The 142,609-nt window shown below is 46.7% G+C and overlaps 2 protein-coding genes across 6 annotated transcripts; both read left to right on the forward strand.

Annotated features, from left to right (window-relative positions):
• Positions 1-9,262: 9,262 nt before the first annotated feature.
• On the forward strand, positions 9,263-69,817 carry CEP170B (centrosomal protein 170B). 5 transcript variants are annotated; one of them, XM_075104076.1, is made up of 21 exons: positions 9,263-9,343; positions 10,868-11,003; positions 23,278-23,367; positions 26,436-26,522; positions 29,493-29,543; positions 30,836-30,974; positions 38,971-39,072; positions 40,211-40,687; positions 42,918-42,980; positions 43,811-44,574; positions 46,656-46,844; positions 47,039-47,147; positions 49,451-51,223; positions 54,297-54,546; positions 56,756-56,915; positions 60,677-60,715; positions 61,272-61,415; positions 62,963-63,051; positions 63,615-63,708; positions 64,872-64,923; positions 65,637-69,817. In XM_075104076.1, exons 2-21 carry the CDS (start codon positions 10,899-10,901, stop codon positions 65,870-65,872), a joined length of 5,013 nt encoding a protein of 1,670 aa, XP_074960177.1. In that variant the 5' UTR covers positions 9,263-9,343; positions 10,868-10,898; the 3' UTR covers positions 65,873-69,817. The 5 variants fall into 5 exon arrangements, with proteins under 5 accessions (XP_074960177.1, XP_074960180.1, XP_074960178.1 ...); XM_075104079.1 differs by having other exon boundaries at positions 54,402-54,546; XM_075104077.1 differs by lacking the exon at positions 60,677-60,715.
• A 4,808-nt stretch (positions 69,818-74,625) lies between these two features.
• Positions 74,626-88,852, forward strand: PLD4 (phospholipase D family member 4). The gene is given in 13 exon segments (XM_075103080.1): positions 74,626-74,716; positions 77,678-77,767; positions 79,405-79,610; positions 80,289-80,472; positions 81,870-81,990; positions 82,378-82,452; positions 82,455-82,504; positions 82,666-82,866; positions 83,261-83,400; positions 85,930-86,095; positions 87,130-87,226; positions 88,541-88,734; positions 88,736-88,852. Coding segments are annotated over 13 exon segments (1,551 nt in total). The 5' UTR covers positions 74,626-74,713; the 3' UTR covers positions 88,760-88,852.
• The last annotated feature ends 53,757 nt before the right edge of the window (positions 88,853-142,609 follow it).

The following is a 142,609-nucleotide window of genomic DNA, read 5'->3' on the forward strand; positions in this document are numbered from 1 at the left end:
ATTTTGTTAAAGCTAAAAATGGCTGCAATTCAAGTTTTAAATTAGCCTGAAAGGCAGCACAGTACTTTTCTTAAGCCAATGACATTCTTAAATTTACTTTACAACACTGGGCATCTTTAATACTATGATTTTAAAAGCTGTTTTCTAGGCACCGTCCACTCCAAGTGCTTCTAGTGTAAAAAATTAACCAGTTGTATTGCAGAGACGGAAGAAAATGCCTTAACTCTGATAGCACAGCACAGAAACGGCACAGAGCTGCAAAAGTGCACTGTGAGGAAGTGCCCAATGGCCAGTGACATCATCGCTGCTGCTGTTAACGTCTACAGTCGATGACCTGATGTTGTGACCAGGGCTCTGAAGGTACCGACATCCCTTCATGGGGGTTATGTTATATCAGGTAGATTTCTCTCTTCCTGGACTCTCAGGCTCAAGCTTCGTGCTGCTGTGAGCAGGCAGTGGGAGGGGGCTGTGTTCCTGCGCTCAGAGGGCTCCTGCGGTGGGAGCACCCCGGCCCCACCAGTGCAGTGCCTCTCCTGCTCACTGTGCGTGGGGCTCTGTGGCACACTAGGAATGATACAGTCACTCTTGCCCTTCAACTCCATCCCCCTTTTCTTTAAGGGAAAACAAAAAGCATATTTTAAAATATAGCTATTTTGGTTGTGGGATTTTTTGCTTTAAGGCAGGAAATGTCATCTGTTTGAAAGCTATTGTGCCCATTTCTGTTCACAAAGGCTGATCTGTAGGGGCGAGGAAGCCTAAGCCATGTTTCTGCATGACTTCTTATCCTGCAGGGTAGGACAAAGAAACCTGGCAAATAATTGGCCAAGACAGTAGTCAGAGTTCAAAATGCTTTCAGGTGTTAGCTGGACATTTCAAAAGTCCTTTTGTGCCACCAGGACAGTATTGTATTGCTTTTTTTCCTCCCTTCAAGTACTTGCAAAAGACATTTGCATAAAGTTTGCTGAATTCACTGTGAAAGGGCATAGCGAGCTCTCTGCAGAGCGTGGTTAACCTCAGCTCCTCTCCTTGCCCAGACGTGTCCAAGCAATCAGCTTACATCTGAAAAACAGATCATAGGACCAGTCAAACTACACATTGGAGGATTTCCTATTCATCTTCTCCTTCTGTTAATAAGATGACTTGTTATAAATGTGATCATTTTAGTAAAAGACGTTGCTCAGTTTCTTTTTTTCTGCTCAGCTATTACCAGTCCATCAAAGACAGAAATTATAGACCATGTCATCAACTTTAACTATGCCATCCTCTCTCTCCCCTCCTCACTTTATTGTCTGTGTAATTAAATTCTAATAAGACGTTATCTCCAGTTTACCTGGAGTCTCAAAGGGATCTGATTTTCAACGTTGCCAGGTATACATTAGCTTCTGTTGAATGATTATTTATATTACAGGAGTGCTGAGAGGCTCAATGTGTAGTACAAACCAAGTATTAAGGACAGTGCCTGATTCAAAATGCTTGCAGTCTACTTGGGTACCAAAGACAACAGGAGGGAAAATAGCTGCAAAGTGTCATGTCCCACCCGCTCTCAGCCTTGTACAACACCTAGGAGTACGGTCCTTAGCCTTTTTCTTGCTCTCCTTGCATTTTCTTTTACACTTGTTTTTTCCTGACCATCCAGTCTCAGCCACACCACTTGGAGAACCCCTTCATGGCATCACTTTGCTGTGTTGGCTCTTCTGTTCTGCACTATGTGTTCAAGCTGGTGCATATGCAGGCCCAGGTAGCTAGAAATGTCTAGAGTGGGGAATATAGCCCTTGAGAATGAATGAGAAATTAAGATAGAATACAGTGCTAATGAACATGTCTGTATTTAAATTCAACTCACAGTGAGTGGGTGGAAAGCTCCAGGATGTTTCTTCAAGATCCCAAGAGAATAAATTTGACCTGTAGCAGCTACTGGCAAAGGCAAAATTAAGCTAGACATGACTGAGATGGTGGCATGCCACAGTGAAGGCTCTGCCCTGTGGTGTGATGCAGAAGCTATTTTGCATGTCCCAGTGCAAAAAAGGATGGCTAAAGTCCCTTAGTGAGATTTAGAAATGTAATCCATTCTCATCCCTAGGTACTCAGCTGTTGGGCAGGTGTGACCAGCAGTGACTGGTGTTACAGTCACTGTTTCTTCCTAGAGGCACTGCTTGCTGGTGCTATCTGCCTCCTTTTCTCTCAGGAACTGGTGCCATGGACATAAGTCACTGAAAAAGAGGAATCCTGCACAAGTCTGCTCTGCCCTAGGGAAAGGAGAGGCACCAGCCAAAGCTGATGGCTGAATCCTCCTCTGAGAACTCCTACACACTCTGATATTAGATCTGGCCAGTGAGCTACAACATGGTCCTTCTACCTGCAGTGGCCAGGTGCGATCAGTTCAGAGTTGTTTCTGCTAAAGCTTTTTCTGCAGAAAATACAATTCACCTCCAAAAACTGAAGCTGATATTAACAATGGCAGTCGGATGGTGTTGTTACCTCCCAGCAGGCATCCATCCTACAGGGTATAGGTATTGAAATGGCCCAGAACTTTATTAATCTCAAAAAATACTGCAAGATAGTGAACTCAGTGGAGGTGAGAGGTATTCTGAGTCACTTCTGGATAATTTAAACAAAGCAGGTGTGTGTGTAGGAAGTACGCACTTGCTTCATGCTCAGAAGAAAACCAACACTGTGGTACCTCTGGTTCTTCTTCAGAAGTCACTTTACCTTCCTCAATCATCTCACCTACCCACATCTCATTTTCGGGAGTTAATTTCACCAGCATGGAAATACCCAGGAGCTTGAGACTTGCGAGGAGTGTTGAAATGACACAATGATCTGTGCCCAGCTAACCTGAGAGCTTGTGTTAGTTGGGATTGCTCTGTTTACCTGAAACGGGTGGGGCTTCTACTTATAAAATCTGTGGGGAGGACAGCAGCAGGCATGTATGTGCAGTTAGCTAGCATGCATATTTTGCAGGGTTTTAAGATGATTTAATGAAAGTGGAACACATGGGAGTTCATGCACCTGCTGACTAAAGAAGATTAACCCAAAGTATCCTGAAGCTTTTAAGAATTAGCATATAATGAATCCACTACTACTACACCTTGAAAATACTGCTCTGCTGGTCTCTTTCTAGTGGCTTTTATTCTCCTACAGTGCTGCTAATCCAACTGTGCCCCCACATATAAATGAATACTGCTCTGATGAGTTCTTTTATAATGCTTGGCAAGCATATAAATCTCCCACTGATGGTTTGTATGCTATAAATTACTAAAGCTGCCCCTACAGTTGACCCCATCAAAGCAGGCTGGCTCGTTCTGACACTGACCTTTTCATCCATATTCATAACGTTCTTCACCATTCTCAAGTGAAGGAAGAGCATCGGTGAAGATCAACACAGTGGAATAAGGTTTTAGCTTTGCAGGACAGAAAATGGGTGAATCTCCAATTGATTTAGTAAATTATTTCCTGCAGGCCAGCAAATTATGAACTTTCTCTTTCTGAAAGGCCTTCGTCTCTACATTGGATGTTACTGTAAAAGGGAAATATGATTTTTTTAAAAAAATATATATCTGTTAAATATTTCATCAAAGCTTTTCATCTTGCAGTAAAAATTGTAATGCAATAAAATGCAAGAAACCAAGAAGGTAGTTTCAAGCAGAACTGTCATTTTTATTAAACCTGAATGGCATGATCTAGTGTTGGTCAGCAGAGGAAACACTTGGCTACAGAGACAATAGTAATGATTCCTCATTCATCTGTTGCTCATTCATCTCTTAATAAGTCTCAGGCAAGGAGAACTTTGTGCTGTTCATCAATCAGTGAGCTCCTGTTGAATAACAATTTCAGTTTTCTTTAGTGTCAAATGGTGTTTAAATTCGAACCAGGAGTTTCATCCTTTTCATGAATATCAATCAAATGGCCTCAGTGAACTAAATATCAAGAGGATTTTCCTAGAAAGGCCTGAAATTGATCCAATGGGAGAAGTTCCATAAAGCACCTTCTGGGCAAGCAAACCCTTGGGACATCAGCTGCAGCGAATGTGCTCCCAAAGCAAACCTTGGGCTGGGTCTGAAAACGCACAAGCGCACAAGTGGAATACTAGGACAAAAAGAAGGAAAACAAAAACATAGATGGCTACTGGAGCAAAACTGCTTAAGGAAATCTTGTATCTCTGGTATTCAACCAAATATTCTTGCCTTACTGTTATAATTACAACCACAAAGGAATGGGATAAGGAATTTGCTCACTGTTTGGAGGGCAAAGTACAGCCCTCTGGCCATGCCTGTTGCATTAGATTCTCCAGGCCATGTGAATTCACGTTTTCTGTCTAAGGAGGCTTGCAATGTTTCTCATAAGAAATGCTCACAGACATGAAAATTAATTGAACAAATAAGAGGGAAAAAACTGAAATAGAGATGATGTCAAGCTGCCCGTTGTTCCCATTCTCCCACACAGGAGTCCTCAAAACCCTGCTGCTTCTCTTATGAAACCAATCAACTTCCCCATAGAAGCTATTTCTTTAAAAGTGATATTGAAATAGCTCCGACTTGCCATAAGGTGATTCCTATTTAAGATGCCACAACATACAACCATGTATCATCTGACCTAATCTCATCAGACAGCACAACATCATCATTGCTGAGCTTTCACTAATTAAAAATGCCAAATATGAAATCAGTTAAGCGTATGTTTTTAATTCTTTCAGCAAAGTTTTATACCACACAAGTCCTAGATGAGACATTCTGACAATGTTCACACTACACCAGCTCCATTCTTTTATTGCGTTGATATTTCTTCCTGCCCCCCCTTGAGTTATGAGGGACATAAATTAAAAATAGCTCTTCAATTTAGGCTACATAATAAAAAGAAAATAATTTCTGTGGCATAGCAGGGGAATAAAAAAGGATGACTGGAGAAAGCCATGCTGCACATTCTGAGAAGAAGTGTTAACACGTATAGGGTTTTGTTTTAGTAAATTCCATAGTAGCAAAATTAAATATCATGTTGGTACACAGGAATCTGTTGTGGGTAAAAAAATACAAGGAAAAACTCTGCAGCTGGTAGAAAACAAGGACAACAAACGGAAGCCATTTTGCATAATGCTGCTACACTCCAGCTAAGAATGTGTCTCTATAGCTGGTCAAAAATGGGTTAAAAATACTAGTCTTGTAAAAATCCATCTTGTAGAACCATCCAAATGACAGAGGCCTGTCCCACTCTGCGTGTATCTCTGCAAACATTTATGCAAGTGAATAACCATGCACATGAATGGTCTTATTGTTTTCCAGTTGACTAGGCAGGATCGGAGCCTGCTCCCGGCTGTACGGGAGACGGGAATGTTGGCAACCAGCACAACTGAGACATTGGGCAGAGCAAAAGATAGATGCTTAGACAGAGAGGAGGGGGAGATTGCTTTTGCTCATCCAAACTCAGTTCAGCAATACTGTTACACCTGTCTAACTAAAATTAAGATAAACATCCATACTCTTGACAAATACCTAGTCATTTTAAAATCAATCAATCAACAAGAAACAAACAAACAAAAAAATTAAGGTAAAGATTTTCAAAATGGCACTTAAAAAGAGCATACTTAGAAGGGAGATTGTTTGCTTTCTATAATGATCCAGCTCATGCTGATACCCAGAACCAGTGATGAAAATCTTTGGTCTCAGGCTCTACAGGAAAGGGCTCCAGCCCACACTTCCTGTCGGCAGGCAGTAGCACCGCCAGCTGTATAAAGGACACAGGTTCAGACCTGCAGTGCCCTCTTGCAAAAGTCCACAGATCTTTCCTGCTCGCATTAAAAATCAACAGAGAAATCCTGATCTGAAGTGAGAACGCTGGAGGCATATACCAGGAGCGTACACAGCTCCCTGCAGTGGGGCCCGAAGAACTGGCCTGGCTGCAATTTTGGCTTTCTGGGAAAGAAAGTCATCACCGGGGAGCAGAATTCATCCAAGTGCAGAAGGGGGTAACAAGCCCTGCGTGACCTATTTGTGAACCTCTCCTGATGCATCTCAAAGTAAGTTAGCAAAGAGCAAGGGAAATAATCTTGGGGAATTGTGCCTGATGACTACTGCAGTCCCTTTGATGCAAAGCAGTCAGGAATTCACGAGCTGCACACGTGCCTATGAATATATGTGCAAGCAGCTGTGCACACTGGATTTCAGCCAGCCTGTGAAAGGTTAATCAGGCAGAGTTCACCTGGCAGTCCTGCACATCTTTACTTATAAACTACTCATCATGTGAACATCCAAGCAGTAACCCAAATTATTTCTTTCCCCTAGCTCATGCACAGGGAAAACCGCCCTTCAGGGTGAAGCCCCATGGGATATCTCGATCAGGCTATGACCCATCTGGAACAGAAGCCTCTCCTCTGCAGCAAGATGCAGCACAACGGTTCATGTTTGGGACGTCTGTCAAAAATGTCCCTTACATCAGACCCTGGCAGAAAGAGCTTGATTTAGTTCAGCTCCCGTGGGGGTGGTGGGATCTTTATTTTGAAGCAGGGATCTAAAGTGGTTCTGCTCCAAGCAGTGATAGCAGTGGGTTCAGGGTGTCAGAGAAAAGGTATTTCAGTAAAATAGATGATTTGATTCAACAGCTCTGGAAACAGAAGTCTGGCTTTCCTATAGCCCTGTGACCTGCTGTTATTCCTCTGCCTGGACATTTTTCTCACCTTCAGACTTGCTTACTGGGAATATGAGTGCTTTGGGATGAGTCTGGTCCCTGCTCTGCGTTTGCACAATGTACGGTAAAATGAACCTCCTGCCACTGGGGTCGCGCAGGTTAATGCAGCCGTGAGCATGTCCCCTGTAGTTGAAGGTGACAGTGCTGTAGATGAACAAAGACAGATTTGCATGATAAGCACCTTCTGTTGCAAACTTAATGTGAGCTGCATTGTGCTGCAGCTGCACCCAACTTCTTGAGGTCTTTCCCAGGTCCTCCCTCCTCCCTGCGGGAAGAGGTGGTTCTAAGACACATCTATGGTATCATATTTTCAAAGGCAGTTGTGTGTTTGGTCAGCCTGCAGTGTAAACTAGAGCAGCCTATGGGTTGCAGTGGCTGCCAACGGGGCTTGTTCCAATAGGAAAAAAAAAAAACCTAAAAATGAAAGGACAGCATTGCAACAGCTTCTCTTTCCCACAGAGGCACTCTCTGCCTGGGATTTAGAGACGACAGCACAGCACAGGCTATTCTGCAGTCCCCAGTGATCACACACTGCTTTGGGAGGGGCGAAGAGAAAGAAGGACGGGCTCCACTTAGCAGCTTTTTTAGTCCTTTTAGATCACTGGAATAAAATAAAGAGGCTGTAATGCAGCATTCAGCCAGGCCCCATGTATTGGCCTGAACTGCATCTTCAATCAGGTCAGAAGACATGTGGTGGGAACAGGAACTATTTTTCTTCTCTATAAATAGTGAAGTACTGACTGCTCAGATAAATACACATGTATAAATGAACAGTAAAACTGGGCTTAAAGACAGATTAAAGCAAACACTAACCTTTTTATAGTAACTTAAAACAAAGATTTGCCTAGATGGCAGGCTTGTATAAAGAAGAGAATTATCTGACTTCCTCAGCAGTGTAGAGAGGCTCTACAGATCAGCTCACAGAACAGCCTCTCCGGTACATAGATGTGGTTCAGAAAGAGTGAATAATATTTATAACAACTTAAGCTATAGGTCAGTTAAATCAATAACAAGACATCACTCAATGGCAGGAGAAACTGGTGAAATGGTGAAAGTCCTTTTTTATTTAAAAAGGATTTCTATTACTTTACTGCAGCACTCAATGAAAAAGCCTTTAAAAGGCCCCGGAAGTTGTGGCTGCTCATCCTGCCCTCCCGCCTGGTGTCCGAGGGGCACGGCGTGCTGCAAGGGCGTGGTGCTCAGCTCCGAGCAGAGAGCAGGAGCACTCCAATAAAACACAGATGCTGCAGCCTCAGCCAGCTTTGAAGCCTTTGAAGATAATCACACCTTGAAAACATCCTGGGGCATGATCTATTTGCCAGGGAAGAAGTCAAATGTTGATTAAAGAAGGCATAAATTAAATAATTACAAAGTCCTACTGCTCTTCAGAAAGAGGAAGAAAAAGAAGAAATGCTCTTTTCCTTCATCCTCCCTGGCTCTCCAGCCTTGCAGTGGATGATGCTCCCCACCACTGTTCCTGGGGGGTGGGTCCCGCTGCTCTCTGGCCTGTGGTGGCATTAGCCTGACTGGAAGCTGTAATCCAGAGTGATGCTGCTGTAGGACTGCCCCCTGCGAGTGGGCCTATGGTTTCCATGCCATCAGACGTTATTAAGGCTATGTTCTGAGCCTAAGTTCTAGAAGACAGCACTGAAGACACCTAGAGAAGCTCCTGCAGGTGACTGAGCAGCAATACTCAAAGCCAAATGTACAGCATATAAATGCAAAGACATCTCTTCTGGCTGGAATAGCAGCCTGGGGAAACATCACTATGAACTTGCCATCTTGTAGTCTTTACTAGGCAGCCCGTGCCAGCTGGAGCCAAGGAGCCAGTGCGTAGCCACTGCTATTTGCAGCTCCGCTGACTTCTGCAAGAGCTGAGGGCTCTTCTGAAAAAGCTTTTGCATTGGCAAATAGTTGGATCCATTATCACAATACTCGGTCTTCCTCTCAATGGGGAAAAAAAATGGTTATTGCCCTCCGCAGTTGCTGGTCTTCAGGAATTTTCTAGTTACCTAAAAGAGATGGCATAAAATTGCATGTCCTTTCACAGCACCCATTTTGGGGGCTTATTCCATGCCTGCATCCTTGAGGTTAATTCCGTCCTGTCAATAGTCCTTAGGTAGTGCCCTGCAAGGGGACCTGAGGGGTTCGTGTGGAGATGGATGCCAACCTGCTCCCCGAAGCCCGGCGGAAGGTGAGGAAGAGGAGGCTGGGGCTGGAGCTGGGGCTGGGTGGAAGAGGAGGCTGATGCTGGGGCTGGCTCCGCTGGCTGGCGGAGGCAGCATCTCCCATCCCACAACCTCGGGTTTGCCTGCTGGGCCTCCCAAGGTCGGGGACAGCCGCAGCCGCATCGGAGAGGTGTCGCTGGGCTCCGCTCCCGTCTGGGCCCCCCGGAGAGCCCGCAGCGAGAGGCGCTGGGCCAGGGCACGGGTGGTACCGCACCGAGGAGCCACGACCGGGAGTCCCGTCAGCCTCTGCCGCTCCCGCCGCGGCCCGAGGCCGGGGGTCGGTGCCGGGGGCCCGGGCGGGGGCCGGCGGCTGGAGCCGCCTCCTGACGTCGGGAACCTGCCTCGCACGGGGCGGGGCGGGAGCGGCCGGCGGGGCGGGCGGAGCCGGCTGGCGGGGCGCGGCGCCCGGCCTGCCACCGCGACGAGGGGCGCAGCAGGTAGGGCGGCGGGGGCTCCTGCCGCACCGGCCGGCCGGGGGAACGGGGTGGGGGGGGAGCCGGGCCCCGGCGCACAAAGGGCCGGGCCCGCCCCGCGGCGGCGGAGCCCCACGCCGTACCTGGCCCGCCGCGGCTGCCCGCCCTCCCCTCAGCGGCCAGCGCGGCCCGGCCGGGGCCCTGAGGTAGGCGGCCGGCCCCGGCAGCCCGGCTCAGGGCGGTGCGGGGCGGCCGCGGGGCTCGGCCGGCGGCTCCCGGCTCCCCTCCCCGGGCGCTTTGTCGGCGTTTCCCCGCAGGGCCGGGCGCGGCGCGGCGGGGCCGCCCGCATGTCGTGACACGGGCGCGGAAGCCCGTACCGCCGGCTGCCAGAGAGGTTTTGCGTGGCCGCAGCCGCAGCGGGGGCGGCGGGGCGTGCGGCCCCGTACGCCGCCCAGGCCTGCGCCTTGCCGGGGGGGTCCCCCATCCTCCCGCGGGTGTCACCTGCGCTTCCCCGGGGCCGCCGGGGCGGGGGAGGCCGGCGAGCGCAGCCCGGCCCGGATAAAATCGAGATCTTCTACCCTCGGTGCATTTAGGAATGCGGCTTCGATCTCGGGAGGTGGGTGAGGGGAAGGCGAGCGCCTGCTCTGTGCCACCTTATTTTCCTTCGACCAGGGAGAGGAAAATAGGATATTGCGGGAGAGGGAGGAGGAGAGGCCGCAGGAGCAGGCTGCCTGCAGCCGGGCTGTAGCAGCGACAACAAGCAGGTGTGGCCGGGAGAGCTCCGATAGGTGCTGCACGCCGCTGCTGCCCTGGCAGGTTACAGCTGCCTGCTCTTCTGCCTGTTGCGGGGGAAAGCGGGGCGGTGTACACCAGCCCCCCCGGTGGGAATGGCAGCCTGTGCCTCCTGTCCTGGGGCGGCAGCGTGGTTCAGTTTTTGGACCAGCTCACGCAGTGACGGAGGGAGGAAGGGAGGATTAGTTGTGGGCTTCCAACTTACATCAGTGTGGAAGTGGGATGAGCAATAGGGAGGCTGTTCTCCTCCCAGCACCGGTGTAACTGCTCCTGGGAGTGTACCGTGAAAGGCTGCGGGAGCCAGGTTATGTCACCTTACTGTTGTGCTGGTCCAGATCTTTGATCATGGGGGAAGCTCGAGCTGTGATTCGTGCACAGATGAGGAAATGTTCTGGAAAAGATGTCTTCCCTGCCAGCCCTCCCCCCCCCCCCCCCCCCCCGTTTAATAATTTCATTGATTGGATTCAGCTGCATGCTTCATTTTTTAAACAATCCTCTCTTCAGACCCTTAGTCTTACTTTGCTGTAGGAATACTTCCAGGGCTGCAGATCTCCTACACATGGCAAATGGGCAGCAGATCCTGGCACACAGTTTGCAACTGCTTGTTGCCACGAGACGTTTAAGACATGAACACCAAGTGCAAGAGGCAGCGCAGGGTCCCATGTTACAGGGAAATTTGGGAACTGCAGCTATGTGCTGGTGTACTTCCACACTTCATTAATTGCTCACTATGTATTGTGTTTTTTTGGTGTTTAGGATGTATAAAGATTAAGTGCCAAGTGCCAAAATGAGCGTGACTTCGTGGTTCTTGGTGAGCAGCACTGGCATTCGCCATCGACTCCCTCGGGAGATGATATTTGTTGGCAGAGATGACTGTGAACTGATGCTCCAGGTAACATGGCTTGCCCTTTTTTTGTTATTTCTTCTGAAGATGCAGTAAATGGGAATGTAACGCTGCGGATATGTAGGGATGTTGTGTGGATGTTGTGTGCTTTCTTCAAATGACATCTTTGAAAAGGAACTTCCTTTTTTATGTTGAGTCTGCGGTTCCCATGAAGACTTTGTATGTTTGTTAAAGTGCAAGTGAGGTTTCTTTCAAATTGCCATGTCATGGATAGGAGCTGTAGTGGTGGGAGATTAATCAAGTAGATTAACCATCTCAGTGCTACTAGAAGTAGTAAGCGAAGACTTACCATTCTGTCTTGATCTGTGATTATGTGGCTGTTTCTTGTAGCTTTTAATACATTCACTGTTTGCTAGTATGTGTGGCTTAAATGGGGGCAGGGTGGGTTGTTTGCCTATTTTTCCCTTTGATTAAATTGTCAGTGTTTGTATGTCTCAGGTTTTTTTTTTGTCATGGTAGGAAATACTGATGTTTAGTGGAGAAACTCCAGCTGTTTGGTGGAGCGAGTAAGGTGGTGACCTCGTCCCAAAGTAATTGTGTTCCTTGGGCAAACTTGCAGCTTCTATTAGTGTTTCCTATACCAGTGTGTCTCTCTGCTGGACCTAATCCAACGTGTCTGAAGAGTTGACTGTGGTCTGATGTTTGACAGCATAATGTAATGGACGTCACTCCAAACAAATGGAGCTGGAATCTTGCAAAGAGCTTCTGACAGGAGCAGTTTAGCTCAGGAATTTGTAGAAGCTCAGAATTAGTGTTTCTGCTAGACCCATGCCATGAGTACTTAAATGCAAAAAAATGTTTGATTGCACCTGCCCATCCTCCTTTTGCCCGTTTACAAAGGTGGCAAATGTGCCTGCTGGTGGCAAAATTAGGAAGGTGCACAACAAGGACTCCCTCCCCTGTAGTTATGTCCTAAATGCTTTGCTGATGTTCTACCAGGCAAGCTGTGTTTGTAGTTACTGCAGGGATTTTGTACTCTGTGTTAGTGGGAGGTCTGTTTAGGGGGGGTAGACGTTCTTGTACGAGGTGTACTTGGAAGGCAAGGTGGTGTCTAGCTGTAATAAAATGTTAGTGTGCACAAAAGGAGGGCTTGCAGTGTTTCTACTGCTCTGCTAGCTGGCAGTGAATGCCATGCCTGTGCTGCAGTGGTGGAGTCTGAAGCATACTCCTGTTCGACTGCCGATCGTCTGTTTGGGTTTTCCTATGAATCACCTGTGAACTTCCTATGAATTATTTCATGTTTATACCTGTCTCACTGGTGAGGCATATAGAGGTGAGACATTAAAAATGTGCTCTCTCGTGACTTGAAGAGTGAAAACGTACACAGTGGCCTTGGTTTCTTAAAGCAGCCTGAGTTTTAGGGTGTCCATCTTAATACCTTTTGAAGGTACTCAGGTTTTTTTTTTCATTGTCAGGGCTCAGCACGCTGAGAATCATGTCTCAGGTTGTGCAGCCTAAAATAAAAGTACCCAAATATCAGTCATGCTTAAAATACATTGCTTGTTTCTCTGGTTATTTATGGGGTTAACTGGACAATCTGGATTGTGAGCTGCTCTGTACCACATGGAGTATTTCATGCTTCTTTGCAACTCTAAGCTGGTTTGTCAGTGGTGCGTGTGGACTAGCAATCTTGTGACACTCTACATTTGCCATGCTCTTTTCTACAAGGTAAATGAATTGGGATCACCGGAGGAGCCAGCAGTTTCTGTGAGAACAAAGTGGTCGTATGTGGGGGCTCAGAGGTAGTGGCAGCGGTATTAAAGGAGGTTTTTGTTATTTCTCCAGAATGAAGGCTCTGGATTGTTTGTAAAAGCCAGCTGCTTATATTGATGGGCTGAGTTACGTGGGACCCTTTCTAAACACATTAGTTTACTATCTCCAGTAATGAAGCTTTTTCTAGGATCACCTGTAAGGTCTTATTTTGAAAAGAACAGCATGTTATTTTGCTAGCTATTTGCTTATGAAGGTGCTTTCCAGAGCTATCCTGGGCTCCAGATGAGATGATTGTAGTAAGACTCAATGTGGAAGAGAGACTGTGAACAGAGACTTGATATTCAAGCAAAGTTGTGTGTGAGCAGGTGGAGGATGAGATCTAAAAATAGACTTTTTTCCTACAGTGACTGTCCATGTCACAAAATTGTTGTGCAGACTGGCACAATGATTTGTCTTGGGGAAAGCTTAAGAAGCAGGGCAGTTACCAGAGCAGATGGATAGAGCTGTTGTGACAGTGCTCACACCTGTAGTACTTCTGCGGTACTGACCCCAAAACAGCATATTCACTGCACAGTTGTTTTGCTTATCTATTTCAAGATATTGGCTTTTAATCTCTTAAAGTGCACAACTGTGAGCAGGCTGGCAGTGTCTGGGGAATGAACTGGATGACCTGGTTGGTGTTTTTTCGTCTCTAAGACTGTTACTGCTTGGTGGTTTCATCGTGATACAGATTGTGGTTCCCTGTTGAGACCTGATTAGACAGTGTGCAAACACAGGACACAGAGATGACCCTGGTCCTGGAGACCCTGCAATCTTGCCTTTCTCATTCTGCTGTTTAAGGAGTGTCTTGTCTTTTAATGCTTTCTTGGAACATGTTGTCTCAAGGTATCAGGTGCCTAAACAGCAAAAAATTATGGTTGTCATCAAACAATCAAGCTTTAGTTTCACCTGATTTACTTTTTCATACAGGTACTAGATTTGCTTTCTGGTTAACAAAGAGGCGAAGAAAGCCAGCGTCTTTAAGCTTAAAATTAAGTAGGTTTGATAGTGGGGAATAACATAATCTGTCTTGAAATCTTCTATACTTACTAAGAGGATTAGAAATATTTTAAATGTTTTTGCAGCACTGTAAAGCTTCTAGTACAAGTAAATGTGAGATTTACATTGGGTTTGAATGTTAATGCATGGGCAAAAATGCCATGTAGCTGTAGCTTGCCATGCACAGGGTTGTTACGCAGAGTCAAAGGCTCAGTTCTACCCTTTTTCTGAAGAACAGTGCTTGATTTCTTCAACACTCTCACTGCCTCCCTTCAGGTAACAGTCAAGAAACAGCAGGAATGTGAAAATCTAGACCTTGACTAACTTCCACTAGCATGGTTTTTCCTGTGAAGCTTGGTGGTAGAAGTAATTCTCGGAGAAGGTTTACTTTTGTTAAAAAAAACAAAACAAAACAAACAAACAAAAAAAATCCCAAAAACACAAAACAAGCAACCAACCCAAAAATAAGAGGGGTTTTGGACCATCTTGAACAAATTATTCCCCCCCCCCCTCAAGTATAGTTGCCATTTTTATCAGCTTAGATCATTTGCTTAGTGTGATTGGCATTTACTCAGGGGGCAAACATTTTGCAAACTCAAAATTTCAAAATTTTCACATAACCATTAAAAACCTTCCCCTCTGCCCCTAAACAAAGCCTCTTTTGCATTTTTGCTAAATGTAAATATTTAACAGTAGGGAAAGCAGGGTCATGATTTCCCTGTTTTTGTTTGAGGGAGATGTTTATTAGAAAATTTGGGAAAGCAAAATGTTTAACCAGTGTTCCCTTCAGTATTTCCCTCTCTCTACAGCAGTGGTTTGGGCATGCTATTGTCCTACACCAGGTGAGGTTGTACATCTGAGTGTGAGTTATGGCAGAAGTAGGTGCAGATAGCATGACGCTTTCTGCTTTTTGCCTTTGTCCTGTGTGCCTTTTAAGACAGCTTGACGCTTCCTATCAGGAGACACTGTTTTCCATTGCTTATAACTTTGCTAAACTTCGTAACTGTTTGGGATGAGAGTTTATTTTCCAGGCATCTGGTTTAGGCAGTGTGTTCTGGACGCAGTCAGCTCACTTCTTCCGTCTTCGTTGTGAGCAACTCAGAAAAATGCCATTTTCTTCATGTAAACTATTTCAAAGTATGTTTAACCTGTTCTTTGAAGTCCTGGCGTAGAGCTGGGGGTGATGCTTATCAAAGCAGGGATTTGCTTGATACTATTGCCTTAAATCGTGTTTCATCTGGGAGTGAGGTTGGTGGGGGGAAGATTGGAGAACAGAACTGCCCCAGGTTGGGCAAAGGGGAACTAAGTGCAGGGATACATCTAAACCCCAGTCTTGTGTAAGAGCAACTGCGCTAGATTAGATCAAGGTGCATCTAGCCTGGTATCCTGACTCAGACAGTGGTCAAAGCAGTTGTCGAGGAAAGTGTGCGGACAAGCCAAGAGTATAATGATACTTCCAGAGTACTTGCTCCACCTCTTGACCTGCGTTTCAGAAAGCCAGGGGCTAGACCTGGGCATTTAGTCATTGGTTTTCTACTCTATAAAGCCTCACCAGGATATTAAGATTTGTCTGAACAGGGAGGCACAACAAAGAGTCTGTCATGTGTGCAGAGTTAGAGGAGGAGCAGCCGGACTTGGAAAAGTGGAGGGTGGTGCACATAGAGCAGAAGCTGTTCAGTGTGGAGAAAGTGGGCATTACAAGATGTGACTGCTGAGCAGCATCTCCCTTAGGCCTGAGGTGGGCTCAGGGCTTGCTTTTATTCTGATGTCAGCAGATAGCTGTGAAAGCTACTAGCCAAGCACCTGTCACTGGCCCATATGGGACATCACATGCTGCTTATGGTATCAATTAGTCAGTTCAAGTGTTAGGGGCTTGTGAGCTGAACGTACAAGTTAATTCTGCTGGTGAATTGGATAAATGGTTACTTGGTACAGTTTGAATAGGCATTTCTCTCTTTTTAGCTTGCTTTGGTAAAAAGGTAGGGAATTACAAGTGTTATAGGTGCTGAAGGAACATTCTTATGGCCGCTAAGTCGAGTGTTTGTAACTGCAGAGCAATGACAACATACGAGTGTGAAGATTGCCTGTGTAATCCTCCTTCTGCCCCTGTGTACATAGGCATGAAGATACAATCTGTTATTGTGTCATTACTGGATATTTTTTCCCCGCAGGATCTGTTCCCTGTTCGGTATGCAGGGTGCACAGCACATGCCACAAATAATACAGTGCGATGGTGAACTCTGTGTGTATGTGACATCTGGTCAAATTAGGGTTTTGTTGACCTGACATATCCTACCTTCCCCAGGCCGTACTTGATAATACGATGTCTCTCCTATGTAGTTTAGTAAGTGTATACATAAACAAGTGCGTATAGGCGTGGTGTAGTTTGTCTACAGCATTATGCTGTGAGGAAGCAGATGGTGTGAACTTGGTAGATTATCTTTTTCCTGGTACTTCTAGGTGAATTTGCTGCGGTGCGGAAGTCATATCCCTCCTTCACTCAGGTTATATTGGGAGCTCCCAGTAGAAGCCATGGAGAATCTCTGCTGCCTTTTGTATCCACATCTCCTTCTCCATGGAAGCGTGGGGCTGGAGTGGGAAGCTGTAGTCAGGACAAGGTAGTGCCCTGCTTGTGCTGTTTTGCTGCAGTTATCCACAGGGTGTAAACTAGCACCTAAGTTAGTCCCTGGGCGTTGGTAATTGCAGTGATCCCGAGACAGTCATTCATTAGGTGTCACAAGGGAAGTAGGTGTCTTACAGGCAGAAGGGAAAGGATCTAGCCTTGGGAAGGCTCTGTTTTTTGACAGGTAGTGTTTCCGGGTGCCCGGGCAGCAGCTGTGGGAGGAGGGATGCACATCCCGTATTTACAGGCCTAGAGTTGTTTTTTTGGCTCTTACCTCTCCCATTGTTTTCTGTTAATGTGCAGTTGATGGGAGGATTAAGATGTCTTATGAAATGTGGGTTGAGGAGGATGGAGGCACGGCAGCAGTGGCAAACCTGGGAGCAAGGAAGCTGGGGGCAGGGTAGGGAGAGAGGTGGTGGTGGTGGCACTGCAGGCAGGTGGTTATTAGGGGTGAGAGGGCTGCATGCACCTGGCAAGGTGCTGGAAGCCTTGCCTGTGGAGGGAGGGTTTATCCCTCTCTGGAATGGGCAAGGAAAAAGGGGGACCCGTTCCATGTCTGAGATCCTTATCCAGGCACTAGCAGACAGCTCAGCTGCGCTATAGAAATTCAGGCTTCTGCCCCACCTAAGACGATGATTTTCCACGCCTCCTAGGTGGCCATATAGAGCGAAGGGAAAGCCAGTGCAGTGGGCAGCCTGTTCCCTGCCTGCAGTCAGGATCTGACCCTGGGTCACTTGAACCAGATCTCCACTTTGGGAAAGGGGAACCAGCAAGCAAACATCCATTCTACCCCAAAATAACGGGTTAAGTAGTGGGAACTATGCCAGCCTCCAAATCCCTCTGCCAAGCTGTGGGGATTACAGTTTCATTTTCCTGGGGGATTTCTCTCCTTTGTTCAGTGCCTTATTTTTTGCATGAATAGTCAGACCCTGGTCCTGCCACAGATCCACTAGAAAACCCATGGTCTTGAATGCAGCAAAGCTCAGGGCAGGAGTCTCTGCAGCTTGGGAGCTGTAATGTGAGTCTAGCTTCAAGATGAGGTGGCTACACCTGCTGAAGAGACACTTGTCTGCTTAGGCAGAGTCATTTAGAAACTGGCAGCACATGCCCCTGGGAGCGATCAGGCTGCCTCTGTGGGGGTGGCTCACTTGCAGCCCGCCTGGGGCAGATGGAGCAGTCACTAATATTCTGGAACAGTACTGAAGTGGCCGATATACATAACACTGTGAAATTCATCGTGGTTAGAGAGGGAGACTCCGTGTTCATACCTTTCATTAAATGTAATCTGGCGTTTTACTTTTGAGGAGCAAAACCATAGTTCAGGCCAGGATGCAAGGGATTTTTTTTTTGTTGTGTTGGTTGTTTTGTTTGGGTTTTTTTTTTTAGGTTGACTTTGCCTGTCTCACTTCTAAAGTGGGACACTAGAAGAGGTTTGTATTTCCTTACAGGGACACTTGTGCAGAGCACAGTACTACAGTACTGGCAGAAATGTAACCTGTTCACTATGGAAAGTATTTGAGTAAATGTTTATTGTGTGCTGCCACCAGAATGCTGCGGTTATCTTGTGCCAGACGTGCACAACAGACTGCAGCGAGGAATAGGGAAACTGTTCTCGTTTGTTTATTTTATCTCCAATACCACGGTGCCTCACAGCACTGGCAGGGCTGAGGTCCAAAACTCAGCCCCAAGCAGTAGGTTTTTGCCCATGGTAATTCTCCTGAGGAAAAAGCAGCATCTGTATCTGCGTAGACAGCTGAGCTGCGTCTGCTCCCTGGCCCTGTGGGGAAAGGCAGGCTGTCTGGCTGTATTTCTCCACCTGCCTTCCCAAGCAGGCCTTGTTTCCTTGTGGGTTTTGCTTGGTGTCTCTGCAGCTTGTGGTTTTATCCTGAGTGCCCTGTTCTACGTATCAGACCCTTCACCGAACACAAAGCTGAAGGGTGTCTGCAGCACACGTAGCCAGCGTGAAGTGGGCCTCTGTGGAGACTCCTGTGTGCTTCTGAAGCTGCAATTTGCTGCTCTCATGCTAAGCAGGGGCTTTTGCTGATTTGATGCGTGCAGTTTTGAGAATTGCAAATGAGCTGCCTGGTTGCATGTTTGATTGGAGACTGATGATCCAAGGCGTTGGTACTGGTATGGGACTGGCAGACTCAGAGGTGCCACTCCTAACTGTGATTTGGACTATCTGTTTAATATGATCTTGGCAGAAAGAAAAGCTATAAAATACCTCTGAAGACAGAGGTATGCCACATGTACATTTTGTCTGCTAGGTATTTAAAACATGATGCATTGTAGATAGTACAATGGAGAAGAAGGACAGCCTTATATTAGGAAGTGATTTGAATGTCTGGAAATGCAAGCCCTGGATGAATGGCATGTAGTAACAAATCAGTGTCCGTGTTTTCCCTTCAGAGAAGTGTAAGTGGTGTTAATCAGAAAAGCACACATTGTGTTTCCCTGAGAGTTGTTTTCATTTGATAACAGGTCCAGTGTTGGGACATGGTGAGAACTTTGTGTTCTTCACTCATTCCCAGCTTCTCAGAGTGTAGCCTTGTTTCTTGCCTCCAGATCACTAGTGCTTAGGAGGACAGCTCCCTTCCCTACCTTCTTTTCCCCTTCCCTACCTTCTTTTCCCCTTCCCTACCTTCTTTTCCCCTTCCCTACCTTCTTTTCCCCTTCCCTACCTTCTTTTCCCCTTCCCTACCTTCTTTTCCCCTTCCCTACCTTCTTTTCCCCTTCCCTACCTTCTTTTCCCCTTCCCTACCTTCTTTTCCCCTTCCCTACCTTCTTTTCCCCTTCCCTACCTTCTTTTCCCCTTCCCTACCTTCTTTTCCCCTTCCCTACCTTCTTTTCCCCTTCCCTACCTCATCTGAGGTGTTCCAGCTCTGGTTTTGTTCGGATCCAAGCAGAATCTCAGTGATCCTTACTATAGCTCAGAGTGCTGCAAGTGGTTTTCTGGTGAAACAGATTAACTGCTACGGTGCAGTGGTTATTTTCTGCTTTTGACACCTGGATATTTGCACTCCACGTTTTTTTAACACTATTAGAAATTCTTTGTATTTTTTTCCTGCTTGGACCCCTGTGTCCATCTGTGTGTGTCTGTGTGTGTCTGTGTGTGTGTGTGTGTGTGTGTCTGTGTGTGTGTGTGTGTGTGTGTCTGTGTGTGTGTGTGTGTGTGTCTGTGTGTGTGTGTGTGTCTGTGTGTGTCCCCGACAGATGGATGAGTCTTGCCTTTTGTTGTGGAGGTTCTGACCGATAATAAGCAAGGCTCAGTATTTGGTGCAAGTGTACGTTTAGGCTAGGGCGTTCTCTTATATTTGTAATTCTGTCAACTTGCAGCTTTTCAATTTATAGATGCCTAAAATCTTTCCTTTGGAGTTGCAGACCATTAGCTCTGCACCCATGGGCTGCTCTGTAACATGTTGACTCAGGCTCCTTAAATCACTTTCTGTGATTCAGTGGGTCATGCATTAGAAAGCACTGGCCTGCTGGGCTGAAGTGACTTCTACAGGACTGTTCTCAGCCTCTTGGCTGTTACCGGTCTGGAAACCGGTTAATCTTTTCTTTGGAAGCAGGATTGAGGCAGTGTGCTCTGCTCTGAGAACAAAAGCACCGTCAGCCGCTGGGTTGATGCTGTCACTGTGCAGAAGAGCAGTTTATATTAAATGTGACTGATGTTGAAATAAACCACACCTCGGCTCTCAAGTAAGAGCGACCTTCGGCAAGTCTGCATCAAAATAAATAAGGTGTGAATTTTAGTTATTTTAAGTTGAGTTTCCTTGGAGACAGGCCCTTAGGAACTCCTGCTGCCAGTTCCTTTGAGGTTTGCAGGTTTAACATAAGCAAAACTAAGAAAATTCCTCTCTTCTCCTCAAAAGCATGAAATTTCACAGGAGTGTGATCTGTGTAACAGTTTGCTGTATTCCTGGTGTGCTCTTTAATGAGATGCTGAGAGGTCGTACCAAGACTGTGGGTCAGAGTTTGCATCTCCTTTTGCAAAGGGCTGTCTTGAACACAGCTGAAACTTCTTTGGAAGATGGGAATCTGTTTCTTTGGTGGCCTCTTCCTTCTTTTATGTAGGGGAGTATTGTGCTGCTGGGAACAAGTCTCTGCTCCCTTATGATGACCTGGTGGTCTGGTTTGGGACCCCTGAGTGGCTGTAGTCAGCTGTTGTGAAATACAGCAGCCCAAAGGCTGTGCTGACTTGCATCAGGGTCATATCCAGGGCAAACTGAATTTTTGGGAGACAGCTGGTTCCCAGAAATAAACCTTTTTTTAAATGACCTGTGACTTGGTCCAGATAAAATCTACCCTATTTTTTTTTTGTCTGGATTAGTTTTTTGGGATGGAAGCCTTTCTGCTCTTGGAAGGGGGCTAGAGGTATTGTTCTGCCTTTAAATTCTGTTAATCTTTAAATGAGTGTCTGTGACATGCTGTAAAAAGCTAAAGCAAACACTGCTGCACCAGTTAATCAATGTTCCCTCACATCCCGTTGGGAATAGTGACGTCGACAATTTTGGGTAGCAGAGGGGCTGGGGAAGACCTTGCATCTGTGTTGTGCAGGCAGGACCCCTGTGCGCTGTTGTCTTTGAGTCCAGCAGGATGAAACGTAGTTACATAAATGCCCACAGATGGGGAAAGGGGATTCCTACCCATGCTGTGAGTGGGGACAGTTTTCCCCCTCTGCTTTGTGGGTAAGGTGCGGTGAGCCCTTTGGAAGCCCCAGCCCAGGCACAGTGCCCACACAGCCTGATTGTTGTGGGGATGGACCCTGGGCAGGCAGGGCAGCGGAAGAAGACCCTCTTGCATCCTCCCAAAGGGTGTGAGGGACTGTGTGTCAGGTTAAGTATGACCCCAGCTTGTGTAGCATCAGCTCCTGCGGTACGCGAGGCTGTTGCTGCAGACGTTCCCGTCCTCAGGCCCACATGCTGAGGTGCAGATCCTGGGCAGCATCCCTCAACCATCCTTACCTGGACCATCCTTACCTTACACTGCACATATCTGCCATAGCCGCTTAGGTGATTGCAAGTTGGACTGAGGGGAATCTAATGTGAAGAGTAACAGAGACAAGCAGCAGCTTTCGTACTGCAAATGCTTAAGATCTGCCCTACCTTGAGGTTGGGGTCAGACAGCAAGTGTGCAGGTTGCATGGGGGCGAGAGGTTTGCATGTGCCCCTCCTGGGAGCGTGTTGCTGTGCGTAGCTTCCCGCATTTGGGGCTTGGTGTAGCGGGAGATACGAGTGGGGTGTCCCTGACCATGTTGTCTCTGCGAGTCCCACTAGTTGTTTTATCTTTGGGGAGAAATTGCTCTCTGAGCGGCACCAGTTGGGCAGCAAAGCATCAAGTGCAGTGCTGCCTTGTTTTTCAGCAGGGGCTCATGTGAGCTGACACCTTGAGTCGAATTCAGTACTGTGTGGATAACTGTATTAGTGAGACTGGGGGAGTCTTGGAGTCATATCCCCCTCCCCCCACTGCCTCTGCTTGCGGTGGCATGTTGTGAATGATGTGAGGGAAGGACATTGCAAGGTGGAGCGCAGTCTTCTGGCCAAGTATGTGCTTGCTTCGTATTGGTACGTCAGGGTTATTCTGGAGGACAGGTCTCCTGGGCTGTGACTTATGCTGTGCAGGGGGAGGTGCCATTTATCAGCTGTTTGGGATGTTACCAATGTGCTTGACATTGGCAGGGGCAGAAGAAATTCCTGCAAAAGTTTGTACAGAAACAGTCTCTGTGTTTTCACCAAGGAATTCTCCTGAAACAGTCGTTGCCTCTGCATACTTGCAAGGAAGAGATAATGGCTTGCTGAGAGCAGTGCTGTGGAAACGAGAGTGTTTATACCTGGGAAAAGGGAAGGACTTTTTCACCAAGAACTTTTTGGTCGATGCCCAGGAAGAGGAGGATTAGCTGACTTAGAGCCTGGCTCATTTCCCTGTTCTGGTCATACCGCCTCCCCTCCCCTGGCCTGAGATACCTGGGAGGTCTCAGTGTCGCGTGTGCATGCTGATGGAGTGACTGGTTCCAGTGACCAGTTGAGGTCAACTGCAGCAAGAATTCAAGTTACGAGAGGCAGCAGGTCTAAATAAAGACAGTGTGGTGTCTTTATAGCTGTAACGTACTGTATTTGAAAATTATTCAGAGATTTTGTTATAATACTTCTTCCTCAGAAGTCTGATGCTGTTCCTGCTGAAGTGTCATGCTGTTTTGAAGATAAGGTGCTTCTGCTTTGTGGTAAAGCCAGCGGCACCAAATCACTGGCTGGTTCAGTGTTCTCAAACCTAGCTTTAAATTTGTATTTTCCTAGAGTTGCTTTCTTTCTCATCCCAAGTTCACTAACCTTCCTCCAACTTGGAAAATATCCTAGAATTTAAATCAACTCCAGGACATAATCCTGGGAACAGTATACATTATTGTGAAAAAGTTTAGTTTGTAACTTAAGAAAATTATTTTTTTCTCTTTGAAAAATAGGAAGAAATCACCCCAAATAGGAGTGTCCCTAGTGATGAGGTCACTGGCTTCAGCTGGTGAAAAATAGAGCTCTTCCAGCTTATACTGGATGAGATCCTGCCCCCAGGCTTTCAGTTTGACTGGTTTTGTTTTCAGTGTGTATTGATATAATTTATTGAAATTATGGCATAGTCTTGACAACCTTCGGTGATTTCCATTCCCATCCCCCTTGTGCAAATAGTGTATTGTCTTCAGTGAACTATTTAAACAAAGATGTAAGCATTTACTGTTGATCCTTTGGTTATTTATATTAGTAAATAGCATTTAATCCTTCCTGCTTTTCTCCTCTCTCTCCCTTCCCCATATCAAGTTAATGTCTCAATGTTGCTTTGATTAACAGTGTTTCTTATGCCTGACCGGTCTCACATTCATTGTCCTTTCATTACCAGTCCCGCAGTGTCGATAAGCAGCATGCTGTAATCAACTATGACAAGGAGAAAGATGAGCACTGGGTGAAGGATCTTGGGAGCTTAAATGGCGTAAGTAGCAAACCTCCTGGCTGATGGAGGCAAATATGTGGTGTGCTGAGTCTGCAAGCGCTTGTGTGCTTACTTAATTCTACTGTTAGACCCTTTTGGGTCACTGCAACTGTTGGCATGAGTTAAGCTAAACATATGTAATTATTTGTAAGGCCTGAGATGGAGGTCATGTAGCATCTCATCTTAGAAGAGGAAAGCTTTGGTGAATATTGTATTTCTTTTTCCCTTTCTTCCTGTGTCCTTGTGGAATGTTTCAGGGCTCACAAAATCATAGAGCCTCTTGCAAAAGAGGAGGAGATAAATTCAGCCTTATTTTGGGGATGTTAACACTAAACTGGTGAAGATTCTGGAGCAACTGTTCAGCATGAGCAGGGTGACCTTCTGGCAATTCAGTTGTCAGTGTAAGGAGTGATTTATGGGATGATGAGACATTTAATTTCTTTGGGGAGAAAATATTTAAAACCACCTCTTTTTTTCTTACATAACAAAAATTGCTCTTTTGCCTGCCTTGAACCTGGTTTGTTTGAAGACCAAGGGATAATACAAGCCTGGAACAGGGAGCTGAGCCTGCCTGAATCTTAACCCTTGCTCTGGTCCTGATTCATGCTGCGGTGCTAGGCAGCTCAGTGAGAGCTTTGTCTGCCAACCTAAATTCTGTGATTTTTAAATATGCCATCGTACTTTAAGCTGTCGTAATGTCATGACATGCCTCTTTTTTGGCTGTTTGTTCATACCAGTGGAGCTATTCCTCTGCTGGAGCAGGTCTAAGCTAGATTCACATAATTGTCTTCCCAGTAGGGGTTTTACTGCAGTCATTGTTTTGGGCTTAGAAACAGAAGCCCTCCACCAGCACAGCCACAAAACCACAAGACAAACTCAGAAACTTGTAAAAACACAGTGGCTAAAGCAGACCTTAAGTGTTCTGCCTCTTCAGGCATCTGAAAACAGCAAGAACCGAGAGTTAATCCTTCTCAGCCTGATAGCTGAAGGCACAGAGCCCTGCTGGAATGGGAATATTTTCAGTAACTGGTCTGGGCTCCCTTTTGAATGAGCTGGATCCCTCGTTCGAAACCTGTGGTATTTAACTCATGGTGGCAAAATAGCAGCTGAAGATTCTGCTTGCAAGAGAAGGAAGGCTTGTACTGCTAATTCTCTAATATCTTTACATGCTAAAGCATATGAATTTACATTTTAATAATAGACTTGTGCTGACAGGGGCAGTGGAGTAAAAGGAGTTACACTAGTGCCTGTCTTCTGCAGCTGGTCAAACATGCTACTGTTGAAGACTGTTGTGGCTAAACTGAATTTATTTTGTGTGAAAGAAACATAGGTCCTTACTTGAAAACTTTCATGAAAACTTGTTTTCCCCCCTGAAACTAAAGAACTAACTTTGGAGGACCTTGATTTTAATTCCATTTTCAGAATTTGCTTTTATTTTGTATTTACTTGATGGCTTGTCAACAATGCATTATATGGCTTTGCTGGATAATCTGGTTCATATTAATTGTCAAAATGTTTTGTATTGTTTTTATTATAATGTTCAGCTAATTCTGCAGTCTCTATTAAGGCTCTCTTGGTTTTGAAGGTAGCATTTCTAGCTGTAATAAGCAGTTTCCTTAGATTATTTTATTTGAAGTAACCATGGACTAATAGGTAACAAAATCAAAATGTGTTTTCTTGTTTTGCAGAAAATTCAGCAAATAATTATTCCTATTCCAGATCTGACTGTTGTGGGATTTTTAAATATTTAAAAATTTCATGCAAATAGGAATTCTGTGCCTTTTAAATAGCTTCACTGCTTTTATTTGGAAATTACCGGCCTGTTCCCAAGCTCTTCTGTAAATTGCCAGGAAGCTGGGGGCTGTTGTCTGCTGAGCTTCTAGTTTCCTACTCTAGCATTTATTTTTCCCCTGTGGTTAATCCTTGGTCTTATCATGCATGTTTGGTTTGGCTGAGGTGAGAAGGCAGAAGACTGTGCCTCGGTGGTGAAGGCGTGTGAATTCATTTTCCAACTTAATTTTGAGTCATCAGAGCATAGGTGCATTTGAATATTGAGGCTACAAAGCCCCAGCAGCAGGTTCCTGGTCCACGAGGATGGGTGAATCCCACCTTGGTGTCTGTGACTGACCCAGCTGCAGCTGAGTACTTAATCCCCGTCAGCACGCTGGTGATTCTACAACTGAGTCCCTGATTTATTTTTATTTGGCCCGGGTTATTACAAAAGTACACAGGTTTATTTGTGAAAGATGTCCATGAGTGCTTGATTTGTTCCTCTGTTGTTCTGTGAGAATTGTTCCTTCAGGGGTCCCCTTGGAAAGCAGGTATCTGAGACATCCAAGGCATTTGTTCACAGCTATGAAGTGCATATCCTGCACCTTTATAAGGATGACTTAGTTTCTTTGGGCCTCAATTAACTGCCGGGAGCATAGGAAAACCAAATATGCAAGTCTTTTGTGTGAGAGGCCTGTTGTACTGATATATGGTGTCTTGGACCATGTGGCCTCAGACATCATGGTGGTGCCACTGCAAATGCTTGTTTTCCTGTGCATTTTCATTTTCCCCTTCCTCTGTGATAGGCTTTGCTTGTTAAATTACCAGGCCTTGGGGCTGACACCAGTCTTGTTTGACATCCGGCGGAAAGCTGATTCCCAGCTCAATAATTAGAGTATGAGTTGCACCGTTTGCTGCTCTTGCTGGTTGTGAAGGGCGGAGGAGAACCAAGAGCATCTAAAGTTTCTAACTTCAGGCACCTCATTTATGTGTACAAGTTGGGGACTAAAATTTCATATGCAGTTGATGGAAAGGTAAATCTCCCTAGAGGTTCCTTCAGAGCACCTTGCTTTGAAGCATAATTGGGGTGCTCTAACTTGCCCATGGGAGTTACTTGCTGGTGTTGATTTTTCTAGGGAACTTAGCTCCTCGCCTGGCTGACTTCGTGCTAGTGCACCCTGAGTGTGTGCAGGGCCGTTGGCAGATGGGCATGGGTGCCCTCCAGGAGCCCTGGCCATCTGAGATGCACCACCTTGATACACTCAGTCAAAAACCATTCCTGTGCTGCTTTCTTGCAGACATTCGTCAATGACGTGAGGATTCCTGACCAGAAGTACATCACCCTAAAACTGAATGATGTCATTCGCTTTGGCTATGATATCCTTCTTGTCTGAAGAGGGAGGGGGACGCGGTCTTTGATTGGGTTTTGTGCTCTGCTGCATGGAGAGTTAACAGTGCTAATTGTGACTAATGAGTAAGGCTGTTTGTTTTGCCTCCTGGAGCCTTTGGATGGCTCATAACCTTTTGTTTCTCTACCATGGACCTTATTCAGAGCATATTAATCATGATGCCTGCTACCTTCATGACTTTCAATCAGGCCCTGCACTGGCAGTAGTGACTGCGGAGGTGATGACTGTGCACAGGCCTCTTCAGTCTCTTTCAAAGCAAGGGTTGCATTTTTCCTTTTTATTGGATGGCAACTGTAGCTGGTACCAGCTGGGGAGCTAATGTATTTCATATGCTTTTGTATGAACTAAAATCTTCCTTCTTTTTTTTTTTTCCCATTTAACTTGTGTGTTTTTGTTAATCATTTCACCCAAACTTTTGCTTTCAGACAATTTGCAGGTCTTCAGCCTTAAACATTTAGCCTTGGGGCTTGCGGTCAGACCCTTGACTCTGTGTGGATTGAAGTTTCTCCGTGCAAATTGCCTCTGCCACAAAATGAAAGAGTAAATCTCTCATCAGCAATAGCAAATTTCACCTCTATTGAGGGAGGCTGGATGCAGTTACTGCTTTGTTTACAGAGTCACAAATCCTGCTAAAACACCTTTGCCTTTGTTCCTTTCCTTTTTATCCTGATGTGACTGTATGACTGGTTATAAGCATAAATGTTGAAATGCCTTTGTAAGCCCGCAGAGCAAGTGGTAAGTAGAGGCTCCTATTGCTGCCTTTTCATGTAGTCTAATCCTTTTTTTCATGTTTTTTCAGTTGCTTCTATCTGCCAAACTTTACCCACTTAGGTTGAATTTAGAAGTAGTAAGTGTCTTCTCCAGGTTTCTTTTAATTTGTGGGGAAATTTCAGTTAAAACAGTCCAGACGTTTCTGAGAACAGAGGCAGAGACTAAGTTTTACCATTGGTGGGGGGGGAGGAAGCATTTGGCTGGAAAACTCTTGTGCATCCTTGACCCCAAGGCCACATTCTTGTGCCTTTTGTTGCCCCTGAGATAATCAGTTTGTGCTTGGCTGTGCTGTAGCCCTTGAAATACTCCAAACCTTGCCAGAGCCCAGAGAGCTGAAGCAGCAAAGAGAAGTTGAGCCTCCCTGGTCTTCCAGGGATCTGGGTACCTCAGCTCTAAGCAGTGACTGTGCCAGGAGCACTCACTGTTGCAACAGGAATGCTTAAACTGATGTGGGTTAAGTCCTGGATCTGCTGGAAGTGAGGGTTTTCTAGGCCTTGTGTAGGATCATATTTTTTGTCTTGGTCTTGCTCTGTCTTTTGCCATTTCAGAAAAAACAAATCCTTGCTCCACAGTGGTTTTTGTGTTTTGTTGTTGTTTTGTTTGGGTTTTTTGTTTGTTTGTTTTTTTTTGAGAGGTAGTTGCTGAATCTTTTTTTAATAATAAAAAAAGGAGACAGATTATTTGCCTTCAGATCGGTATTTGAACAGGGTGCAGTTGATGAGGGTTCAAGCATACATGGGGGGAAAAAATAATGAGTAGCCCCTTACTGAGTGCTGCCCAGTGAAAGAGCACTGTCATCTGGGACCATGTCATTATTTGTGGCGTCTCAGTGCACATGTGATGAAGCCTGTTACAGTCCTACAGGCAACCTCAGTTCTAGCTTTTCTTGACTTTGCAAATTTGCAAATGTGTTTTTGATGTAGCTGGTCATGGGTCTTCTGGTCTCTAGATGTGTGGGGAAACTTGTAGAAGAATTGCTGTGAACTCCAGTCTAGCAAAGGCATACGCCAGTGCCTAGAGCGTGGGTAGATTTAATGGCTGCAATACAGGTTTAAACTTTTTATAGAAAGCAGTTTTGAGCACTAAGCAGAAGTGTTTAGTCCTGCAGCTCTTACATGGATATTAATGTGAAATGAATGATTGCATTTATGAATTATAGAATTTATTACTTGCAACAGGAAGACTTTAAAGAATGAAGGTTTTAGAGTCATCTTTTTACTTCAGCGTAGTTGCTATGGCAGTTACAATCTCCTCTCCTTTGCTGCTTCAGTGCCACTCTATAGCAGTGCTTTCTGTGCATACCGCGTTCAGTTCTGTGTGGATGGCAGCATCTCCTGAGGTCTCCAAGTCAGCTGTGCACTGTTGCATAAGAGCATTTGTCTCTTTTCCATTTACAGTTTCACTTACAGACTGTGTGGAGTTTCCCTGCTATGCCAGTATCACTTGGTTTATTTTTAGTCTAACATTTTCCATCTTTCCTTTTTCCTCCCCTCTGCTCTGTGCTGTGCTGATCGGGTTGTTCATGACGGTATTGCCAGATACTGCTTCCCCCCCCCCCCCCCCCCCCCCCCTTCAGTGTTGCTGGGGATTATTGCCTGGGCTCAACCATGTTGAACGACTCCCTTCCTAAGAGGTCATAGCAGCTCATGATCTGATTTACTTTTCATCTAGGAAACTGCAGTGGCTGAAAGGCCTTGTCAGAGCAGGAGAGCATCATAGCCCCAGGCATTCCTGCAGGGGGTTGAACTCCACTGTTCCCTTGTCCAGAGCAGGCAAGATTGCCCCATTTTGGCCAGCATACCATGGGGAGAGAGTGGTCTGCCTGGAGCTGCCAGCAGGGTGGAGGGGAGCAGGGTATGAGTTGAGTCAGGGCTTGGTTTGTTCCCCTGGGTCCTGCACAGAGCTGCTAGTGCTCCCCCAAGCTTCTCCTGCCATGCTCCCCTTGTCTCTGCCTTGTCTGGCATGGGTCTGGCAAGTGGACGTGATTGTGTGCTCTCTTACAAAGCATACACAACAAAGACTGTGGTGGGATGCAGCACAGGCAACATTTAGTTCCCTGCATATTTTAAGTTTCTCTGGTTTTATGATCTTCTTTTCTTTCTGTGACTAAATGCTAAATTTCTCTGTCCATCCAATTCCTTTGCCATTTCCTTAACAAATTCTGCACATTCGAACATGTATGTCCTGGAGCAGATTCAACACAAAGTCCCAGAAGAAGCATTAAAGGTAAGTGTGTCTGGGTGTAGGTGCATTTTTAAAACTTTTAAGTGTTTTAGTAATGGTCAAGCAGACTGAAATATTAAAATGCTCCTGATGGCAGTGAAATGTTCCACAATGTGAGGCTCTCCTTGGATTGGGACTTAATAAAACCTTCCTTTGAGGAGAGATCCATTTCCCAGTTATCTCAGCTCTGATCTCTCTTATCCCTATGCTAACATGAAGTTATTTATGATTTCATGACTGCCAACAAAAAAAGGCTACTAAATCAGTAATGTATTAAAGAACAGTCAGCACATTAGTTTGTGGATGAAGCTTGTTCCCTCCCAGAAGTGGAGTGCAGATGCCTTTTCTGAGCATGGTGACTTAGGCCAGCTCCATCACACTTCCTACAGCAGGCTGAAGTTTGCTTAATTTATTCCTGTGTATCATCTTATTTTTGCCTTCAAGCTCCCAATTTTTACTTACTGAGCAGTACGCTTACCAGTGAGGTGTTTTGAAAACAAAGACTTTGGTAATAAGTATGAAATGTTCAAGTATCCTCTTATATAAGGCAGAAAAGCAACCCCCTCTAGGCAAGAAAGGTGTCATGTTCAGCTGAGGGACTGGTCTATCAGTGCCAAGCGTCACCTCTTGGCCAGCAGATACTGTCTTCTTAGCCCTGGTTCCATGTTTGGGACTTGGAGAGGGTCAGAAATGTAACAGCTAGAATTGGGCAAATGATTTATTCAGTTTACTCAGGGGTAATCTGGATGGGTGCACCCTTTTATTAATTTACTTGTAATAAACCCACTTTTAAATAGCTCATTTACTATGTTAATGTGGAGCCTGTTTTAAGGCAGAATCACTTTCCTAGCTGGAGAGAGGGTTTGGAGAGAAATAATTAAAATATTTTAATTGCCTTTGCTGAAAAACTGAGATAATGTAGATGAGTGCCCTGAAAGAATTTATAATGTTGCTTTAAGAACAAGGGGGATTTCAGGATTTGAATCCTGAATGGAAAATGGCCTAAGTTCTCATTCTTCTCAGTTTGTTCTTTAAAGGGTTTCCTAATTATCTGTTTTGCAGAGCTAAGTCACAGTGACCTTCTCATGGACTAGAATTGTCACTTAATGTCTTCCAAATGGGGTATTGGAAAGCGTCTCAGCTGGCATTTCTGCTGTTCTGTAGTCTCTACTCAGGAGTGCTTTCTTTCTGTTGCAGAACATAGCTGCGGTCTGTGGGGAGGGTGGTTTATCTCGTCCATGGGCTAGCACACAGATTGCACGGGCACCCTGAAACTGTTGCTTGTGTCTCTGCAGCATGAGAAGTACACCAGCCAACTTCAGATGAATTACAAAGGCACGGCAATGAAGAGGGCGGAGCAGCCCATGGAGCACGGTGTCTACCCTGAGTCTCCGCAAGCAAAGCTGGAGAAAGGAGAGAAGAAAGCAATTACAGGTACTTGCTCGGGAACCAGTTAATCAAGATTCGGAAGAAAGCTCAGCTTGAGCCCTGCACTGGGTCATGATTCTGACAGTACAGTGTTGTGGGTTGAGCCTAGGAACAGTTCCAGAAGGGTCATCTTTCTAAACCTCTGAGTATTTCAGACTCTCCATTTTTGGAGATGCAGCCTCCAAAAAAAAGTCAGCTGGCATGATGGTTCACGCATGCCTTGTTGCTGCGTGTGTGCTGGAGAACCTGTGGGCCGAGCAGGTTTGGTAAGTTCTTTGGCACCTGTCTGGTCTATTTTTAATTTTCTAATCGTGAGCTGGTATTTGAACAGAGGCGGTGACTCAGAGTAGAAAATGTATGGCTGCTGTGGCGTGGTGCTGGCAGGCAGGCAAAGAAGCAATAAGCCATTTCTTTTTAAAAGCCCTGTATGGTCTTAAATGGTTGTATTTCCTGATGTGCCAGTATGTGGGATTGAAACTGACTGCCAAACTGGGAGGCGTTTTCTTCAGGTTCACTGTTCCTCAGCTGCAAACCTTTTCCATTTGAAAAATTCCTTCTGTTTGCCATTTCTTTACTCACTGTTGCCTTCCTTTAAAGACCCTTTGTCAGACTGGCTTCCTCCCTCTTCCCTGTCATGGTGGGCCAAGACCTCCCCAGCAATCTTGTCTCACCCCACTTCCTACCTCCTGTATGTACTACCCTGGCAGGTCTCTCCCCAGTTCAGCTCAGCTGTCAGTCGGTGGCCTTCTAAAGCTTGATGATGCATGGGAGGAACAAATATGGTTTTAAAGTATCCCAGTGACGCATGACTGCCAGCGGTGGTCTTGTGGCACCAGGATGGCAGAGCAATTGGAAAGCTTTAGGGTTAGCAGAGAGGCTGTCCACTGGGTCTGTTGGAGGACAGACCAGAGAGGTGTTTGGAGGGAACAGGATGGGCAAGTGAAAGAGTGAGACAGCACCTTGGGCGAGGTGACCTAGAGATAGATACAGCACCTTTCTAGAAATGCGTACAACTTTGGGTAAATCCATTAAGGTTTCCTGATAACTAACTGGAGTGGGTTGGCTGACCTTAATCTCCTATGTGTTGTCTTTATGAAAATCCCTCTAAGCTGACAGAATGCACTAAACCAGCGTCGCCTTTTTGCCTGGTCTTGTTGTTACCTCCTGCTGTGTATGGAAGCACATGCACACACACCCGTGTGCGTGACTCCTATTTTCTGCACTGCAAAGCTTTCTCTGTGTTCCTTTAGCTGTGTCTGTGTGTTGCCCTTCACCATGGATGTGGCGTTTGTGACTTTGCCTCGCAAAGGGATGAAGTTGGTGATGATTAACCATGACACTGCAGAGGGTGAGAGGAGGTGAACCTCACTGCGGGGAGAGCTCCCCGGCTGCCTTTCAAGGTGCATCAGGTTCTTGAAAAGCATTGCCAGTCACTGGAACCAGTTTGAGTTTGCTGCTGCCTGGTTGCATGAGCATTCTCATTTTTATTCTTGCCGCCTTCCAAAATACACACAGGTTGGTTTTAACCTACATAGTGTAAGGGGTTGATATTTGGAACATCTTCAAAGTCAGGACGCTGAGTGACTCTTCAGCAAGGTGACCCATTTCTTCAGTGTGTGGTTTGCAGACCTGCATTACGTTTCTGTCATTGTTAGTGGGCACAGACCATAGGTCTAAGGCAAAAAGGGCTGTGAGAATTTATTAGGGGGCCAGTGCTGAAGTATGTCATGTGCAGTGGGACTGATGGACAGATATAAAACCAAAAAAATCTGTGAAGTGGAGGAATTCAGGGCTTTTTGTTGGAAGTATTTTGCTGAATTGGACTGAAGCCTGTGGAAGCAAGAGAGGGAGCCTGAGCATTAAATCGGTGCCTTACTCTCCAAAAAGCATCTCTGTCACATGAGCAGAATGATCAGTTGGTCCCTGTTTCATCTGCGATGTGACTAATTCACCTTGTCTTCAGCTGCACACATGCACAGTTTCTCCTTGGTTGCTTGGAGTAGTGGCAGCAATTTAAAATGATTAGTGGAAAGAAGAATGTAGTACTCTTAGGGGGAGCGGGCTTGCTTAGTGGCAGCAGAAAGAGACTTTGGGAAAGAGCTGTTTTGCTAAGCCTGTAGGTATTTAGAAATTTGCATTGACTAATTAAAGCAAGGTCTGGGGTGACAAAAGCCTTTAGAAGGATCGCTTCCCAGGGCCTGGGTGGAAAGGAGGCAGAGGGAATGCAAGCTTTCAGGGAAAATGTTTAACAAAACAATGTGAACAATTAGAGCTGCTTAGAAATGGGAGGAGGCGAGGGGCTGAGGATAAAGAGATCTGGGGGAGTGAATGGGGAACAGCTCAGCCATTTAGTCTGTATGCTGTTGAACTTGCAGCTTTTGGGTGTATGTTGCCTGTAATCAGAAAATCATCAGTCTCTTTGAAATGTTTGAGGCAAGGAGCTTGGCAAGCTCTGTGGGTTGGATATGGATATGAATAAGAAGAGTGCCCACAGTTCAGCTTAGTTAATGCTAAAAATAGCTATCAGCTCCTGTGTTTAAAGCCTTAAGTGATCAGGAGGCCAGGTACAGCCTTGAACTGAGCAGATTTTAAGACTGTCACAATCCCCATCTGTTGCTACCTGAGCTGAGGTACTGGATAAGATAAGCTACTTTGTGGTCTTCTGTTCTCAACACATAGTTAATCCTCAGGCTGATCTTAATTTTTTCTTTTTTTTTTTTTTTTTAAAGCCCTCACAGGCTGATGGCACCAGATAATGCCGAGTCTGATGACTGACCTCTGAGAAACTGCTGCAGGTGTGAGTTTCCAGGGGTGGAGGCTGCCTGCAGTGTCCATCTGAAATGGGAATTACCGACTGCAGGAGCAGGACTTGAGCTTCTCCCAGGATCTGTGAAATAGGCTTGCTGGCTGGGTTAGCGTCAGTGTCATTAGGGAGTCCTCTCAACAGAGTGGCTGACTTGAAAGTCTTGTTGGTGTCCGGGGCTGAGGTCAGCAGGCAGTGTGGACAGAGGCAATGGGAGTTGTGCCCAGTTGTGAAGTGGTTTCCATGGTCTTCGGCTGCTTTCCCCATGAGATCATGGTAATAATTATTTAGACGCGCAGCTCTACCCTAGCCTTTAATTTAGGGGAGTGGTGGTGGTGTATCTGCTTTTAGTCTGAGCTAGGGTGGTGGTACCTGCAGCACGTTGAAGGTTTGGCCATGTAATTGATACAAATAAATTTGTGATTATCAGCCTGATTTGAAAGCCTCTGGGATCTGTGTAAGATCACAGCAGGTACAGAAGACCAGGGCTTAGGTTTGCCACACACACGTGAAATAAATACTGCAGCAAAGAGTCAGAGAATTGCTTTATGGTTATTCCTACTAGGTCTGAATTTTCTATTTTGCAGAGGAGTTAAAAAGCAGAGATGTAAAGAATTAATTTTAAAATGTTATAGCTAGATCATCTCCCCCCCCCCCCCAGGCCTCTGCCATAAGAAGCCTACTCTGCATCTTCTGAAGATGGACATTATTGTTATTAATAATGAATCAAAAACAGTTTGACTTAAAGCAAACTGGATTTCTCATGCTTTTGTTATGACTTACTGTAGACAGCTTCAAAGCTGCATGTGCTTCTGTCAGCAAAGAAATCTGCTGTTGCTGTTTCTCGTGACGGTTTGAAGCTTTGTGAGGACCTGGGCAAAGCGCAGCCCTCAGTTCTGTCCTGACCACAGGACCCCTTCAAGGGAAATCAGACCCCTCTGCGGTGGGAGCTGCGTGCTCGTGCTGAAAGCTCTTCTGCCCACACACTGATAGAAAGCAGCACTAATGCAGGCTTTCTACTTTCCCTTTTATCAGCTGGACTGTATTTTTGGTCCTGCCCTTTTTTTGTTCTATGTGATTCATTTCTCCATAAATACATCCTTTGTATTGACATGTCTCATTTTCTGAAGTTGTGGTGCCTGTCCTTCAGGTGATCAATAGTTCTGTATTAATTTAACAGGCCATGTTCTTGTCAGACTTGTTAAACAAATGGACACCTCTTGTTCTGTGCTAAAACAGCCTTCATTTTTTCTTTTGAGTGACTGCCCCAAAGAGTGAAACCTGGCAGCAGAACATGTGTATATCAGTGGTCTTCTCTGTATTACACTGTCACCGGTAGCTCAGTATTTGCCTGGCTGAATAGCTGTGCTGACCTCAATTCAGTTATCTAAAAGGATGGTTTTCGGGCTGTCTGCCTGAATTGATGAGCCAAGAAATATGTCTAAATGAATTGGCACCATCTGGGCAGCCTGGCACGGAGTGGAGAGAGGTGGTAACGAGCTGCCATCAATTGGAGGAAGCCTCATGTCATTAAAATGACTGAACAGTTACTTTTCAGTGGTGTTTCTCACTTCACCACTGACTTGGGCAGGCCCTGAGTCTCCTCTTGCAAGAGTTCCCATCTTACACTAAAATAGAACAGACAGGTGGTGGCTTCAGGGTAGTTGGTATGGCTGTCGTGGGACACAGGCAGATATGCTGCTCTGGATGCTGCACATCCAGGTTGAGGTTGCTACCCAAAATGCATCCCAGCTGGTGAAGAGCAAAGCACCTTGGCACAACTGTATGTGTAGCTGCTCCCTGGCCTGTTTCTGTCACAGCCATCTGGTTTAGCTGCCTCCTGATCATGCTTCCTGTGCCGCCCCCCCCCCAGTATTGTGTTAGAGCTGGAGCAGGGAGAGGTGTCAGGTTGGTTATACTGGCAAATTAGAAGGGACAGAAGCTTCTGACATGAGCAAGGCAGCAAATTCATGTCGTTCTTCTGAAGGCATGGAAACTTTACTCTGGTTCAGGATCTGGCCACTTTCAGCAGTAGCCAAGAATGAGTGTGTCTGTGCCACTTGATAATGTTATTCAGAATGCAAATTAATATGAAGGCTCAGTGGAAACATTAATTGCTCTTAAAATATTGAAACTGTCCCCAGATAGCAAGATACTGACTCCTCAGCTTCCCATTTGTGCTTTTTGCAGTCTTTAGAATGAGGTTCCAGTTTATTGTGGAGGCTGGGAGAGGGAAGGAATGAAAAAAACCCCACAGATACGAGCAGATGTCTTACCCACGCTGTGACAGGGTGTTGCGGGGGGGGCCATGAGCTCTGCGTCGTGCCCCAGCGGGGCAGGAGAGACCTGCTGCTGCCATGCAGTGAGCGCGACGGCAGAGTGGCTCCCAGCCTGGCAGCCCCTGGTTGGGGCACTCTGCCCAACCTGATGCGCTCTCTGTAGGTGCTTCTTGATGTGCCCTGGGGTTTTGGCTTTGTGCTAGCTTTTGTCAGAGTGGGAATTTGGGGAATTTCCAAGCATCTCTTAGGGATCTTTAGGGTAGAGGGGGAAATTTGAGAGGGCAGAGGAGCTGGCTCATTATTCTTTATAATTCCTTTTTTTTTTTTTTTTTTCCCTTCAGCTTTCTTCTAAACCCAAAGTTCCCCATCAACAGAAAAGTCTGACTGATGTTGACTTGCTCTCCTAGCTGCCTTTTCTCTGTAGCAGAAAAGCTCCTGGGGGATGAAGGCAGTAGCTACTGTGTCCATTACAGAAGTGGGACACAGATCTTGGGTCTGGAGCAGCTTCTGCGAAGAAGTCTGTCCTGCAGGATGGATGTGAGGTCTCTTAGCTCACTTCTGCCCCTTTGGAAACAAAATTTTCGTGGAACAGATAACTAGAATCTACTAGATAAGGGGGCCTTTGGGATCCTCTGAGGGGCTTGGATGTGCTGGAGAGATGAGCTGTAATGAGGCAACTCCTTGCAAGGTGTGAGCAATAACAGCACCGATGCTTGGGAATGATGCTGCTCGTGTAAGAGTCGAGGGCAAGATGGTCTTTGCATTTCATCTGTAGGGTAGTATGCTCAGGATTTGTTCCACCATCAACTTAAATTAAACCACTAATGAGCTTTCAGAATTTATTTTATTAATCTGAGATGAGTATCCAAAATCTCACATGTTCAGGGCTGAGCCCTTCACTGTGCCTTGTTGAATTTTAGGCATGAGTTACCCCAGACACAGCTGGCTGTTATCAATGAGTGGATTTGCCTATCACCCAAAGCGGTGTTCTCCTCCTCCTGGCCCTGACTGCCTTGTGGCCATCAACCCTAAGATCAGTACTGCATTTCAGAGAGTGTATGACCAAAAGAAGTGCCTGACATTGGTGGAGAAGATCCTTTGTAGTTGGTGTGGGGGTCTAGTGGGCAAGTCATGGCATGAAGAGAGGGTGGTGGGTTTCTGCTAGGCTGTGGTGACAGAAGGTATCAGCCTAGCAGAGGCCAAACCCTACATTTCGGTGCTTCTGTTCATTGACAAGCTTGTGAATAGTTTTTTCTTCCCCCCCCCTTCTCTTTCCCCTGAGTGCTTTACCCATCCTCAGTTATGAAATGTATTGCTTGGCAATTCCAATTTATTCGTGGTGAGAAATGCTTCCTTCTTTGAACTTTCAAAGGCTGCCTACATAATGGGAATACAGTTTGTCTTCCACGCACTCTAGGCAGAAGGGAGAGCAATACTTTCAGCCTCTTTTGATCCTCAGTGTGAAGGGAGGCAGCATGGTTTGAAACATTAAGAAGATCTCTTGAAAAGGGCCTGTGGGCTGCATCTGTAAAGCAAAATTTTTGCCTGTGGACTGTCAGAGTATAAGCTTATATATCTTTGGAACTATTCTAGAAAAAAAAAACATCTGAAGTAGTGGCCACTGGGTCTGTAGCTTTAGAAACAGCAGCATAAAATCAGCCGCCTTTTTTTCTTTGAATTATTTAATTCTCCTTCCTCTCCTGGCTTCCCTTATGGTAACGACGACTTTCTGTCATGTCTCTATTAAAATAGGGAATGCACAATTGCAGGGCTGTTTGAGGGCTGCTTTACACAGAGCAGCATGTGGTTTTAAAACCACAAGCCGAGTGAGCGGCAGCTGGCGGTAGAAGCCAGGCTATGGCTCTGTAGCTGGAGCCAGGGTTTAAGACATGGCCAGTAAAGTGTGCGCTGGTGGCTGTTATGGGTAGAGGCAGAAGCAGCTAACAAAGCTGGAGCTTAACCTCATCCCCTGATGACCTATCCTTGGGTCTCTATCACCTCTAGATGAAAGAACAAAAGCTACTTTATTTGCTTCTCTTAAACTATTATAAAAACATAATAATAATAGCTATACCACAGGTAAATTGAGGTGTATTCTTTTTACTTGTTGCATAAACAGCAGCGGCCCAAGGCAGTGCCAAAACACAGTCTTGTTTTGTGGGAGACAAAATGAGAAGCGGTGGATCAGCTCCTTTGGGTACCAGTTGTTGCAATAAAGCCCTGGTCTTTCAGTGAGTGCTCTTTCAGCAGAGAAAATGATATAAGTCTGCCTCTTCTAGAGGAATTTTCTCTGTGAGAAAAACCTCTGTCCTGCAGTGAGTCTGGAATCCAGTTGGTTTAATTCAAGCTTTTGAGAGCAAGAGTTCATGTATGTGTGAGGAGATGTTTTTACCATTTTCCCTAAATTTGTAATGCTTCAAAAATTTCCTCATGTGGGATATGTGTCACTTAAAGTCGGAGTGGTGAAGAGTTGGAAAAAAAGGCTGACCTCACAACATCCGAGTACCTGCTGGGGCAAGAAAGGGCAGAGCTAAAGTCTTCCTAGTTAGGATCAGGACAAAAGTCTGATTTTCACCTGAATTGCAGTCTGTCCTGTCAAGAATCTTCTACTAATTCCTGTGAATAATGAGGCTAGGGAGGGAGAAAAGTCAGTATTTGGGAAACACAGCTATGAAAGACAGCGAAGGGAGGTAGAGTCAGCATCTTGCAGCACAAAATAAAAAAAGAAAAAAAAAAAGGGGCGAGGGAAGCCTGAACATATTAATTATTATGTACAATTTTCTGCTGTTAAACTGCAATGTAAGAAGTATATGATCTCATCTGACCCTGCTGTTTTTCCATTTTTGTCATGGGGTTGACTTCTGTCAAGCTGGTAAATTGATATTTTCTGTGTAAAAGTATTTGCTTATCTTCTTCCTAGAGACCAATACTTACCGCACCCCTCTCTATGGGCAGCCCTCCTGGTGGGGGGAAGATGATGCAAATAACAAGGAGGACAGAAGACAAGAGGAACATTACTCAGGTAATGGAGGTGATTTGGGGTGGGAGATGATGGGGGGACAAAATTTCTGCACCTTTTTGATCTTTACTGTGTGAAGCCTTTAATTACCACTTTTGGGGTTTTTTTTGTACTTGTATTTGCACTTTCCTATGTGTAGGCTGCTGCCAGCGAAACCAGAATAAGGGAAAACTAAAATGTTTCCCCTAAAATATTTGAACGTTAGAAATGGCAGTTTGGAATAATTCTGTATATATGAGAAAGGCTTTTCTAAGCTTGTTTGAGACATAGTTAAACAGCAGTGCTGTATCTGTGATCCTATGCAGCCCACCAGCCTAAACGGTCCACTGTCTCCCAGGAGTTTCCTATCTAAGAGGCACTTCAAGGGCTGATGCATTGACTGGATTTGGTTGATGTGGAAGTAATCTGTTTCTCACCTCATCTTCGTTGAAAGACATTTAGTCTTACTGCTCCTGTTGTTGTGAATCTGTATGCATGGAAGATGCATCTTTTTTTCTGTTGTGCAGTAAACCTTGTGTTTCTATCAAGTATATGCTGTACTGCATGAAGAAGTTTTTTATTTTGATGCACATGCAGTATATCTCTTACCTAGCAGAGAGGGGTTGTGATTAGCAGCCCTCTTAAGAAGTTGAAATAAAGTAAGTGAGCCTCTAGCGAAGAAGTTTTGGCACTACTGAAAAGATGTGGTTTTATCCCTGGTGATGTTACAGAATTAGGTGTTGATCTAGCAAAAAGATACCTGTGATTAGCTTTGCACGCTCAAGCTTTTCCTTTGAACTGTAGAAAGTTGAGTAAGGGCGCATGTAAGTGAATTCAGCAAAGTGAGCAGGATATCTTCCTTCCACATCAGCCCAGGCATACAGAAACCTTAAAATGCCACCAACCACATAGGTTCTGGCAAAATGTACAATGGCGCATGTTGTGTGCGCAGCTCTCTCTTTGGGGAGCAGTGGAAGGAAGGACAAAGTGAATATAACAAATGTTGGTCAGATCGCAGCGGTGCAGTAAGCACCAATTTCAGTGATGAGGCCAGAGTACAAAGCTATTTAAAACAGAACTCGTATTTTTTCTTTAATCCATTTCAGCTAATGTTTGTGAATTTAAGGTTTTCTTGCCTTTTTTTTCCCCCCCGCTTTTATAGAAAGATCAAAAGAGATAACCCAACATGAAGAGGAACTGAATGGTAATATTTCTGCTTATAGAGATTCCCAAGAACAATCTGTGTTTGCCTTCAGGAGAGAGCCAAGTTACTTTGAGATTCCAACTAAAGAATTTCAGCAGCCATCAAAATCTCCAGAAACACAGGTCCATGAGATCCCAACAAAGGATGTTGATGCTATAGTAGCCCCTGTTGTACAGAGTCATGCCTCTTTCACCATTGAATTTGATGATGGTACCCCCGGTAAAATAAAGATAAAGGATCATGTAACTAAATTTTCACTCAGACAAAGACGACCATATAGTAAGGAACCAGCTCATACAGAAGTTATGTCTGCGGAGAGCAAAGTGGCTGACTGGCTGGTCCAGAATGACCCAAGCTTGATGAGACGTCAGTCTCCAGGAGATGATGTGTACAGCACAAAGAGTGACCTGCCAGTTCATGTGAGGACGCTTAAAGGTTAGTGAATGTCTTATCACATGGACTTAGTTCTCTGTTGACAATGCAAGTGCACTATACTAAAGGGGAAACCCCTTCTCCTGTCAAGGAGAACTGGACTTAATTATCTCTGCTCCAAATTTGCAAGATGAAGAATATTTCTTTAATGACTGTTAATAGTTTTGAATCCAGCTAGCAGGCTCTTCACCTGGTCCTGAAGTCATGTGTGGTGCTGGCCTGGGGACACTCTAATCTGGTTCCTCTATATCTATAGTTCACACTCAGCAGTAACAATGATTGAAAAAAGGGGTTTGATTTTTAAATCACTCAGACAATTTCCATGTGGTCAGGCAGGCTGGTAAACACAGGCATTTCAGTGGTTTTTCTTCTCTTGGCTTCTAGCTGAAGGAATGGCTTTTCTTTTTAGCTGTAGTCCAGAAGAGGCTATGTGTGACCATCCTGATGGCTGTAATGACCAGAGCTGCTTGGTCAGATGACCAAAGGTCCCAACCTGGAGACTGGTGATAGAGTTGAGATATGCATGATCACACATGGAGGAAATTATGCTTGTAGAAGAAGGTTTCTTCTCTTAAAGCTTATCTGAAAGCCTGCTCTGCTCAAAAACTTCAGGTTTTGTGGACCTGTGTCCTGTTAAGTGTGTCACTGTGAGGAATTCTTTGGGGATTTTCAAAGGTCTGAAATGTAGTTTGGAGCCCAGTTCTTAGCACAGCTGGTGGGACTTGCATGATTCTTCTGCTACTTTGAATATATTTTGGAAGATTTGGGCTTGCTTGGATGTCTCTCTTGGGCCATGCTCTGAACAGCTAGGAGGAGACTGCTGAATCCTGCATTCTCACTGCCTCGCAGGCCTTTGGAAGAGCTGTTGTTTTGAACTGCAGCTTTAACTGGTGAAGTAATATTGAAGGTTACCAGACCTACTTGTATGTGAGGTCTTTCTTAAATAAGAGCAATACCTTGGTTGCCCTTAAAGGAGTATTTGCTTGGCCTTTGATGGAAAAAACCTCTTTGTAATATGAGGAGTTTTACCTGTTACACCTCTAACTTGCTGTTTTGTGTACAGTTTTTTGAGAAGCCCTTGTGGTCAAAAAGGTCTCACGTATCCAGCCCTGGGGTTTGGCGTTACATGGAAATGGAATTGTTTTGTTGTCATTGCTTGTTTCTAGTTCTCGCCAATAGGTACAGTGTTGAGGTGCCCTGCCTGATTATTTGGGGTCTTATTTTCAGTGTACTGTGACTGTGTGATAGAGGGTTTTGGGGTTTGGGTTGGGTTGCTTTTTTTTTTGTTGCTATTGTGATATTGGATTTTGTTGGCTTGCTGGAGAACATTGTCAGGGATAGAACTACGCTTCAGTAGTTTGCTCTTTCCTCTTGGAGTTAGGCAGCTGCTGCTCATCCTAGGATTTTCCTGAGTGATGCAGAGGAATACTAGACTGACTGCATTTGCCTCTTTACAGTCCATAAGGCATGGAAAAAAGCTGAGGTAATTTAATGCATAATTTGCATATCAAGAAATCAACTCTTTGGACATTTGATTAAAACACAGTGCTGGTGGCCTGAGGAGTTTATCCACCTCTGCTTTGGCAGACGACAGGGTGTCATTTATCTGCGATAGCTGTGTAACGTGTTCTTCTGGCAGGGCTAATTTTGAATATGTCTTGGAGGCTACTGCTGGCTGCCTGCCAGGTTTGGGTCTTCAGGATAAGAGACACCCACCGTCAGGGTACAGTAGTAATATCTGTTCACTTTCAGGAACAATGTGGTGAATGTCAAGTCTAGTATCAAGACTAGAGACTTCGGTTAGCGGCTTGAGGGCACATGCATGGTGTTCTGGTGGGGCATCCATGGGCATGGTGGGTGTTTTTTCTTGTGTCCTTGACATTTTGCGTTCAGCAGAGTTCTTAGCCAAGACCCTTTAATTTAAGAACTTTCCCTTCCAAGGACGAAGCTTATCAGCCCTCAGGGCACAATGCAAAGTTTACTGGCTTCCTTCATGAGGGTGTTAGGAAACTCTTCAGAGGACTGACTCCTGGGTTGAATGGATCTTATATTAAACTCTAATCTTTCACAGCTAACTCGAGATAATAAACGGTCTTCACCCATGTGTCTGGAGAACTTGCAAAGTAGGTTTGAGCAGTTTTCCTTTCAAACACGTGGTATTTTAGCCAGTATATCTTGCTGCATATTACAGTCTAGAGCGCAGAGACCTCTTTCCCCGTTCTCCCGATGACAGGTTCCTGGTCGTTGACTGAATCGTGTTGTGTGCCTTCACACCCGTTTCCTTCTCCAAAAAAAGGTTTGTTTTTTGGTTTACTTTTAACTTTTTGTTTTACTTTAACTTATTTTCTGAGAGTCCTGAACTAAGGTGCTGAGGGGCAGGCATCACTGATACATAGAGAAGGTTGTAAAGATGGCTCTTGCTAACGTAAATGAAAATAATTATTAACTAACTTTAAGCTTAGTGAACTCATAATGATTTAACCATTGCTTGGCTGGTGATAGGATGGTGTAACTCATGGGGGTGTCAAGGTGTGATTCTTAAACCTTCAGGAAAAGTAAGAATCCTGCAAATTCACTTTTCTGTTAGCCTCTGGTTTATTTCCCCCTTGCAGAGGTGGGTAACGTGGGTGCTCAGAGGTGCCTGCACTCGTAATGAATTGATCTGGTGGGATGCAGTGTGCGAGGTTTATTTACTGATCCTGCAGAGATATTTCTGCTCTGTAACAGAGAGAACCTAATGAGGTGATCTTGGACTACAGTAATTGAGTAGAATGGCAAAATCATGTCATCATTTATATTTAAATGGAAAAAAAGAAAGAACATTAAGTATCTAAAATAATCAGCATTACGAAATCAGAAACGTTTGGGGTTGAAATGATTTCTTGAATCTTTTTTAATAACCTCATAGCCTGCCAGTTGTGAAAAGTGGGGTCAGGAGACAGCTGCTTTCTCTTTTATTTCCTCTGATGGGGTACGATCCCTGTACCACAGCAGATGTTTTTGGAGCTGTTTAATCCTATGGGGACTTTTTTCCTTTAACTGAAATGGTAAATTTCAGCTGGGAGGTAATGACAGGGCCACAGCAACTGAGAATATGAAAGTCAAATCTACATACCTTGTTTCCAGGCAATAGGCACGAGGACGGGACACAGAGCGACTCTGAAGACCCCGTGGCACCCAAGGCAGAGAAGGAGACAACGACGGGCAGTGAACGTGCGATGGAGCAAACCAGGCTGCAGCGCCAGATGAGGCGTGATCCCCACGAAATGCTGCACAACAAGCAGGCCTTTGTCATCGAGTTCTTCGAGGACACGCCACGGAAGAAGCGTTCACAGTCCTTCACGCACAGCGCTCACTCCTCCCAGAGCGACACCGATCCGGGGCTGAAGACCAAGGTCGAAAAGCGCAAGAATGTGTTGCCAGCAGAGAAGCTGGGAAATGTGGTGCCGCCGGCCCACCTTGGGGCCCAGGCGGGCAAACCCAGTAACAGCTCCTCTGGGACCCAAAGAACTAGCTCCTTCAAGAGGGAGAAAACGGAGGACCGGATCAACTCCTCGTCCTCCTCTGCTTCCAGAGCATCAGCTAAAACTTATGGGAGCATTGGGAGGAAGTCTAAAATGGCTCAGGATTTTATGGCTGAGTACTTGCGGGAGACTGCTCAGTCTGGGAAGCCGAGCGCTGAGAAACCAGCACCTCTGCCCACGCCGGTAGCTCCACACGTGGTTATATCGTCAGAACCAGAGTCTGCCTCTGCTCCACCTCCGGAGGTAAAGTCTGCCCAGAGCAGGAGGAATGATGAGGAAGACAGTGTAAGCGAGACAGGCACCTACACCATTGAGACAGAGTCACAGGATAAAGAAGTGGAGGAAGCGCGAAAAATGATAGATCAGGTAAATGCTGCTTTTCCATGCTTGGCCCGTGAGCTGAGGGCTGAAGGTTAGGGCTTCTGCACCTTGTGCTGGAGGGCCTAACTTTGCTAGCTGTTGCCATGAAGGATTGTTCCCTTTTGAACTGGGTGCTGCAGAGGTTTATGGTTAGGGGTGAAAAATCGTCCTGGCTGACCTGTGTTAAGGATAAGCGCCAGCAAACTGTGAGGTTGGTCTTTAAAGAACCCCAATAAAACAACACAATTGCAAACAAAAAAAGAACCCCATGGAGTGCAAGAAGGCAAGGTAAACCCACAGCAAAGAGCTGCCTTGTTTCCAAAATGGGATTTGGATACAAAAGTGCAAGAGTGGACTTGCCATCTGTTTAGAGGAAAGGCAATAACAGAACAAAGATCAGGCTGCCGAGAGACGTGGCTGGGAGCAGCTCTGCTCTCTAGGACTGCTCCCAAGCCTCTGCCTTGGCGTTGCATCACCTCCTGCCCACTGTTACGAAGACAGGAGCTACAGCCCATACCTGATGCCGCATCCTGTAGTAGGCCAAACAAAATGCAGGCCAAGGGCTGGTGCTCTTGATCCTTTGCAAGCCTTAGTGGTAGGTGGTTCTGTATTTGGCTGTGCCTAGTTAGAAGGGGAGTGCTTGCTAGTAGGGCAAGTGGTAGCTAGTTGAAATAGTGAAGGGTGTGGCCTAGGGCAGAGGCAATCCTAGATGGATCTATACTTGTTTGGATTTTGCAAAGTGAGTGATAGCCTAAAAACAAAACCCCAGCAATGGGGGAGAGGCTTAAGAAAACCCACCCAACTAAGCAACCGCAGGGCAAACCAAAGTTTGGCTGATCTTCAGGTTTAACTTTCACCTGTGTGAAACCTTTTGAAAAGTTTTGTTCATGAAAACAAAACTGGCAAGTTGCTGTGAAGATTAAATGAAGTAGGCAGGAGGATGGTGAGCTTTAAAGGAAGCCTTGATTGAACCTGGCTTTAGAGCTCTGTATATGGTGTTCTGTGAGCCTGGATCTAGCTTCCCTTGTTTGTTTATTTATTGTACTTGTTCCTTACATCTTGTTTGAAATGTGATCAGAAGCTTTCAGGGCAGGACGTTTAAGCCACAGCAAGGCCCTAGTCCTGATACTACATGGTTAATTGTTCTGGTGGGAAATATGGGGAAAAATGCCACAAAAATACAGTTATTTCTGGGAAGTAGTCTTGGCAGCTGTGTGACTGGGACAGGCAAGCTGGCCAAGTTCTGCTCCTCACTCTGCTGTAGACTTGGTGCAGTGCAGACCTGCCATTTGGGAAACAACTGATAATTGGACTTCAGTGTTTCTGTCCAAGAAGAAAGATTATATGAATTCTGGACTTGCTGAGGTTTTGAAGTGACTCTGCTTTTTATTTCCCCACCATCGCATGTGCACTTTTTTAATAAACGTGAGTGGAGAAATTTACATCTCTCTCTGCCCAGTGTAGGTACCATCCATGGTGGCATCTTCTCCTGAACAACTTCTAGTCAGGGAAGAGAAACAAGCCCTTTGGAGGCACGGATCTTGGTCACCCCTCTAGGAAAGCCTGTTTATCTCCAGAAGGAATCTGGCCAGCTAACTCAAACACTCACCCATCTCTGAGGTGCATCCTTTCCCAGGTCCTCACGTGGCAGTGCAAGGCTGCTTTGCTCAGCCCACTCGCTGCCACAGTCTATGAAGGACCCTGGAGATGGAGCTTTCCCAGCTTTTTCTGATTCTCTATGAATTAGCTGGTAAATAGCGTTCCTAACACTCATCCTGAATTTTTCAGGGCTGAAAAGGGACTCCTTTTCAGGTAAAGTTACTACTGTTAAAGGCAACACACCGAAACAATGAGTGTGAGAGAAAAGGTGGGTGTGAGTGGGATTCTGTGAATAAGTGTATTTAAAGCTGCTTCTGTGGTGTAGAGAAGAAAATTATTTATTTAGTCTGTATGGAAGTGTTGGCAAGTGTTTATGGCCCTTTGGGATCATAGTTTGTGTGTGACTAATGCTTTGTGGATTTAGATTTTGGGCAAATATTTTCCTGTTTCCTTGATTTTTAATCTTTCCTGTGCAAACACCTTTTCAGGTTTTTGGTGTTCTTGAGTCGCCTGAATTTTCAAGAATCTCTTCAGCCTTTAGACCAATAATTAAAGGTGAAAAAGACGACTCCGGTTCTCATCAGCATCTAATCAGTGAAAATGGCACTAGTCAGAAGTCACCCTTGCTCCAGGCATTTGCCTCAAAAGCTGTGAGTGGGTCTCAGGCTGATGCACAGGTACGGGCAGTCCAGGTGGATTTGCTGGGATGGTGGAGGTGTAGATGGGTTTTCTGTCTGGATGGAAATATGATGTGTAGATTGATTTCCATTTTGAGGAGACTGAGTAATGTGTATATGAGAGGAGAGATTTTGTGGCTAGGATTTGGTTTACAAACCCTCATTCTAACACTGCCTTCCCCATGTTTTTGTAGATGTCTGCAGCATCTCAAGGGAGTCAGAAGTGGGTGTCTAGGTGGGCGAGCCTTGCGGACAGTTACTCTGACTCTGGATCTGCCTCTGGGCAGGGTGATGGAGGTGCAGGTAAGTCTCATCCTGACATTACTTTTTGAAAGTGGCTGAATCTAAGCCAGGATGATGTGAAAAGCAGGGATTAAGGGCTTCTGTGCATCTGGGTGTGGCTTATTTTCTGGTTTAGCTAATGTATTTGGGGATGGGAAGGACAGAGTGAATCGTTCCCAGTGGAGTAAAGATGGAGAGATCCTCTGGTTTGCATTTCAGAGTCATCCAAGAAGTTGTTAAATGTTACGTTTGACATGGCTAAAGGGCACCTGAGAAGGAGAAAGACTGTAAAGACCTTGGGTGTTAACTAGCCCCAAGTAGTGATTCTTTAGACTCCCTTATGATGCCAGATGAAAGCCCTTTGCAAGTTGCCTTGGACTTAATTGCTGACTTGTGCATTTTTTTGTGTGCTTCTCCTGTGTCTGGCTGTGCTGAGAATTTTAGGCTGCTCTGGGGTTTGCTGTCAGGTGGCAGGTTTGAAGCATGGAGATCAGTGTACGGAACTGGTTATGGAGGGGAGAAGGGGAGCGGGAGGAGATAAGGCTCCCATTGTAACTGGGAAGAGAGCTTACAGACCCATGGTCCTGTTGGTATGTGAGAAAGGGAGAACCTTTTGGCTTTTGTAAACATTTTCAACTTTTTTTGATGGAAATATTTGTTGTTATCTTCATGCCATCAACAGCTATAGGTAGATTCAGTAAAGATTAGAAGAAACCTTTTTTTTCAGAGGTCATTGCCACTGTTTTCACACTGTGTGAGGACCTGACTCCCAGAGTGTTTGAAATATTACCATAGTCAAATAACCAGTTATCCAGGTATTTAAAGGTGGTATCAGGTATGAAGTCCTGGCCAGCAGCATGGGAGAAACAAAAGTGTCCTTGCTATGAAATATGTCCATATTGATGAGCCCACCTGTGCTGGGGTGGTGTGCCCTAATTCAGAGCCTCTTCATTGTCATTAGGGTCTTTTTCCTGAGACATTGCTGTGGGATATCACAGAATCAGGGAACGGTAGGGGTTTGGAAGGGAACTCTACAGATCATCCTGTCCAACCCCCCTGCTTGAGCAGGCACCCCCAGAGCAGGGGCACAGGAACGCGTCCAGGCGGGGTTTGAATGTCTTCAGGGAAGGAGACCCCACAGCCTCCCTGGGTAGCCTGTGCCGCTGCTCTGGCACCCTCACAGGAAAGGAGTTCTTCCTCATATTCAGGTAGAAATTCCTGTGTTCCAGCTTGTGCCCATTGCCCCTTTTCCTGTCATTGGGCACCACTGAAAAGAGTCTGGCCCCATCCTCTTGACACCACTCTTTAGATATTTATAGGTATTTATGAAATCCCCCCTCAGTCTTCCCTTCTCCGGGCTGAACAAACCCAAGTGTCTCAGCCTTTCCTCATAAGGGAGATGATCCGGTCCCCTGGTCATCTTGGTAGCTCCCCACTAGACTTGCTCAAGCAGTTCCCTGTCCTTCTTGAACTGGGGAGCCCAGAACTGGGCACAGTACTCCAGATGTGGTCTCGCTAGGGCAGAGTAGAGGGGAAGGATAACCTCTCTCAACCTGCTGGCCACACTCTTTTTAATGCACCCCAGGATATACTGTTGGCCTTGGCCACAAGGGTACATTGCCGGCTCATGGTCACCTTCCTGTCCACCAGCACTCCCAAGTCCTTCTCAACAGAGCTGCTTTCCAGTAGTTCACCCCCCAGCCTGTACTGGTGTGTGGGGTTGTTCCTCCCCAGGGGCAGGACCTTGCACTTGCTCTTGTTGAATTTCATGAGGTTCCCCTGGGCCCAGCTCTCCTACCTGTCCAGGTCTCGTTGGATGGCAGCACGGCCTTCCAGCGTATCAGTCACTCCTCCCAGCATATGACAACTTGTACTGTGAAAAACACCACCTGTTTAGTCAAATGAGCTATGTTGTGTGACTGCAGTCATTTGTCTGATTGCTTTTCATCTCCTTCCCGTGGCCTGATTTAAGGTAGATTGATGTGAGCAATGCCGTTACCCTCTAAAGTATGTGCTTGTACTGAGAGTTATATTATGGGAGGATGAATATGAAATCCTGCCTTGAGAGAGGGAAGGTGTTGAGCACTCTGATCCAGCAAAGGAATTAAGTAAATTTTGCCTTAAGTGTCTATATTGCTAAACCTGAGGGACCAACCACCAGCCAGGCCCTACTGGTGTTCATATTGCGTAAAAACTTAGTTCTAAGCAGGTCTCTTGTGGGTGCTTTTGTGGACTTGCACTTTGCAGGATCAGGCTCTTCCTCAATGAATAATAAGTGGTATAGTTGTACAACACTTGATTTTTGTCCACTTAACTCTCTTCAGAAAGCAGTGTAGCCCCAAAATCCAGTGAACCAGAAAACGCTGTGCCCTTGAGAACAAGGCGCCTTCTTCCCCAACTCCCACCAAGCGATAAATCAGACAGCCCCACGCCCACGGTCCTGGTCTGCCAGGAGTCCTATTCTGAAGTTACCAAGAGAACCATCGTGAAGGACCACTGTGTGGAAACCTACGGTGATCCTAGCAGCCGCCTCTTCATCCAAGAAGACTTGGATCCAGATAGCCTCAGTGATGCCAGCAGATCTGACGATGGCTTCAGCGCGGAAAAAGGCAAGAAGTATAAAGAGAACAATAAAATGCTAGAGCAGATGGGGGAAGAAACAAAATCAGAGAGTCGGCAGCCAGGAGCCTCCCGGGTCTCAAATGTGAGAGCTGTGAGTGAGCCAGTTTCTACTTCGTTCTACATTGGTGATGACAGCAACAACATGGGGATTCCCTCGAAGCTCTGTCTGAGCATGTCCCACCCTCGAGCAGACAAAGATGGCAAGGATCAGGAGTTTTCCTTCAAGTCTGCTGGCACACTGGTTCCTGGAAAGCCACCGGTCAAAGATGTTAGCGCTTACATTAATGCAGCAGGAAAAGTGGTTATTTCCCTTCACCAAAGTCTTCCTCAAGATCAGGAAAACGTGGCAGGAAAGGAAACATCATCTTTTGTTAGACAGGAAAGTTTTACCAAAGATAAGTCAAGCAGTGGTGTTCCTCAAAATAAACTCCCGCATATTTCAAGTCACCCTCTGCTTAAAGATTTAGAGGCTGTTCGATCAACCCGTATGGACTTTGGTCAGGAGACTCATCTTCTCCTTAAGGACACTGAAACTGCCTTGGCAGCACTGGAAGCCAAATTACTTGGGCAAAGCCAACAGCTGGAGCCATCAGAAACTGCTGGTCAGCTGGAGGACTCCTTGTCTGGGGACTCTGATGTGGACACTGCCAGCACGGTCAGCTTAGTGAGCGGCAAAAATGTCCCAGTGAGTGCCCCGAAACGCAAAGCTGTCGCAAGCTTGCAGAAGGAGAAATCCTCCTCTACGCCGTCCATCCAGGACCAGTGTGGGCAGCCCAGTGCTCGGGACAGGCTGACGGAGAAGCGGAAGACTCAAGCGCCAGAGACATCAAACCGCGTGGAGACCACCAAACGCTTCCAGATGAAGCGGAGTGCTGGGGCTCGAGGGTCGCTTGACTTCACGGATGACGAGAGAAGCTCGAGCCTGCCCTACTTGCCAGTCCCTGACGCGGTCGTGTCTGACCACGAGCACTCGGTAACCCGGCCGGTTCCCAGAAGGAAACCTTTTACTCAGTCCACCAAGGAGGATCACAGCAAAACGACCTCGAATGTGCAGAAAATCCAGCAAGTTCTCACCCGCTCCAACAGTTTATCTACCCCGAGGCCCACGAGGGCCTCGAAGCTACGTCGCGCTCGGCTGGGAGATGCTTCGGACAATGAATGTGTTGATACTGAGAAAACAGTCTCCAACCCTGAAGCCACTGCTCCAGGCCCCAAGCAGTCCACGGAGACAAAGAAGCTCTCCCGGCTGGACATCCTTGCCATGCCGAGGAAGCGGGCTGGTTCGTTTACAGTGCCCAGTGACTCCGAGACTGCACAGTCGAGGTCAGGGTTTTCGGGCCGGAGTGTGGAGTCCTGTCGGAAGACGGGTGTTTTGGATGTTCGAGCTGCAGCGAGAAAAACGGCAGCTGCTGCCTCCATGAAGCAGCCTTTCAGCAGGACCCGTTCAAGCAGTGTCAAGTATTCCTCCTCGTCCAGTAAGTGCTCGTGCTTTATGTTACTCCTCTATTACCCTCTTTCTGATTTATAGGCTGCACATGGTTGCCAAGGATTGGTATCTCAGTAACACGAGTGCTACATTGGTGAGTACAAAAAGTCTGCATTACCAAGCGGAATGGACGTTGAGATTTCCTGTGGGTTTGGCGACAGCAGAGCATCTCTCGTACCCAGTGACATATTACTGTGGTGTTGTCTCTGAGGATATTGCAAAAAGCTATTTTTGTTGTTGTTGGTTTTGTCTCAGTGACTTTGTCTTTTGAACAACCAGTTGCCATTTGACAGGAGCATGTTAGCCATTTTTCTGTTAAGAAGGTAGAATTTAATGCCTTTCAAGTGCTACAAGGAATTCTGTTCTGTTTTTCTTTGACTTCTAAGATTCAAAGTTTGCTCCCAGAGAGCTTATAATGGTGTTGATGACAGCTTATGTCCAAGGTGACAGGTTTTAAGGCATCTGAAACAGGAGAACAAGCAATAAATGTCCCTGTGCTGTAAAGGCTGTTCCCTTGTTCTTCCTGTGAAAATGCAAATGCGGAGCTGGACACTGCACGTTGATTGCCCCAAGAGATTCCTGCTGCTGTGTATTTTCACTCACTTTTGCCATAGGTAAGGCAGGTGCACAGTCGTGTTTCCCACAAGGTGGAGGTCTGGGGGCTGTCTTGCCCTGTAGCTGTGGAGGCAACAGACCCTTGCAATATCAGCATTTGTCATATGGAAATCAGCTTTTAATTAAGAGATGGGGACAATGCAGATTACAGCTCTAAGATGGTAATTGGTACTCAGAGATTGTCCCCAACGCCTTTGGTCTAAGTCCTGGTTTATGCCTGTAGTCCTTGACCTTCCATGGATGTGGCAAAGCAGATCTGTTTGCTTAGGTTTTTAGGAACGCTGCGGGGCCAGAGGGACAGGAAGAACCCCTTTGGTGGGCTTCTCAGGCCTGCTGAGAGGGATGCTATTTTCAACAGATCTGTGGTTTTTTTGTAAGGGATCTTAGAGTTCTGGATATGTCCTTTTCCTGTATTTTCATATAGTTGAAATAATTACCCTTCTTGCAGTATTCATTTTTATTGCATGCTAAAAATGTTATTTGCTGCTTGTTTTGATTTGGATTTAGTGCATCCAGCTTCCCTTTTATGTTAATGGTTTTCTTCTTACACATTTGTATATGCATGTAAGTCAGAATGTGAATAAGCTAAAAGAGTATGTAAAGTCTCTTCTCTTGCCTTTTTTTGAGATGATGCTATTATTGCCTTCTTGTTAAACAATAACAAATCTAAAGCAAAATAATGTGGTCAGAGTTTTCCGAACAGGAAGCACTCTTTGCATTCCCTCTGCTTTTGGACTTCAAATCATTTGGAGAAAAATGATAAGTGTTGGCCAGTTCTTGGTTTAAATGAATTGGTTTTTGATTTCCAGCTCTCTGTAGCAGCATGCTAACACCTTTCCTTGTGCAGTAGTTACAGCAGATAATGCTAATCCTTTCTCTGAATTAGTTGCTCTTAAAATACTAACCAACTAATTCCTTGATAGGATTGTGGCCCTTGCACAAACTCTTAAGTGTACTAGTGTACTTTGTGCTTCATTGTGCTGTACCAAGTGTGTGATGCCTGTTCCTGTACTAATGCTATTATAGATATAGTGAATCAATACCTAGCACACCCTGTTCCTAGAACAAAAGTGGAATGTTGATAAACTGAATCAAGACATTTTTTAGCATGATATGATAACCCGTGAAAGCATTGAGTGTCAAGCCTTGGGAGTGAGGAGGCAGATGTGGCTGATTTATTCAAGGACTTCTTAAAGCGTTTAGCTAACCACAACAGTTTCCAGCACTTGCAGTGGGAAAAAGTTAATCTCGCTAACAGAGGAACAGAATGAACTATCTGGCCACAAGACAAGAAATTCCAGGAGATTGTCAGGCCATCTGAAGTAACTTTATGTGGAACAGATAACATCAGAATAATCCAAGCTACTGATTCTGAAAGCTAAGGGCCTGTCTCCCCTGCTCCTCTGTGTACACAATTTGTTTGCTCAGTGTAATCTGAATGGTACTGAGGGAGTTGATTCTGATTTCCCTTGGCATACAGGGATGTTCTAGGATTTTTTCACTGTACAGTAACTATCTGTAGTTTCTACCTGCATCTTATATGCCAAATGCATTGGTTTTGTTTGTACGACCTATGATGCTGGCTTAATTTGCTTGCAGTGGTTCAGCGTTATGATGATCTTGGTAACATAGTGAAGCTTTTAGGTGTTGTAATTTTAAATAACATGGCTGGTTCTGTGATTGATGGGTGTTGATTCTCCAGGGAAGGATGAAAGGGAACGAAGTGGTATCTGTAGAGTGTAGTGAGGCAGTGAACACCGGGAGCCCAGTTTTCAAGTAAGGGCACCTCGATGCTTCCCATGCAAGGAGGACCTGGGTGTCGACAGGTCTGGAGAACTGGTTGGGATTAGTGGGCAGCTTCCATTTGGCTCCAGGGGTTGAAGCTGGTCCTCCCTGCGTGAACACTCTTTCTCTGAACACTCTTTCTCGTAGAGTGTCATTAATGGTGAATTCTGAGGCAGGAGGTGAATGTGGGGGTGTGGACTTTTGCAAATAACACCAAGCACTATAGTCTGTTATTCACTCAAAAAACCCGCCTTTTGCTTGTACTTGCAGCTAATTGGAAAGGTGTCTGCAGGCTTGAAAATTGGGCTCTTTTTAGAAGAGGACTTCTGTGGGACTATGAGGAGTCTGAAACGTGTGCTACTTATACACAGAGCTTCTGTGCAGGGAAAGCCAAATCTGTGGTAATAATTTACTACATTGGAGTTGTTAACACAGTCATTTTGCTTTTCCATTGGAATTTCCCACTCCAAATTCGTAGTGTGAATGGGAGCCACAGAAGTGCTCAACTTTGAAATAAGCTCTGAGAATGTGGTTTAACTTAAAATCTGCACAGAAACTCTCCTTTCTTTGTGCTCTTGGGCTAGTTTTGTGTTACCTTTTTGCCCTTTTGTAGTTATTCTTTGCTACTTTCCTTAGTCTGAAACCAATTCATTTTTTATAAGCATCAAGGCGGAGACCACAGGGTTCAGATTACACTTCTACTTCGGAGGAAGAGTATGGCTCAAATCACAGCTCCCCTAAACACAAACGCTCCCATACTTCAACAGCCACACAAACACCGAGGATACGTGGCTCTGGGCTGAGCAAGCAGAAGCACAACGGCAGAGAAACGGATGACGATGAAGATTTTGATGACCACCCTGACCCCTACAACTTCATGGTGCAAACAGCAGAGATAGCAGAAATAGCCAGGTGAGGTGGGGCGTTACGCATTGACCCACGTGTTGAAAATGGATTGAGTTTTCCTTGGTGTTCAAATCAAACCCAGGTGTGGAGGTAGAAAGAGAAGCACTCTCTCCTGTTGTTTGTGTGGCCTCCTTCTCCTCCATGTCTGAACATAAGCTTGTTCGGACTTGGAAGGTTTTCATGAAGCTTTACGGCCTGTGCTGGTTGCACCTTCTCTCTATAAAATGCCATGGTGCAGGGCATTCTATCTCGGTTTGTTTCTTGTTCAGGCTCCTCTTGTAGCTCTAAGTTTGTCAAAAGATGTAACTGTCTGTACCTGCTTATCTCTACTTTCTGCTGGAAGTCACTGAGTGTGCAGGGATGGGTTGGTGTGAACTGTCCTAATTCTCTGCAGGGGAAGTCAAATGGATTAGCAAGGCTGAATATGCAAACTGTTGAAGCTGCTTTGCCTGAAGCCGGTGAGGGAGCAGTTAAGCAGTTGCTGCGGGGCAGAAACCTCTTTGCTTTGCACAATTGAATCGAAACAAGAAAATCTGTCTGGGCCCTGTGTATAAATGGATCGTTGCTTAGCTTGATGTCCCCGGATACAGGACCCATTGTATACTGGTGGTCTGATGGTTGCCTAGAGGACCTCAGTAGTAAAGCAAAATAGATTCTTTTTTTAAACAGTGGCGTTTGAGGCTTGACGTCTCTAATATGCATCTGCGTTATGCCAACTTTCCAGAAATACTCGTCTTCCATTGTACTGGCCATACTTGAAATACTTTCGACTGAGGAAGCCGTCTTCTGTCTGGTTTTGGTCAGCATTTCCACAACACCCATGTCCCATGCTGGACTGATTTCAGAAGGGCTTTTCTTGTGTGAGCATTGCTGTCAGGCTGCTAGAGAGTGTGTCAGCCTTCAAAGCAGGCTGCCTTACCTGTACCGCAGAGAGTGTGCGCGTGGGAGATGCTGGCTTCCCTCCTCGCAGCGTTCCGAGCGCAGGGCAGCGCTTCGGGTTGCAGCAGCTATAAATAAATGGTTGCGTCAGACTTGTCTGGCGCTGCACGTTGCAGGGCTCGGTCACAGAGTCTGCTTCATAATTGCAGTTCTGATTTCCGTTGCTACTCCCAAATTAACTGGGAGGGGTTTAGAGGAGTCAGGGAGAGTTAAAAGGGAAAATGCCACTTGTTTACAGTAAGTGAATCGCGTAATGGATGTGTTCGGTGGCAACTCTATCCAAACCAGCACAGATAGGGGGCACCTTCGGCAGGACGATCAAACTGCTTTTTATTAGTTCAATTATGCGTTTGCTTTCTGAGGAAATGTTTTGATGAACTGACAGTTTTATTACCTTGCTTGTTTTTTTGAATTAAAGAAGAAAGTGTCCAGAAGAAAGCTGGCTGGAATATTGTTTTTTCTTCTCTTAGAAGCTTTTCTTTAGAATTACGACAACAGCTACTTTTGGTCTGAAGGAGTTTGTTTTTTTAAGCTCTGCTAGCAACAGTTCAGACACTTAGAAAATGTTTTTGAGATGTAGAACAAGTAGAGCTGAGTGCTGCAATCGCTGAGTGTTAGCTGGACACCTGTCAAGGGGCTTGAAGTTTCAAGACTTGATTTCTGAAAACCAGATCCCTCTAAGGTATGGTGTGCTTACCCTGGTAATTCCTCAGCTCTTCTAGAGAATGTGGAGGCGTATTTTGATTTACAGTCTATAAATCACAAGGAAAAAGGAAAGAGAATTTGAGTTTTTAGTATTTAAGTAACAAAGTAAAAAGCTTTTTCCCTTGTATGGGCTTTTTTATGGAAAACAAAGAAGTCCCAAGAAGAAAAATTTACTGTGTTCTATTAAAAACAAAATCAAAACCAAAAAAAAAAACCAACCCAAACAAAACGAGGGAAGGAGGGTGGATGGGTCAGGGAGCAATAACATAAAGCTTTTTTAATGGAATGTCTCCAATACTTTCTGGTAGTGTGTAGTCACTAGAATTTTTTTTTTTTATCAAACCTCTACTTTCAAACTGGGTTCAGGAGGGGAGTGGATTTACTTTGTGTGCTGCCGGAGTGATCCTCGGCACCATGCCAAAGCACCCCAAAAAAAACCTTCTTTCCCTAGCCTCTGCAGAGGCTATAGTTCTCCCAAACTTTTTGTGGCTGCTTTTTTTTATATTTTATGAATATGAAGCTTGCTGTATCATGTGTCCTAATGGCTCTGCTGGATGCTCTTGTGCTTTAGGCTCAGCCAAACCTTGGTGAAGGATGTGGCCATCCTTGCTCGAGAAATTCATGATGTTGCTGGAGATGGGGACTCACAGAGTTCGTCGGGGACCGGACCAAGCACGTCCTTCAGCTCTGTGCCCAACACTCCTGCTTCCACCATATCAGCGAGAGAAGAGGTAAGGTCCCAAATGACAGAAATCTCTGTTTCTGAATGCTAGTAAGTACATGGGGCATGGTTGTGGTGGGAGACCAGGGTAACATCCCCAGTTGCTGCAGCATTGGAAAACCATCATCCCCTGTCCTCCTAAAGAACACCACCAGAAAGACAGACTGCAGTCTGTTTAGGGTTTTCTTTATTTTGCCCTCCTCTTTGCCAAGGCCAGCCTTGCAAGAGGTGGGAGTCCTATTATATCCTGAGGATCTCATGGCCTCTAGTTGGACTTTGGTCCCTGAAGTTTGCATGTGAGGAACAGGAAGGAGTGTGTGTGCTGCACTGTTGTGCCAGGGAGCCAGAGCCTCCCTCCTTTTTTCAGAGGAAGGCAGTTAGCTTGGGAAGTGCTGTCCTCCAGCTCTTCAGTGAAGCTGTGGCTTCCTCCCAGACTGTGTAACTTGGTTTGTCCGCACTGGAGTGGGGAGGAGAGAGGCGATTTCTTAATTTGGCTCAACAGTGCCACAGTGCTGGGACTCAGCTCAGCTCAAACTTGGCTGCAAGGTCACCAGGAGGCTCCAGCTGCTAAAGCAAAATTGCCTTTGCTGCTGCTTAAATCCAGATTCCCTCCTGTCTACCACCAGGGTGGGCTAAAAAAATTACAAAGCTCTCTTTATCTGCTGCTCAGATGGGCCTCTTGGCCCTCTGTTGTTTTTGACTATTGTGAGAATTGCAGACCTGACCTAAGCAGGGTTCAAAGCTGAGGACCAAACCTGGTACCCTGCCAAGGGTGTAGCTGGAGGCCCTGTGACCCTGCTGTGTTCATCACTGAGGGTGCAAAGCATAAGTTTAGGGAGACACCTGGAAGAGCAGGCAAGTGTGGTTTTGCTGGTGTTAAACGGACAGCTGCTGAGGGGCAACTGCAGCCTGCTCAGAGAGGGTTTTTTTTTTTCCGGAGGCTGTTTGGAGCCACAGTGCACAAATGTTTCACAACAACTTCAGGCCCTGAGCTAAACTGTTTTATTGTTTTGTTTCCATGCAAATGCCACACCTGCAAAACTGCCTTTTGTATTACCTTTTTTGAGCAGTTACGGTGACAAATCTACCTTACTCCTGACTTGCAAATGGAATGTTTGCTGTGGGTTTGTAATGACTGGTACTCAGCACACTCATACCTACTTTTTTGTCCATACCTGCTTTTTTGTTGAGTGCCACTGAAGGGTACTACCGTAGTCAGCTCATACAGGGGGATGTCCTTTGCTGCTAAAAGAAGAACACCTGCAAAACACAGTGTTTCTAATCTGTGCAAAATGGTGGGCTACAAAGCATATGGTTGTGATGCTGAATGGCAGGATCACAAAGCCAGGGCTGCTCGGACCCAGCTCAGGCGATGTGGCTGTGCAGAGCTGCCTTGCACTGTGTGGGATGTGCCAGTCAGCCCCCTCGCAATAGCGAGGAGAGCAAATATAGGTCTGTGTTGCACTGTAGGTAATGCTGCTGGCAGTACCTGCTGCTAGAGCAGTTTTTGAGATCTTATAATGGTGTAAATGAAGAAGCACCGGTAAGATTCTATGAAGACAGATCAGGAGCCATAACCTTTGGTGTATTCAGCCAGTGGTGGTTGAAGCCACCGTAAAGGCTTTTAACTAGACTCGCTCCAAATAGGGTTGGATAGCAGCATGATTTCAGCAGGCCAGCGGCTGGGAGACCACTTGAGTTACACCCAAAATGCCACCATGCATCAGTGGAGCTGCCTTATGTTAGCAATAGTCAGGAACAGGTTAAATCAGCAGCACTTTCTGTTGGCAATGCTGAGATGTGGGGCTGAATCTTGAATAGCTTAAGATGCACCGTTCAGGATCCTGAGGGCCATGTTATGAATGGGAGCAATATAAACTGGTGTGGGTTTAATAAACACACATCTCGCCTTTGGAACTGGACTAGAATCAGCAGACATGCTTCCCTCAGTCTGGGTGCTGCTGAATCTGTGCTAAAATAATTATTTTGGCTTAATGCAGGGAATTTGCTAGGAAATACCTGAAGATCAGTGTGTGTGATGCTAAGAACTGTGATTTTGTGAGAGTTTATTAAACAACTTTGTATTAACTATTCAAGGAAAAGATATAGTAATGAGAAATAGCTACTATAGTTATAGTAACACACTGAAACATCTGATGAAAGGAAGTATGTGAGCAAGATATGTTTGTGTGTGACTCCCTTAACACTGCTCTGGCTCTTGCAGTGCTGTATGCTGTTCTGCTAGCTCTTGATTTTCTATTACTAAATATTTATACCTATTCTAATGAAGTGGGGGAAAATGCAGGAAAAATAAGTACTGATGCTGGAATCACTTTTGAGGGTTTAATGCTGTACCAGAATCCTTCACTTTGGACCAGTGTGTGGCACAGCATTTCTCAGCCTCAGATGAACTGCTTTTTAAATTACTTCTATTACAAAGCTTGCTTAAACATTAAAGTCATGAGTGTTCTCTTAAAAGGTTAAGATGGAGCCTTAGATTTAAACCTTGTTCTTCATGTTCTGTCCTTTCGGGTCCAGTGTTGGCTAGGATGTTTGCCAGGGAGGTTTTCAGTTTCCCCAGCACATGTTTGGGGTGTTCTTGTTTGTTTTTTGTAGCCTCAGCTGTATAGTTTATGATAACTAGATTCTTGGCATACTGAGTTGAGTACTGCTACAAATTAAGAAAGAAAAAAAAAAAAAAAAAACACAAAACCACGAACCTAAACCAAACCCCAAACAAAACAAAACTAAAAAGAGTTCAGCAAGGGTGAAACCATCATGATTCCTGTTTACCAAAGCCACGGATTGTTTGGGATGCCTTGGGTTGTGGGTGTGTAGGTTTTACAGGACCCAGCTTTCTGCAGAGCAAATCAGTCAAACTGAGAGCTCAGCTGATAAAAGCATAGTCAGGTGTGTCATCCCATATCACTGGCCGCTTCTGAAAATTCTAGCCCTCTGTGAAATTCTTTTGGTTCATCTTTTTTTAAAGTTGATAATGATATAGCAAAAACTTAAAAGCCCAGTTGTATTTGTTAAGTTGTTGTTTAATGTACTCATTATGAGTGTTGGAATGATGGGAGGAAATGCTTATGGGTGTGACAGAACAGAAAGCATGAGAACAGACCAGGTCACATATTAAAACCTCGGGGGGGGTGGGGTGGGGGGGTAGGAGCAGGTACTCTCCTTAGGCTGTGCAGAGAACTGCTGGACTGTAGGAATACCTCTTTCCCTTCTGGTGCTGTTTCACTACTGCAAGCAGCCTAACTTACTGTTCCTGCACTTCACAGAAAGATGCTCCGAAAGGGAAGCTTATTAATTAAACTTTTTGGCTGTTGTGCCCCTGTACCATAATACCTCATACCTTCTGCCTGTGTGTAACCCAAGTGCTATTGCATAGAGCATGGGGAGCCTGGATCTTGGATGGCACATGGTTTCCTTGCAAGAGCTGTGTGCTTTGCCAACAAAGAGCCTCCTGGGCTGCATGTTTAGCCCATCCTCTGTGCTCAGAAGGCTGCTGGATTTCACTCAATACAGTCTGTTTTGAAGTAACTGGGGAGCTGCCTGAGACCACCTCTGCAGAACTGGTTGGTGCCCAGGACTGCCATGGGCTTCAGTGCATGTGGGGGGTGGGGCATTGAGTGCTGGTCCTCAGGAATACGCTTTTGGGAATGTCAGCCCAAAATAACCCCAAACCAAACCACATGTTCTCTTTGATACTTGCTGTCACAGTCATTCACTAGCATTGATCTCTTTGTTTCTATTTTAACACAGATTGCTCGTAGATCTTTTCGGCTGGCATATCCATCTCAGGTGCACTTTCCATCCCATTATTTTTGTATCTGTCTTGTCACTGTTATTTTCCTCCCCCTTTTTTAGACTGTTTGTCTGTGAGTCAACCAAACAGGAGTAGGTGTCTTGCCTTTTCTGTTCTTCCTGTTAATTTGCATTATCAGTGGTTTTGTATTGCTTTTTCATCTCTTCCATGTGTTACTGAATGGTTTCTGATTAATTTAGATTAATTCTGATTAATGTTGCATTGGTATATTAAAACATAAGATACAGGAAAACATGGCCTTTTTGAGTTTTAGCCTAAATTCAGAAAAGGCAAAGATATACTTTTCAGCTACATGCTCAAGTCTCAAAGTTATAAAGTGGAACGGCCCTCCCTGAGTTTCTCAGGATGACTCCAGTGGGTAGATGCTTGCAGGATTGGGGTCTAGTAATTTGCTTAGGAACCCATACCTGTCTGAACAAGACTTAAATGAATCAGTGTTCCCCTGGGGCTTGCCTGAAAATCTGCAATACCTGCAGTGAGTGCCTGTGTGCCTCCTTCCCTACTAATTTTTAATGACTCATTATTTCCAAGTTGGTGCAGCACATTCCAGAAGCAAGTCTGAACTACCAGAAAGTGCCTCCGGGATCAGTGGAACTGAAGGATTTTGACCAAAATATGAACGATAATAGAGAAGAGGATCCCTCAAGAAAAACAAGGACAAGAAACCGTGAGGAGGCAGGCCACTTTTTTCTTTATTTTGTATGTGACATTGCTTTAAGCTGCAGTATGTATATCTACTCTTTCTAATCTGCCAAAGGAGGCTACTAAAAAAAAAAAAAAAGCACTTCTTAGGAGCCCTGACTTGCAGGTATAGAAACAGTGTTTAAAAAAGAAAAAAAGAGGAACAGAATCACCCTTCTTGCCAATACTGACTGGAAGTTTCCTGTCTTGTGTGAAACTCCATTAAAAACTGAGGCTTGCTCACTTGTTGTTTGTGAGGAGGCATTCAGTGTCAGAGCCCACCTAGGCTATTTTGCTGCTCTTCTAAAGAAAAACACAATAATCTCACCTTTGAAATCTGCAGCACCAATAGTTTAATGGCAAGAAATCATGGCATGAAAACAGTTGTTTGTAATCTATACAGGCACCTTATTTTTCTGCACTGGGCATGCTGGTCAGAGCTGCCCATGGAGCAGCAATAGTAGGATCTGGACCTTGTGAGGAGTTTCTGCAGCAGGCTTGCTGTGCCATGCTGTGCAGACAGCAAGCTACTTGTTCTGCCTTGTTCCCTCCAACATGTGTAATTTGATAAAATTCTTCTGGGGTGAGAGAGCAGGATAACCTGGAAATCACTGGGATGGTGCTAAAGGGTGAGGAAGCGTGGCCTGAAACTTGAGGCTGGAGATGGTGTTGGAGTGAGGGCTGTAATGGGGTGATGGGGATGGGGAGCAGAGGAGCGGGCTGCTGATGCAAAGCTCTGCTGTTGCTTCTGCTTGCTTTTGGCCTGCTAGCTCCAGTTGAGAAGGAAGAGCTGGAGCAGGGGCTCTGGGGAGGCAGTGCAAGCAGGAGGGGAGATCGGGAGAGCTGGGCTCCAGCAGAGTCACTCTGCAGCTCTGGAGGGGGAGTGTGACTCAAACAGGCTGATGGTACTGATCCTATCCTGAGACTGACTTGAAGCAATCCCTCACTCCCCTGTAGAGATGTGCCAAGGCTGAATAAAAGATGCAGGTTCAGAGTGCCCCCAGTTGATGTGGGCTTTCCTGGCAGAAGCCTGGGGGTTCTTTTGAACCACAGGACTTGAATATTTGGGGTTTGGTGGATTTTTGATGCTGTTTTTAATAAATCAGAATGTAACATGGTGGGATTACTTGGCTGTGAGTGTGGCTTGAAGTCATATAAATCCCATTAGATGGCTTCAGTGAGGCTGCTTGCGGGACTGCTTGCATTGTGATCTGGCTTTTGGGTTTTCTTTGGGGCGGGGAGGTGTCTGTGAGGCTTGGAAAGTCCAAAGTTTTTTCTTTCAGAAATGCTTAATTACCTTCCTGCTGACAGCTGTCTCTTTGTACACTCCTCAAGGGAAAAAAATCTGAACAAGTTAGTATTAATCTTTTTACTGAAGTGCTGCAACAAAGCTGCATGTCATCTTAATCTCCATTGCTTGAACTTCAAATATCATCCCCATAAATGAAGATGTTTCAGTGGAGATCATTTACTGTAAAAATTTTCAGTTTTGTAATATGCCACTTCTGCTGAAAGTTCTCTGATTTTCCCTTATATTTTAGGTAATCTTTGACAATCTGATGTTGAACCCGGTGTCCCAGTTATCACATACAATCCGTGAAAATACAGAAAACCTAGCTGAAAAAATGAAGTAAGTAACTTTTTAGCTGTGGCCTGAAATGTTGACTTGCTGCCTAGTTTGTTGGCTTGCTACTTGTGGAAGACAATTCATTGTTGTCTTGGAAAGTCTTGTTATCAAGGTGCAGGGAATCTAGATGTAGAAAGCTGTGTGTAGTGAACAAGGGGTAATGTGATTATTTGCCATCTTTTTTCCTCATATGTTTGGCCTTTGAATTTTAGTGCTGGATTTGTAACGCCTGTTGATGCCTTAACTTTAAAATGCTGCATGTGCAAAGAGTTAGCAGAAAATGTGTTCCTGTTGGTGGATTGTCTCCTCCTTCCTTCCGTGTCCCCAGGCTCTCAGAAAGCCTGCAGGTCACCAAGGCTTGTGAAAGTTCTTCAAAGCCTGTTGTTGCTCTAGAAGACATCAGTTAGGGAAGGGCTTTGGATTGTTCCTAAATCAGCTGAAAGGCGCTTTGTCCAGTTGCTAATCTGCTAATCTCCTTTGTTGCAACATCTTGTGATAATTAAGTCTTTTAAACAAGTAGCTTTTGGATCGCAATTTTAAGACCTGCTCCACTTTTTGTGCTGCAGGATTCTATTTCAAAACTCGGAAAGGACATGGGAGGAGATGGAGGCCAAAATTAATTCAGAAAATGAAGTGCCAATTCTGAAGACATCAAACAAGGTAAAACCATGTGAACAAGTCAATACCAAAGGCTTGTGTCCATGAAAGCTTTGTAAGAAAACAAAATAACAAGTGCTGGCCCTTCTCAAATCAATTTCTGAAATTTCTATTCCATTTGCATTTGTTGAACTGCTGGGTTTTGTTGCTGTTTGAAGTGTGACAGTGCGTTCCTCCAGCTGTTGTGTTTCACTAAACTCTTTCCCTCTCCCTTTGTGATTCATCTTCAAAGTCCCGGTCCCTTAGCGGATGTTCAAGTTCAGGGTCATTAGGCCTCATTTAAACATCTGCTAAAACATCACCTACATGTGGTTGCCACAGCTTCAGTTGTAGGCAGGTGTTTCTCTTGAATGTTTGTTTTCTTCACCTCTAACAGTTTGATAACAGGGCAATAAAAAAAGCTTCAGCCCTAGGGTGGTGTTTGTGCTCTCATGACCTCTGATTGTCATTTATGGGGACTGCCAGGAGGGATTTAAATGCAATAATGGACCCAACAAATACGGTTAATGCTAAGTGTGCGTATAACTGTGCAGGACCTGCATAGTTCAGTGTCACGGCAGTATATATGTGGCCAATTGCTTTGCATGGTCCAGGAGTTGAGTTTTCAAATATCTTTGTGCATTTGGTATTAAGGAGGGTATGGAGGAGCCTTTGTACAGTTAATCCGGTCAGCATTTCAAATCTAAAATCCACTGTGGCTGTGAGCTGGGTGGTATAGTAGCACTTGGTGAAATGATGCAGAGAAGAGGTCTCTGTGCACTGACCAGATGCACCTAGATACAGATCATAGAATCATAGAATGGTTTGGGTTGGAAGGGACCCTTAAAGGTCATCTAGTCCAGCCCCCCTGCCATGAGCAGGGACATCCCCAACTAGATCAGGTTGCTCAGAGCCCTGTCCAACCTGGCCTTGGATGTTCCCAGGGATGGGACATCTACAAACTCTCTGGGCAACCCGTTTGTGGTTCACCACCCTCATGGTAAACAATTTCTTCCTTATATCTAGTCTGAATCTACCTTCTTTTACTTTAAAACCATTACCCCTTGTCCTATTGAAACAGGCCCTACTAAAAAGTCGTCAGATAAGGCAGAAGGTGTAAGACTGGATTCCTGTGTCAGCTGAGTACTTTGTTGCTTAATTTTCCATTCTGATGCTTTTGTTTCTAGGAAATCAGTTCTATACTGAAGGAGCTCAGGAGAGTTCAAAAACAGCTTGAAGGTTGGTGATGTAGAATGTTCTTTTTGTCTCTTAAATGCCAGTAAGTTGCACAAAATAAAATAATGTGACTTGATTTGCCAGTGAAAGCTGGGAGAGAATGTGGAATTTAGTTTGTTAGCGTAGTACTCTCTGAGTGCATATGGAATGAACAGTAGATTTGTCTTGTGCTGCCAATTTTTAAGAAAATTGTTGACTTTTGCAATGTGGAAGCTGTTGCTGTGGAAATGCTTTGTTTGTGGTAATTAGCATATTCCCATAAGATGAACTGGCAAAGGTCTGTTCTGCTGAAATAATATTTAGCAGCTCTTTCAGCCAATAAGCTTTTTGGACTTGAATTTTGTACATAGAGCTCTCTGCAATGGAGGGAGTCAAGACAAGCTCTTCTATCATCGAGAAGCTTGGTAATGACATATAAAAGCATAGAGGTGTCATTCTGGGCTCCTCCTGAAAGCTTGCCATTTGGCTGCGGTAGTTTGTCTTTTCCAATTTAACCAGAAAGTTGAATGTCCTCGTAGCTTCAGTATGGGAGAGGTTTTTCTTGTTAAAGCTGCTTAAGCCTGAAGGTATTAATGAAGAAAATACAGCGACTAAAATGAACGCGAGTACTGCCTACAGTTCTGCTTCTTCTTCAAAGTGAAGGCAGCAACCCTCTCTTTAGAAACTCTGATGAGTGCTGCTAACAGGTCTGTGTATGTCTCTTTCTCCCCTCCCAGTCATTAACGCTATCATTGACCCTACTGGAAACTTGGATGTAGTTGCCAGTAACAAAGCATCTTCTGCTGCAAAACAATCTACAGCCACTAAAGTCAGGACTGCTAACACTTCTGGATCCACACTGGAGACTCTGTCCCCAGCACAGACGAGAAACTACACACAGAAATCGAACTGTGGGTCTTCTACCTTACAAGATTCAAATTTCATTCCAGATGGAGAGAAATATGTGATCTGATACAATATTTTGTATTGCTATCTTATTGTAATCTACTGTCGCATTAGTATTGTGTATGAGCGGTTTGTGGACAGCTTGTGTGGAGCAGTTGTTTAGATTGCTAACACGTTGCACAAAAAAGACCCCAATCTATGCTGTGAGGGTGAATGGAAAGTCTGTGTATGCCTTTTAAACAAGACTAGCACTGTGGAGCAGCACATATTCAGCATAGAGGCAAACTGATTTTTAGAAAATTACTCACTTATTCTTCCAGCGTGCCATAAGAAAACAGGCTCTGCATACGCTCCATTCAGTACTGCCGAAGCTAAAGTGTTCTTGCATTGGCCTGTTTATAATTATTCAGTTGCAATGAGGCGCAATTTAAAACACCACCTGTTTTTTTTGTACTATCTTCGTTTTGGTTTTGTTTGGGGTTTTATTTTTAATTATAGAAGTGAAGCATTACAACTCTGTTGGAATCAATGTGCAAATCCAATAGAAATGATTGTGCAATATTGTGGGTTTCTAGGAGAAACTCTTAGTACCGTTGTGTAGGAAGTCCTTTTCAGTGGTCATAAAAAGGTGACCGCACTGAAGTTGTGCATCGTCTTATTTTCAGTCCAGAAACCAAAATAAGACCCTATAAATCCTTTGTTCTTCTCGTGGGAAAGTGTAAAATTAATAATGGTATGAATGTAAAGACTACTAATACAGTTGCTATTTTTGATGATGTTTCAGGCCCAAAGTTTGGGGTAGGTACAAAAGGTCAGATTTTACAGTTTAGCTTGCCAAATTTTCACGATTTTGGTACAAATGCTGTCTTTAAGCTGCATGGGGTTTTGTTTGTTTGTTTTTCTAAATATACAATCTTTTTACAATGAGCTACAAATGCTCTTGGCTGGGCCAAAGACTAAGATGTTTGTGATCAGCTAATTGCTAAGAAAAACATCTGTTCCAATGGCTCATGTAATAAACATAATTGCACAGTTGCTGTGAGTTGGTGTTCACTTGACAGCACTGGAGAAAATAATGGCTTAAATGTAGCTCCACCTTTACGGCTAGTTCTGTTATGAATTTCTTTTTCAATGCAGAAGTGCTTGAAGACCACCCTTCTGTGGTATTCTTCAGAAACTATCCCAGAGTGTCAGACACTTGGTACATTGGGGATTTTTGTCTGGATTTTTATTTTTGGTCTGTTATAATCCTAGAAACACTGAGGATTATGTGCAGTTGCACTGAGCAATTCCTTGTTTAAAAAAAGTTGGGTTTCTGTATTCTGTCTTTTAGTTAAACTGCAAAACACTAAGCAATTCCTTGTTGCTTTAAGAACAAAAGTTTGGGTTTTGAGGGGACCTCTTCCAGATGTGTTTGCTCCCAGTTTTTTCTGTCTTGTATCGATTCCTTTTTCATTTTTGCTGGTCAAAAAAAAAGTAATCAGGTAAAGAAATACTTTTGTAGCTGTGGAGGATATGGTTAGTGGGAAAGGTGAGCAGATGAGTTCCACTTTGCCCTCATACAGTGTGTAGTTTAACCAGTGACAATGGTTTCCCAAGCTTGACTGCTTCTTGTGTGCTGAATTTATATTTTGGGGTGGGTGGTGGATTCCTTAGTTAGCTTCGGTAGTTACTTGAGCTTTTCTGCTAGAATGTTGTAACAATGGGAACCTGTTAAAGTAATTTAAATAAATAGGGATGCTCACAAAGTGTTTAATCTTACTAGTGAAGACTGTGATTGCTTTCCTGGTGAAGCCTGTGGGAGCTTTCTATCAATTTCAGCAGAAACAGGATCGGTCCCAAAATGGGAGTGTGCCAACAGGCCATTAGTTTCTTTTGAGTGTGCAAGATGCTGGCTGGTAAACAATAGATGCAAATATCCTTCCAAGATTTCCAGTAGGTTATAAGACTCATCTGCTTGTGTGGAGAAGCTCTTCCATGAAAAAAATCTGCTGGATTTCACATAGATGAATGCAGAATAAAAAAAAGAACTTGCCCGTGATGTTCTGCCTGTAATATATGCACTATCTGAATGTGTCCATTCAGTCGTTTATTCTGATTTGTCTTTTCTTGAAATACCTGACTGTGACCTTGATGAATATCATAAGTGTTGGTGTCATTCCTGACATACGAGACACAATTTTTCAAGCCCTTATTGATCAGGGTTTGAACCAAACAGGTGCTACCCCAACTCACTAGGAGTTGAAGGACCTTCACAGATAAGGTGTTGCTGTTAGTTTCAGTTTTGCTGTAGAGACACGTGAATTACTCAGACATCTGACTTTTATGTGTTACCCATGCTTCCACATCTTCATGGCTATTCTCTAGTGGATTTTGTTTTTCCACAGCGTGTCCTTGATGAGACTTCTGCTTACTTTCACTTGAAAATTGCTTGATTCTTCTTTCATTCATGAACACATCAGGGATGGATTTTCTTCCTTGGTTGCACTGTTCTGAACTTGAGAGAGAGCCCACAGACATCTTACATCAATTAAATCAACCCGCAAAATATGGTACCTCTTCAAGTGACTAATAAGGACGCAACGATCAGTGTCTGTATATAATTTGGGAATGTGTGTGTGAAGAGGGGGAGGACGCACAGCTTGATTCGTTTTATTTGTGACTCAGCCAAACTATAAAATGCTTCTGTGTCCTGGCACAACATTCATCCTTGGATCTTTGCATTTAAAATGCTTTTGCTAGTCAATGATGAAATGCAACATACTTTTTCTTATATTCACTGCTTCTGAAGTACACCCCATTTGCACTTGTCTGCTCCAGATAAGCCAAAGAGCTAGCTACCTGACCCGTGCTCCTTCGTTCATTGTTCATTCTGACAAGCAGTACTGTATGCAGCCGTGAAAACATGCCTCTGTGTGACTCCAGCATGACCGTAACAGATGTGTAGCAGCATACTGGGGTGGCCCAGGATCAGCACGTAAGGTATCCATTGGCTTCCGTGAGCTACGGGTGGGCCTTGCATTGGCTTGGTAGGGGTGACGCTGACCTGCGGGTCACTCTCATACCATACTGCTTTCATGCATTTTGTATCTGTATTTTCGAAGTCGTAGGGAAGCAAGTGCCCAGGTCCTTCTGGGTTTCCATATGCTTTGGGTGCCCGATGCTGTGAGCACCTTTCAAAATCCCAGCCCTCAGCTCTTCTGCTATACTTGAAAATCACGTTCTCAGTTTGACGCTTTCAAATGTAAAAACCCGTTAGCCTGTTCTGATGGTGTGAATGTAAATTCCTGTGAGAATGTGTATGGGCTTTGTGAGTGAGGACCTAAACGCATCTACGGTGATGTCACGTTGTGGTCATGATCCAGGAGAAAAGAACGTCTGCATCATCTTGAATTATTTTAGTAAAGGTACAACTAGTGGAATGTTTACATACAGCCTAATGAAAAAATGAGGAGACAAAAAAAGAAGTGGAAGGTATTTAAGTGCAAGATTCTACTAGCTTTTTCTTGTTTTGCAGAACACACTAGCTATTTTTGAAGTTCAGTAAACGTGTATAACTTTTGCAAAGACCAGGCAGAACTACCTGTTCACTTTCAATGTGCCCCGTGCTGAATTGTGCCTATTTCACTCTCTGCTGTTGTTATGCTGCTGATTCTGCTGTTCTGAACTGTTCACTGGATCATTCCATTTGCATGCAACACAAATGCAAGCTGAGCTGTCTGAGAGTAAAGCTGAAACACGTTCGTATAACTTGAATCGATTAATGACTTTCTCTTTTCCACACCCTCTTGAAATGCTGTGTATAATTTTGATTTGTTTCTCCTGCCCTGATTTTTTTTCCGCTGTTGTTTTTTTTTCAATGGTAATTTATTTTTGTTTGGATTATAGGCAGTATCTGTACATTTTGTTTCAAGGTCATATTGTGGATGTCTTTAAAAAAACAAATTGTTATTTTATATAATTTTATCATAAAGTTGCTCTAATAAATCATTCTTTTATCATGTGACAATGATTCTGGATTTTGTGTGTTTAATTTTCGGGGGGAGTATGTGTTTGGTTGTCTAAATTTTTCAACTGGCTGTTTCCATTGGTGTTAAGTACAGTGTAATGAAAGGATTGTCGGCGACTGAAGGCTCACAGTGCAACTGGATCGGTCCCTGTGAAACCTCTGGCTGGGGCTGATCCCTCTCCAACAGTACAGGAGTCCCCTTTCCCCTGCTCCTGTAGTTAAGAGGATTGAAGTCCCCATCACCTAAGGGTGGTCTCACTTGTGAGTGCAGTATGGTGATACTTGATTTAATTTTTAGTACTGTTTTATTTTGTTGCCATGATTAAAAATGGTAGTTAAATCCAGTGTGGGTATGATCATTCCCCAGCAGGTATGTAATTAAAGGAAAACATTATTATACTTGCTCTTTTGCTCTCATATATATCTACACACACATGTTTATGTGTCTATGAAATTATTTTGATTTTTCCTATCACTCCATTGGTGTCCTCCTTCCCTCCTGCAGTTCTGTCTGACCGTTGCATCCTTCCTGGCACTTTTGAAGAAATGTTAATTCCTCCTTCCCCTCTGCACAGCCTTCAGGTGCCTGCAGCCTCCCCCACCCTGCTCGCTGCCATGTGGGCCTTTGGCTCCACATCCTCTGCATCAGCACAGCTTCTGTTGGAGGTAGAACATGTTTGGCTGATAAAAACATTGCATTATTTGCCAACAATAACTGAAATATGCAGACAAAGGGAGGGGTGGAAAATACTATTGGTACCTAACCAGGATCAGTGGGAGACTTCCCATCCCCTGGTGATCTTTGCAATATATACTTGAACATCAGACCCTTTTGGGAGGCTGTGTTTAAAAAACATGTTTAAAAAAATACTGCCTCTTTTAAAAACCTTTTTTAAACCTAGTTTGTGTACACTCTGTCTGCAGAGAAGGCTTTCTGTGTTCCCTAAAATATGGGGCTGGGTTACACGCTAACTATATTGCCTCTCGACAGGCTTCCCCAGCAGTACTGGGTGGTATTTGAGTTGCGACGCTGTGCAAAGTGCCCTTTTGAAATCAATAGTGCATCCACTTCATTAATTTTAACAGTCTGACTGCATAAACGTAAGAGGTAGTGGAACTGTGGCTAAAACTATTTGCAATGTAATGGAAGCTGCTATCTGGCAGAACTTAAAAAAGGATAGAGGGCAAAAGTAATGATCTCTTCTACGTATCTTCCTGCTGAGTGTTCAGCTGCTGTCCTGCCTGGCTCTTCAGCATCCTCGTGGGATGGGGTTGGCGTGGGGCAACAGTGGGTGGTTTGGCTGTGGGCTCTGTTGCTCTCCTCGGGGCGGGCACAGCCATTTGGATGCCGCCTTGCAGATATTGGAGCAGCTGCGCCCAGGAGAATGCTTGATGCGGTTATCTGGAAAAAGTGTTTTATTTTAATGCATTGACTTCTTAGGTCTCTGAATTACATGGGCTAAGCAATGGAAGCCAAGGAAAATGAACATAAGAAAATAGTACTCACCAGGACTCTACCCACCTTAAGCTCTTTTTCCTTCTCTGAACAGAAATTACTGAAAATACTGTACTTGTCAAAAGAATTAGTGCCAGAAAAGGCTTGTTCAGCAGTAAAGCTTCTCCTTCTGTCAACATCCAACTCACAGGAATGATAGGAAGGAAAAAAAACACTACCCCAAAACGTGGCATCCACCTGGCGCCTGGGGACGCTGTGCAGACAAGGAATGATCCGGAGGCGCAGGTGAAATGCAGGTTAGGCAAGAGGACCCGTGGCTGCAGTGTAGCAGTAACTATAGAGGGCAGGTCATTCTTTCTCCCAGGGAATGGATCTCCCTCCTAGCTGCTGATAGCTAGGCAGGCTTGAAGGGGACGGGTTATAATGCAGCCCGTAACGTATCTTCACCCAGGGCAAAGCCACCTTTGTGTAAGCAAGAAAAATGTTCTTTATCTTCAGGAGGATGTAAGGAGAGTGGTCACATCGGCTGGTGGTTTCCTGCGTTGCCAGGTACTTTGCAAATCAAAAAGGAGTATAGTTTTTATAATACAAAGGCAGATACGTGCAAGGCAGAGAGCACATACTGAAGCTTTTCCTAAGACTTGTAGGTCATGTTTCCTAGGTGCAACCGGAGGGTGAGTGCCACACAAGAGGAGTGGCAAGACTGAGACAGCACAGGACCCTCTGCAATCACTTGAGCTATGCAAATCACTGATTTTTTTCAACTGAAATATTTCTCTAAACAAAATGCACCTGACAAGCATTTAATTTTATGTTGAACAAAATGATTCTAAATAAACGTCAAGTATATTAAGTTAAATGTTTCTAGTCCATGGTTAGATATTTTAGTGAATTTATTGAATGTTTAAAAAAGTGGAAATTTAAAAAAACTTTTAAAATATTTCCAAACAAAAGAATGACAATTTTTTTAGCTTTGAAATTTTCTCTAGGCTTGTCAGCTGAATCACTTTCCAATTCTTGACCTGAAATTACTCCTTCCCCCCTGCCCCAGCTCATCTGAGTATACAGTCTTTTGGCACAAAGTATAAATAGAGCATTTTTCTTTTCAAGTGCAAGGACCTTGGCTGTTTCTGCCTCCCATCCTTTCGTCGACTGTTGGTGTTCCGAGCCCAGCTGCCTAGTCCTTGTGAAACGGAAAGAGTAGTTTTGTAGTAATTTCTGCAGTGGTAGCAATGTTTTTTGTCTATTATTAGCTCTTGGAGACGAGAATTTCTTCTTAGCGAACCTCCCACATAGGCATTAAAGATCTTTCACTATATCTTTTAATGCACCCTTCTAACAAAGTGGAGCCTGAGCATGCTTTTTAGAGGGAGTACATTAACCGCAGCGTGGCATCCATCTGTACGGTGAGAGATGTATTTACTCTGTGTGGGATGGTGGCAAGCCAACCACAGCAGCTGGTAGAAGCAGCCTTGTCTGAGAGACGGGCAAGAGGAGGAATAAAAAAAGATTGCTTGTTTGCCCTGAAACTTGCCAGTCGTCTTTTCTTTCCTCCCTCCAGTAGCATGAGTTGGTCAAATAAACCATATTCTCCCCACAAAGCCGCTTCTCTCTTTAAACCCTCACAGTTCCATCGCTGCCAGTGAGATCCGAAATGCATAGCTGATGTTGGACTGGTATGTGAAATCAGATAAGCAGAAGGAAACCAGGCCTTTGCAAGCTGGAGAGGAGGAGGGCGATGAGATTAATCAGAGCTGTAAGGGGACAGAGAGCTGCCAAGGAGGAGCAGAAGTACAACTCCATTTTCTGGAAGCTGTTATTCCTCCTGATATAAGCCAGCCTCTCCTGGTTTGAAATAAGCTGGTGATCTTAAAGCAACTAACGATAAGTCCTGAACTTCAAAAAATGTGCTGCTGCCTGCATGGTACGATCCTGAATTCACTGAAGTCAGCGGGAACTTCTGTGATTTAGGCCGGCGTAGTTCATGCTGGGTTATCAGTCCTGCACACAAACGAGCAAGGCAGCTTGTTGCTAAGCTTGCGGACGTGTGCAGCACACAGGCTGACTTGAAGTCATGAGGCACTTAGCTGAAAGATTGTTTGGATGCTCAGCCTCTGAACTCAGCAGAGGGACAGGGACACTTCCCAGAGGCCATTTGGACTGTTAGCATGGTGGCTTGCTGGAGTTGCCTCTTTCCCCTGACTGTAGATGAAGCCTTGGTCAAGTAGGATCCTGCCTTCAGCTTTTTAGACCTGAGTCTAAAGTGATGGTGGTAGCCTTTACCTTGTTTTTAAGCCCTGTTTTAATAGAGATTTGGGATGGCCCCAATGACAAGCAATCTGCCTACAGCGGTAAATTCAGGAGAGAGCTGGCTGGTCAGATGGGCATCCTGTCTGCTCCACCATCTTCTTTTCTCTCTGTTTTGGACTTCATTGAGTTACTGTTTGTGCTTTGATCCCAGGGGAAGCAGAGGATTCGTGACACCTCCAGATTTCAAAAAAAAGGCTTCTTTCTGCCATACCTGACCTATCCTCTGGCTTCTCTTAGCTTTTCCATCTTCAGCGAAGTATGATAAAGCCTCATAATCCTCCTTGGCTCTCAGTTGTCTCTCCGTTGCTTTTTTCCCCTACAGCAGCCTTTCTCAAGTACTGAACTAGACGATTACATCCTTCAGTTCAATAGGATCAAGGGGCTGTCTGGAGAATAACAGCAGCATTGAACTATTGAATTGTGTCGACTCAGGTTTAGCCTTCAGATTTTTACAGATGTCATTTCTTAGAAGCTGCCTCAAACCAGCATTGCAGGTAACCTTCTCCCTCAGCAATGTCACTGCACATTCCAAATACCATTTGTTTAAGACAAAAGTTGCATTATTTCAAGAGAGCTAGTTTGCTCCCTTATGTTTGTCCAAGGATGATTGGGCGGGGGCTGCTTGCGAGAGGAACTGGATAGAGAGGTGGTTTTGGAGGGATTGTTTATCTGTTTAAAACGAAGCTTCTAGTGGGTTAAGAATGAAGCAGCGAAAACACTGCCATGTCTGGGATGCAAACTGCACTGAAGCTGAGCAGTCCTTCCAACCAGTGTCTTCTACTGCTGATCCAGGCTCTGATCTTACAGCACCGAGGGCAGTGGGAACTTAGCCATTCAACAGAGTTTGAACGAGGTCAGGCACTGTGGACAGTTATGCTAGACAGACGAAGATCAGGACCTGGAGTCTAAGAACAGGGTCACAACAACTAGGTGATAACCTGGGACCCTAATTGTCAGTGCGTGATGTGAAACTCAGTGTTTAAGAGGAAGTAATCTGCAGCAGGAGGAGGAAAAAAACAGAAGAACCCAAAGCAAAACTGCTGGTGAAAAGCATGCGTGCTGCCTCTTGTAAGTAGAGTTGGGAGTAACATCAGACTATAGCAGGACATCCACACAGGACGAGGTCGTCCAGGATGGTAAGCACATTTGCCATGATCTCAAGAGTGCTGGGGGGTGGTCATGGAGAGACAAATCCACTTTATTCATCTGAGGAGCTTCAGCTTCTGGGGAGGATTTTGTATAGTGAAAAATCTCATCCTTGTGTTTGAAATCCAAAATCTGAAACAGTTTGATGCTGATGGACAAAAGAATTACCCAAAGTTATTTTGGGGACAGGGAGAAAGCAGCCTTACTGTTATAAACAATGTTGTTCTGTGAGTACTCAGGAGACTGCGGTATTAGCTTGTGTTCCAGTCTGTGAAGCAACACTAAGTAGCACTTGTATTTGTTGCTCTTGGATGAACTTTAGGCGTTAAAATTGGCAGCTAATAAAGCCCTGAAAGCTTAGAGGGAGCCGTAGTTAATTACTGACCAGCTACAATATTATCCTTAAGAATTCTGGTTGAGTCTGTGATGTTTTCTTTCTTCAAAATTAAACTGCATATTTTAGTGCAGTTCTAATGACTTCTGTATAGCAGCTGGGAATCTAACCCATTATCGGTCAAAGATATCAAGAAGGACTTTGAACCAAGAGGTAGATGACTCTGTTATGGCACAGATGAGATCTGTTCACTCTCATATTTTAAGAGAAATGCTGCTTTTTGAAGCCATTTTGTAACTTGCTGAAAAAGAGAACTGAAACAAGTTATTTCTTACAACCTCCATCCTCCAGAAGCCATCACATGGCTGTAAGTGCACCTGCAGCTGCAGATCCTTACCGAGGTGCTGTTTGGGTCACTGAATGTATCGTGGGGACCACTCTAGCTTTGGGGGCCTGAGGATCAAGGCAAGACCTCTCATGCTCTGGCTCTGAGATGACAACAACCTAGGGCAGCCGGGGGGGCTGTTTGTTACTGGACAGCCCAGCTGGTTGGGACAGCTGCTGCCAAAGCAGCGAGCTGTGGAGTGTGACCTGCAACCTCACTGGCCTCTCCTGGCCTAGGCTGAAGGGCTGTTGCTCTTCTTTTTCAGTTGTCTTTCTCCTCCTCCTTTGAAAATCCCTTTGCCTCAGTTTTCTACCAAACTCCTTAGCCTCTCCTCTCTTGCTGTCTTTTCCTGAGTTGGCATTTGACTGATTTCTCTCCAGGTGGGGGAATGATGTGCGTTGCTGTCACTCAGCTTTCTCTGCATGGTGTGTTGTAACCCCCCCCTCTGCTTGGGCTTTAAGCTCTTTGGGGTAAGACGCTGCACCTTTGTACTGTGCTTAAACATGAACTGGGATTTCAGGGGCATGGGGACCTGCCTTTCACCAGGGAATGGCCGACTGCTAGCAGCAACTCAGTTTCTCCAGGGCTGGGAGAATGGGTGTTTACCTGCCAGCATTTATAACTATTCCCAGTATAAAAGCTTGCATCTGGATCTGAGGGCAGCAAAAGGAGGTGCCAGTGAAAAATGTGCGAAAAACTGCCTTGGATAGTAGGTACTGCTGTAGTGATTACAGCTGACAATAACAAGACTACCCTAAAACAGAAACCTAGGTTTCATCTCTGAAGCTCTAGCATGCTTTTAAGCATGACTGTTCGTACCTTTTCTTCCCTTTCCACCTTTCTCATTCTCCGTTGTCTGCTTTTTTACCCTGGGTCCTTGCTTTTCACACCCCTCTCTGCATTCCCCAAGTCACTGTTTTGGACCCACATCCCTTGTCTTCCACATCTTTGGTTCAGCCCCACTAGTTCTTGTGAGCTGGGTCCCACAAGAACCCTTTGGGGCTATGCCCGTGCTGTGTCCACCTCCTGCCTGTTCCATGTGGTCACAGCATCCATACAGAAAGGTGGAGTGGGGAGGAGTTGGACACAGCATGGACATGTGTGGCCATGATGCCTTACTGGCTCGGGAGGGCAGACACCCTGAGCCCATCCAGTTCAGGTGACAATAGCTGTGAACATATGGCAGAATGGATGAGACAAACCTGGCAGGATCCTTCCTACCTAAAACTTGTTTTAGTGTGGCCACCCACAGAGAACTGCGTATCTGATACCACCACAGCATGTTCATCCTCCAGGCTACAAACCCCCCATGGCTCACCAATAGGAAGCAGTGGATTGGAGATTGGACAGGTGGTGATATCATCTGATAGCACTTTTTGAAATCCACCATACCCCAGGATGTGCTTATTGCTTCTGAGCATGAAAACAGCAGCTGACTCCTATGGGCTAAATTCACCTCTGCTGGTGCAGGGATGATTCATGACCCATGTGTGGAGCATGTGTGAAGTTTTTGGTTTGATCATATGAGAAAGCAAAATAGGCAAGCGGCCAACTACCCCTGCCCTACCATCTGCTGTGAGTTTGGGCATATTTTGGTATTTGCTCGTGTAGTTGTCTCTGCTGGTGATAATACAAGATTGGAGCATACTGTCTGAGGAGGAAAAGAAGTTAACTTACTTCCCAGAGTCATGATTGCAACAGGGGGGAATTAGATTTGAGCCTGGTCCATGTTCCCTTAACACAGTCCCTTCTGGAAGAGACACCAACCTTGAAGACAACTCACACAGAGGAAGAGAGCAAGTTGGAGAGCAAGAGCCTAATAGCGTCACACATAGGATGACACTGATGCTGTACACTATCACCCACAGCTTCTGGGCTTAATTATTTCTTGTAGGCAAATGTGCTAGCTTGCAACAGGACAAAAGTGGCTGTTGGGGGATAACTTGAAGAGGCAGCAATGCAGTCGTTTACACATTAATTACTGCAGTGATTTTTGTGTGTAGACAGCAACAGAGAAAAACTGCAGGGACCTGTCTCTCCCTCTCACTTTGGAGACTGTTAATGTCACTCAGGACCCATAGTACTGTGAGGATGTTGCACAGATCCATACTTAAATTTCAGAGCACTATATAAAGCAATGGCAACAACCTGCATTTTTAGTCTGTAACTGGCTTTATACAAATGTTGCCATAAAGCTTTATTTTTCCCCTTGCATACATTTCTGTTTTTCAGATTGTGAAAAATGCGTTAAAAACAACCCTGATGTTTAATGGATCCTCCAACATGAAATTAAGCGTGAACAATCGAAAAGACGTCAAAATGGTAATTATTGGGATACACTACATTTGCTTACAAGAGTTGAGGTTACACTGACATTTCTGAAAACAAATAACAGATTAAGATGGTTTTATTGCCTGTTTTAGAAATCCATGTAGGTATCGATCCTATTTGTAAACAAGTGAGTGACAAAACCCTCATTGACTTATCCGGTAGGCTGAGCAAACCTTGCCAAGAGGGAGTAATGCGGAGCCTAATCCTGCAGCCCTGGCTCACGACACTAAACCGTGCTCATACAAATAACCTCAATTCCACCATTAGCACAGAACTTATTTATTTATTCAGCATGCCTAGAGGACCTGGACATCACAGTGTGCAGCATGGTGACAGCCAAGATGTGACTTCAAAATAAATCTCTTACTTCAGAAATATCTTCTTAGAAATGTTTAAGTCTTGCCAACATTTTCATTGACTCAAATGCAGAACTGTTAAAAATTGGTAGGATTTTTTTTTTTTGCCATTAATAACAGGGTGAACAAACCAGAAGGCAGAAATTTAAGTATATGGACAGTTTAAAAACATTTTTCTCATTCAAATCACTGCCTGAAATTGATGGAAGCCTGCAGATCTTGAGAACAACAGAGAAAATGAAAAGTAAGAAACTTTATCCACATAGAAACTGAAACAGATACTTTCAGAGGCAACTGGTTTCTGTGCAATTTTCATATGTACTGTTTTGGGAGCTCACATTTATAGCTACAGCCTCACAACCACTTCCAGACTTGGTTCTCCTGCCTGGAGGTTGAAAAGCTCAACTCTGAAGCGCACATTGCCTTTCACAGGGTGGTGGATTGTCCCAGCTCCCAGAAATTGCCATGGGGAGCCAGACAGGATAATTGTTAGGGGGAAATGGATCTGCACTGGTGGCTGTCTTTTCCTCCTTAATATAGGGCAACATATAGAGCCTGGCGCTGTATGTCACAGCATGTGAGTGGCTGGAGTCTAGATCTGGATATACCAGGTGGCTAGGCTATGTATTTTTTAAACTACATTTAGGAAAAAAAACGAAGAAAAAAAAGGGAAATGAAGCTAACTCACCACACTAGAATGACAAGGAAATACTCTTCGCTTGCCATATGGATAAATGAGATTTGTGTAGTTTCACTTTACTTAAGTTTCAAGGTTTAAGTTAAAAGGCAAAACCAGAACAAGTTCAGAAACCACAACATGTCCTTCTGCTTCTGGCACTTTCAGACCTGTTTTTTCTTCCCTGATTTCATGAACTTCCTCTTTATGGTAGTGCTGGGCTTGATCCCACAGCTAATCTTGTGTTATGGATTGCCTTGGTAGAAAGTTTGTTGAACACTCACTTGTCTTGTGCTAAAATAAAGCTAATCAACATCAAACTAATCATAAGTTTTGGGAAAAACAGGTTTTTGATATGTTGGCACAGGAAAAATTAAACCAAAACTAAAATCATGGTCCTCACAAAAACCAACCCCTATGTAGCTTGTAGTCCTCACTTTCACTGGTGCATCTAAGAATACTGTCTGCCAGTAGCTGAAAGCAGAACTACTATTCAGTGCTTGTGATTTACTCACCTGCAACAAGCAGTCATCCATTAGCTGCTGTATCAGTGACTTGGTGATCGCTTAAATCCTCCTATTTGGATTCTGTTCTAGTTTCAAATCTTAGGGGCAATTTTGATACTTGGTCTTGTCCTGATGGCTGTTTATTTCATGAGAGTGGCCAGCATAGTTGATCCTAAGGAAGAAGAAGCAGTTGTCAGCATTTATGAAAAGGTGGAGGAGGAAGAAGGACTCTATGGAGATCTCCCAGGAACCACAACAACTGAGGAGGACACCAACAGGTCCAGTGATTCCTGCAGGTAAGTAGTGCCCAATGGCACATGGAGAAGTAATCACCAGGTGGGCAAATAGTTACAATGCTCACAATATCAGCATGGCTTTTGTTCTCTTTCCATTGTATAACAAGTGATAAAGTACCATTAATTTGGGATAAGTGGGGGTGTTGTTTAGGCATTGGATCATTAGTAGTTGCCTGTTATGGGCAGTATTGCAGCTCCACTGCTGGTCCTGTGCTTGTATGTTCAGCATAGCTCTGTAGCTGCCCCACCACCTCCAGCCATCCTCCCTTTGTGGCAGTGATGGGAGGCAGCAGAGTGACCAGCAAGCAAAGCGGCCTTTGCTGAGCTCACCCTCTTTCAGAGGCTGGAGGGGGCAGTGGGTGTTTCTCCTGGCAGAGGGTGGAGAGGGTACCAAAGCAACACCCGGCCCCAGCAGGTCATTTTTCTCCTTGTCTTTAGGATGGTAAAATTCAAAGCCCAGAATGGCTACTGAGAAGCAATTCTGCTGGATTTGGGAGAACAATGTGCATATAGGCTTTGCTTTAAAAACTGGGAATACAGAGTATTCCTAGCTTGTTTGTCCAGCTCAGCTTGTTTGCTTTTGAGGTCGATGTTCAAAATGGCCAGCTGTATGGTATGACAGATGCTTGCTTTCCTGCTTTGCTGACATTTGCTCACAATATACAATTGCCATTGCAGCTTTGAACTTGTGGAAAATGTTCCTTATGACTTAGCTTTTGAGATAAATAGCACTGCAGCCAAACCCTTGTACCAAGCCTGGATGAGACTCCTTGATATAGCCCAGAAAAAAATTCATGTGGCTTCTTACTATTGGTCTCTTACTGGGAAGGATATCGATGTCAACGATTCATCTTCCAAGCAGGTAGGAGAAAATCAATGACAAGCACATCTATGGTTGTATGTCTCATGTACATGTGGCAGATGGCAGATTGACTGTGTGTTGTCTCCCAGAGACATTGCTTGACTCTTCCTGCAAACCCAGAAAGCTTTTCCATGCTGGTCTGAAGCAGCACACCAACTTTCCTCCTCCAGTCAACTAGACTCCATCTGGGCTCTATCGATGTCTCTGAATATTTCTATGCTGTGTTTTAAGAGCAGCCCAGAGGTCAGCCTCAAGCCCACACTCACTTACCCTGCAGATTGTCAACCTGTAGTAGGGGCAGCCAGTGGCATGGCTGAAGAGCCTACAGGATCCCAACCATACAAGTGAACATGCCAATTCCCACTGGCTAGCTGGAAATGTCAGGAAGTCTGCTGGACTTTTGACTGCGTCAGAGGCTGCTTCTCACCCTGTACAGACACAACATCTGCATTCACCCATTTGCAGGTGTCCCTGAACTGTGCTGCTGGACAGCAGCTTAGGACATTCATTCTCTTTTGCGGGGCTGTCCTCATGGGCACCCTGTGCAGCCAGGCTTCCTGCAGCTCTCCGGCTCCACCACCAAAAGTAAATGACAGAGGCCATAACACAGGCTCACCTTGCAACCATCCATCATGTTTAATTGTCCCTTGGCTCTCTTTTGGCCTGTGGCAGCTGGCAACCTCCCAGGCAATCTTGAGGAGAATCTGGGGGACAGTTTGAGATGGGGACAGTTCTGAAAAGCAGAAGGGAAAAGGCTACTCCATTTCAGGCAGGTGTGGAGTTCAGTCATGTGTCAGGAATCATGTTGTTTGCTGCTAGACCAGATGCTGGCCTCTTTATTACTGTGGGCAGAGCCTCTGCCTCCCTTCTGGCACACCTTTCTCCTTGTTCTCACTCTCTGGGACAGCTCTCCTTGTCTTCCTCACCAGGAGGGTCTGGTGCTGTGAGCTGATTCACTTCCTCCACATGAGAAGTAAAAGTGACAGATGTAACACTGAGCCCTGTCTCTGCTAAAAGGACAGCTCAGTTTAGAACTGTCCCTGTTACTTTTATCCTCAGGAAGAAATGATGCAGCATATCTGTTGAGCATCAGCATCCAACACTTGATCTTTATTGGGGCATTCACCTTTGAAGTCTGGGATGTTAATGGTTGTACTCTGAAACCCTATATCTAATAACGTTAAATGATAGAAAACAAACTTTGATTCATACATTGGATCAGAATCTTTGTTCCCTTTTCTCTCGGGTTGAAACACTCCTGAAATAGGTGAAAATTCTGACCTTCCTTGTGTTGGGGTTCTTCAAAGGAAGCATCCATTAGTAACACTGTAATTGCAGGTATTTTACTAAATGTTCTATAACAAAATATAAAAATTAACAAACAATGTACAATGCAGGGTGAAGATATTCTGAAGCAGTTTGAGAAATTACTTGCAGACAATGTCTCTATCTACGTTGCAGCAAGTGTGCCAACATTGGCTACAAATTCAACTGATCTTGAGCTTTTACAGGAAAAAGGTAATTATCTCACTTGACTGATGTCTTCAAACCTTCAGTAATGCAAAGAGGCATCTGAGGGAAACTAGTCTCCAAGGCCTCTTCTGTCATGTCACCGCCCAAGGCCAGTGGCATGGTGCTTACATGTGTTCACAGGACAAGCACTATGTATTCACCAGTACATGGTTTCTGTGTACATTGTACCCTTAAGGTTTGTTTCTAAAAGTTCACTTTTTGTATATTTGTGTAAGTTATTGTATTCCCAGGAATGAGTGCTTGTGAATTTTGATAGTTATTACCAGTTGCAGGTATTAGATATCCAGACATGTTCTGGCTGTCAGAGGAGCAGTACAGATTACCATCTCCACGCTGTATCTAAACTCTTTTCCCCTCCCCATCTTTCTTCAGGGGCTCATGTAAAAAAGATTGATTTTAGACATTTGGCAGGAGGAGTGTTGCATAGCAAATTCTGGATTGTAGACATGAACACATATATATTGGTAGTGCAAATATGGACTGGAGATCTTTATCTCAGGTAAGTTCTGCTGCTGCATATTCAAAAATCTGGGGGGAAATTCATGTCCTAGCACATATCAGAAAAATCATGATAATGTAAAATACCGACTGAGGGGGAGAAACAGCAAAGAAACCCCTGGAGGTGGATGTGTCTCTTTCTGGGGCTTGCTCTCTTTGCAGGTGAAAGAGTTTGGTGCAGTGATATACAACTGCAGCTGCTTGGCCAAAGACCTCTGGAAAACATTTAGTACGTACTGGGATCTTGGACATGCTAATGCTACCATCCCATTCCCTTGGCCTCTCAATTATTCTACCCACATTAACAAGCATCGGCCTCTGGAAGTAGAATTTAATGGAATCCTGACAAAAGCCTATTTTTCTGTAAGTATGTTTCAAAATAACAGGATAGACTGTAAACTGCATTTAAGCATTGGCCAGAAAAGTCTCATCAGCAGTCCTCAGTTGCTTGTGCACCAGCTGGATAATAATTCATTCAACAGGTTTCTCTGGAACTACTCAAGGAATAAGGGTGAAACCAGCTTCACTATCGGGTAGCATGGCAAGGGAGGAGTGCACGTCTCCTTTAATCACCTGTGAGCTCAATATATCAATAAATATCTGAGCCATCAGGGCATGGAAGGCATGAGGAATGATAGTGGTCCACCTCAAATGCTTTGTGCTATTGTAATATAACCTGAACAGATCTGAATAGAAATGAACCACAGTCTGACAGAAAAAGGATGAAATCACTGACCTGTGTGTTTTCTTTTTACAGGCTTCTCCCCCAGCGTTTTGTCCAGAAGGTCGCACCCACGACCTCTTTGCTATAATCAGTATTATCAGCGAGGCACAGAAATTTGTCTATGTTTCTGTTATGGAATATTTCCCTACTAGCCGTTTTGTTCATCCAGAAAGGTACAACTTTAATCCCAAACAAATCAGCTGACTGTACTATTTAGAGGAAAAAGGTACTACTTCCCACCTTCTGCAATGAATATATTCAGAGTGGACAGAAATGAGGCTTTGCTCTGCATTCATGACTGCCTTGTGAACTGTGCAAATACTGATGCTACAGGAAGGGTGGTATCCAATACTGCCCCTGTGCTTCTCTAGCATTTTAGAGCAGCCTCCTGTGCCCTTCACACAGCAAGAAAACTGTGAAGTACCAGACCAGGGACAGTCAGGTACAACTCCCTTCAAAATAAAACAGAGCAGCTTTATGAATAGAGAGAAGAATGAGAACAGCAGAAATATATCTGGTATCAGACTTTTAAGAGAAAAGACTGCTTTACTCCCCTCTTCTGCTCCTGTTTCTCTCTTTCTGTTCTTTACTTTTGAAGACTCTTGACTTCTGGCTCTGCTGCCTGTTAGACCTCCTTGACCCATAGTTTAGAGGCCAATTCTTAACTGTCCTTGCCAACCTCTGTATTGGTAGCTGAAACAGCCTCTAAAAGAAACTTCTGGGCTTTTATTTTCCTTTTTTTATAATTCCATCTAAAGACATCCAAGTTCCTGAGGCATGCTGGATGCATGCAGCAGCAGCTCTCAAAGAGGTGGTAGTGGTGTATCTGGAGTGACCAAACTGTGTGTGGTGGACCACTGCCACGGTCCCAGTGGGCTGCCCAAGGTCACAGTAGAATTATGCAGACTCTACACATCAAGTCAAATCTGAGTAACACAGGATAGTCAGTCATGGGGCAACCACTAAGACTCCAAATCCCCTTAGATATGCTTGAATTAGGATGTTTACATACCACCAAGTGCTCTGAGTATTATCTGCTTATAACATTTCTGAGTTTTCCTATCATCTAAATAATCTGACTCAGAAAGGAATTCAAGCAAAATAATTACGTACAACACGGCTTGTAAAGAATAGGGTGAGCTCTAGGTTGCCATTTAGCCACAATTATACCATGCATCATGTCCTCTGGCATGACTGTGTAAAGCCTCTGTTGTTCAGCTGGGTGTGTGTGTTAGCAGGAAGGGTGTAGGATAATAGAGAGACACAGATAATTCCACTGTCCTTGAAACAAAATCTCAAAAACTAGCTTCCACTTGGAGGATATTTTTTATAAATCAAACAGCTTAGGGGATTTTTGGTTTCTATGTTGTACGGTTGAATCTCTGGGTTTCTCATCTCCTGCTTTTAGCTAAGGATAGGTTCACAGAAAGTCTCTTTTCCCCCTTAGAAATGAGTGTGTTAATACTCTTCATTCTTCATCTGAAGCCTTAATCCACCATTTGTGACATCTAGGGCCTGATCTGATGCAAACAAGAGTTTGAAGGGCCTAGGGAAAGTGGCGTGGGGCCTCGGGCTATCTCCACAGCAACCAGCTGTAGTGTAATGAATTGAGGCTGATTAGTTCAGGTTAGGTTCCTCCAGCAGCTGAGGCAGAGGGAACAAAGCTGCTGTCTTAATGCCTGAGTTATAATCAACTAGAAACCGATACATTTAAAAAATGGAAACTGTTCAAAAATAGCATTTCTAAATAGCATGTTTTTCCAAGATTTCAGGATCTATGAGTCAGCCTGAGCCTGAAGGCACGTGGCCAGTCTGTTGATCATGATAGGACAATGTGTGAGGGAGGATTTGAGAATTCATGCCTTTGTACATAAGACCAAAAGAAATAAGTTAGGCAAATTAATTCATCATTGCTCACAGGACTGTGAATGAGTGCCGGACCTCTCTCTGTATCAGTCCTCCAATCTGTACTAAAGATGCTTGTCTTCCTCCACGTGCACTTGTTAGGATCTAGGTAATGAAAATACAACATGGGTGTTTGGAGTTATTAGTCCTGGGATATACATTACCCAGCTCTTAGTGCTGGGCAAAGGATATTAAAAATTTTCCCCATAGCTACTGCCAAGACAAATGTCAGGAAGATGGACAGCCCCACGTTCACGAGGGCACAGCTGTGTTTTTTACCCCAGGGGCACATGACATACTGAAGAGGGCAAGGAGGGATAGAGCCTGTCCATGCTGGCTGATGGCACAGGACCACTGTGGACACTAGAAACAGTCTCCAGGGTCCTGAAATGTCTGTATTCTGCAAAACAGTACTTAGGTTTTCACTGTCCTTTTTCCTTCATGCGGTATGATCTGGCTATACATTGGAGTTGCTATTGTTGTTTTTAGTTTCCTGAGGAAATGGGCATGCTGTGTGTGTATCTGTGTACATGCACTTTAGTAAGCTTTAAACTCTTTGAGCAATTTCTACCCAATTTGGCAGAGACTGGAGGTCTCAAGACACATTGGAAAAGGACTGGCTGGGTAGAAGGCAGAAATCTTATTTATACCTCCAGTGAAGGCACGAGAGCTTCTCTTACTAGACATCAGAGATTCTATCTGTGCACAGTGTTACTTGTATTCTCAGTTTATTGTCATAGCTTTCTACTGAAATGTTTCAAAAATATCCCTTTTTCCACCCACCTACTTTTGTCTAGATACTGGCCAGCCATTGACAATGCTCTGAGACGTGCAGCTTTCAACTACAGAGTGCAAATCCGGCTTCTGGTCAGCTGCTGGACCCACTCTGACCCAGCCATGCTCTACTATCTGAGGTCCCTGCGTGCTCTCAACAACCCACATGCCCACATCAGTGTGGACGTGGTACGATAAGAAACCTGATTTTGGAAAAACAGCTTGAGGATATGGGCCCCCCACTGATTGTTGAGTCTAAGCTTCCATTTGCATGTGCAAGTATCAGTTTTAGAGAAGCAGGTTGTCCATTGTTGCAGCAACTGTTTTGGGTCGTTGAGAAAACAAGGCTCAAGAGACAGCCTTTGAGGAAGCAGCTATTGCAAGCTACTGGTGATACCAAGGACTGGGCCTAGCTGCGGCACTTGCGACATTACCCAGGCAGTTGCTTTGCTGAGCACCATGACAGTAACAGTTTATATGACAACTTAGTGCTCTTCTCATAGACTTTTCCTGTGTGGATTATCTTAAATAGGTCTCATTACTACCAGTTTTTTACAGCTGAGACCTCTGCTGACTGCCTATACAAATGGATCCGTTTCTGAACACTAAATATTACACACAGGCCATAGGCACTAGGCTGGAACGCATGAAGGGGGTGGGGATGGTGTAGAAGCTGCCAACATAATGCAGTTACCACGAAAGAGAGAAGCCACAGAAGTAAGGAGGAATGGTTTTTACTACTAACTAACTAACTAAATATCAGAAATGTAGATTTTAGTGAGAGTTAACACAAAAAGTTAGGCATTACTGTTGCCTGCAGTACCCCTTGTGTCTGTGATCAGCCCAATCTAGCACAAAATAAGAGCAGCAATCAGTGGTAAATGCAGATCTATTAAACAGCTGCCTAAAACTGCATTTAATTGTCTGCCCTGTAATGATAATAGCTGTGCCACTAATGGAACATTGTGAAGCAAACATTATCCTTATCTGATCTCAATTACTTATCCAATTTTATGTATACTGGAAGTACTATTTGTTAGTTTTCTTGGATAAGAGTAAAATCTATTTTATGGTACATTTAATAACAGTGTGTGGAATATTCTTTTCTGTTCTTTCTGTACTATTCTATTCTTTGGAAATACAGAAAATCTGCATTGTCCATTTATTCAACCTGTTCCTCACTCTGGTATTTCTATTTATGTTTTTAATTTCTTTCTGTCCAGAAACTCTTCATTGTTCCAGTTCTGAATCACACAAATATTCCTCATGGGAGAGTGAATCACAACAAATATATGGTCACTGATAAAGTAGCCTATATTGGTATGTATTGCGTTATTCCAAACACTTAGAGTATCTTCAGATCTATAGGACTGAAACTGAGATACGATGGGCTGCAGTATCAAAAAGGACTTCATTTTGCCGTATAAAGCAGATAAACGTATCAAAGTATATGGCTTTATCAGAATGTCTACTCTGGGTAAAGAAGTAGAGATGTGAAGGGGAGAAAATAATGTAGGTCAAGTTCATTAGAAGATTATTCCATATGATTGTGAACCATTAAAAACAGAGCATGACAAGTCTAAGTGCACAGCCTGTGACAAGCACAGTAGGAATTTCACAGGCTGTGCGCTCAGAACGACGCTGATGCTCTAGTATATAACACTATCGTGCTTTAATAAAAAGAAATTGCTGGGAGGAATTAATTCCATGCACTGTTTGCTGAACAGAATTCTATGAATGGAAATGAGAAAACAGCAGTGTCATTTGCTGCTCAATTCCTGTAAGTCAGGATGGTGTTTATCTTTCACTGTTTTATTGGGATCCCTCAAAAAAGGGAATGTGGAAGTGTTCTGTCATTTCAGTCAGCTCATTCTCCAAGCAATGTAAACCAGCAAATATCCTGACCCTCCAACAGGCTGAGGAATTGCAACTCCAATTGCCTTTAATAGAACTTGTTTCTTACTGAGTTGTCTTTTGAAGGCAGATATGCAGATAATTTTTTTTCATGCCTAAGCACCTTCTGGCATTGACAGTGTATTTTTCTGGCTAAGATGAGCACCAGGAGTGCTAAGCGATAAAATCAAACAGTGTTTGATTTTCTGAATGGCGGTAGCTTTGGGGAGAGCCCTAGACAATGTCTACATCTGGATTCCAAGCTTTGCCTGGTTTAAAAGCAGGCTTTGCGTGCTGAGCTCAGAATAGCTCCTGAGGATTTGTTGATCAAGGGTCCGGTTTCTCCTGTTGTTTTCCTTTAACAAGTGAAGAGAATTAAGTCCAGTAAGGACTTTTTTTCTTTAAACACAGAAGCCCATACCAAACACTAGCTTTTACCCCTCTTAATACCCAAACGTTGCCTTTTATTCCTATGTTTCTAGTGAGTAGATTAATGCATCTCTACCACAGGCTGTAAGAAATCAGAGTGTTATGAAGCTTCAGGGTTGCAGTTAATACTGACCTACCGAAACCTGAGGTCTGGAATAAGAAGGAGGCAACCCGGTTTTTGCTTGTCCTAATGAGGTTTGCTGTTGTACAGCAAATCAGCAAAGCCAGGCAATGTGGACTTAACAAGTGTGGAGATCAAACAAAACACTGGGAAATTAATGTTTTCTAATTAGCTACTTTTCCATTGCACAGGGACTTCCAATTGGTCAGAAGATTACTTCATTAACACAGCTGGCGTGGGACTAATTATCAAACAGAATTCGACCAACCTGCGAAGAAGGCAACTGCCTATCCAGGAACAATTAAAAAACCTTTTTGAGCGAGACTGGAATTCTAAATACGCAACGAACCTGGAAGATGTGCAGGGACAGAAAGACTGTAACTGGAGAGGCAGACTCTGAAGTGAATTGAAATATACATTTGAAATAGAAACAAAAATGTATTTGAATATTGTTCCCTGTGCAAAACAAGGAGCTTTCTTCTTTATGTCGTCGTCAGAGAAATCGCTTCCTCGTGGTGTTCACACTGTTTGATGATGCGAGAATTTCTCATTGTTGACTCTACCTGCAAAACTGTTAGTCAGTGTGTGACATTTCCTTTTTTGTGTGATTACCTCATCCTATAGTTAATGAAATGCATACAGTGTTATATGACAAGCTGTCTGGTATTAAAGCAAACATGGAAGATACAACCAGATCTTAATACATCAGAGATGCAGATGACTATTGCTGTGATATTTTATCTTAGGAAGCTATATATTTCAACCTTAATGCTCCATTAACAGTGTTTACTTACATGTGTTTAAGCATATTTTTAGTAAAAGCCTGGCCGCTTTAACATTTGAGTCATGTAAGTAATCACCTGCAATAGCGAGGGCAGATTTTAAAAAGTATTTAGGAAGTAGAGGTACAGGGAAATACCTGTATTTAAGTGTTGAGGCTAGTTGCCAGAGCTAAATGCCTGGGATTTAAATCTTGGGGCCAGCTTTCAGCTCAGCTGCCCTGGACCCCCAAGTGTCTGGGGGTGTTTGAATGTCTGTGCATTGGCCTCATGCAGCAAATAGGATGGGGGGAGCAGGGCGAAGTTGCTGCGTGAGTGCTGGTGTGGCCAAGGCACCCCACCTCACTGTGGGCAGTGCTTGGAGAGCCTCCTTGCTCCTTTAGGTCTGTCCTGGTGCTGGCCCTGGCCAGCCTTGTGTCTCTGGGCTGCCTTTTCATCTATAGTCACACAGGGACTATAAACCTGAGCCTTCTAGTTCCTTATGTCCTTATCTGCCGCTGTGTGGTGGCTCTGCCCTGGATGACTCTCAGAAGTGGCAGGAAGGAAAAGCAGGACATGTGCTCCAGCTGTGGAGAGGTGTGAACGACACTGGGCTGGGGCTCCATGACCCTCACTGGTGCCAGGCACCTTTGCCTGACACTGGAAATGGAGTTGCAAAGTAAACTTTTTTCTTTGTGACTGAGGTACAGCAGAGGTGAAAGAGCCCAAGGCAAAAGCCCAGAGAATGGCTCCACAGAAGGGTCAGCCAAATGCCTTGTCCTGGCACTCCACTTCTGAGCTTCCTCTAGCTCCCCTCTGGAGAGGACCTCTCCAGCCCTGAAAGGTGTGTGGCAGCTCGTGCCTTCATCCCATCCTGGCAGGGCCCCAATTGGTTGCATTTTAGCTCTGAGGCCACCTCTCTTGCCACAGACACAGTGCTGAGTGGAGGCAGTACAGGCTTCCCCATTACAGTGCAACCTCCCCATCCTCCCGAGGAAGCGTTTTGGTGTTTTTGAATACCTGCCCTGTGCTGAGAATGACAAAGGGACTGCTGTGATTGTTTGTGTGTGGACTGGTTTATATCTTTATGAATACACACAAATCCCCATACAAATAAGGTCCCCTCCCTATGAGGTCTTTTGGAGATGATCCCAACTAATTTTCCATTTTTTGGTTTCCAGGATGCTATTTAGCTGTCTCTTCCAGACGCTTCCAAGATTCCTTGGATCATTTTGCCCACCATTACAAATCAATGCTTGTTGCTATTAAGGCAGGTTTTTAAGACATGGTTACGTTTACAGATAACGCTGAAGTTTTTTGAGTATTCACATACGTGCAAACATTTTGAGGAAGATGCAGGTGCTTTTTGCACTCTTCTCCCCTGTTTCCTTTCTAGACACTGCTTAATATTTTGAGATTTCCATTCAGTAATTAAAATTTCTGGCAAAGTAGAACCTCCCCAGCTGGTTTTGACCAGCTCCATTTCACAGGTTTATTATCCTGTACCAGCAAATACATCCAACCATGCACTGTATCAATACTTGATGCAAGAACAACATTGGACAGATTTTCCCCAGAGCACATGTGAATGGTGGGTCAGTTTGAAAATCCTTTTGAGAAGTTACATCTTTAACCGACAAAACTATTTTCTATGGAGGAGTACACTCCTCTAGATGGCACTCGAAGCTATGTTTTCACTGTTTTGTGGGGATGGATATTGCAGGAATAAGAAGAAAACTTTTTTCTCCTCTACTTGTGAGCTCAAATCTGACAGTGCTGGGTAAGTTGTTCGGTGGGATAGAGTTTCTGGGCAAGTTGGGAGACGACATCTGGTAATATAAGACTCATGTGGGGTAAGGTTCAGCTTACAAAGGAAAAACTGATGCTTATGAGAGTGCTCTTTTATTTTATTTACTGACATCACCTGTGTTGTTTTTCCTCCACATATGAAGGGGGCAGGTTAGATTAAGACAATGAACTTGAGTGTATTTCTCCAGTTTCTTGTGAGGCTTTTTAGGCCCCTTCATAGGTTGATTCTCATTTCCTTGTTCTCTGTTACAAAGGTAGAATATGGTGTTAATTATAACCAAGCTTTTAGTCTCTTAGTACTTTTCCATTTATGAAACTGGATAAGAACAGTCCTTATCCACCCACCTGTTGCTTGTCTCTTTTGTTTAGATTGTGATTTCTTCAAGTTAAGGACTGTACTAAATATAAGCTGAACCCTCCAGTAGTATTCATTAGCATCTATTTATTATGCTTGGCTGTATTTTTGAGTTTGGTTGCAGGCAGTTCAGATTTTTGTCAGTATTCATGTCTAGAAAACGTTGCTGGTTTGGGTTGTGAGCATGGATACTCTCAGCTCATCTCATGTACCTGTGTTGTGATGGAGTACAACTTAAATGAACCAGCCCTCCTTTACCTGAGTGGATTTCATGCAGAGCTGCTGCACTGCTCTCCCAGCAGTCTCATATCTGAGTGTGCTTGGTTTGGTGCGGTGCCTTGCAGCTGCAGCGCTGCTGACAGCAATGAAAATGACAGCAAGACAGAACCTAGCTGGCGCCATAGGTTTATGAGTTCTGACAGGACTACAGGATCACATATTAGACACCAGCTTGTTCCAAAAGCTTTAGTATTACCTGTTTTCAGTTATTTCTCCCATTATCCAGGACTTTCACAGTTTTTCCAGCCAGGTACTGTTCTGAGTACTTTTCATCTACCATTTATACTATATCAATGTACACTTGATTTTTTGACAGTCAAAAATCTCCATAATCCCTGGAAGATAGCTATTCTGTCATGGGCACTGAGTCACGGACCTCTGCTCTCTGCAGCTTCCTGAGGAGGGGAAATGGAGAGGGAGATGCTGAGTTCTTCTCCCTGATATCCAGTGATAGGACATGTAGGAATGCTTCAAAGCTGCATTAGGGGAGGTTCAGACTTGGCATTAGGAAACATTTCTTTACCAAGAGGATGGTCAAACACTGGAACAGGCTTCCTCAAGAGGTGGTCAATGCCCCAAGCCTTTCAGTGCTTAAGTGGCATTTGAACAATGCCCTTAATAATATTCTTTAACTTCTGGTCAATGCTGAAGTGGTCAGGCGGTTGGATTTGATGATGGTTGTAGGCCCCTTTCAACTGAAAGTATTCTATTCTATTCTATTCTATTCTAGTCTAGTCTATGCTATGCTGTGCTGTGCTGTGCTGTGCTGTGCTATTCTATGCTATTCTTCTTCATATATATTATCTCATTCAGGATTCATTTTGACTGTCTTGCCTTTGGGATATATAAGAGGTCCTGCTTCAAATATAACAAAATAGCCAACCAGTAGACATGTATTCATGTCTTAACAACACAAGAAATAACCAGGGTGGGAATGCCTTTCCTTTTAATGCATTTATACCTTCTTTTCCATGTCAAATCACAGTTGTAGGTTCGTTTGGCTGGAGACTGTAACTAGATGTTTAGCTGAACAGCCCACTTTTTCAGATGTTAAAAAATTAGTAACAATAATCAAGGAAACATACCACAGTTAAACAAACAACCTGAGCATCTCTAAGTATGCAGGTGGGGTCAGAATCAGCCCGTTGACAATATGTCTACGTTCTGCAAGTTTGTGTCTATGCTCCTTGCACCCTTTCGAGCTCTGTTCTTTGCTGTTCCTGCAGTCAGACCCTTGGGTAATACCTTGTTAACCTGGTTGCTTTTTTGTTAACCTTCACATTTCCCAAAGCTGACAGTAGCCTATTTGGAGGAAAATTTTATTGCTGCTTCTTTTCTCTACTGCTCCTCCCTTAACTATTTCATTGTTCTATTAAAAACATCATAGTGATTATTGCTCTGTGGTCATTGCTGTCTCAGAGCTCAGTTTTAATTGGCTTGATTGTATCACCTTTCAGCAGACTCCTACATTCAGTGCTGTCTAGGCAGATTCCTATTTGTGGGCCTAAGTAAATGGACACTACCTGAGAAACATTTTATGTGAAGGCTGCTTTGCAGGCAGATGTGAGCTGCTGTTAGAATGGGATGTCCTTTATTACATATATTACCTTTTTCTGTACTCAATTTTTCTCTCTTGATCACAATGTTTTCCTCAGTTCTGGTATATGCCATTGCTGTCTGATGTGGTAGTTTTGGGTCTATTGAGCAATGACTTTTATACTTAGGGAAACTTCAGGGAAATGCTGCATGATCCAAGTAAACGATGGGTATAGGAATAAATGACTAACACTTCTGTGAACAGAATCTTCAGCGATAGCGTTGTCTTTAGAACTGCCAGCAGTTGTCTTTAGAATATTTAAGTCTGCTGCAAAGAAATGAAGAACATCATAAGCTACAGACGGTTAGACAACCAAGCACACTTCCTTTGCAAGCTGGTTTCTAAATGTTTTGCTCTGTCTGCTTTCTGTACTAAGTAGAATATGGAGAAAGGAAATACAGGATGAGAAAGCTAATATAATGAAGCGTGTCCACACATGCAAATCTATAAAACTAGGGATTGTAATGAGCGAAAAGTCTCCATTACCACCATTTTCAGAAACTGTGCTGTCATTAAGCAGCCACTTCAGCAGGTAGTGGGGTATACTCAAACCTTTTGCAAATTTAAGCTGGGATTTTCAGAATCAAACCATGCTAACAGCACTATCAGTAACTCAGGCTACTCGAGTTATTATTCATATGGTGAGTTTATTGTGAATTAAGAATATAGACAGTGTTTTAATGATACATGTGAAGGCTGTCACATATGCACTCTGGTTTTCATTGTGCACTTGAGAAGCATTAATATAAACAAAGAGACAAACAATTATATACATCTCCTTTCCCAGAAAATCTCTGAAGCAATTCCACCAGTGTGGCAGATCATTCTCTACATTTAACTATCCAGTAAATATATACATTAAAATGTATTTGTGCACATTTTAGTAATTATTCTTTGTCAGCATGTTTTAATTTGGTATCTTAAAAATGTGAATTAGTTATATGGTTTTGTTCTTTAATTTATTCTGTTGGTTTTCTTTTTTTAATTTTTTGAGGCTAAATATGACCCACCACAATAATCAAAAAATGGGAAGAGAGGAAGAGGTAAAGCATTAGACTCTCTACACTAGTATCTTGTTTTTATGTTGCATTTTAAAATGTTTTGTGGAATATACGTATTACCTTAGCTGAAGTAAAGAATAGTATTTTAATAAGAAAGCAAAAGTAGGTCAGAAAGGTCAAAAATCTAAACAGGTAAGTATAGTTCTCATAGTACTAGTTTATACTCCATTCTGGAAATAATCTATAATCTAGACATAATCAGTGTGGTTTTGAGAAGCTTATTTACCAAGTCCTTTTGCTATAATTGAGCCTTTCAATGGTTTACTTTCATGGTTCAGGTATCATTTCAGATTTTGCTAAAACTATGGGCTCTTTTGTATCTGTAGTAATTGTTGCCTTTGGGGAAGATTTGAAAAAAAACCAGTATTTTTATTAGTGTGCAGTATAGCATATCCCTGCACTTGAAAATTTAGATGTGGTAAATTCTCTTCAACTGTTTTCATGAATATCAGCCTTGGGTTTTGTTTAGTTTTCAATTACTAGAAAATTGAGAAAACACTCTTCTGTACATGTAGATTATTTTATTTTCATTGAGGGTTCAGAAAAGGCAATCTTCATTTGGTTGCATCTCCAGGAATATTAGACTGGCTCTCTTTTCCTTCTTCCAACAAGATTAGTTCAGTTCTTGCTGAAGATGTCACAATAGTTCGAGAAACAGGAACATTAGATGAGGCCACATCAACTTCAGCTTTTTCACTCTCTGTTTTTTCTTTAGGTGATAAGCTTTCTTGTGCATCAAAAAACACATCAGGTTTATCTGATGGGCTGTCTTCATCTGAGATTCTTTCCTCTTTATGATCCAACTCTTCTTTGTCAAGAGTTTTAGCCTTTTTGGAAGGAGATGTGAAACCAAGCTTGGGAAATCTAAACCATCCAGTTTTTTCGGTTTGCTTAGAAGAATCATTATCTGATGTATCAGCAGGTGTCACATCTTCTGGAACTGATTTTTTTACTTCTGTTTTTGAATCCGTTCTTGTTTCATCACCAGAAGATGAAAAGCCAATACTTGGAAGCCAAAATTTGAATCTCCCAGGAGATCTTTTACTATCAGTCTTTTCTTTTTCATTGGTGATGTCTTTCTCTTCATCTTCTACTGCTTCAGCTACATCCTCATCTTTACAGAGAGGACCTGCAGTTATTCCCTCTGGTGACTTATCAGGAAGACTCTCTTCAAGTTTACTGGAAGGCTTTACTTCAACAGCAAATGTTTTTAACTTTGACAAACTTACTTCTCCACTAGATTCTTCAGTCTCACTGGGTGGTTTGTCAGACAGTTTAAGCTCAGCGCTGTCAGTCCCCTGCACTGTCACTCCAAAGCTTTCATCAGCACATTTAGGTTTGCTCACTGAGACACCTTCTGTTGAAGATGGCTGCTGGACTAGCACCTCTAAGTTGCTGTGTGATTCAGGCAACTTCACCTTGAGCAGTGAGAATCCCAAAGTAGCAGTTTTGACTTCTGATGAGAGAATCTCTGATTCTTTCAGTATTTCAGTAGTGTAAATCTCACACCTTTCAATAGCAACATGTTCAGGTTCTACTTTCTCGCTCACTTCTTGGCCCTCTACATACGACCAATGAATGTCTTGCCCTGCATTTGAAAGGGAGGACTCTATGGTAGCAGTCACCTGTGCTGTTTTAATGTCAGGTTCAGTCAGTGTTAGAATTTTGCTTTTTGCTTTTTGAATACTACCCACTAGAGCCCCTGGTGTTTCTTCATGGATAGCAGAGCTTGCTTGCAGTTGCACTACTTCAATGTCAGTACTAGATCCTTTTGGACCTGCTACCACTTTTGACACTGAAACATCAGCATCAGCTGGGAGAGCTTTGAAAGCAAATCTTGGTATTTTTAGTTTGGGAATTTTTATATTTACTTCTGGGCCACCTTGTGATCTGTCCACTGTTTCCACTGTTATTCTGGCAGATGCTTCCATATGATCTAGAGCTGGACTTTCCTGGCCAATAGATTCTTCTAGTTTTTGAAACTGCATCTCTGCTGTGCCTATTTCAGTTTTAAATACTGAATCAGCTTCTGATTTTGGCAAATTTATATCATCTTCAAAACCCTTCACTTCTGAATGCAACAATCCAAACTTTGGAATCTTAAACTTGTATGTTTTAATTTTACTTGTTTCTGCTCTGTCTTCTACTTGCACTTCGACTCCTGCAGACATGTCCTTTTCAACACTTTTCACTTGAAATTTCATTTCAGGATCTACTCTGGCAATTTTAACATCCATCTTTACTCCTGGAACTTCTACCTTTACATCTTCCAGCTTAGCTGTAACATAAACACCATCTTCTGAGCCCTCTGTTGTAGACCATTCACACGTAGCCCTTTCTAATTTTCTTTCTTCACTGTCTTTTCCTATAATTTTCATCCCACCCCTTATCTTTCCTTTTTTAATTACTGCCTCTTGATTTTGAATATCTAGCTCTTCCTTTGGAAGGCTAACATCTGTTTTCTTCTCTGTTGCATCCCGAATAATTTCAGCTGATGATGGTTTACATCCTACTCCTGAAGTCTCTAACTTAGTGGAGATTTCTACCTTTGGGACTTCCATATCCTGTGATTTGACTTTATGCTCTTGAAGAGTCAGAGCACAGGTAGGAAACCTATTTGTTAAACTGTTGTCTTCATCAATTTCTGAAGCACTTAGATACGATTTAGACAATTCTGCTGAAGACACTATGAATTCTGAAGTATGCATTTTTTGTCCTTCAGCACTGCGCTTAACTACATCTGCATAAGTTTCAGTTTTTGGAATATTCACTCTACTATCTGTTCTTTCTGTGGATAATGAAATATCTCTTTCCATCTTTGACAAGCTAACATCAGAACTCTTCACAGAATCTCCTAATTTTGGAATCCCTTCTTTTCCAATAGTAATTTCAGCAACTGCAGGTGGTAATGAGATGGTATTTTCAGGAATACATGTTTCAGTTTGTACTCTAGCAGAGGCAATGCTTGCCTGAGCTTTTTCCATACTTCTTTCAGTATCAGCATCACCTTTTTTTTCCTTTAAGGATGTCCTGCCAAATGCAGGTATTCTGAATTTTGGCATTTTAAACCATCCTTGATGTTCTTCAGTCTGAACTTCAGCTTTTATCTGATGTTCTTCTTTTAATTTGATTTCTTTCTCCTCAAGGCTCTCAATAGCTTCCTCTGTAATTTGTTTAGACACTGACTGGGGGCTTATGTCTACCTTTGGAGCTTCAATGCCAGCTGTCAGAACATGCGGTGTTTTTACCTTACAAACTCCATGTTCTGACATATCAGATGTAAGTTCTGATGCTGGAAGTCCCACAGCACTGTCAGCAATTTTGTTTGTCAATTTTAGCTGGGGGAGCTCAGCTTCTGTTTTTGGAGAGCTAATCTCTGCCTCTGGGCCTTTCTCTTTTGCTAGGGAGATTCCAAACTTTGGCTTCTGGAATTTGGGCATTTTAATCTTCCCTTCAGGACCTTCCAATTTCATCTTTCTTCCACCCACAACTGATGATCTTTCTGTTACTATTTCAGGGCTCCTCAGTTCAACTGAAGCTTCTCCTCTGGGGAACTTCATACCTGTTTTTTGAATGGTACCTTCATCAGTATAACTTGATTTTAGGACAACCTGTGTAAAACTCTCCTCTGAGGGAGGCAGAGCAGCATCAACCTTTGCTGAGCTGACTCCCATTTCAGTTTGGGAGGCTCCACTTTCTATTGTGGAAAACTCCAGACTGGGGGTCTTAACATCAGCCAGTTTTATGCTTATTTGTGACCCTTCTTCTGTCCTTTCGGAATGACTTTTTTCTATATCTGGTATCTGTATTGAATCATCACCCTCTCTTTCTGTTTTAGGAATAGTAGCATCAGCTTCAACTTTTGGTGAATGAGTCTGAGATTTGGGAACCTTGATCTTAGAGAGTGAAATTTTAGGCATGACAAATTGAGGTTTTTTAACTGGACTTTTTTGTTCAACTTTTCCTGCAGATATTTCCAGATCAAGGTCTGGCCCAGTACCTTGGTCATCACTTGCAGTTCCTTTCACTTCTGTGTCTATTCTGCTTGACATCACAGCAAGTTTATGATCTTCCAAAGTTGCTCCAGAATCTGGTTTAACACTTGCTTCCTTCTTTGGTGACCAACTGAAGGATGGAAGTTTGAATTTTGGCATTTTGAAATGTCCTTCTTTCTCTTCTCCATCTCCATCTTGCTTTATCTCCCCTTTGATTCTTAGTGCTGCATCTGAATCCTGAATATCACGGTCTGTTTTTAGAATAGAAATATCAGTTGATGGGAGGTGAACATCAGTCTCTGATGCCTTAATGTCAGCTCTGGTCATTTTGACTTTAGGGCTGTAAGTTTCTGTTCCTGTACCACATTCCACCTCCAAATTTGGTGCTTCAACAGCAATATCACCTATTTCTACCATTGATTTCAGTTGGGGAACCTTGACTTCTGATTTGGATTGGCTGACTTCCTTTCCTGTCCCTTTCCCTTTAGAATGTGCAATTCCAAGTTTTGGTATCTGGAATTTAGACATTTTTGGTTTCCCTTCAGGACCTTCAATTTTTAATTGTACATCACCCTCAGGGGTAGGAAATGTTAATTCAGATTCTGTTTCTCCACATAAAGTAGACAAAGTGGATTCTTCCAGATGTCCCTCAACTTCAGAAGGAGCAATAGCTTCTTTCTTTGGTGACCAACTAAATGAAGGCAATTTGAATTTTGATGTTTTAAATTTGTTTTCTTTCTCCTCAGTGACCTTCTCTCCTGAAACTACTTCCTGTTCTGCCTTGCACTCTAAATCTGGGCCATGGATTTCCACTTCTAATTTTGGCATGGTAACTTCCATTGATGGGAGACTGACATCCAACATTTGTGCATCCAGAACAACTTCAGGTGAAGGCTTGTGCATCTTTACACTTAACTCGGCATCAGAGATCTCTGTTGGTTTTTCAATAGCAGTATCAGTCATATCAGATGTTATCCTTCCCTTGGAAATTTCAGATTCCACATTGGAGCCAGCCTCACTTTCTGATAGTTTTCCCTTAGACCAAGAAATTCCAAATTTTGGTTTTCGGAATTTAGGAATTTTAACTGTAAACTCTGTGTCACCCACATATATTTCAGCAGCTGGTGTTTTCCCTCCTCGCTTCACGCTTCCTTCCTCCAAAGAACCATCTTCATTTAAAATTTCAAAATCTGTTACTGAAAGATTCTCATCAGCAACACATGGTATTTTTGATTCAGATTCTGCTAGATGCATTTCATATTTAGTAAGAGTAATATCCCCTTTTGGTAATTGGGAATCCTGTTCAATAATAGAAGAACCAATATCAACTTTGGAGAAACCCAAGTTAGGGATTCTCATTTTAATATTTTTAGAGACACTATCTTCTCCACTGTCAAGAAGTTTAGATCCGACACTGCCTGAAAGAACATCAGGAGTTTGCTCTGTTACAACATAACAAAGACCTTCTGAAAAAGAAGGTTGAACCCCAGACATACCCTGTGGCAGAGGTTTAGAACTTTTAGAAAGGGAAACCTTAGGAATTCGAAAAAGAGAACTTTTACCTTTACCCACCTCATCCTCTTTAACAGACGAGGATTCTGTAACAACATCAAAAGCGGGCACCCGGATGTCGGCCGCGGGCAGGGTCACGTCGACTTCGGCGGCTCCCGAGGGCACCGTCACTTGGGGCTCCTTGAGGCTGACGTCCACATCAGCGGCCACGGTGCCCTTGGCCTCTCTGCTGCTGGACCAGCCAAAGGAAGGCATGCCGAAATTGGGCATCTTGAACTTGCCGTCCTTGGTCTTCGCGGCCTCCTTCTCTGGGGCCTTTGCTTCCCCTTCGAGGGCGAGGGCCGCCTCGGGCGCCTGCAGGTCGACGCTGGCCTTTGGAAGGGTGACGTCGACGGACGGGAGGCTGATGTCCGCCTTGGGAGCCTTGATGTCAGCTTTGGGCATTTTGAGGGAGGGCTTGTCCACCTTCCAGCCGGCCCCTTCGGTTTTGGCGCCGGGGACGTCGGCTTTGAGGCCCAGCGCGGGGCCCTCCCCTGCGGCCGTCACCGTGGCGGAGGGCAGGTCGACCTCTGCGGTGGGCAGGCTGACCTCCCCTTCCACCCCTTCCGCCTTGGGAGGCGACACTCCGAATTTGGGCTTGTCGAACTTGGGCATCTTAAACTTCCCTTTCAGGCCCGCGGCTTCCAGCTCGGCTCCGTCAAGCGAGCCTTCGGCAGAGGGTGCTTTGAGGTCTATCTCGGGGGCCTGGAGCTCGAGGGAGCCTTCGGCGGAGGGCAGCTTGATGTCGGGGGCCGCGATGCTGAGGGCGCCGGCGCCCGCCTTGAGGTCTGCTTCTGGGAGGCTGGCGTCGGCTTTGTGCAGGCTGATGTCTGCGTCCAGTTTGGGAGCCTTGACGGTCGGCTTGGAGAAGACCACGCTGGGCACCTTGACTTTCGGCATGTGTATTTTCATGCCACCGCCCTCGACTTTGCCGGCAGCCACCTCCAGGCCGCCTTCGGCGTCGGGGCCCTGCAGGGCGACTTCGCCCTCCTGGGCTTCGGCCTGGGCTTTGGGCAGCGAGACCTCCGCCTTTGGCAGGCTGACCTGCACGTGGGGAGCTTTGACTTTGGGCAGCTTGACACTGGGCATCTTGACGTCGGGCATCTTGAATCGACCTTTCTCGCCGTCTCCTCCGGCGGCCGCCTCGACGGTCAGCTCCACGCCGGGCGCTTGGATGTCGGCCGCGGGCAGGGTCACGTCGACTTCGGCGGCTCCCGAGGGCACCGTCACTTGGGGCTCCTTGAGGCTGACGTCCACATCAGCGGCCACGGTGCCCTTGGCCTCTCTGCTGCTGGACCAGCCAAAGGAAGGCATGCCGAACTTGGGCATCTTGAACTTGCCGTCCTTGGTCTTCGCGGCCTCCTTCTCTGGGGCCTTTGCTTCCCCTTCGAGGGCGAGGGCCGCCTCGGGCGCCTGCAGGTCGACGCTGGCCTTTGGAAGGGTGACGTCGACGGACGGGAGGCTGATGTCCACCTTGGGAGCCTTGATGTCAGCTTTGGGCATTTTGAGGGAGGGCTTGTCCACCTTCCAGCCGGCCCCTTCGGTTTTGGCGCCGGGGACGTCGGCTTTGAGGCCCAGCGCGGGGCCCTCCCCTGCGGCCGTCACCGTGGCGGAGGGCAGGTCGACCTCTGCGGTGGGCAGGCTGACCTCCCCTTCCACCCCTTCCGCCTTGGGAGGCGACACTCCGAATTTGGGCTTGTCGAACTTGGGCATCTTAAACTTCCCTTTCAGGCCCGCGGCTTCCAGCTCGGCTCCGTCAAGCGAGCCTTCGGCAGAGGGTGCTTTGAGGTCTATCTCGGGGGCCTGGAGCTCGAGGGAGCCTTCGGCGGAGGGCAGCTTGATGTCGGGGGCCGCGATGCTGAGGGCGCCGGCGCCCGCCTTGAGGTCTGCTTCTGGGAGGCTGGCGTCGGCTTTGTGCAGGCTGACGTCTGCGTCCAGTTTGGGAGCCTTGACGGTCGGCTTGGAGAAGACCACGCTGGGCACCTTGACTTTCGGCATGTGTATTTTCATGCCACCGCCCTCGACTTTGCCGGCAGCCACCTCCAGGCCGCCTTCGGCGTCGGGGCCCTGCAGGGCGACTTCGCCCTCCTGGGCTTCGGCCTGGGCTTTGGGCAGCGAGACCTCCGCCTTTGGCAGGCTGACCTGCACGTGGGGAGCTTTGACTTTGGGCAGCTTGACGCTGGGCATCTTGACGTCGGGCATCTTGAATCGACCTTTCTCGCTGTCTCCTCCGGCGGCCGCCTCGACGGTCAGCTCCACGCCGGGCGCTTGGATGTCGGCCACGGGCAGGGTCACGTCGACTTCGGCGGCTCCCGAGGGCACCGTCACTTGGGGCTCCTTGAGGCTGACGTCCACATCAGCGGCCACGGTGTCCTTGGCCTCTCTGCTGCTGGACCAGCCAAAGGAAGGCATGCCGAACTTGGGCATCTTGAACTTGCCGTCCTTGGTCTTCGCGGCCTCCTTCTCTGGGGCCTTTGCTTCCCCTTCGAGGGCGAGGGCCGCCTCGGGCGCCTGCAGGTCGACGCTGGCCTTTGGAAGGGTGACGTCGACGGACGGGAGGCTGATGTCCACCTTGGGAGCCTTGATGTCAGCTTTGGGCATTTTGAGGGAGGGCTTGTCCACCTTCCAGCCGGCCCCTTCGGTTTTGGCGCCGGGGACGTCGGCTTTGAGGCCCAGCGCGGGGCCCTCCCCTGCGGCCGTCACCGTGGCGGAGGGCAGGTCGACCTCTGCGGTGGGCAGGCTGACCTCCCCTTCCACCCCTTCCGCCTTGGGAGGCGACACTCCGAATTTGGGCTTGTCGAACTTGGGCATCTTAAACTTCCCTTTCAGGCCCGCGGCTTCCAGCTCGGCTCCGTCAAGCGAGCCTTCGGCAGAGGGTGCTTTGAGGTCTATCTCGGGGGCCTGGAGCTCGAGGGAGCCTTCGGCGGAGGGCAGCTTGATGTCGGGGGCTGCAATGCTGAGGGCGCCGGCGCCTGCCTTGAGGTCTGCTTCTGGGAGGCTGGCGTCGGCTTTGTGCAGGCTGACGTCTGCGTCCAGTTTGGGAGCCTTGACGGTCGGCTTGGAGAAGACCACGCTGGGCACCTTGACTTTCGGCATGTGTATTTTCATGCCACCGCCCTCGACTTTGCCGGCAGCCACCTCCAGGCCGCCTTCGGCGTCGGGGCCCTGCAGGGCGACTTCGCCCTCCTGGGCTTCGGCCTGGGCTTTGGGCAGCGAGACCTCCGCCTTTGGCAGGCTGACCTGCACGTGGGGAGCTTTGACTTTGGGCAGCTTGACGCTGGGCATCTTGACGTCGGGCATCTTGAATCGACCTTTCTCGCCGTCTCCTCCGGTGGCCGCCTCGACGGTCAGCTCCACGCCGGGCGCTTGGATGTCGGCCGCGGGCAGGGTCACGTCGACTTCGGCGGCTCCCGAGGGCACCGTCACTTGGGGCTCCTTGAGGCTGACGTCCACATCAGCGGCCACGGTGCCCTTGGCCTCTCTGCTGCTGGACCAGCCAAAGGAAGGCATGCCGAACTTGGGCATCTTGAACTTGCCGTCCTTGGTCTTCGCGGCCTCCTTCTCTGGGGCCTTTGCTTCCCCTTCGAGGGCGAGGGCCGCCTCGGGCGCCTGCAGGTCGACGCTGGCCTTTGGAAGGGTGACGTCGACGGACGGGAGGCTGATGTCCACCTTGGGAGCCTTGATGTCAGCTTTGGGCATTTTGAGGGAGGGCTTGTCCACCTTCCAGCCGGCCCCTTCGGTTTTGGCGCCGGGGACGTCGGCTTTGAGGCCCAGCGCGGGGCCCTCCCCTGCGGCCGTCACCGTGGCGGAGGGCAGGTCGACCTCTGCGGTGGGCAGGCTGACCTCCCCTTCCACCCCTTCCGCCTTGGGAGGCGACACTCCGAATTTGGGCTTGTCGAACTTGGGCATCTTAAACTTCCCTTTCAGGCCCGCGGCTTCCAGCTCGGCTCCGTCAAGCGAGCCTTCGGCAGAGGGTGCTTTGAGGTCTATCTCGGGGGCCTGGAGCTCGAGGGAGCCTTCGGCGGAGGGCAGCTTGATGTCGGGGGCCGCGATGCTGAGGGCGCCGGCGCCCGCCTTGAGGTCTGCTTCTGGGAGGCTGGCGTCGGCTTTGTGCAGGCTGATGTCTGCGTCCAGTTTGGGAGCCTTGACGGTCGGCTTGGAGAAGACCACGCTGGGCACCTTGACTTTCGGCATGTGTATTTTCATGCCACCGCCCTCGACTTTGCCGGCAGCCACCTCCAGGCCGCCTTCGGCGTCGGGGCCCTGCAGGGCGACTTCGCCCTCCTGGGCTTCGGCCTGGGCTTTGGGCAGCGAGACCTCCGCCTTTGGCAGGCTGACCTGCACGTGGGGAGCTTTGACTTTGGGCAGCTTGACACTGGGCATCTTGACGTCGGGCATCTTGAATCGACCTTTCTCGCCGTCTCCTCCGGCGGCCGCCTCGACGGTCAGCTCCACGCCGGGCGCTTGGATGTCGGCCGCGGGCAGGGTCACGTCGACTTCGGCGGCTCCCGAGGGCACCGTCACTTGGGGCTCCTTGAGGCTGACGTCCACATCAGCGGCCACGGTGCCCTTGGCCTCTCTGCTGCTGGACCAGCCAAAGGAAGGCATGCCGAACTTGGGCATCTTGAACTTGCCGTCCTTGGTCTTCGCGGCCTCCTTCTCTGGGGCCTTTGCTTCCCCTTCGAGGGCGAGGGCCGCCTCGGGCGCCTGCAGGTCGACGCTGGCCTTTGGAAGGGTGACGTCGACGGACGGGAGGCTGATGTCCACCTTGGGAGCCTTGATGTCAGCTTTGGGCATTTTGAGGGAGGGCTTGTCCACCTTCCAGCCGGCCCCTTCAGTTTTGGCGCCGGGGACGTCGGCTTTGAGGCCCAGCGCAGGGCCCTCCCCTGCGGCCGTCACCGTGGCGGAGGGCAGGTCGACCTCTGCGGTGGGCAGGCTGACCTCCCCTTCCACCCCTTCCGCCTTGGGAGGCGACACTCCGAATTTGGGCTTGTCGAACTTGGGCATCTTAAACTTCCCTTTCAGGCCCGCGGCTTCCAGCTCGGCTCCGTCAAGCGAGCCTTCGGCAGAGGGTGCTTTGAGGTCTATCTCGGGGGCCTGGAGCTCGAGGGAGCCTTCGGCGGAGGGCAGCTTGATGTCGGGGGCCGCGATGCTGAGGGCGCCGGCGCCCGCCTTGAGGTCTGCTTCTGGGAGGCTGGCGTCGGCTTTGTGCAGGCTGACGTCTGCGTCCAGTTTGGGAGCCTTGACGGTCGGCTTGGAGAAGACCACGCTGGGCACCTTGACTTTCGGCATGTGTATTTTCATGCCACCGCCCTCGACTTTGCCGGCAGCCACCTCCAGGCCGCCTTCGGCGTCGGGGCCCTGCAGGGCGACTTCGCCCTCCTGGGCTTCGGCCTGGGCTTTGGGCAGCGAGACCTCCGCCTTTGGCAGGCTGACCTGCACGTGGGGAGCTTTGACTTTGGGCAGCTTGACGCTGGGCATCTTGACGTCGGGCATCTTGAATCGACCTTTCTCGCCGTCTCCTCCGGCGGCCGCCTCGACGGTCAGCTCCACGCCGGGCGCTTGGATGTCGGCCACGGGCAGGGTCACGTCGACTTCGGCGGCTCCCGAGGGCACCGTCACTTGGGGCTCCTTGAGGCTGACGTCCACATCAGCGGCCACGGTGCCCTTGGCCTCTCTGCTGCTGGACCAGCCAAAGGAAGGCATGCCGAACTTGGGCATCTTGAACTTGCCGTCCTTGGTCTTCGCGGCCTCCTTCTCTGGGGCCTTTGCTTCCCCTTCGAGGGCGAGGGCCGCCTCGGGCGCCTGCAGGTCGACGCTGGCCTTTGGAAGGGTGACGTCGACGGACGGGAGGCTGATGTCCACCTTGGGAGCCTTGATGTCAGCTTTGGGCATTTTGAGGGAGGGCTTGTCCACCTTCCAGCCGGCCCCTTCGGTTTTGGCGCCGGGGACGTCGGCTTTGAGGCCCAGCGCGGGGCCCTCCCCTGCGGCCGTCACCGTGGCGGAGGGCAGGTCGACCTCTGCGGTGGGCAGGCTGACCTCCCCTTCCACCCCTTCCGCCTTGGGAGGCGACACTCCGAATTTGGGCTTGTCGAACTTGGGCATCTTAAACTTCCCTTTCAGGCCCGCGGCTTCCAGCTCGGCTCCGTCAAGCGAGCCTTCGGCAGAGGGTGCTTTGAGGTCTATCTCGGGGGCCTGGAGCTCGAGGGAGCCTTCGGCGGAGGGCAGCTTGATGTCGGGGGCTGCAATGCTGAGGGCGCCGGCGCCTGCCTTGAGGTCTGCTTCTGGGAGGCTGGCGTCGGCTTTGTGCAGGCTGACGTCTGCGTCCAGTTTGGGAGCCTTGACGGTCGGCTTGGAGAAGACCACGCTGGGCACCTTGACTTTCGGCATGTGTATTTTCATGCCACCGCCCTCGACTTTGCCGGCAGCCACCTCCAGGCCGCCTTCGGCGTCGGGGCCCTGCAGGGCGACTTCGCCCTCCTGGGCTTCGGCCTGGGCTTTGGGCAGCGAGACCTCCGCCTTTGGCAGGCTGACCTGCACGTGGGGAGCTTTGACTTTGGGCAGCTTGACGCTGGGCATCTTGACGTCGGGCATCTTGAATCGACCTTTCTCGCCGTCTCCTCCGGTGGCCGCCTCGACGGTCAGCTCCACGCCGGGCGCTTGGATGTCGGCCGCGGGCAGGGTCACGTCGACTTCGGCGGCTCCCGAGGGCACCGTCACTTGGGGCTCCTTGAGGCTGACGTCCACATCAGCGGCCACGGTGCCCTTGGCCTCTCTGCTGCTGGACCAGCCAAAGGAAGGCATGCCGAACTTGGGCATCTTGAACTTGCCGTCCTTGGTCTTCGCGGCCTCCTTCTCTGGGGCCTTTGCTTCCCCTTCGAGGGCGAGGGCCGCCTCGGGCGCCTGCAGGTCGACGCTGGCCTTTGGAAGGGTGACGTCGACGGACGGGAGGCTGATGTCCACCTTGGGAGCCTTGATGTCAGCTTTGGGCATTTTGAGGGAGGGCTTGTCCACCTTCCAGCCGGCCCCTTCGGTTTTGGCGCCGGGGACGTCGGCTTTGAGGCCCAGCGCGGGGCCCTCCCCTGCGGCCGTCACCGTGGCGGAGGGCAGGTCGACCTCTGCGGTGGGCAGGCTGACCTCCCCTTCCACCCCTTCCGCCTTGGGAGGCGACACTCCGAATTTGGGCTTGTCGAACTTGGGCATCTTAAACTTCCCTTTCAGGCCCGCGGCTTCCAGCTCGGCTCCGTCAAGCGAGCCTTCGGCAGAGGGTGCTTTGAGGTCTATCTCGGGGGCCTGGAGCTCGAGGGAGCCTTCGGCGGAGGGCAGCTTGATGTCGGGGGCCGCGATGCTGAGGGCGCCGGCGCCCGCCTTGAGGTCTGCTTCTGGGAGGCTGGCGTCGGCTTTGTGCAGGCTGATGTCTGCGTCCAGTTTGGGAGCCTTGACGGTCGGCTTGGAGAAGACCACGCTGGGCACCTTGACTTTCGGCATGTGTATTTTCATGCCACCGCCCTCGACTTTGCCGGCAGCCACCTCCAGGCCGCCTTCGGCGTCGGGGCCCTGCAGGGCGACTTCGCCCTCCTGGGCTTCGGCCTGGGCTTTGGGCAGCGAGACCTCCGCCTTTGGCAGGCTGACCTGCACGTGGGGAGCTTTGACTTTGGGCAGCTTGACACTGGGCATCTTGACGTCGGGCATCTTGAATCGACCTTTCTCGCCGTCTCCTCCGGCGGCCGCCTCGACGGTCAGCTCCACGCCGGGCGCTTGGATGTCGGCCGCGGGCAGGGTCACGTCGACTTCGGCGGCTCCCGAGGGCACCGTCACTTGGGGCTCCTTGAGGCTGACGTCCACATCAGCGGCCACGGTGCCCTTGGCCTCTCTGCTGCTGGACCAGCCAAAGGAAGGCATGCCGAACTTGGGCATCTTGAACTTGCCGTCCTTGGTCTTCGCGGCCTCCTTCTCTGGGGCCTTTGCTTCCCCTTCGAGGGCGAGGGCCGCCTCGGGCGCCTGCAGGTCGACGCTGGCCTTTGGAAGGGTGACGTCGACGGACGGGAGGCTGATGTCCACCTTGGGAGCCTTGATGTCAGCTTTGGGCATTTTGAGGGAGGGCTTGTCCACCTTCCAGCCGGCCCCTTCAGTTTTGGCGCCGGGGACGTCGGCTTTGAGGCCCAGCGCAGGGCCCTCCCCTGCGGCCGTCACCGTGGCGGAGGGCAGGTCGACCTCTGCGGTGGGCAGGCTGACCTCCCCTTCCACCCCTTCCGCCTTGGGAGGCGACACTCCGAATTTGGGCTTGTCGAACTTGGGCATCTTAAACTTCCCTTTCAGGCCCGCGGCTTCCAGCTCGGCTCCGTCAAGCGAGCCTTCGGCAGAGGGTGCTTTGAGGTCTATCTCGGGGGCCTGGAGCTCGAGGGAGCCTTCGGCGGAGGGCAGCTTGATGTCGGGGGCCGCGATGCTGAGGGCGCCGGCGCCCGCCTTGAGGTCTGCTTCTGGGAGGCTGGCGTCGGCTTTGTGCAGGCTGACGTCTGCGTCCAGTTTGGGAGCCTTGACGGTCGGCTTGGAGAAGACCACGCTGGGCACCTTGACTTTCGGCATGTGTATTTTCATGCCACCGCCCTCGACTTTGCCGGCAGCCACCTCCAGGCCGCCTTCGGCGTCGGGGCCCTGCAGGGCGACTTCGCCCTCCTGGGCTTCGGCCTGGGCTTTGGGCAGCGAGACCTCCGCCTTTGGCAGGCTGACCTGCACGTGGGGAGCTTTGACTTTGGGCAGCTTGACGCTGGGCATCTTGACGTCGGGCATCTTGAATCGACCTTTCTCGCCGTCTCCTCCGGCGGCCGCCTCGACGGTCAGCTCCACGCCGGGCGCTTGGATGTCGGCCGCGGGCAGGGTCACGTCGACTTCGGCGGCTCCCGAGGGCACCGTCACTTGGGGCTCCTTGAGGCTGACGTCCACATCAGCGGCCACGGTGCCCTTGGCCTCTCTGCTGCTGGACCAGCCAAAGGAAGGCATGCCGAACTTGGGCATCTTGAACTTGCCGTCCTTGGTCTTCGCGGCCTCCTTCTCTGGGGCCTTTGCTTCCCCTTCGAGGGCGAGGGCCGCCTCGGGCGCCTGCAGGTCGACGCTGGCCTTTGGAAGGGTGACGTCGACGGACGGGAGGCTGATGTCCACCTTGGGAGCCTTGATGTCAGCTTTGGGCATTTTGAGGGAGGGCTTGTCCACCTTCCAGCTGGCCCCTTCGGTTTTGGCGCCGGGGACGTCGGCTTTGAGGCCCAGCGCGGGGCCCTCCCCTGCGGCCGTCACCGTGGCGGAGGGCAGGTCGACCTCTGCGGTGGGCAGGCTGACCTCCCCTTCCACCCCTTCCGCCTTGGGAGGCGACACTCCGAATTTGGGCTTGTCGAACTTGGGCATCTTAAACTTCCCTTTCAGGCCCGCGGCTTCCAGCTCGGCTCCGTCAAGCGAGCCTTCGGCAGAGGGTGCTTTGAGGTCTATCTTGGGGGCCTGGAGTTCGAGGGAGCCTTCGGCGGAGGGCAGCTTGATGTCGGGGGCTGCAATGCTGAGGGCGCCGGCGCCTGCCTTGAGGTCTGCTTCTGGGAGGCTGGCGTCGGCTTTGTGCAGGCTGACGTCTGCGTCCAGTTTGGGAGCCTTGACGGTCGGCTTGGAGAAGACCACGCTGGGCACCTTGACTTTCGGCATGTGTATTTTCATGCCACCGCCCTCGACTTTGCCGGCAGCCACCTCCAGGCCGCCTTCGGCGTCGGGGCCCTGCAGGGCGACTTCGCCCTCCTGGGCTTCGGCCTGGGCTTTGGGCAGCGAGACCTCCGCCTTTGGCAGGCTGACCTGCACGTGGGGAGCTTTGACTTTGGGCAGCTTGACGCTGGGCATCTTGACGTCGGGCATCTTGAATCGACCTTTCTCGCTGTCTCCTCCGGCGGCCGCCTCGACGGTCAGCTCCACGCCGGGCGCTTGGATGTCGGCCACGGGCAGGGTCACGTCGACTTCGGCGGCTCCCGAGGGCACCGTCACTTGGGGCTCCTTGAGGCTGACGTCCACATCAGCGGCCACGGTGCCCTTGGCCTCTCTGCTGCTGGACCAGCCAAAGGAAGGCATGCCGAACTTGGGCATCTTGAACTTGCCGTCCTTGGTCTTCGCGGCCTCCTTCTCTGGGGCCTTTGCTTCCCCTTCGAGGGCGAGGGCCGCCTCGGGCGCCTGCAGGTCGACGCTGGCCTTTGGAAGGGTGACGTCGACGGACGGGAGGCTGATGTCCACCTTGGGAGCCTTGATGTCAGCTTTGGGCATTTTGAGGGAGGGCTTGTCCACCTTCCAGCCGGCCCCTTCGGTTTTGGCGCCGGGGACGTCGGCTTTGAGGCCCAGCGCGGGGCCCTCCCCTGCGGCCGTCACCGTGGCGGAGGGCAGGTCGACCTCTGCGGTGGGCAGGCTGACCTCCCCTTCCACCCCTTCCGCCTTGGGAGGCGACACTCCGAATTTGGGCTTGTCGAACTTGGGCATCTTAAACTTCCCTTTCAGGCCCGCGGCTTCCAGCTCGGCTCCGTCAAGCGAGCCTTCGGCAGAGGGTGCTTTGAGGTCTATCTCGGGGGCCTGGAGCTCGAGGGAGCCTTCGGCGGAGGGCAGCTTGATGTCGGGGGCTGCAATGCTGAGGGCGCCGGCGCCTGCCTTGAGGTCTGCTTCTGGGAGGCTGGCGTCGGCTTTGTGCAGGCTGACGTCTGCGTCCAGTTTGGGAGCCTTGACGGTCGGCTTGGAGAAGACCACGCTGGGCACCTTGACTTTCGGCATGTGTATTTTCATGCCACCGCCCTCGACTTTGCCGGCAGCCACCTCCAGGCCGCCTTCGGCGTCGGGGCCCTGCAGGGCGACTTCGCCCTCCTGGGCTTCGGCCTGGGCTTTGGGCAGCGAGACCTCCGCCTTTGGCAGGCTGACCTGCACGTGGGGAGCTTTGACTTTGGGCAGCTTGACGCTGGGCATCTTGACGTCGGGCATCTTGAATCGACCTTTCTCGCCGTCTCCTCCGGTGGCCGCCTCGACGGTCAGCTCCACGCCGGGCGCTTGGATGTCGGCCGCGGGCAGGGTCACGTCGACTTCGGCGGCTCCCGAGGGCACCGTCACTTGGGGCTCCTTGAGGCTGACGTCCACATCAGCGGCCACGGTGCCCTTGGCCTCTCTGCTGCTGGACCAGCCAAAGGAAGGCATGCCGAACTTGGGCATCTTGAACTTGCCGTCCTTGGTCTTCGCGGCCTCCTTCTCTGGGGCCTTTGCTTCCCCTTCGAGGGCGAGGGCCGCCTCGGGCGCCTGCAGGTCGACGCTGGCCTTTGGAAGGGTGATGTCGACGGACGGGAGGCTGATGTCCACCTTGGGAGCCTTGATGTCAGCTTTGGGCATTTTGAGGGAGGGCTTGTCCACCTTCCAGCCGGCCCCTTCGGTTTTGGCGCCGGGGACGTCGGCTTTGAGGCCCAGCGCGGGGCCCTCCCCTGCGGCCGTCACCGTGGCGGAGGGCAGGTCGACCTCTGCGGTGGGCAGGCTGACCTCCCCTTCCACCCCTTCCGCCTTGGGAGGCGACACTCCGAATTTGGGCTTGTCGAACTTGGGCATCTTAAACTTCCCTTTCAGGCCCGCGGCTTCCAGCTCGGCTCCGTCAAGCGAGCCTTCGGCAGAGGGTGCTTTGAGGTCTATCTCGGGGGCCTGGAGCTCGAGGGAGCCTTCGGCGGAGGGCAGCTTGATGTCGGGGGCCGCGATGCTGAGGGCGCCGGCGCCCGCCTTGAGGTCTGCTTCTGGGAGGCTGGCGTCGGCTTTGTGCAGGCTGATGTCTGCGTCCAGTTTGGGAGCCTTGACGGTCGGCTTGGAGAAGACCACGCTGGGCACCTTGACTTTCGGCATGTGTATTTTCATGCCACCGCCCTCGACTTTGCCGGCAGCCACCTCCAGGCCGCCTTCGGCGTCGGGGCCCTGCAGGGCGACTTCGCCCTCCTGGGCTTCGGCCTGGGCTTTGGGCAGCGAGACCTCCGCCTTTGGCAGGCTGACCTGCACGTGGGGAGCTTTGACTTTGGGCAGCTTGACACTGGGCATCTTGACGTCGGGCATCTTGAATCGACCTTTCTCGCCGTCTCCTCCGGCGGCCGCCTCGACGGTCAGCTCCACGCCGGGCGCTTGGATGTCGGCCGCGGGCAGGGTCACGTCGACTTCGGCGGCTCCCGAGGGCACCGTCACTTGGGGCTCCTTGAGGCTGACGTCCACATCAGCGGCCACGGTGCCCTTGGCCTCTCTGCTGCTGGACCAGCCAAAGGAAGGCATGCCGAACTTGGGCATCTTGAACTTGCCGTCCTTGGTCTTCGCGGCCTCCTTCTCTGGGGCCTTTGCTTCCCCTTCGAGGGCGAGGGCCGCCTCGGGCGCCTGCAGGTCGACGCTGGCCTTTGGAAGGGTGACGTCGACGGACGGGAGGCTGATGTCCACCTTGGGAGCCTTGATGTCAGCTTTGGGCATTTTGAGGGAGGGCTTGTCCACCTTCCAGCTGGCCCCTTCGGTTTTGGCGCCGGGGACGTCGGCTTTGAGGCCCAGCGCGGGGCCCTCCCCTGCGGCCGTCACCGTGGCGGAGGGCAGGTCGACCTCTGCGGTGGGCAGGCTGACCTCCCCTTCCACCCCTTCCGCCTTGGGAGGCGACACTCCGAATTTGGGCTTGTCGAACTTGGGCATCTTAAACTTCCCTTTCAGGCCCGCGGCTTCCAGCTCGGCTCCGTCAAGCGAGCCTTCGGCAGAGGGTGCTTTGAGGTCTATCTCGGGGGCCTGGAGCTCGAGGGAGCCTTCGGCGGAGGGCAGCTTGATGTCGGGGGCTGCAATGCTGAGGGCGCCGGCGCCTGCCTTGAGGTCTGCTTCTGGGAGGCTGGCGTCGGCTTTGTGCAGGCTGACGTCTGCGTCCAGTTTGGGAGCCTTGACGGTCGGCTTGGAGAAGACCACGCTGGGCACCTTGACTTTCGGCATGTGTATTTTCATGCCACCGCCCTCGACTTTGCCGGCAGCCACCTCCAGGCCGCCTTCGGCGTCGGGGCCCTGCAGGGCGACTTCGCCCTCCTGGGCTTCGGCCTGGGCTTTGGGCAGCGAGACCTCCGCCTTTGGCAGGCTGACCTGCACGTGGGGAGCTTTGACTTTGGGCAGCTTGACGCTGGGCATCTTGACGTCGGGCATCTTGAATCGACCTTTCTCGCCGTCTCCTCCGGCGGCCGCCTCGACGGTCAGCTCCACGCCGGGCGCTTGGATGTCGGCCACGGGCAGGGTCACGTCGACTTCGGCGGCTCCCGAGGGCACCGTCACTTGGGGCTCCTTGAGGCTGACGTCCACATCAGCGGCCACGGTGCCCTTGGCCTCTCTGCTGCTGGACCAGCCAAAGGAAGGCATGCCGAACTTGGGCATCTTGAACTTGCCGTCCTTGGTCTTCGCGGCCTCCTTCTCTGGGGCCTTTGCTTCCCCTTCGAGGGCGAGGGCCGCCTCGGGCGCCTGCAGGTCGACGCTGGCCTTTGGAAGGGTGACGTCGACGGACGGGAGGCTGATGTCCACCTTGGGAGCCTTGATGTCAGCTTTGGGCATTTTGAGGGAGGGCTTGTCCACCTTCCAGCCGGCCCCTTCGGTTTTGGCGCCGGGGACGTCGGCTTTGAGGCCCAGCGCGGGGCCCTCCCCTGCGGCCGTCACCGTGGCGGAGGGCAGGTCGACCTCTGCGGTGGGCAGGCTGACCTCCCCTTCCACCCCTTCCGCCTTGGGAGGCGACACTCCGAATTTGGGCTTGTCGAACTTGGGCATCTTAAACTTCCCTTTCAGGCCCGCGGCTTCCAGCTCGGCTCCGTCAAGCGAGCCTTCGGCAGAGGGTGCTTTGAGGTCTATCTCGGGGGCCTGGAGCTCGAGGGAGCCTTCGGCGGAGGGCAGCTTGATGTCGGGGGCCGCGATGCTGAGGGCGCCGGCGCCCGCCTTGAGGTCTGCTTCTGGGAGGCTGGCGTCGGCTTTGTGCAGGCTGATGTCTGCGTCCAGTTTGGGAGCCTTGACGGTCGGCTTGGAGAAGACCACGCTGGGCACCTTGACTTTCGGCATGTGTATTTTCATGCCACCGCCCTCGACTTTGCCGGCAGCCACCTCCAGGCCGCCTTCGGCGTCGGGGCCCTGCAGGGCGACTTCGCCCTCCTGGGCTTCGGCCTGGGCTTTGGGCAGCGAGACCTCCGCCTTTGGCAGGCTGACCTGCACGTGGGGAGCTTTGACTTTGGGCAGCTTGACACTGGGCATCTTGACGTCGGGCATCTTGAATCGACCTTTCTCGCCGTCTCCTCCGGCGGCCGCCTCGACGGTCAGCTCCACGCCGGGCGCTTGGATGTCGGCCGCGGGCAGGGTCACGTCGACTTCGGCGGCTCCCGAGGGCACCGTCACTTGGGGCTCCTTGAGGCTGACGTCCACATCAGCGGCCACGGTGCCCTTGGCCTCTCTGCTGCTGGACCAGCCAAAGGAAGGCATGCCGAACTTGGGCATCTTGAACTTGCCGTCCTTGGTCTTCGCGGCCTCCTTCTCTGGGGCCTTTGCTTCCCCTTCGAGGGCGAGGGCCGCCTCGGGCGCCTGCAGGTCGACGCTGGCCTTTGGAAGGGTGACGTCGACGGACGGGAGGCTGATGTCCACCTTGGGAGCCTTGATGTCAGCTTTGGGCATTTTGAGGGAGGGCTTGTCCACCTTCCAGCCGGCCCCTTCGGTTTTGGCGCCGGGGACGTCGGCTTTGAGGCCCAGCGTGGGGCCCTCCCCTGCGGCCGTCACCGTGGCGGAGGGCAGGTCGACCTCTGCGGTGGGCAGGCTGACCTCCCCTTCCACCCCTTCCGCCTTGGGAGGCGACACTCCGAATTTGGGCTTGTCGAACTTGGGCATCTTAAACTTCCCTTTCAGGCCCGCGGCTTCCAGCTCGGCTCCGTCAAGCGAGCCTTCGGCAGAGGGTGCTTTGAGGTCTATCTCGGGGGCCTGGAGCTCGAGGGAGCCTTCGGCGGAGGGCAGCTTGATGTCGGGGGCCGCGATGCTGAGGGCGCCGGCGCCCGCCTTGAGGTCTGCTTCTGGGAGGCTGGCGTCGGCTTTGTGCAGGCTGACGTCTGCGTCCAGTTTGGGAGCCTTGACGGTCGGCTTGGAGAAGACCACGCTGGGCACCTTGACTTTCGGCATGTGTATTTTCATGCCACCGCCCTCGACTTTGCCGGCAGCCACCTCCAGGCCGCCTTCGGCGTCGGGGCCCTGCAGGGCGACTTCGCCCTCCTGGGCTTCGGCCTGGGCTTTGGGCAGCGAGACCTCCGCCTTTGGCAGGCTGACCTGCACGTGGGGAGCTTTGACTTTGGGCAGCTTGACGCTGGGCATCTTGACGTCGGGCATCTTGAATCGACCTTTCTCGCCGTCTCCTCCGGCGGCCGCCTCGACGGTCAGCTCCACGCCGGGCGCTTGGATGTCGGCCGCGGGCAGGGTCACGTCGACTTCGGCGGCTCCCGAGGGCACCGTCACTTGGGGCTCCTTGAGGCTGACGTCCACATCAGCGGCCACGGTGCCCTTGGCCTCTCTGCTGCTGGACCAGCCAAAGGAAGGCATGCCGAACTTGGGCATCTTGAACTTGCCGTCCTTGGTCTTCGCGGCCTCCTTCTCTGGGGCCTTTGCTTCCCCTTCGAGGGCGAGGGCCGCCTCGGGCGCCTGCAGGTCGACGCTGGCCTTTGGAAGGGTGACGTCGACGGACGGGAGGCTGATGTCCACCTTGGGAGCCTTGATGTCAGCTTTGGGCATTTTGAGGGAGGGCTTGTCCACCTTCCAGCCGGCCCCTTCGGTTTTGGCGCCGGGGACGTCGGCTTTGAGGCCCAGCGTGGGGCCCTCCCCTGCGGCCGTCACCGTGGCGGAGGGCAGGTCGACCTCTGCGGTGGGCAGGCTGACCTCCCCTTCCACCCCTTCCGCCTTGGGAGGCGACACTCCGAATTTGGGCTTGTCGAACTTGGGCATCTTAAACTTCCCTTTCAGGCCCGCGGCTTCCAGCTCGGCTCCGTCAAGCGAGCCTTCGGCAGAGGGTGCTTTGAGGTCTATCTCGGGGGCCTGGAGCTCGAGGGAGCCTTCGGCGGAGGGCAGCTTGATGTCGGGGGCTGCAATGCTGAGGGCGCCGGCGCCTGCCTTGAGGTCTGCTTCTGGGAGGCTGGCGTCGGCTTTGTGCAGGCTGACGTCTGCGTCCAGTTTGGGAGCCTTGACGGTCGGCTTGGAGAAGACCACGCTGGGCACCTTGACTTTCGGCATGTGTATTTTCATGCCACCGCCCTCGACTTTGCCGGCAGCCACCTCCAGGCCGCCTTCGGCGTCGGGGCCCTGCAGGGCGACTTCGCCCTCCTGGGCTTCGGCCTGGGCTTTGGGCAGCGAGACCTCCGCCTTTGGCAGGCTGACCTGCACGTGGGGAGCTTTGACTTTGGGCAGCTTGACGCTGGGCATCTTGACATCGGGCATCTTGAATCGACCTTTCTCGCCGTCTCCTCCGGTGGCCGCCTCGACGGTCAGCTCCACGCCGGGCGCTTGGATGTCGGCCGCGGGCAGGGTCACGTCGACTTCGGCGGCTCCCGAGGGCACCGTCACTTGGGGCTCCTTGAGGCTGACGTCCACATCAGCGGCCACGGTGCCCTTGGCCTCTCTGCTGCTGGACCAGCCAAAGGAAGGCATGCCGAACTTGGGCATCTTGAACTTGCCGTCCTTGGTCTTCGCGGCCTCCTTCTCTGGGGCCTTTGCTTCCCCTTCGAGGGCGAGGGCCGCCTCGGGCGCCTGCAGGTCGACGCTGGCCTTTGGAAGGGTGACGTCGACGGACGGGAGGCTGATGTCCACCTTGGGAGCCTTGATGTCAGCTTTGGGCATTTTGAGGGAGGGCTTGTCCACCTTCCAGCCGGCCCCTTCGGTTTTGGCGCCGGGGACGTCGGCTTTGAGGCCCAGCGTGGGGCCCTCCCCTGCGGCCGTCACCGTGGCGGAGGGCAGGTCGACCTCTGCGGTGGGCAGGCTGACCTCCCCTTCCACCCCTTCCGCCTTGGGAGGCGACACTCCGAATTTGGGCTTGTCGAACTTGGGCATCTTAAACTTCCCTTTCAGGCCCGCGGCTTCCAGCTCGGCTCCGTCAAGCGAGCCTTCGGCAGAGGGTGCTTTGAGGTCTATCTCGGGGGCCTGGAGCTCGAGGGAGCCTTCGGCGGAGGGCAGCTTGATGTCGGGGGCCGCGATGCTGAGGGCGCCGGCGCCCGCCTTGAGGTCTGCTTCTGGGAGGCTGGCGTCGGCTTTGTGCAGGCTGACGTCTGCGTCCAGTTTGGGAGCCTTGACGGTCGGCTTGGAGAAGACCACGCTGGGCACCTTGACTTTCGGCATGTGTATTTTCATGCCACCGCCCTCGACTTTGCCGGCAGCCACCTCCAGGCCGCCTTCGGCGTCGGGGCCCTGCAGGGCGACTTCGCCCTCCTGGGCTTCGGCCTGGGCTTTGGGCAGCGAGACCTCCGCCTTTGGCAGGCTGACCTGCACGTGGGGAGCTTTGACTTTGGGCAGCTTGACGCTGGGCATCTTGACGTCGGGCATCTTGAATCGACCTTTCTCGCCGTCTCCTCCGGCGGCCGCCTCGACGGTCAGCTCCACGCCGGGCGCTTGGATGTCGGCCGCGGGCAGGGTCACGTCGACTTCAGCGGCTCCCGTGGGCACCGTCACTTGGGGCTCCTTGAGGCTGACGTCCACATCAGCGGCCACGGTGCCCTTGGCCTCTCTGCTGCTGGACCAGCCAAAGGAAGGCATGCCGAACTTGGGCATCTTGAACTTGCCGTCCTTGGTCTTCGCGGCCTCCTTCTCTGGGGCCTTTGCTTCCCCTTCGAGGGCGAGGGCCGCCTCGGGCGCCTGCAGGTCGACGCTGGCCTTTGGAAGGGTGACGTCGACGGACGGGAGGCTGATGTCCACCTTGGGAGCCTTGATGTCAGCTTTGGGCATTTTGAGGGAGGGCTTGTCCACCTTCCAGCCGGCCCCTTCGGTTTTGGCGCCGGGGACGTCGGCTTTGAGGCCCAGCGCGGGGCCCTCCCCTGCGGCCGTCACCGTGGCGGAGGGCAGGTCGACCTCTGCGGTGGGCAGGCTGACCTCCCCTTCCACCCCTTCCGCCTTGGGAGGCGACACTCCGAATTTGGGCTTGTCGAACTTGGGCATCTTAAACTTCCCTTTCAGGCCCGCGGCTTCCAGCTCGGCTCCGTCAAGCGAGCCTTCGGCAGAGGGTGCTTTGAGGTCTATCTCGGGGGCCTGGAGCTCGAGGGAGCCTTCGGCGGAGGGCAGCTTGATGTCGGGGGCCGCGATGCTGAGGGCGCCGGCGCCCGCCTTGAGGTCTGCTTCTGGGAGGCTGGCGTCGGCTTTGTGCAGGCTGACGTCTGCGTCCAGTTTGGGAGCCTTGACGGTCGGCTTGGAGAAGACCACGCTGGGCACCTTGACTTTCGGCATGTGTATTTTCATGCCACCGCCCTCGACTTTGCCGGCAGCCACCTCCAGGCCGCCTTCGGCGTCGGGGCCCTGCAGGGCGACTTCGCCCTCCTGGGCTTCGGCCTGGGCTTTGGGCAGCGAGACCTCCGCCTTTGGCAGGCTGACCTGCACGTGGGGAGCTTTGACTTTGGGCAGCTTGACGCTGGGCATCTTGACGTCGGGCATCTTGAATCGACCTTTCTCGCCGTCTCCTCCGGTGGCCGCCTCGACGGTCAGCTCCACGCCAGGCGCTTGGATGTCGGCCGCGGGCAGGGTCACGTCGACTTCGGCGGCTCCCGAGGGCACCGTCACTTGGGGCTCCTTGAGGCTGACGTCCACATCAGCGGCCACGGTGCCCTTGGCCTCTCTGCTGCTGGACCAGCCAAAGGAAGGCATGCCGAACTTGGGCATCTTGAACTTGCCGTCCTTGGTCTTCGCGGCCTCCTTCTCTGGGGCCTTTGCTTCCCCTTCGAGGGCGAGGGCCGCCTCGGGCGCCTGCAGGTCGACGCTGGCCTTTGGAAGGGTGACGTCGACGGACGGGAGGCTGATGTCCACCTCGGGAGCCTTGATGTCAGCTTTGGGCATTTTGAGGGAGGGCTTGTCCACCTTCCAGCCGGCCCCTTCGGTTTTGGCGCCGGGGACGTCGGCTTTGAGGCCCAGCGCGGGGCCCTCCCCTGCGGCCGTCACCGTGGCGGAGGGCAGGTCGACCTCTGCGGTGGGCAGGCTGACCTCCCCTTCCACCCCTTCCGCCTTGGGAGGCGACACTCCGAATTTGGGCTTGTCGAACTTGGGCATCTTAAGCTTCCCTTTCAGGCCCGCGGCTTCCAGCTCGGCTCCGTCAAGCGAGCCTTCGGCAGAGGGTGCTTTGAGGTCTATCTCGGGGGCCTGGAGCTCGAGGGAGCCTTCGGCGGAGGGCAGCTTGATGTCGGGGGCCGCGATGCTGAGGGCGCCGGCGCCCGCCTTGAGGTCTGCTTCTGGGAGGCTGGCGTCGGCTTTGTGCAGGCTGACGTCTGCGTCCAGTTTGGGAGCCTTGACGGTCGGCTTGGAGAAGACCACGCTGGGCACCTTGACTTTCGGCATGTGTATTTTCATGCCACCGCCCTCGACTTTGCCGGCAGCCACCTCCAGGCCGCCTTCGGCGTCGGGGCCCTGCAGGGCGACTTCGCCCTCCTGGGCTTCGGCCTGGGCTTTGGGCAGCGAGACCTCCGCCTTTGGCAGGCTGACCTGCACGTGGGGAGCTTTGACTTTGGGCAGCTTGACGCTGGGCATCTTGACGTCGGGCATCTTGAATCGACCTTTCTCGCCGTCTCCTCCGGCGGCCGCCTCGACGGTCAGCTCCACGCCGGGCGCTTGGATGTCGGCCGCGGGCAGGGTCACGTCGACTTCGGCGGCTCCCGAGGGCACCGTCACTTGGGGCTCCTTGAGGCTGACGTCCACATCAGCGGCCACGGTGCCCTTGGCCTCTCTGCTGCTGGACCAGCCAAAGGAAGGCATGCCGAACTTGGGCATCTTGAACTTGCCGTCCTTGGTCTTCGCGGCCTCCTTCTCTGGGGCCTTTGCTTCCCCTTCGAGGGCGAGGGCCGCCTCGGGCGCCTGCAGGTCGACGCTGGCCTTTGGAAGGGTGACGTCGACGGACGGGAGGCTGATGTCCACCTTGGGAGCCTTGATGTCAGCTTTGGGCATTTTGAGGGAGGGCTTGTCCACCTTCCAGCCGGCCCCTTCGGTTTTGGCGCCGGGGACGTCGGCTTTGAGGCCCAGCGCGGGGCCCTCCCCTGCGGCCGTCACCGTGGCGGAGGGCAGGTCGACCTCTGCGGTGGGCAGGCTGACCTCCCCTTCCACCCCTTCCGCCTTGGGAGGCGACACTCCGAATTTGGGCTTGTCGAACTTGGGCATCTTAAACTTCCCTTTCAGGCCCGCGGCTTCCAGCTCGGCTCCGTCAAGCAAGCCTTCGGCAGAGGGTGCTTTGAGGTCTATCTCGGGGGCCTGGAGCTCGAGGGAGCCTTCGGCGGAGGGCAGCTTGATGTCGGGGGCCGCGATGCTGAGGGCGCCGGCGCCCGCCTTGAGGTCTGCTTCTGGGAGGCTGGCGTCGGCTTTGTGCAGGCTGACGTCTGCGTCCAGTTTGGGAGCCTTGACGGTCGGCTTGGAGAAGACCACGCTGGGCACCTTGACTTTCGGCATGTGTATTTTCATGCCACCGCCCTCGACTTTGCCGGCAGCCACCTCCAGGCCGCCTTCGGCGTCGGGGCCCTGCAGGGCGACTTCGCCCTCCTGGGCTTCGGCCTGGGCTTTGGGCAGCGAGACCTCCGCCTTTGGCAGGCTGACCTGCACGTGGGGAGCTTTGACTTTGGGCAGCTTGACGCTGGGCATCTTGACGTCGGGCATCTTGAATCGACCTTTCTCGCCGTCTCCTCCGGCGGCCGCCTCGACGGTCAGCTCCACGCCGGGCGCTTGGATGTCGGCCGCGGGCAGGGTCATGTCGACTTCGGCGGCTCCCGAGGGCACCGTCACTTGGGGCTCCTTGAGGCTGACGTCCACATCAGCGGCCACGGTGCCCTTGGCCTCTCTGCTGCTGGACCAGCCAAAGGAAGGCATGCCGAACTTGGGCATCTTGAACTTGCCGTCCTTGGTCTTCGCGGCCTCCTTCTCTGGGGCCTTTGCTTCCCCTTCGAGGGCGAGGGCCGCCTCGGGCGCCTGCAGGTCGACGCTGGCCTTTGGAAGGGTGACGTCGACGGACGGGAGGCTGATGTCCACCTTGGGAGCCTTGATGTCAGCTTTGGGCATTTTGAGGGAGGGCTTGTCCACCTTCCAGCTGGCCCCTTCGGTTTTGGCGCCGGGGACGTCGGCTTTGAGGCCCAGCGCGGGGCCCTCCCCTGCGGCCGTCACCGTGGCGGAGGGCAGGTCGACCTCTGCGGTGGGCAGGCTGACCTCCCCTTCCACCCCTTCCGCCTTGGGAGGCGACACTCCGAATTTGGGCTTGTCGAACTTGGGCATCTTAAACTTCCCTTTCAGGCCCGCGGCTTCCAGCTCGGCTCCGTCAAGCGAGCCTTCGGCAGAGGGTGCTTTGAGGTCTATCTCGGGGGCCTGGAGCTCGAGGGAGCCTTCGGCGGAGGGCAGCTTGATGTCGGGGGCCGCGATGCTGAGGGCGCTGATACCTGTGTCATCTATTTTTACTTTTGAGATCTCAATTTCCCTTTCACCTGTTGCAATATTAATTTCCTTTGATGCGGTCATCTTTTCTCTTGCATCTCTGTCTAGGAACTGTATTCTTCCTTCTCGGTTGCTTACCGGCATTTCAGTTTGCCCTGTCTCGTCCTTTGTGGTTGCCCAGGTAAAGGTTGGTAATTTAAACTTCGGCAGTCTAAATTTTCCTTCTTTTCCCTCTATATCCTTTTCTCCTGTCTTAATACCAACGCCTACCTTCAAGGTTTTGTCAGTTGTGGGCATTCCATCTTCTTCTGTCTCTGCTTTTTTTACAGTTTCTACTGATTCAGCTGTGCTTTCTTCTCCTGTTATTTTCACATCAGTTTTAGGTGTTTTGGCCATTTTGAATGATGGCATTTGCATTTTCCAAGTAGATACTTCTGATTCTGCATCTGACGTGTGAGGTTTCACATCCAAATTCCTGACGTCCTTTGAACTTGTATCAGCTGTTTTTTCTGGTACTGAAGGTGGAATATCACTTCCCAATTTGGTGTTTTCAGTCCCTGTCTCTTTTCTTTTGGGCATTGAAATCCCAAATTTTGTTTTTTGAATTGTTAATATTTGTGCGTCGTCTTTTGCTTTTTTTTCTTCTGTTTCCAGTGTGTCAGATGTTGTGTGTAATTCTGCTTTAGCAGTGCCTATTTCTAGACCTTTTACCTGTATAGATCCTTGCACTGTGGGACCCACCATGTCTATTTTAATTCCTGTTTCTCTTTCTGTTTTAACCGCTGTTCCTTTCTGTTTCTTTTTTCGGGATTTTGATGAGGCTTGTGTTGTTTGTTTAATTGGGCTTTCTTTCAGATCAGGCGTTTCTAAATCGGGCTTTGCTATCTGTGTTGTTATAGCTGGTACTTCAGGTACAGTAAATTTTGATGTTGATTCCTTGTCTTTTTCTTTTTTAATGCTTATTTCAACTTCAGGGCATTTTTTAACATGAGATGGAATGCCATTTTTCATATCTTTTAAGTCTTTTTTTAAAGTTTCGTGTACCTCCCCTGTTTTAATTTCATAGGCAGGAGATGTGGTATATTCAACAGTCAGTATTTCGGGGGGTTCCAGGCTGGTATCTTCTTTATGTACTTTTTCTCTTTCAGATAACAGTGTTGTTTTTATTTCTTTTTTTTGCTTGTCTTGCGTTTCTGGTTTGGGTCTGTGCATTTTGAATCCAATGCTAGGGAACTTCAGTTTCTTTTGGCTTCCTTTTTTTTCTTTGATACGGACATCTTGTTGAAATTGAGACTCTGTGTCTGTGCTTGTAGGGGAAATATCCTGTATAGCAGACTCATATGCATCTGATGTACTATGAGATCTTCTGTGCCCCAGTATTTTTTTGTTTTTAATTGACTGGAATTTTGGCCATGATAATCTATCTTTTTTAGGTCTCTTGCTTCTTCCTACCCTTTGGCTTACAATTAGTGTTTCCCTGTCTTCTTCTGAAATAGCTTTTCCTGAAACATGCAGTGTTTCTTCAGGAATGCTCTCACTGAGTTCTTTTTCCTGAAAGAACAAATAGTAGTCAGAAGATTAAAAGTAAACTAAATATAGCAGCAACAGAAAATAAAATACATGCTGTAAAATATGTGGGAAAATGTGCTTTTTATTCACAGTATCTACTTGTTATATAAAAAAATTCCTGAAATTGCTTTATATAATTCAGGCAGAAATTACACAAAACAAATCGATTATATGACTATAGTATGTGGGTTTCAAAAGATTCATGTTCTTTGCAAAACTTTACACTAAATAGGGTTTTCTAGATGTATGTCTCTCTATGTCTGTACAAATATATATAATATTTATATATTTATATATGATGAGAAAAATTATTTTGAATGTGATGGAGACCTGTGAGCAGATCTTGGAGATATCAGTGATAAAGCATGTATTTTAAAGAGAAAATTTCATTTATTATATTTTGAGAAAAATATTTACTGATATTTCACTTTTTGGAAAACATTGAATATAAATATTACAGAGCTTATCTGAGCCTGTTCTATCAGTGGACACTGAACAACAGAAAAAGTGCTGACTCACTGGAGAAGAATGTTTTCTTACACTAACACAAGATCGTGGCTTTATCCAAAATCCATAGTCTTGCCCAGGATATTTATAAAGCTGCAAATATTCTTTGGGAATTTTTTCTTCTCATGAGTATTCATGCTAGTAAGTTTAAATACATGCATAAGTCTTAAGAAGACACAAGTGTGTATTTTCTTGTCTATTTCCACACAGCACATTACTAAAATCTTATTCAAACTTTGTAAACTCTTCAAATATCTACCTGGCTTAATCTTTCCTTTTTATACTGGGCTGCAGAGTGAATGTGTTCTAGCTCTTCTTTCCCAGCAATTTTTCTTTTGAGACTGAACTGGACTCTGTATGGTTCGGCATATTGGAGAATCTTGAGTGCATCTTCATATTTGATATTATCAAAAAATATTGTGGCACTTAGCAGCTGATCACCTGCAAGAAAAATCAGACATCATTTTATTTAGTTTGTGCTTTCTTGCAGTTTTTCAAACTCTGTTGAATTAATGGTCATTAAAAAATAATAATTATCACATCCCATTTATTTAAAATATAAAATGATACTCACATAATAAAATCACAGAATAGTTAAAGCTGGAATGGACCTCTAGAGTCATCTAGTCCAACTGCCCTGCTTAGGGAAATGTCACATAGAGCCAGTTCAGATCTATGTGCAGTCAGGGTTTGCATAGTTCCAAGGATGGTGACTCCACAACCTCTCTGGAAAACCTGTTCCAGTGTCTGACCACCCTGACAGTAACAAAGTATTTTCTTGTATTTTTTGGTATTCAGACTCTGGGCTTCTTGTTTAAATCATTATTTGTTGTAGTTTTGTGGCATACTATTTTGTGAACTAATTAATGGCATATTCTTAATGAATGTTATAATTCGGGTTTTTTTCATTTTAGTTGCGTGTACACTGCTTTCTATGTATCTTTTTCACTGTTCCAGTGAAAATTAGATATTTTTTTTATGGTATACAAAAAAAACCCACATTTCATTATTGTTTAAGAAACTGATCTTTGAAGTTATTAATATGGAAAGGTTAAGTTCACACATAATATTAGTTGGTTTGGTTTCTATTATTTCTATTATCTAAAGAGAAGACAGGTCAGGTAGGCATCTATATGTACACACAGCTATACACCTGATTATTTTAAGATATATGAAAAAAACCCCAAACCTGAAACCAAAAAACAAATAAACAAAACAACAACACCAAAAAAAACCCCAAACAGAAAATCAGACTGTACCTTCTCTCAGACTAAATATTTTTGAAGCAGGAGATTCCTTAAGTACTTTTTTGATATATATTCCTTCATTTCCTCCACCCGTCACACTAAAACCACTAGCACCAGTTTCCACTTCTGTTTTCAGGGTCACTTCCATTGTCTCCTAAATATAGAAAAATGTGTGAATTTATAATTTTTATTCATTTATATCAATATGTTCTACATTATTCTACAATAAAAAAATTGAGTCTCCTCAGGTGTATTTTCAGTAGCTCAAGAAAGGTTATCTAAAATAGAGAATGTACTTGTTCAGTGTGGGTTTGACTCTCTTCTAAACTAGAATTAAGCATGTGTTAGGGTTTTGCTGGATCAGGGCCATAGGGAAAATAGGTTGTAATTCTAAAACATGAAACATATAGAATCTTTTAGGGCTGAAAGACACTATTTTCTGTGAAGATGTTAAGCACCTGTATTAGTCAATGGGCCAGAAAAGTCAGACTAAGAGCTCATGCTGTACTGTGATCAAACTGGAGAAGACCAAAGAATGCTAAAATGAATTATGAAAGGACCCCTGATAGGACGAGTGAGTGTTCATGCTTGTACCACAACTGGCAATTTGTGAAGTTCCTGGTCAAAACAAGTCTAAAGTGACTCTTTGTTGTAATTGACTTTTACTGTTTTGCAAGTCACATGCCTAAAACTATTGAGTGCTTTTTGACTGACCTGTGGATGACTCTGTTTTGATTTGTCTGTAGAATATTTTTTGTTTTCTTCTTGAAGCTGAAAAATAATTTGCAATTATTTAGTGTTCAGAAGTTGTGCTTTTGTAAAGTACCATGAAAGTCTGACATCAGTTAAAATGCCTGGTTTAGACTAAGAACTGAGGTGAAGCTGACTTTAATGGCAACAGAGCAAAATTGGGATCTACAAGCACAATGTACAATGCAAATGATTTAACTATATTATTCCCAGAAGTAAATTAGATGCCAGGTCTCCCTGCATTGTACCAAAATTTGCATGAAATGAACACCAGAGACCAATTGTATTAGATATTTGGAGCTTCTCTGTGTGTTATGTAGCACATTTCTCAAGTTTTTATCTTTGTAAACATACGTTATTTTTCATTTATTCAACTTCAGCATGAATTTCAAACTGGTGCCTACTTAACATGACAGTACTAATTAAACCTTCATCTTTGAACAACCAAGAAGTACAGGTAATTTTGAAATACATATCAGTTATATTCAAGCCAATTAAATATTCTAATAGGGAAAGCATTGTGATTTCTTCACACTCTCTGCCCCAGGTCCTTTAAGGAATGAAGTCAAATGCACTTTTTGCCAAGAAACAAGAACATGGCCAACAACAATTCCAGTACCATATAAAGCCATCAATGAACATGGCCCTGATTTTGGTGGAGAGAGAGAGACTATATGGCTGCAACAACATCCTGTTACATGACATATGGGTCTCAGCTAGCTGTAGGTGCTAAAGCCTCTTGAATGAACTTGGTAAAGCCAAGTGTCTTGCCTTTAAATATTCTTCTTCTATGGAATATTCATAAACTGGAGAGGATCCTTGTGGCCTTGGACGGATGTCTTCTACTGCCACTTCATTAACCTGTGGAAAAGAAATGGGTGGTGAGAAAGGAACATGCACCATTAAACAGTCACCCATTGTTTTAGGAGAGTTTTTCTATTTAAGCATAGTCTCCTATCTACAAATCTTTCATTAGTAATGGTGGATGTAGAATAACCAATAACTCTTTCCCTAGGTTAAGAACAAAGGCAATTCTCATTTAAGGAAGTTACTCAAGAACACAAGGGACAGAATCCTGAGAGGCAAAACCAATGGTAATCTGATTTTGGTTTTCTTTATGAACTGTATGCATCTATGGGCCAAACAGACAAAAAATATGGACAGATAAATTAGTAATAATTGAAAAAGGCAATAAAAAATCCCTTAGCTGATTTATTTGCATACCTAACCCTTGCATTCTGTGGCTTCAAATTTATTGGCCTCTATAACCAAACAAACCATGGAAGAGTCCCATCAGTAACTTCTGTTGACAAGCACTTGGCATGCTTCCTTCTGGAGTCAAAAAATAGGGAACCTAAACCAGCTAAAGATTTAAAGAAATGTTACTGTAGTCAACAGCCATGTAATCGTTTGCTAAGTGTTGGTATAAAACTTATGCTTGTAAATCATGGCAATAAGCAGATCACTTTATATTGAAGCATCTCGCTGGCTTTTGAGCTGGCAGGAGGATCCCAAGCAGATATACAACATTTTTGATGGGGAAAAAAATCACCAGCAAGACCCAGCTATAAAAAAAATATTTAAGATCTTATTTTAACAAAGTAACTGCCAAAACCCCATCCCCAAAAAATCCAACTCTAAAAAACCCTCACAGAATCTTCGTCCTCTGCATCTGCATCTGCGTCTGCATCAGCATCTCCCGGAGGCTCGGCAGGTCTCAGCTGTCGTCCAGAACCTGAAAGCAGCATACAGGTTATCGGTGTCCGTGGGAGCCACGCACAGCACAGAGCAGTCAGCTTGCAAGCTGAAGCCCTCCAGAGCAGCATGCCCAGGGGACATGCATGGGCCAGCTGTAGAAAGGCCTGCTTTCATTTAGATCCCTTATCTCAGATCTCATCAGGCTGATCTCTCCGAAGATACCAGAAATATTCATATCCAGAAATGTAAAGGATTTTGTGAAGGAAAAAATCCCCAGATTGGAGAAAATGTAGAACTAGAGGTTGGTCAGATCTTTTTTTTATTACCAAGGGGACCTTGAGGTGTGTTTTGGGCAGAATTGGCAGGGGTTTGGCAGTGGTGTGGCTGTGGGGTGGTCTCTGTGGGAGGAGGTCACAGACCACTCTGTGCCAGTTGCAGCCAGCTCTGCCTGCAGTGCTGAACTAATCGGAGGAGTGTCTGGCACCTCTGTGCAAATGTGTTCAAGAAAGGGTGGTAAACACTGAGAAAAAGAGACAACATCTCTAGAGGAAGAGGAGAAAGACAAAGAAGACCACACCAGAGCAGGAGGAGAGAGGTGAGATGGCAGAGCAAGAGAAACGCTGGAGCAAAAATGGATCTTGAGGAGGGGCCAGAGGAAAAAAAGCCACGTCAGCAGGGGGAGAGAGGAGAAGGCTCAACTCTGTCAGGGTGGAGGTACCCACCCTGGTGCAACTGAGTATAAAACAAGGCATGGAAAAAGAAAAGCAGCCACCATCTGCTGATCCCCATCTCCTGCACCATCCCTCGCTTCCGCAAAGGGACTGAGTATAACCCACAGCAAGGGGACTGGAGACCAGAAAGAGGGGAGGAGAGGTTTATGGAGGGGAGCTGAGGTGTTTTTCCCTAAGTGGTTTTACTTTTTTTAAAATGTCAGGATCAGTAATTAAAAGTTCATTAATTGGCAATAAATTTAATTGATTGAAATTCTCAATTGCAAAACTCTTCCTTGCCTTTGACAGAGGTCTTAAGACATGAGCTGGAGAGTAAAAGTCATAAAGCTTTGACAGTCATAAATACTCTGCTTTCTTGGGTTTTAAAAGTACTGAGGGCAGAGAAAGATGAGGTAAAGGAGATGGACTGTTTGAAAGTATGATTCTGCCGAAATGCCTTAATTTGGGCACCAAAGAATGAAAACAGCATGAATACATCAATGTTTTCAGTGATCCAGACTTAGCCAGTAGAGGACAGTGTGGCTGAATTGCACATTCCCTGATGCACAAGTTATTCTAATACACACACAAGTCCTTTTCCTGACAACTATGTCTCTTTCCATGATCCTTCTTTGTTTTTTTTTCAAGCCATCAGGCTGTCTGCTGGCATTAGTATACATAGTTTTGGCTCTCCTACACAGATCCTCTGGCTTAAAAATATGCTCGAACACCAGAGAAGACAACCACAAGCAGAACTGTGCAACTCATTCATTGTCTACTTTAAATGAAGAATCCTTGGGCTGGAACACAACATTGCTGGATGTGGATATTACATGTTGCGTGTGCAGACAAGCTGGCACGACTTATGCATGTATGTAGTCACTCTAACTTACACAAGTTGCCAAGTTCTTGTTAAAATGGCTGTGATTTTACTAGCCTTTCTTCATAGTTTTCTGATCTCCTACATTTATTTTTTCCTTGACCTTTTTGAAGGTGAAATTATTTAGTATAGGCAGAGTTTTGAAGGAGTTATGCCACATGATCTGTGATGGACCACTTTATTAAGATGAATGATAATAGTGTGCTTCCAGTGGGAATATCCCATGTCAGTCTGTGGGCCAAGTTTCCAAACTTGATAGAATAAAAGGCATCCTCATTAGCCATATGTACATCACCTTAATCAGCTCTCCTGTGATATTAGCTCCAGAGAACTAGAATCAACTCAGAACACACCAGGGCCTGCCAGACCATACCTCCATTACCTTTCACAGGACTAGTCCTGACACCTACAACAGATGATTCTAGAAAATGGTCTTAATGCAAATCCTAATTCAGATTAAAGACCTACATAAATTGGCTTGATTTTTTTTTTCAAAAGCTCTATCATTTGCAATTTTCAGAAGCTCAAGAAAATTGGAAAAGGAACATAACCTTGTTAAAAAATTTAGATGTGGATTTATGAAGTTGATTTTAGGCATTTTGCTTGAAAATTCTGAAATCCATTCATGAAGCTCTTCACCACGTGTAATTTAATAACCATCGTATGAGAAGAAGAGCTGCAGGACTGAGGCTTGATTGTTTCATTTGCTTAGTGTTTCTAAAGATTCAGGTGCCAACAGCAAATTTTATGGCTGTTACTAAAATTCCAAGAAATAGTAAGGACTTAGTCTTGTGGCATTGCCACATTTTTCACATGGGAGAATCCCACCCACAAGCCCTGCAGTCCAGTAGAATGACTTAACAGAATATTGCTTGGATTGCTAGAGAGTCTGCTCTTCAGTGCAGAACTTCAAAGCTAATTACAGCATTGATCCCTGGTGGCTGCCAATAATTTTGCTACTGGAAAAGAAAAATGAAAGAATTATCTGGGAGAGTTCTTGGGCTGGATCACTGCTGTTTCTCTTGTTTTACTCTGGTGTAACTTCGGTGACATTTTAGTTGTCTAGAACTGGAGCAATGCAATTATGGGGTGCTTTGTTCTCAGGACTTGAATGGTCCTGTGTAGTTTGTGCAGTGGATTTATCACCATCCAGAGAAAGTGACTCTGAGTCTAGGGTACTGCAGCTATCGAACAAGTTCTAACAGAGGTAAAACTTTTAAAATCAGATATTTTAAACAAAGGATACTTAGAACGATTAGGTGACCAACACTTTCAAAATCTTCCTGTTGCTAAGAATGGGCTACTCATAAAATCCAGAGAATTAGATCACTTCCCACAGTGAGACCTGAACAGTTATTTCCCATTGGGATGCCATTTTAAAACAACAGATGACACTGCCAAGTCTCGTTCAGCGTGCATGTAGAGAGGTAGACCTGGCTTGGATGACATCTCATCTGGGCCTTGACCAGGAGAGAAGTTTATTATTTTCCATCAGCTGTCAATCAAGCAAAGCAGTGGTGTGTGAGGCACAAGGGTGACTTCACATGCTTGGCCAAGTATTGGCAGGGGATTGTTCTACCTGTCCTCACTAAAGCAGCTGTGGATCAACGTTTAAAAAAATGTCACCAGGAAAAAAAAATACCCTTCTCTTAAGATGCAAATCTTTTGCATAAAAGGCCTCTTTCACCCACCTTATGATGGGCAGGAAGAGAAAGAATCCTCCTGTGAAAGCCTTTAGCAAACAGCTGCCTCTCCCAAGCGGTGATAGAGGACTCTTTCCTACAAAATGGAGCAATAGACTACTGTCCGCAGGGCTAACACAGATGTGGCTGAGATTTTATGGCAAGACATCAGCTACACAAATGACCCTCTCTCCCAGAACTTCACACTGAGGTCTTTGCATCCATCCTGATTTCCCCAAACCCTGCCTACTTGTATATTAATTCTCTCTTCTACCATAGCTAACCCAAGTCATAAAAGATTTCTTGTGCCCGATTCCTACTGTAGACTAAAATTTGCTTCAGGTTTTTTCCAGATTCAGAATACATTAAAAAAACCAAAACTATAAAAGAGGGGAATTACAGTACATCGATGAATTCCGTTTTCAGCAAAGTCTTCTTTCTATGTATAAAAGACTGTGCCAATAAACTACAATTTATATGCATGTCATTCTCATGCCCCAAATGGTAGTGATGCCAACATTTTATAAGTTTTAACTTTTTTTATAAACTCTGGACAATCGATGCTTTGTTCAAAATGTTTTCATAAACAAGATGGAATTTACATCAGTGACTACTTCTAATAGCCACTGAACTGACTTCAGAACAAGGGAATTTTTTGAAACTAGGCAGTAGGAGTTATATAGGCTGGAACATTTTCATATCATAAGACTGAAAATCGTATTGGCTTTTTTAAAATGCAATTTTGAAACAAATTATTTTGTCTTAAATCTAGCAACCCAGCTGGACTGTTTTCCATAAAATCACAGAACCATAAAACCAGGTTATTTTTTTGGTATTCACATTCGGTGGGTAACTGTCTCCAAACCCACATTTGAGACATTGTAATCAGTTTAAAGTATGACAGTGTCATTGAACTTAAGCCCATTGTTCTTTAATATTTTGTATAAAATGAAGAGAAAACTAGCTTTAATTGGGACACTGGTATATAAAATTACCATAATCTGTATACTTTAAAATCAAATAAACCAGCAAACGTGAATACCAGAGATGTTGTTTAAAAAAAAAGAAACTATAACGTCCTTTGCTGATCATCCTAGCTTTCTTGTTTACAAATGATATCCATTTCCCTGCAATTCTTAGATTTGGGCTTTCTGCCTTTTAAGATTTTATATTAAAGTTACATTTGCATATGAATGTAGTGAATTTAAGTAACCTGCTCTTATCTTTAAGCATGTAACTTTTGCTTGCATCAGCTTCTTAGGCATTATCTTTCTTGCTAAAAGTGGCTTTTTTTGGTTTTCTTTTATTTAATTTTGTTCTGGTTTTTGTTGGAGAAAACTAAAATGTTACTGTTGTGTTGTTTTCCCTGGGATTTTAATGTAGATCTGTCAAAACTGACAAGAGCTGCAATGGTTCTGATGCATATATTTTTTACAAAGATGCAGGTTAAATATTGCTCATTCTCAGGTAATATCCTCACCAGGAGAAGAGGTTCCTTCTTGCCATGTACTGACTGATATGAATTATCTAACTTCACTTCAACAATTAGTTTCTCTTAACAGAAACCTGATCTGTGGTAAACATCTGTCCACAGGCGAAAACTTGTATGTTTTGCTCACTCATTAATTTTTAGTTGTTAATATATGAAAGTCACAACCTATGCCTGCGCTTTAGTAGCATTTTGGTGTCTGCTAGTTACCATTTCTTAGCTATGATAAGAAATGAACAGTCCTGTCTGTGCAGTATTGTGGAAACAAATAGCTTTGAGTCCACTGCCAGTTAGAGCACTTGTGCCTTAACATATAGGCAAGGCTGAGACATCTTTTGCTCAGGTCTTTTCTGACAATGTGAAGCATGCTCTGGGCACATAATCTGATTTGTAGTATTAAGAAGAAGGAGGGGTGAATAATTGCAAGACAAACAACAACAATAATTTAATATCATTGTCATTGTTGACACTGTGTTTGACCCAGCAAAGAATTTATGCATGTAGGTCAGCAGTTTTCACAGTGCCCCCTCATGTGCTTATGTCCCATTGCAAATAAGGTTGTGCATCACATCACTGCTGTCATGGACAGCTTCTGCTGGCTTCTGCTTCAGACCTCTCTTCCTGCAGCCAATGGTCCCTGTGCCTGCTGATCTGCCCATCCCTGTGCCTTTGGGCTCCCTGTCATGGGCCTGTTACTTCTCATGCATACATGGCTACTCACTGCTAATGCACTGCTCCAGAATTTCTTCTGTTTTTAAAATTAAACCCCTTTCTCAAAATGACTGCTTCCCCCCACCCAGTTTGCTCCCCCTCTCTTGCAGGTATCACAATTACCAGGATTGCTTCTCTTCCCTCAGAGCTCTCACAGCTGCCTGAGCAGTGCTGCTGTGAAGCCCCACAGCGCCTTCTGATTCACTCCTTATATTTGAAATAAGGAATATTTAGAATAGTTGGAATATTTAAAGTCATTGGTCCCAGTTCAGGAAAGTACTTGATAAGAGGAACGCTATGCACATGTTTGCCATTTGACTTGGCCTCTCAAGAGAACTTTTTCAGATAGGTAAGTTTACCTTACTTCAGCTTACTGAGAGAACTTACTTACTTCAGGATTATAGTCAGAAAGACAACAATTCAAACATTTTACTTTTTCTTTGGCAACCTCAGTGCTTCAATTTCCATGTCTGCTTCTTTTTTATATGCATCCCAATCCACTGAATCTGTTATTTTGATGTCATTACATTAATGCACCTTGCAGTGAGTTCTTTGTTTTTCCCACAATATCCCAGAAGGCTGGAGACTAATGAATAAATGTTGATCAATGAGCTAATTAAAATGTCACTTCAGCTAGGCAGTTTCATCAAGTACATAAGCTATTGGATTCCTGGTTTGGTTTTCTTAAAGCTCCAATGACTGAAAACTGGCCTAAATGAGATTTTTTTAAAGGCCTCACAAAGTTACCATTTTCTGCATATAAAACTGAGTTTTTGGCACTTAAAAGAACTATTTTAACCACTTTCTAAAACCAGCTGTGCTAAAGAGCTTAGAACCCACAAGCAGATCTTTGTGTTCTTCTAACTGCATCAATTGGCTTGACAGGACAGAATTTGCCGATCCCTGAGCTAAAAATGTGCAAATGATATGTATAAGCACAAAAATAGTTACTCAGTATCAGCAGAGGCCTGAGTTGTTTCACTATTTCTCTTTGTTTCCCCCAGTTTTTTCCTCAGCTTGAGTTACAAATGGAAGTGGTAATCTAATGGTACATTAAGAAGGACTAAAAGCCTAGGGATACTGTAATGCCTCAAGCTCCATAGTTAAAAAGAAACAGACCACGGCAGATCTGCTGTCTAGAGCTGCTGTCTGGAGGCTACATGGCAAAGAGCATCTGCTCTACTACCATTCCTTGGGTTCCACTATGAATTTCCTTAAGTGTAAATGCCAAGGTTGAGTGTAAAGACAATGAACAAGAACAACTAGGAACACACAAGTGTAGCAGGGCTGCTTGTTGAGAGAGGCTTGGCTGTGGCAGTTCAGAGCAATCATGCCCACCACCCAAATCCTCCTGGGCAGTTTGGTGGGGGAGTCATGTCCTTCCAAGCAAGCAATGCTGGAGGAAAACAATCCTGCAAGCATCAGTTGGCAAAGACAAGAATCTGAAAGTGTCTGCAAATAAACTCTTTTATGCATGCACCGTGTTCCTTGAGGAAGCTGCCAAGATGTTTAAAGCACAGCCCGTGGCCAGGCTTTTGCACAGTCTGTGTAGGCTTGACTATGAGCTTCAGCAGGCCCATGGCATTCCCAGGAAGCAGCTCCAACAGTGCTGGGGAAAACCATCAGTGAAAAATAAAGAGGTTCATCTTCTACAGAGATTTCCTAGTACATTTCAGGGACCTGGATTCATTCCATTGTCCTGCAAGATCCCACGGACTAAGTTACAGCAACTGCTGGGCAGGGCTCTGGGGCACGGCAGGACTGCAGCGGGAATGCCGCGGCTGTCACTCTATCCGGGCAGGATACATGGCAATGGGGAGATGCAGGCGTGATGTCATGGGGAAGGCTGCCTCTCCCAGCCTCCATCACAGGAATGTAATGTTACTTCACTTGAACTACTGCCACAAAGACAGCAGGGGCACCCAGTAGCTCCACCTAGACGAACCGGCTTGTCAACTCTGAAATGAACGATTGCCACAGCAGCCGTTCTGCATCAGAAGGAGTGATAAAGTATGGAATAGCACCTCCCGTTTAGCATTTCCCCTCTGCCCTGTGCTGGGAGGAGGACCCTCCCCACCAAGCCCTGAAATCCTGGTCTCCCTAACTGTTTCTGTGGGATGAAGACAAAGGACTAGTCTGTGGAATTAAGATAAAGATTTTGCTGCTAAAGGGGTTTAACAGGCCTTATTATCTGCAGGATGCTAACAGAACCAGCTAGGCCTGTGTTTAAGCTATACTCCCGCCTTTGTTTTGCATTTGGTTGGGTAATGCTCCCTGGCTGCACTCTGTCACTGAGCTGCATACTTGTACTGTGATGAATGTTGCTCAGACTTTGGAGCTGAAAGCAGGGGCTTGTAGCACAGCAGAGCTAAAGGAGCAGCTACTCCCAAATAACCAACGTGTGAATAGTTTCCTTCCATTCAAGGCATGAACAAGATGTTTTGATTTAATGCCTTGGTATGTTAAGCTGCCCTTGTCGGCAGTTAGAGTACTTCATTAAAAGCCTTCAAATCATCTCATCTCAAATCCTTCTGAAAACAGAAAATATATGTAAATTACAATCATCAGTCTCCTTGCCTGGCTGGAGACCTGCTCGTGAAGTTAGCTCCTACTTTTATCAAAAGGAACGGTACTCTGCTGTGCAAAGTACATCCAAGTAGAGAAACACCTAGGGAATTGAGGCTTCTTACAGACCATACTGAGCTCTGTAGGATTTTATAGAGCATTTTCTACAGGTTGACGAATATCAGGGAAGATGTGGAAGAGCACTGGCAACTAACAGATATAAACACTACCATAAAAGAGAAACTAACAGCCCCCAGATGAAAAGGAGAGTGAATGGCTTTCCTGTGAGTGTGTGTTTATTGATAAGCTTTGCCCACAGATTTAAAACTGTTAAAAGCATGCCTGCTCACGCCTCACAATAGGAGCAAAACCCTTAATGAGAAAGATCAGAAAGGAGCTCTTTATTTTTACAGCAGTCCACCTTTCCTCTGATGCTAAAGATAAACTTAATAGAATCCACAGGACATTTCAGAGCATGAAAAGAAATTGATCTGATGGGACTCTACACAGACTTTCTCAGCTCGAGTCATATTTAGACAAGAAAAGCACAGGGGACCTCTTTTTTTTTTTTTTTTTGTTTGGTTGGGTTTTTTTTAGGTTAGTTTTGTTGTTGTTGGTTTTTGTTTTTGTTTTTTTTTCAATTGTCAAGCTGAAATTTCCCAGGTCCTGGGTTAATGAGTTTCATCCAGCTATCACCATTTTTTGGTTACTTGGCTATACAGAAAATGCAATTTGGCCAGCTCTGCATAACTCTTCTGATACAAGAATAAAATATTTATTAAAATATTTTATTAGTCTGATATTTCACCTGTTGCTAAAAAAGAATAGGAGTGACACAGCCGTGGTTGCTACCTGAATTTGTCTCTCCTGGTCCATCCCTACTCTCCCTGGCAAAAATACAGTTGTAAGTGGCAGGGTGAAAAAAGCAGCTGGAGAAATGCTCATGGCACCCACCAGGTGACCAGAGGTTCAGTGCAATTTCCCCCTACCCAATGGTTCTGTCTCAGAAGCACAAGTTCTGCATTGTCTCTGTAGTCTTAGTTTAACAATTGCCTGGAGGGTAGGTGTCCTGTCCTGTCCTGTGTCTGTGTTTTTGCTTGTCTTAGGCAGGAATTTTCCTCTCAGGTTTTACGTGACAGAATGGGTTTCCAATGTGCATTTGGCTTCCTGCATGAATTCCCACGGTGTTCTGGTGTATAATTATTGTGATGATGGTGTGACATTAGGACCCTCTCTGATGATTATGTTATGATCTTTTTCCAGGAGTGCAGGGTCTCTATTCTCACAAAGTCAGTACGAGAAGGGAACCACTTTTTAGCAATTGTTGTTATGTGTGTCCTAGCTTCTGGACTGAACCAAAGTTGCTTACCACCCTTTTGGACAGGGCAAAAGTGGGTTAGAGATTCATAGCCAAATAAAGCAATAAAGACTGGTCTAATCCACTGTGATCCTCAACAGTTTTATCTCCTGGGACTCTCAATTTTATCTCTTGGGGTATACTTCTTTTACTTGCAATTGAGTGTCTACCAGTGCTGTAAATAGGTGCATGGATACCCACGGACTCCCAGGGTGTCACTGGCCATCTGGATTTTAAGAAGCTTTTCAGGGGCATGTTGCAAGTGAAGTGCTCTCACTTGCTTACCAGTTTCAGAAACCCTAGCAGGAACTACTCTGCAGTTATTTGGTTATCCAGTATATTGATTAGGCATGTTGCAGCTTTTTTTCACTCAAAAGAAACCCCCTCACCTATATAACACACTAGTCTCTGAAAGTGAATGCAAAGCTGCTTTTCTCTCAGAGCGAGGGACAGTAGATTCCTGCTGTCCTCCCTGTTAAATAGCTGTGAACTCAGCTCTTATCATGACTTGCCTAGAAGCGGAGGCAGGTGGGTGCCTATTGCAGATAAGGACCATAAAGCTCACGCAAATTAACCTTCTCACATTCCTTCTCATGATTCACCCCCCCAAGAATCCAGGCTTCTCCCAGGGCAGATTGCCTGTTCCACTGCCAAAGCACAGCCCTGCTCAGATTTAGAAACGAACCAAATGAATACATTTGTTAAAAATTATTGTTCTGTCTGTGTAGGCTTGATCGGCAGCCCTGGAGACTCAATTTCTCTGGCTGCAGAGTAAGTACTCCTTGAGAAGTAGTGGCTGTAACACTGAGCTGTTTCTTAAGGTAGCCCAGTACTGACCCAGAGAGGTAGCAGGGTAAGCTGACTACTCTTTGTCCTCTCTCTGACACATTAAAGTAGGATGCTAATTCTTGCTGCTTTTAGTAGAGAGAACATTTGTCCCCTAAGAATAGGTCTTAAAATAAGAATAAGAATAGAGGATCTACTAGTATTATGCAAAAAGCCTAAAGCGGGCTTTATATAAATGGCACTTATGACTCCAAATTAGAAACAGATTTTTCAGCCCAAACTGCCTTTAAAACCACTGCTTAAAAACATCCTTATCAGAACCAATGCACAGTAAAAAATTTTGTATTTTTATATAATTATAAACATGTATATGTATGTACCTACCTATATATATATATTTTCACATTGAAGATCATTAAAGTCTAGGAAGATTTTTAATTTTTTTTTTACTCCACTGACAAAATTCAGTGCAGAATTAAGTGCCCAGATGTAGCAATATTGATGCAGTGATGTTACTTTGCACACCTCTCTGGTATGCTGGGCATAGTCCCTCTCAAAACAGGAATGCAGCAAAAACCTTGTAGCTTTTCCACAACCTTTTATGGGGGCTTTTATATAAATATCTGCCCTTGGAAACAAGTTTTCAGTTTTAGAGAAAGTTCCCTGGGCAACTTGTTTGGATGTAAATCATCATAGAAAAAAAAATCTTTTAAGCTTTTAAATTCCTTAATGTATATGTAATACAAGGGATATGGGATAAAGGTGACAGAAAATTATTATGGGAAAATACTTTACATCAAAGATAAAGTTATCAGTTCCCTCACTTTCTTAAGATAAAAATCGTTTCTGTCAATAAACAGTGATGGCAGCAAAACAGTATTTGGCACAGCTCGTTTTCTCCTCATTTTATGTGAGTAGGAGAGTCCCTTTAAAAATTAGAGAGAATTTCTGGGAGCAGATTGTGGGTTTACAACAGCATAAAAGCTCACTTACAGATAAATTAATCCATTGAGTCAAATTAATAAATTAATTATTATAGTTCACTTCAATGCAATTAAAATCTGAATAAATGGACCACAAACTCAGTTTTCAGTCCAAAAAATGTCAGGTTTCAAAAGAATTCATCAGGTGATGTACTACGTTCTCTTCAAAAATGTTGTCTCCTTATTTCAGTTCATTGGTTTTCCCTAGCAGATGTCCACCTTGCCCCAGCATTTTCTAAATTTGCTGTTTGATAACTGTCTTTTTTAACAAATAAAATTTGTTAACTTAATCTTTACTGTTTGAAATTGGAAATCAACAAATATGTGAGAATGAAAAATATTGGCATTTTAAGTGTGTGTTGTTATAGAAGGAAAAACTGAAGATGGCAAACTTTCTTTGCATTATATCTTTGCAGACAAAATTATTTCAATCTTTGTGTGTGGTTTTTAAATGATTCAGTGCTCGTTTTCCCCCTCAGTGCCTTGTAGCCAGTACTGAGGCACCCAAAAATAACAAACCAACATGCTTGCCTAATAGATTAGAGGAAAACACAGTTTAGTTAAGGAAATAGGTTTAAGTTTTATGTTTCACAGAGGCTAGTATAAACAATAGGGAGACATTATTTTTTTAAAGACTCATTACTGCAGTTCTGGATTTCTTTTTGATGAAAGACCCAAATAGTGAGAAAGTAACTGCACTGCAGTTCATCCATGTAGTAACTGGTGGATGAATTGAGATGGGTGGAGTTGTTTGAAAGCACTAAGAGGACTATTTCTTGGATTTGATTATCAACCCTAAGGCTGATTCATAGCAGTTCCAAACATCCACAGCCTCTCTGTAATAAGAAAATAATAATATCTTCTGGAACAGTGTAACTGTTCCTTTATCATAATGGCCTATTCACACACAGGTTACATATTTTTCAACTCAGTTAAAACAGGATGCATTCTTTCTGAGGGCACATGGTAACGTTTTTCTTGAACAGCTGTGCTAGATTCAGACCAATGTATAACAGAGAGAAAATTACATTTTGCCCTTTAGCTAGAGCAAGGGCTCTACTGAAATCAACAGCCTTGTACCAATACAAAGCAAAAGGAAGACCCCAGGGCTTCAGTTACAGCCTCTGAGACCAACTCAGGTAGGTGGATTTGACTGCTCTCTCAGGTGGCTTCTGCAGAGTCATTTATACCTGTGCAGCAGGGGGACAATCCAGTGGCTCGTCCCCACTTTGCAGAATGGCAACAACCACCTTGGTTTGCAGGGCTGTGGAGAGTTTGAGTGCAAGAGGATAGAATGCGAGGCACCTGGAGATGTCCCTCAGTCCACCTGCAGGATTTTCTGCACATCCTTGCAAAAAGCATTTTAAAACCAATGGTATTTTACTACTCATGCTCTCTTGCACCCTGCCTCATTCAACGGCCGCGGTGAGAACCCTCTGCTTTCTGTCTGTGAGCTGCGGTTCATCATGTACAGCAGAGAGACTATTGCTCTCTCCTAAAGAAGGTGCATTGGTGTTCCTTGCCCCGCCACCATACACACGTTACAATCAATGAAGCCAGAAAAGAAGAACGATTGCTACCGTAAACTTATCCTGTCTACTGTTTACAGGGTGGAATAACTTTCACTTTACCTTCAACAAACAAAAAGCTCCACCACCACCTTATTGTGACATTTTTAAATAATGCAGTCCCAAAGTCCTCCACGAACTGTCAATAACATTTTAGCTGAAATATTTTTTGTGTAGTGCTGTTGGTGTCAGTTTTGACAGCATTCTGCAACCACATAGAGAGCAGAATTTGTTTTTTCTTCATTGCAAATACTTAATGTTACTTAATCACTCTTTGAAAACTTTTACAGGAAAAGTCTGTCCCCATTTGACCAAAAGGGAGCAAAAGAAACAGAAAAGCACCAGGTGGATCTTTGAGGAAGACAAACAGCCAGAGCTCTCCTGTTTTCAGAGACATATTTCAATGCAGGGCTTGGTGCAACTGGGCACAGATGGGAAAGGGTAACGGCAACCTACACGTAGCCCAGCGTAAATCCTACCTCAGGAGCTGCTAACTGAAAAACAGGTGCTTTTACACTTCTACACCAGGTAAATCTATCATAGTAAGATTATCTTGAAAGGTTTTGAAAAGACATCAGGACCAGGGTCTCAAGTGCATAGGACCCAGAATCTAAAATGATAAAGCAAAGCAGAGTGAACAGGACAAGGGCTAAAATGTAGGATCTCCTGAGGCATATTCTTCTGCTTATGGATTCAGTAGGGGAAAGAGCTCTTTGTTTTTGGAACACAGCTTGGCCAACACGTGGTGCTAGATCTTGTTCTTGATCCCTAGACTCCAAAGGGCCATTTTCAGAGGGCCTCTGTGTGCATATGTGAACTACATGTTGCTGCAGGATTATCCTCTGCAGCTGGAACCACTGGCCCAAGTTAAAAACTCCTGGACTGGTAGGTATAAGAAGGCTCTGAGGGTTTTGTTACTGTTATCGCTCGGACACATGTGGATATTACTTATACGTTACTCTGCACGCTTCTGCAGCAGGGAAGGTCACGAACACTTCACAGCTCTATGTCTGAAGAGAGGGGTCTGAAAATGTATCTGAACAATTTCTAGGGAAGTTTAAGCTCTCCTTGCTGAGAAATGCCAGCTTAGGGATACTGGAAAAAACATTTTTCATGCATGTGTTTTTTATTAAATGCAGCTGTCAAAAAAGAGGAGGGCTCATGTTCCCAAAAAGGTGCAGCAAAGAGAAGACAAATGGTTGGAATAAGGCATTAACAGGAATGTGCCTACCCTGCCTGAGCAAAATCACCACTTCGGTAGAGCCTTCAGGGCAACATTTAAACTAGCTGGCTCAGGGACTAGTAGCTGTCTGGCTGTGGGATTTCAGTGAATGCCGTACAAACACAGCCAACTCCCCAGGGAAGTCAGTACTTGCTGCACAAAGCCACTCCTCCCTGTCCCCAGACTGGCTGAATAGACACTGTCTCTGCATGAACTGCACCTTCCCAGTGCTGCATAGGCACATCTGGAGAGAGACTATGTTTATCTAAGCCTTGTTTTCCCTGTCATGCTGCAGATATTGTGTTCCAAGTGTGTTGGCGGTGAACTTAAACCATCTACCGCAATCTGATAATGCTTACCCCTAATCATCTTGCTGCAGTAAAATTACGGAGGTGAAAACAGCAAAGGCAAAGTGAATGTTTATCTACTTGATATTTTTCCTCTTATTCAATAGATATAGGTTCAGATTTTGTCCCCTGGTCTAAATGTGTGTTCTGAAAGAGTTCATCTGGATTTATACCAGTGCAATAGCAGAATTTGGCTTGTGATCTTCAGATGATGACATCAGTTAACAGACTTGCTTATTTCTCTGCAATATATTCTTTGGGTTTTCTATGAAGTTCCTATTCAACAAGCATAACAGTCTAACTAGGATGCAGTTATGTGGCAACAGTGTACCACATAAATTAAACTAACTCTGGGTAATATCACCAAAAAATATGTGTTTATAGCTTCATGCCAGTTTCTGACTAATGCTTTTGTTTGTTGCTATATCAACCACACATGAATCTGATAGCCAAAAGCATGTTTATGACTAACCTTTTCTCTCTGGGGATTGAAAATATGGAATTAAAAAACCCCAACCACAATACACAATGTGAGGAGAACATGATAGGAAACACCTTTTTTGGCATGAGTTACTATGGACATTGGAAGTGAAGAACATCATGAGTGGAAAACATTAGGAAATGGGAACTGTGGGAATAACCGGCTTTAACCCACGGTGATTCAACTACAGCTTTTATTTCACATTGCAAGTTGTCTCTGCAGGACTACAGTATGTTGCAGGAAGTCCTGACTGCCTGTTAAGGGATGGATTTAAGCCTCTAAATTCTGGAGAAGCTTTAAATAGCACTTTAAAACTTTCAGACCCCTTTACTTGAGATCATTTTTACACTCTGCCTTGACATCCAGGACACTGGTATTCACTTAATTAATTTCTATTACAATTTATACCTTGGTAGTTTCCAGGAGCGTGTCCCAAGACTGACACCTCATTATGTTGTTCAAATACACAGTGAAGAACAATGTCGCCCCTGAAGAGCTTTTTGTCAAACTAACGGAGAGAGCCAAAGGGAGAGGAAGATGGAAAGAGGGAGAGTGGGAGGCAGAGACAGAAGTGCAATGTAACTGCACCACCTACCAAATCAGAGGCTGAACCCAGGTGTCTTGCACCCCAGTTCACTTGTCTGATTCAGGTTGCCAAATACACTACTGT

Source organism: Phalacrocorax aristotelis, chromosome 9 (genome assembly GCF_949628215.1).
Source record: "Phalacrocorax aristotelis chromosome 9, bGulAri2.1, whole genome shotgun sequence".
Taxonomy (NCBI): domain Eukaryota; kingdom Metazoa; phylum Chordata; class Aves; order Suliformes; family Phalacrocoracidae; genus Phalacrocorax; species Phalacrocorax aristotelis.

What these genes read in the sequence shown, in the direction of transcription:
- CEP170B (XM_075104076.1), top strand. Translation starts at nt 10,899, where the DNA reads ATGAGCGTGACTTCGTGGTTCTTGGTGAGCAGCACTGGCATTCGCCAT. An exon ending in GGTCTCAGGCTGATGCACAG is followed by an intron (nt 46,845 to 47,038) that starts GTACGGGCAGTC and finishes ATGTTTTTGTAG; the next exon opens with ATGTCTGCAGCATCTCAAGG. An exon ending in CAAGTATTCCTCCTCGTCCA is followed by an intron (nt 51,224 to 54,296) that starts GTAAGTGCTCGT and finishes ATTTTTTATAAG; the next exon opens with CATCAAGGCGGAGACCACAG.